The sequence below is a fragment of the Micromys minutus genome (genome assembly GCF_963924665.1).
Source record: "Micromys minutus genome assembly, chromosome: 11".
Lineage (NCBI taxonomy): Eukaryota > Metazoa > Chordata > Mammalia > Rodentia > Muridae > Micromys > Micromys minutus.
In genome coordinates, this window is record NC_137980.1 from 59,597,952 (window position 1) to 59,742,130 (window position 144,179).

The 144,179-nt window shown below is 42.3% G+C and overlaps 3 protein-coding genes and 1 pseudogene across 6 annotated transcripts; all 4 read left to right on the top strand.

The window, feature by feature from the left end:
• Positions 1-37,753: 37,753 nt before the first annotated feature.
• Positions 37,754-78,454, top strand: MYT1 (myelin transcription factor 1; the record flags this gene model as incomplete). 3 transcript variants are annotated; one of them, XM_080925496.1, is made up of 22 exons in its annotated part: positions 37,754-37,849; positions 44,800-44,854; positions 45,775-45,805; positions 49,783-49,845; positions 50,601-50,848; positions 52,006-52,884; positions 55,185-55,319; positions 55,805-55,895; positions 56,872-56,985; positions 58,862-59,076; positions 60,569-60,693; positions 61,437-61,706; positions 63,960-64,114; positions 64,883-64,945; positions 65,115-65,183; positions 68,685-68,747; positions 69,129-69,212; positions 74,836-75,057; positions 76,641-76,732; positions 77,335-77,438; positions 77,791-77,934; positions 78,314-78,454. In XM_080925496.1, the coding sequence occupies 21 exons, from the start codon at positions 44,800-44,802 to the stop codon at positions 78,452-78,454; spliced, it is 3,363 nt and encodes a 1,120-aa protein (XP_080781622.1). The 3 variants fall into 3 exon arrangements, with proteins under 3 accessions (XP_080781622.1, XP_080781621.1, XP_080781623.1); XM_080925495.1 differs by lacking the exons at positions 37,754-37,849; positions 56,872-56,985; XM_080925497.1 differs by lacking the exons at positions 37,754-37,849; positions 44,800-44,854; positions 45,775-45,805 and adding an exon at positions 46,979-47,036.
• An 11,515-nt stretch (positions 78,455-89,969) lies between these two features.
• Positions 89,970-109,578, top strand: PCMTD2 (protein-L-isoaspartate (D-aspartate) O-methyltransferase domain containing 2). Its single transcript, XM_080925472.1, has 6 exons — positions 89,970-90,090; positions 94,558-94,888; positions 96,664-96,766; positions 98,689-98,860; positions 103,645-103,768; positions 107,055-109,578. Exons 2-6 carry the CDS (start codon positions 94,582-94,584, stop codon positions 107,432-107,434), a joined length of 1,086 nt encoding a protein of 361 aa, XP_080781598.1. The 5' UTR covers positions 89,970-90,090; positions 94,558-94,581; the 3' UTR covers positions 107,435-109,578.
• A 4,906-nt stretch (positions 109,579-114,484) lies between these two features.
• Positions 114,485-119,900, top strand: LOC308427536 (DNA-directed RNA polymerase III subunit RPC10; the record flags this gene model as incomplete). The annotated part of the gene is made up of 3 exons (XM_080925684.1): positions 114,485-114,595; positions 115,569-115,656; positions 117,444-119,900. The coding sequence occupies 3 exons, from the start codon at positions 114,485-114,487 to the stop codon at positions 117,569-117,571; spliced, it is 327 nt and encodes a 108-aa protein (XP_080781810.1). The 3' UTR covers positions 117,572-119,900.
• Positions 119,901-124,249: 4,349 nt separating this feature from the next.
• On the top strand, positions 124,250-130,175 carry LOC308427479 (synemin-like; annotated as a pseudogene). The gene is made up of 3 exons: positions 124,250-124,266; positions 127,172-128,997; positions 129,032-130,175. The product of its transcript is annotated as a synemin-like (transcript).
• Positions 130,176-144,179: the final 14,004 nt, after the last annotated feature.

Consider the following 144,179-nt stretch of genomic DNA (forward strand, 5'->3'; position numbering starts at 1 on the left):
GGAGTGAGAAGCAAGAGTCTTTGTAGGATCTTCTCTTAGGGACTGGAGGAGACAGGGAGACCAGAGGTTGGGGTGATGTTAGTCCTGAGTTATGAGGCTGTGGGCAGCTTCAAGTTCAACAGGAAGGAGGCAAGGCCACCTATTTTGGTGGACTCTGGGGCTTCTCTCTGGTTTTCAGGTCTCCTCTATCAAAGCTGGACATCAAAGCTATTAGCTGTCTGCTCCCCAATCTTGTGTGTGCTTGTGTAGGTGGCCAGTCTCTGCTCTGGGAACCTGGCTGTTAAGCTTCCAGTGTGACTTACTGCTAACTGGACGGAGCATATTACTCCCTGTAGGCCTCAGCACTTATACTCAGTTCTTGGATTGTTTAATGCAATTAACTTAAGTGCTTACAGTCTTCCCACCCTCCCCTGTCTAAAGACCTCCATCAGAGAGAAAAGGTGGGAGGGAGTGAGCTCAGCAAGTCAGGGGCAATCTTTCAGCAGTGGTATTTCCTCCCCACCCTGGCCCAGAGCCAAGACAGATGCCAGGAAATGGTCCCCACCTTGGGTCAGAGGCTGGTGGCTGCTCTCACCTTTGCCTAGTGCCTATTTCTCAGGGCTTCACTTTTTACTGCTGAAGGTTTCACTGAAGACTGGTGCTGCACTCAGCCATAGGGAGTGTTCCCTGGGGATCTTTATGCACGCTAAAAGCTAGTCAGCATAGCTGGTATAGAGTCAGATGTAGAGTTGGAAGATTGGATTGTATTTCCAGCTGAGGGGCAGTTGTGGTCATTAGGTGTGGACAGCACTGGCAAGTGGTCAGGGAATGGTCAAGTCTCTGGCCTCACTCAGTGTGTGTATGTGGACATGCAGGTGAGCACTGTTAGAAATAAGCTCAGAGCCACAAAGGAAGACCACTGCTTCAAAGTATCTGGACAACACAACACTTTATTCTTGATCAAAATGGTGTACTTGCAAGGCTACCCAGGCTTGGTTTTTAGTCTAACTCAGGTGATGACTGTGTTTTCTCCCCATTGGCTGGTGTCTGACCATGCAGTCTTAATTGATTGGCACACAGTCTTCAAGAATTGGCACACAGGAAGCTAAGAAAGAGGAAAGGGGTCTTGGGGGCAGGGCAGTCATTGCTCCAGGAAAGTCATAACTCCCCAAATGCAGGAGGGGGCTTTTGTGTAAACAAAAGTTTACTCTGAGTGAGTGTGTGTGTGTGGCAGGGTTCGGGGGGGGGTGGGCTGGGATGCAGGGGGGATGTTAAAACATTTTAGTAAAAATAGTCTTACAAGGTAGAAAATACAAAAAGATTTGAATTATATGTCCTAAACACATTTATAGTATTTGATAGGAAAAAACTTAAAAACTCACGTTTATTATTTCTTACATATCTGTCCTCTTATTTTTAAACATTTTTTTTTCTTCAAAATTATTAAGATGTTGGCTTTCTTTCTGTCCTATCCTGGAGTTAGAAACTGCAATAGTGAGGAATAACCTGTTTAGTAATAGCTGATACAGTGAACCAAAGTTAAGCCCAAGTACAAATAATTATTATATCTAATCCATTAGTATGGTTTAAGGTGAGCTCACCTTTCTAGTGGTGGTCTCTTGGCCAGGAGATTGACTTGGTGCATTGGAATGTTAGGTCTGTACTCGGTAGAAATTCTATTCTCTTGACCAAGAATTCATTCATCCATTCATTTTTTTCTTTCTTAAAAATAATTTATTTATTTATTTTATATGTGGGTGCTCTATCTGCATGTACTCCTGTGTGCCAGATAAGGACATTGGATCCTATTACAGATTGTTGTGAGCCACCATGTTGCTGAGAATTGAATTCAAGACCTCTGAAAGAGTAGCTAGTGTCCTTAACTGTTGACTTATCTCTCCAGCCTCAGAGTTTTTTCTTCATTGCTACTTTAACAGAGAAACATGCAGAACATCAGTAAACAAGTCCTTCATCTTCTCTTGCTCAGTTAACTCATCGTAGGGAACCCCCATGTGTATGCTTAGCAGCAGTCAGCAGAGCAGTGGGAGTAGAAACCATAGGCATTTGCACAACTTATTCATGTAGCTTGCCTGTACCTTTAGACCTGCTTGTTCACAATCACATATATGCCATTTTCATTTGATAATAGATTGCTGCTGTGCACATCCTACTTTATAACTCGGAGGGTCAGATAACATCCAACTCATGGTTTACAGTTCAGGTCACATGGCAACTTTGTGACCCATTGTCAAACATTCAGTTTTCACTAAGGCCCAATAACAGGTCAAGAGTTGTCTTTCAGTGGAAAAACTGTTGCTTGAAAATGATGAATGATACTTGCTCCAAAATCCCAAATGTCTTTTCTGTGATTCACCTGTAGGAGCCTGCCAAAGACTCCAGACAGCATCCCTATGTGCCACTGACTCCTCAGGTACCACTGAGTCTGTTGGATCATGTGGTCCAAGTGGTAGATCAGCCTGCATAGCAGTCTGTATCTGTCGAAGACACTTCTGTTCCATGTTTCACACAAAGCTAGCAGCTTCCCCAGTCACTCAGTACATGGGTCAGAGTAATACCTCCAAGTGAGGAATGTACTATTTCCAGAATCCAAATATGTCCACTAAATGCTGTGCTTCTTTCTTGGTGATGGAAGTGGTCAGGTACAATAATTTATTCTTCACTGAAGGAATATCACAGCATGCCCCACACCACTGGACCTAAGAATTTCATTGAGGTAGAAGGCCCTTTATTTGGATTTATTTTCTATCCTCTGATGTGCATATGTGTTATTAATGAGTCCAAAGTGGTTGCTGTCTCCTGTTTACTTGGCCAATTTAGTATAATGTCATCAATACAGTGCACAGTGGAATAAAATTATTGCTAGATCAGTAGCTAAAAGCCATGTACCCAGAGATGTGTTTCTGCTGAAGTAAGAACACCATATCTGGTACAGCAGCTGCAATTGGAGTCACTACCTGACTGAGTTTTTGGTAGTCTTCTGTCATTCTCCATGGACCACCTGACTTCTGCACTGGTCAGACAGGAGAGTTAAAGGGTAATGTGGGAACCAACATCCCTGCATCTTTTAAATACTTGATGGTGGCACTAATTTCTGCAGTTCCTCCAGGGCTGTGATACTGTTTTTGATTCACTGTTTTTTTTTTTTTTTTTTGTCTGTCGTGTGTGTGTGTGTGTGTGTGTGTGTGTGTGTGTGTGTGTGTGTTTGTCAGAGACAACTCTAAAGGCATCCATTTAGTCTTCCCAAACACAATAGCTCTTACTCCACAGGTCTGGGAACCAAGGAGAGAATTTTGCCAGCTGGGCCAGGGTAGCACATGCCTTTAATCCCAGCACTTATGAGGTAGAAGCAGGCAGATCTCTAGCAGTTTGAGGTTAGCCTGATCTACAGAGTGAGTTGCAGGACAGTCAAAGCTACACAGAGAAACCCTGTCTCAAGACAAAACAAAACAATAGAAAAGAAAAGAAAAAAGAATCCTGCCAATTTCTAAGTATATCTATTTCAAATCTATCCCAATTATACATTCAGGGACTGAGGAAATAACCACAGGATGAGTTTGGAGCCCACAAAACCTATTGTGAGCCAGACTTCTGCCAAAACTCCATTAATCACCTGACATAAGCCCCTACTTTAACTGGAGGTCCAGTATCCAATAGACCCTGGAAAGTCTGATTGTTACTTTTTTTCCATCATATAGTTGACCTTGTAAGAGGCATAAGTCCTTCTAGGTAAGGACTGGAGAAAGCCTAGCAGTAAAACTTTTAGGTATTTTTATTAAGCTCTTTTCTCAGGGGAACCTGGTTGTCCCTTTTTTCAAAGGTTTCTGGGTCTGCAAACTGGCTCAAGGTTGGAATTGGTTCATGGGCTGAGATTCTGTTCTGCTACAATCCAATGGAGCCTCTTTTTCTTTCATTTGTTTGAGATTTTTTTTTCTGCTTATATATGTCAAACAAAAATTCAGTAGGCTTCTTATCTATTTCATGTCTGGAGACACCATGATTGAATTAGCCAGTACCAAAGGTTTATACAAGTCAGACCACTATAGCATTCATTTTGCCTGTGCTGACCATTATGGGTTAGACAATTATGACCATGGCTTTGTATATGGTGCCCATTATGATAACTATGATTAACTTACCTTTGGCAATTTAGTGCTGCCACCGGGCCCCTGCTACCTCAGGGTCCAATTAAACCCACTGCATTTAGCAGCAGTATCTCCAACCCTTAAGGTCTGGCACAAGGAAAAGGATGACAACAAAAGTCTTCAACTGTGCTGGTGCCCTCCTCACCATTTTGTGTCTTATAAGACTAACAAAAGGCATATCTCCTGGGCCTTCCCATTGTGGAGAAGTAGGTTCTACACAGCATATTCTCTCTAGAATCGCAATTTCCCTGAACCTTAAAATCCTTTCATCAACACTAAGCCAAGGAATACCAGGCATCTCCAGCTCCTTGTCAGCAGGCCATCTTTTGACACCTTAAAAAACTGTGCTAGCTTTCATATTAGACCTAGAATATTCATTCAAAGATCACATATCTACAGACTCAGCCTGATTCAGGTTTATGTTTCTTCCATCACTATCCTGCATCCTTAAAATCCATTCCCACACATATTTTCCAGACTTCTGATTGAATGAATTAGCAAACTCATTAAGCTCTTTAGTATTGTAGCCCACCTCCCTGTGGACTACACTGTCTAATAGGTCTAGAGGCAGCTTTGGTGGCTCTGAGGGACATCACTATTGTCTTGCCTGGCATTTCCTTCAGAGAAAGTCACTGCTGGTTTAGCATACAATGAACAATTAATTTTCTCAGTCAAACGTGGAAAAGGTGATCTTTCCCGGAGTGGAGGTGTGAGTTCATCATCTTTGGAGGGTAGAAACTACTTCAGATGAGATAAACCCTTGAGAATCTGAGGGTTCAAAGTTCTCAGCTTCAGTAGGTTCCTCCCACACACACCTATCCCAAGTTACAGGGTCCCATTCTTTACCAATTAATGCCCTTACTTTAATTGCTGACATCTGAGGCTGGGACTTGAATTTTTGCCGTAATTCAGCCAACCTTATAATGAAGACTTCGACTTGATTATCTGCAACTTGAGCTCTGTGGCTGCTGGAGAAGAGATTCTCTTCCAGGGCACACTTAGAAACCTTTGGACTGTTTATGTGCACATGAAGCCAGCCAACTTTATCACTACGTTCAGTGTTCTCTGTATTCTGAGATGTTAGAAGTTGGTTAATTTTATCACAGAGCTCATTCTTTTCCTTTGTCAGTTTATCCAGAGATGCTAAGAACAAACAACCAGCATCTTCAATTCCCTCATTTCTCCACAAATTGACAAAAGTTTGATATACAGAATCAGTGAATCTCTTGCCTCTCACAATTGGTGAATCAGGATAATCCAATGCATTTGTCTACTTAAGTTTGTAAAATAGTTCACACCATGGGCTTTCAGTACTCTCTGAGCTTTCAAGAGAGGCTTCAGTAACTGTAGGTGTTGCTAAATTGAAATGCCTATTCCAGATATTTTAAAAATCCTCCTTTATATTTATGTTGCTCTAGAAACTACTTCTGGTACTAAAATCAGTATTAGTCAGAGTTTTCTAAAGGGACAAACTTATAGAATAAATGAAAAAAGTATGATCTATTAGAATGCCTTAGAGGCTGTTGCCCAGTTCAGTTATGGTTGTCTACCAAGGGAAGGTCCAAGAATCCAGTAGTCACTCAGTCTACAAAGCTCATGACTCAGCTGGTCTTCAATAGATGCTAAAATCCCAAAGAAGTAGACTCTAAAGCCCATAACAGGAATGGACTTGCTAGTGAGAACAAAAGTAAGCAGGCAAAGATAGAGCAACCTTTTTTCTTCCATGTCTTTTATATAGGCTGCCATCAGATAATGTGGCCCAGATTAAAAGTTTATCTTCTTACCTCAAAAGATCTGGATTACCTGACAATGATGGCTCATGCCTTTAATCCTATCACTCTGAAGTCAGAGACAGGATCTCTGAATTTGAGGCCAGCCTGGTCTACTACAGAGTGAGTTCCAGGACAGTCAGAGCTACACAGAGAAATCCTATTTCAAAAAACAAAAGAAAAATTTTGCCATTTGCATTTCAGTTAATTCTAGATGTAATCTGTCTGTCTATCTATCTATCTATCTATCTATCTATCTATCTATCTATCTATCTATCTATCATCTATCTATCTATCTATCTATCTATCTATCTATCTATCATCATCTATCTATCATCTATTACATCCACCATCCACCCATCACACCTACCATCTATCATCCTTTACCAACTATTCATCTGTCCATTGGAATTTATGCCAAACCTTTAGATAAAATTTAGCATGAAACAGCACCAAAACATAAGTTTAATTGTTAAAATTAAAATTTATATGTTAGAGTGTTTTACTATGACACATGTACATGAGTGTGTGTATGTGTTGCAAGCATGCCTGGTGCCTGTAGAGGCCAAAAGAGGGTGCCAGACCATGGGAATTGGAGTTAATGGCCTTTTGTAAGCAACCACTAGGCTGCTGGGAACTAAATCTTGGTCTTTTGCAAGAAGTAAGTGTTCTTAGCTACGGAACCACTTATCTAGCAGTTAATTTTAATTTTAATGTTTTGATTATGTGTATATATGTGTCTGTGTCTAGATTTATGCTCATGAGTGCAATGCTCACCAAAGCCAAAAGAAGACTTTGGATCTCTTGGGATTGGAGTTACAGGCGGTTCTAAGCCACTTAACATAGATGTTGGGGATTGAACACTGGTTATCTGCAAAACAGTTTTAGCCTTTAAGGGCTGAGCCACCTCGCCAGCCCTGATCGTTTATTTAACTTAAAAATGAATTATTTGAGAATTTTATACTATGTATTTTGATCATTCACCCCTCTTCTAGCTCCTTCCAGATTCATTCCCCTTCTACTCAATTTCATGTCTTTATTTTTCTCTCTTTTAAACCCATTAAGACTAACTTGTTCTAATTATATACTCTTGGGTGAGTGACCATCCACTGGATCATGGTCTGCCTAACAGGAGCTGTACTCTTAAAGAAAATAGATCCTATCTCTCCTAGCAGCTATCAATTACTAATAGCTCCTCAGGTAGAGGTGTATATTAGTAACATAGAAGGTAATCTCACTTCCCCTTCTATGGACTGGTAATTTATTTGGCTTGAGTTTGTGCAGATCTTGTGTATGCTGTCACAACTGTTGTGAGTTCATATATACAACCCTGTTGTGTTCAGAAAACACTGTGATGTAGTCACCTACCATCTCTGGGCCTTACAGTTTTTCTGCCTCCCTTTTCTAAATGACCCCTAAGCTTTTGGAGGAAAGGGGTGCAATACACCATTTAGGGCTGAGCATTCTGTTTTATTTTCTTCACTGGAAAAGTTGTGGGTCTCCATGTTAACTGCCATCTGTGACAAAAAGTAGCTTCTCTGATGAGGTTTTGAGAGATGCACTAATCTATTGGTATAACAGTAAGCCATTGCAAATAATGGAACACGTTACAAATTTTCATGTTGTCCATATGTTGTGTAGCAGCTTTCTCTGAGACTGAAACATTCCATCCTTCCAGAATCTCCTTAAACAGGAAGCTAAACAACTCAAAATAGCTTCAGGAAGTCCCTGAAACTGAACCGATTTAGGCTTCTCCCTGCCAGAATAAGCAATAAAAGCTGAGATCTTCTCAGAGGAAGAACAGCCAAGCTGCAAAGAACACTAATAAAGCTGAGTTGTAAGACTGAGACTACTAGACCAGCTTCCTGGAAGAAGCAATTCCAGCCCAGGTAATAGTTTTCTTTTCTTTACTACCATTTTTGGGTTCTATGGGTACTGTGCCTGGAGACCCTCCAACATGGTGTTGGTGCCTGCTTTGAGTCCATGACTGGGCCTAGGAATTGACCAGATAAGGTAGTACACATATTTATATTCCTTCATCAGGAAATCAGAAGCATGGTTTAACCATGACATACTAGAGCTCTAATAGGATTTTGTAGGAGTGGAATAGTAGTAGTTCCTGGCTCCTGAGTGGAACAATGGAGTCTGACTTGGGTCCAATTTGGTCCAAATGAGTTAAAGGTGAACTGTGAATGCTTAGCCCACAAGGGAACAGGCGCCTGAGCAATAAAGACCATAGGCACATATTTTTGGGTAAGAAGTCACCAGGGGTCATATGTGATCCAAGAGCATTTGAGCCTCAGTCCAGGCTTCAAGGCGTTGTTATTGAGTCAGGACAGTGTCAGTGATCTTAAGACAATGGACACAGAGAAGATACTGAATCAGAGACGTTTCTTAAGTAAGCAACATTAGAAGTTGCTCAGTCATAGAGAACCATTTCCTGTGGCTCAACCAGTTCACAATAAACACAGTTAAACTTTTATTTATGAAACAGCTGTTAGTCGAACTGCAAACATTGCTGTTTACTATTTGCTAATCAGCTCATTACCCATTTACCTCCCCTCTTTCTGCTTTTCTGCTGTTTTGATTCCGCTGCAGGTGTCCTCCAGGCTTGGCCCAGGATATCCTGCTGGGCTCTCCTGACCGGTGGCTCTCTGGCCCCCAAGCCTCACAGCCCTGAGTCTCCTTGCCTCACTTTCCCTGTACTACCTGTACTGTCCTCATTCCCCATTTGTTTGTTGTTTTTCCATCCATTACTCTACAAGAAGAAAATTTCATGAGCGAAGCCTCTGACCTTCACACCTTCATTGCCGGCGCACTCCTCTCTAACGTCCTTGTAGCAGGCTGGCTTCAGAGCATGCTGCTGTTAGTCATGGCTACACCATGTGAAGTTTCTTCGTTTGGTTTAGCAATGATAATTATTAAAACTAAAGTACAATGTAGGGGAATGCCAAGGCAATGGGGTGGAGAGGGTGATTAGGAGGGAGTGCACCTTCGTGAAGGCAAATGGAGGGGAAGGGGGGAGGGAAGAAGGGTGTGGGGGGAAGGGATAACATTTCAAATGTAAATACAGAGTATCAAAAAAAAAAAAAAAAAAAAACTAAAATAATTTGGTTTCCAGAAGTAAAATAGCTCATTTAAAAAAATATTCTTGTCTTTTTGCCCAACTGATGCCCAGTGATAGTTGGGCATGAAAGATATTTATCACCTGACATTCTTTTATCCACTATTCATTTTAATTTCTCTAATTACATCTAACAATGGCCCAAAAACAAAAAAAAAATCAGTTTCTTTACCAATTCTGCCCTTCTGGAATCTAACTACCTAATCTGTAAGCAGACATCAGGTTTCTAGATGACTTTTCCCTCCATAGGTCTTTCCCCAGTCAAACCTGTGTTTCCACTGAATCACTTGTTCTTTTTTGTCTTATCTTTTCATTTAACCTTCTATCCGCTCTCATAAAACAACCATCTTTAGTTTTTTTTAGGCAGTGTGTGAACACATGTGTATGCATGCATGAGTTGAGGTTAATGTACATGAGCATGCAGGTGTATTAGCAGTGTATATGCATATACACTGGTACACAAAGATATGAGCAGACAGTACATGTATGTATGTGTTGCTGTGAACAGACACCATGACCAAGGCAACTCTCATAAGGACAATATTTAATTGGGGCTGGTTTTCAGGTTCAGAGGTTCAGTCCATTATCATCAAGGTAGGAACATGGCAGAATTCAGGCAGGCATGGTGCAGAAGCTGAAAGTTCTACATCTTCATCTGAAGGCTGCTAGCAGAATACTGGCTTCCAGGCAACTAGGATGAAGGTTTTAAAGCTCATACCCACAGTGACACACCTACTCTAATAGGGCCACACCTCCCAACAGTGCCACTCCCCGGGTCAAGCATATGCAAACCATCACACCATGTGTATGTGCATTGCACAGTGTTGCATTTATGTGTGTGTGTATGTACTCATGTAGATGAATAGTACGTGTATGCACACAGGTATACTATAAATATATTGGCACATTAATTGTGCATATGCATGCATGAGTGGTAGGTGCTGTTCACTCATATGTGCACATATGTGTGATATGTTTGCATGTATATGTACAAATGTAAATTTACACACTTGTAGACATGATTGTATGCATGTGGTGTATATATATATATATATATATATATATATATATATATATATATGTATGTATGTATGCATATATGTTGAGGTGCTTTGAATAGGAATGGCCCCATAGATTTATGTATTTGAATGCTTGGACATAGGGATTGGCACTAGCAGAAAATGTGACTTTGTTGGAATTTGAGGTGTGTTACTCTGGGGGTGGGTTTTGAGGCCTACTATGCTTAGGCTATGCCCAGTGTGACACAGTCTCCTTCTGCTGCCTTCGGATCAAGATGTAGAACTCTCAGCTCCTTCTCCAGCACTATAACTGTCTTCACTCTACCATGTTTAACTCCATGACAATAATGGACTAAACCTCTGAAACTGTAAGCTAACACCAATTAAATGTTTTCCTTTATAAGAGTTGTCATGGTTGCGGTATCTCTTTACAAAAATAAAACCCAGACTAAGACATACATGAACATATACATGTCTTATAATATTTGAGAGTCTATATGTAGGTGTATGGAAGTAAGACATATATGTATGCATATACTTGTCTGTATATATGTATGTGCTAGTGAACTGCATGTACATATGATACATATGCCATATATGTGTATGATGTACATATGTGAGTGGTTGAGCATGTATTACTGTATTATCTGTTTTATGTGTGTAAAATAAATTAGCATAGATTGTGTCTGATGGAGTTTTCTGCTAGCTTTAGTAGGGGTCTTCTGGGAGACATTATTAGAACCTGCTAGCTGAGGATTCCTTTCAGGTTAAAGAGTTAGCTTGGTGTGATCTCTGGTCATACAACTGGATACTTTACTTGGAGAGACATTGGGTTGTAATTGGTTACATATGTTTGTGCTGTGTCTGCAGATGCATATGTGCACACGTTGAATATGTGTAACTTATTCTGTGAGTGATTGTGAGTAATTATTTGGGGGGTATATTTGGATATTAGGCACTGAAGCATCAAAGTATGGTGACAAAGCAGGTTCCCAGGAGTTTGATTTCAGGTACACCATTGACCAGATTTCTATTTGTGTAGATGGGAAGGTAAGAACCATTCTCTACTCTGGAGGTCCCTGGGATAGTGAATGGCCCAGATCTTGGTTCTATGCACTCTGATAATGACTATGTAGTTTTCTGGAGTTTTATGCAGACATCCTCAGCACAGGGAACTTTCTGGGCACCTGCTATAGGCAGAGTCTCTCAAAATGTTTCTCAGAGGTTGAGAATCCAGCAACATTGCAGTGGGAGCTTGGGTAGAGGATGGCTACCCTACTGCCCCTTACTTTTAAGGTCAGCTTTTTGTTAGATCCTTTCTGACAGACTGGAACTGTCTCACATCAGGACTGGGAACTTGTGAGTAGGAGACACTGTGTATCATGAAATTAATTCCAGAAGCCCCCAAGGCTTCGAATATATGCCAGGCTGGACCTGATAAGTTTTGTTTCCTGAGGCCCTGTGGTAGCCTAAAGAGCTTGACAACAAAGATGCCTATCATAGGACTGTGTAAGGCTAGTGTCCAGCAGGGTCTCTATGTGAGGTCTTTTGAGTGAGGTGGCTCAAAAGGAGCTGGCTCCTTTAGTTATGCAAGAAGGGTGGGCCCTCTCTTGGATTAAGTCTAGTGTTCTGGACAATTAGCATGTCAGGGAAAAGGGGACTTCCAGACATTACAGGATATGTATTAAGAGAGGATTTGGAGGTTTGCCCACTGAATAGATGACCAAAACTCTATGATACACTTCTATTTGCAGCTGACTTATACCTATTTTTTCTCACAAGGTATAGGGTAGAATCTGGTTTAGGCCTTTTTTATAAAACAACTATCTTCTAGGTATTGGAAACAGACAAATTTTAATTCCATTGAAATTTGGCAGATACACAAGGATTATGGCATCTGTATTACTGCTTGGTACCTGGGTCTGGTACAATGGGACTGAATTTTGTGGAAAGTATTTGAGACCAGAGGAATAGCAGCCTATAGCCCAAGAGCTCTGAGAGGAAAAGTATAGGGCCTTTTTGTGCAAGAAAGATGTGGACTCCATTTGTGCAAGAAAGACTGAGGGCACCATTTTACTCCACACATCAATTTTTCGGTGTCTCAGCCTATGTTTGGCTATACCATGTGTCTTAGAGTTTCATTGTTGTGAAGAGACACTATGACCAAGGCAACTCTTATAAAGGAAAACATTTAATTGTGGCTGGTTTACAGCTTCAGAGGTTTAGTTCATTGTCATCTTGGCAGGAAGCATGGCAGCATCCATGCAGACATAGTTCTGAAGAAGGAGCTGAGAGTTCTCCCTTTTGACCCACAGGGAGCCAGGAGAAGATTGTGTTTCACTATGAGCATTTAAGACCTCAAAGCCCCACCTCCGCAATGACACTCGGCTTCTAACAAGGCCACATCTCCTCCAATAAGGTCACACATCCTAATAGTGCTACTCCTTATGGCCAACCAATCAAACACATAAGTCTGTGGGGGCCATACCTATTCAAACCACTACAGGGCTCTATGGGGGCAGTTCAGGATGGGTGCCCAGAGACAGCATTCTGGGACTAGGAGAGTTGAGAGGGACCAGGGATGTATACCAATTTTCACCTGAGACTTGGATTTAGGCTAGCTCAGAGGAGGAAGCAAGGGGTAGACGTTGGTAGTAAGTGCTAGTGAGAATACCAGGTACAAATTTGGAGTGCTGAATAGTGCACAGAACCCACTTTGTGTATGGGAGTGTAAAGTATCTGGTCACATGTGGTGGATAGCAGCTGCTAGCCTGTTAGAGAGTGTAATGTGTTGTGAGGTCCTTGGAGTCCTGAGTCAGTACAGAAAGGGCAAGAGTAGAAGTTTGCTTACTTGCTGTATTTCTTGTACCTTTTCTTTAGCAACCTGCTAAACCTGCTCTGATTAGCTCTGCGCTAGTGTGACTTGCATACAGGCACTTATAGGACCAGCTGCCAATTCCTATGATGACCAGAAGTTAGTTCAGGAGTCACAGTGGTGAAACAGTGGATACTCCAATGTTGACTTTATTAAACACTGCTTCCTTGAGGCTTTTGCTTTACTTCTGTACCAGTGACAAAAGGTGGGTGGTAATGTTGGAGTCTCTTTTGCTGTGGTATTACTTTAATCCTCAGTTTAGTCACTGTCTGAGCTTTTCTTCTTATAACTTGGGCTCTGGAAGAGGAACCAAGACCCCGAATATACCAATAGATAGACAGGGTAGGAAACTTATAGGAGTCTGTTGGTGGGGGCCACCAAGTAGGTCTTCACATTAGGGGAGGTTGATGCAGTTGATGGGGAACTCCTAGGCCCAGAATGTATAAAAGCTGCTCTTGAAGATCTGTGGGGTGTGCAGAGACAGGCAGCGTGTGAAGCTCAGGAGGGCATCACCTGATTACACTAATAGTCATGGTGTCTACTGTGGGTTTTTAAATTAACCTGGAAGTTGTCTAATGAGTATTAAGCTGTACAAAGTTTGAATGTCAAGTGATCTTTGTGAAGCAGATTTACCTACCATTACTGTTCTATGGATCAGAAAAACCCTATTTTGAATGTTCAGATCCTGGGTGAAGCCTCCTGGTGGTTCCTCACAGCCAGCTCTAGACCTTCTTTTAGCAGCATCTCTCATACCCAGTCTGTTCTTCTGGGGTTGGAATGGCTCTGCTTAGTCAACTTTCCCTCTTCTTTCTAGTTTCAGAGAGGCACTGTGTGTGTGGGAGGGGTGGGTGGGAGTTTGGAGTAGACATCTTCAGGGCTCTAGGTTTATGAGTGATAAGGACAGGTAGGGAGGGTAATGGAGGCACTTGAGGCTCCTAATGAGCCACATCACAACATGGCTCCTTCAGTTGGCTTCCATCATATCTAATGTGCTATTCTATTACTGCATGCAGTCATCAGGTTCAGCCTTCTGCAGCAAGCCCAGGGCTTGTGTAGTCATCAGGCCTCTATGGCTTGTGTGTGTGTGTGTGTGTGTGTGTGTGTGTGTGTGTCTGTTTCCTCTGGATCAAACATGACTATTACTATCTTGAACCAGAGCAGTTTTGATCACCTACATAAAACTCTCACAAGAATCTTCAAATATGTAGCTGCCTATAAGATACATTGGGGACTTCCTGGTGATGTAATTTCTTTTGAATTACTATAAATAAACTTCATAAACTCATTAGTTTATCAGGCTGGACTTGTATGGATTCATTTTTGGGTCTGTTAGTGACCTCTCTGTTTAGGGTGAATAGATGTTTCTTTGTTTCCCCAAGAAAACTAATGATGTGTATATGTGACACATATATAATGTTTACCATGTATAATTTATAACACATATGTGTATATATGGTGTATATACACTTGCATATGGTTATGTGGGTGTTTACATGTATGAAAGTATATATATTTCTATGTATGAATATGTAGTATGCATATGTGGTAGTTTGAATAAGAATGGCCCCATGCATGGGGTGATTCACTTTGTCCCCTTGTTCCTTGCCACATAAGACAGTCAGGAGAGCTGCTCCTCCAGTCCTGGGTCATGAGAACAGATGAATTGACCCTTCCCCTCACTGGCTGAAGCACTTGGGAGAACAGGCTCTGCACCTTGCCTGGGCAGCACAGTAGAGCTGGCCCTGATGGAGGAGGCAAGGATGAGCCAGCCCAAGGGCATGAGAGCAGGATATCTCAGTGCTTGAGTTGGTCCACCCCCAAATCTACATTATCTGTGAACTGTTGGGGCATGTTAAAGGGCAACTCCTGCTGATCCAAAGCTGCAGGATCTCCATGACACAGGGCAACAGCAAAATAGCTGGGAGGAGACCCAGTGAGGAGCCAGCATTGATGGTGTGACAGAAGCCAGAGACTGAAAACCAGACTAGTGACTCATTGCGATGAATATTCACAAGTGAAGCTGTATGAACAGAAAAGTATACTGCGGGACACACAGACACATTATAGTGAAGCTGTATGAACAGAAAAGTACACTGTGGGACACACGACACATTATAGTGAAGCTGTATGAACAGAAAAGTACACTGCGGGACACACGGACACATTATAGTGAAGCTGTGTGAACAGAAAAGTACACTTCGGGACACACGGACACATTATAGCTTCCACGATGAGATGCCTTCCATGCTTATTTTGCACATCTTCTGGTTGTGTGTTTTTTATTTTGTGGGAAAGGGAAGGTTGTAAGGGCAGAGGCTTGATATGAAGGAATGATGATGGGGCTGGGGTGAAAGACATGAAATTCACAAAGAATCAATAAAAAGTTAGGGGAAAAATTACTCCCATAGGCTCACATATTTGAATGCGTAATCACCAGGAGTGGCTTCAAAGGCACTATGTAGTTGAATATGAGCTTGAACTCATATTCAATATGACTCTTTGGCGTCTACGTCCCTAGTTCTTTGATTACAAGTGTGTGCCACCACACCCAGTTTGATGAGATACTGAGAATGAAATCCAAGGGTCTGTGATTGTCAGGCCAGTGCTTTACCGACTAGGCTACATTTCAGCCTATCTCCCAACATGGAGTTGATTTTAGTCCTACCAAGGTATCGGACTTCAGGAGTAATTCAGGCACTTCCCTGGTCCATGCATTCATTTGTCTTGACTTCTATTGGATTTGCTCTTTGCTAACAAGCAGACTTAGCCAGCCCAGCTTGCCATGGTAACAGCCCACAGCTTGCTCTCTGTCCGGCTGCCTGGCTGCTTTATCTCTGAGGCCATCTGTTCTGGCAACACAATTCCAAAGCCACTTAAACAGAGCCTGGAGCAGGGCATCCCTAAGCTCACATGAGTGTGCGTGCACAAGCACATGCACATAGAAGCAGTATGGCCCCTGCAGGGTGGAAGGTAGTGTCAGTGGGGATCTCAGCAGCTGCTCACTTTTCCTGCTGTTCTTGAGTAGGTTTCTGACAAGTCCTTATGAATGTGTGTAAGTCTACATATCTGTCTGCTTCAAAGCTTCACCCCACTTTTCTCTCTCCATGAGTCTCCCAAGTTTTGACCTTTGTCCGGGGTCTTTTTCTGCCCTTTTTTCCTTGGTCTGTGTTATTTGTTATCTATCACAGTTGCAGCCATGGCTATGAATCTGGTCCTTGTCTCTCTGTTCACCTCTTACCTTTAAAGCGTTGTCAGTTGCTCTTTACTTATTATTCTCTTCATGTCCTGGTGAGGAAGACCTTAAGGAGCTGCTTGTGGAACAAAGAATCAGGGGGCTGTTCCTTATGTTCCGTAATTTGATTTTGAGCATATCTGTCTCTTCATCCCCCACTCCAGTATGGCTAGTCATGGGGACTTAAGGGCACTGTGTCTAGCTTCTTTGCGTCTGTTCATATCCTGGGGTGGAGTTTCCTTAGCTCATGCCTAAGCTCTTTGCTCTGAGCCCAAGTGAACTGTCCACTGAATGTGTTTTCCTTTCTAACTACACAGCCTCTTTCTCTCTCACTCTTCTTCTTTCCCTCCCCTCCTCTTCTCCCTCCTCATCTCCTTCTCTCTTTCCCTCCATCCTGTGGGTTTAGCTAATACCCTTCTCTTCCCCTAGGAGAATTTGGATAAGCACAGCGTCCTAGGCCAGCAGGCTCCTTCTCATTCACTTGGGTACCTGAAATGAGCTGAACTGGGCATCTTGTTGAACTTCTTTTCCCTTCAAGTCACTCTGAGTTCCATTACACCCTATTCTAGCTTGACACATAGGAGATACACAGGAAGTCTCTCTCTGGAATTGATTCCAATTCTACTTGAGGTCTGATTTAGATAGTTCACTCTACAAGGACATGTTTCCTTCCTGCTGTGGCATCAAGGGTAGCTCTCTTACCCTCTCTGCCTTAGTGCTTCCTTAGGCCTGGGCTGCTATAAAATCTGGTTAGGACCCTGAATTTGTTTTTTTTTTTTTTTTTTTTTTTTTTTTTTTTTTGGTGGGGGAGGGGGAGCTTGAAGGCTTCTGACTGGAGTTTTTACTGAGTGACTTCTGCACTGCAGACCAATTTGCTTAGAGCCCTGGCTGGCAGCCATTCAGTTGACCTTCCTGCCGGACAGTTTTCCCCAGGCTCTATTCTGCCTGTGTCAGAGCAGCAGGCTAGCTGAGTTGTGGATGGAGTCCTCACTCTGGAATCCTGAGATCTTAGGCAGATTAAGCTGAGACCTAGGCATGGTAGACATCTTGGTTCCTATGCTCTGGTTGTGTAGAGGATGTGGGAGCTCTAAAGTTCTGGATCATAGTGATAAGCTCAGGGGTTAGAGCACAGAGACTCTGGAATGTGTGCTAGAGGTACCCTTTAGAGACACTTACAGTACTTTTAGAACTTAGGGTGGGCTAGCAGAGACATTGTATGGTTATGCGTACTGGTAATCACATTACAGGTAATGTCAGAGACCTCCCTTTTGGTCAGTTGCAGTTGCTACTTATGGTTGAGAGTCCAGGGAAGGCAGATGTTGTAGCTAGGCAGAACCCAGAGTAAAGCTGGGTTAACAGCTGCTGTCAACAGCCACACAGGGCTGTGACCTTGGCAAATAAACACTGCTAAGCTCTATTGGCCACACATACTGTTAGTGAGCTCTGACATGGTATTGGCAAGTACCTAGCTGCTGGGGTTCAGGTGCCTCCTCAGTCAACCAAGTTTCAGAGTTAGGGTTGATCTGTCTTGCTAATTCAAAACATACCCAAGTTTTCAACCTAGGGTCTATTAAAAGGAAGCAGCACTCCAGAAGTGTATCCTTGATTTCTACTAATGTCCTTCAGGGTGGGTGTCACAGTCAAATGAAACAAATGGGACTTGATAATTCAGGCATGGGGGGGGGGTCATGATGCAGAAGAGGCTGCTAGATTATGGGATCTTGAAGTGGAAAAGGGGGAAAAGACAGTGGCTATTTTCAATGAAGCAGTGCCAACATGTTCTGGCTCTGTGTAATTCCTGGATCTTCCTTTGACTCATAAGGAAAGTGAGTCACACAGACACTGATAACTTGTTCAAGATCACTTCATATTAGGAGATATACAACTATGGCTTGGAACAGACAGAAAGTGGAGACCTGACCGTCCACCACAGCTACCTTTCCCCACTTTCTCCTACTCTCACTTCTGCTCCTAACCATCAGCTGCTCCTGTTCCCCACTGTTTCCCCATTTTACCTTTGTTCCCCATTCCCTCTCTGTTCCCTATGTCCCTAACACCACTTCCCCTCCTTTTTCCACTTCTGATTTTATCTCAGTCCTCCATTTATCTCAGCTCTCAATCTTCTCCTCCCTTGCCCTATATTCCAACTTCTCACCTGCCCCCACTGTTCCCAACCCTTATGTCTCCTCTTGCCTCACATACACATTACCTCAATTTTCTTCCTTCTTTCTCTACTCACCACGTCCCCTATTTCTCCCCTGGTTTAATTTCCCCCCTGACCTCTACATGCCTTCTATTCTCTCCTGCTTCCACCTCTCTTGTCCTTGCTGGCACTTCAGCCAGTTTCAGCCCTCCTCACTCACTCTGTTCTCTGCGTGACACACTTGCCTTTGTTTACATTCCTGCTCCTACTGCAGACTCATGTAACCTTTGCCTAGGTTGTCATTATCTCTATATGACTAATAGGCATCCAGACATTCATAAAAAGCCATAGATTTCTGCCCTGTTCAACTCATGGCGTCACTCAGAAACCCTATGATCCCATGTGGCCCTCTCTTAACTTTAGTGCCCTAGGTCCCCTGATAGCTTGGCCCATTCCTTAGAGCATCTGCCAACTTGAATAAAATCATTACCTCCTCCTTTCTGCGCTACTCCTGATTGTCCACTGCCTGCTCATTTTTCTTCATTTTGGATGTGGGCATTACATTTGCTAGAGATCCCAGGGTATGAGGAGCAGGCTCACTCTGCATATGCCTCCTACAGAGCTCTGAAGAGCCTTCGTGCCTCACTCCTACTACAGACACTGCTCCTGAATGGAAGTGACAGTTTGGGTTTAATCATAAGTTGGGAGAGAGGAGCTTAGGGCCATCACCCTGATTCCTACCTGGATAGTTGCTTCCTTAGTATTGGGGAGCTCAGAGAGTACCTGCTGTGTCCAAGTTGATTATTCAAAAGGGCTTCAGTGGGCTATCCTGTACATGGGGTAATATAGAGGACTCATCCCTGAAAAGGCCTGTTCTCCTTCCCACTTGCTGACTTGTTCCTACCAGACTGCTGATCTAGTGTGACAGCCCAATTCTAGCCACATCTCCTTCCCTGTTCATCTATAGCATAGGGAGGGGCTTTCTCTGCCTCTTCTACTCCCCTGCTTTGGCCCTGCAGGCGGGGTCCATTGTTTGGGCCTGAGGCCCATTGTGTGTGGAAGGGAGCCTCATTGGCAGGCAGCCGGCATCAATTTGTGATTATGTGCTCTCTGTCTTGATTGGCTGGTTGTGGTCTGTGCTCCCAGCGTCCTGGGACACAGAAGTTTGTACAGCAACTTTTTCCAGCATGAAGTGACTTGTATCCAGGCTCCAGAGAAGAGGTTCATCCATCTGGCCAGGATGACACTCTGCGGGAGCTTCCTGGGTGCGTACCATCCCCGGTCCCTTGCACCCCCCTCCAGGCTGTTCATAGTTCCGCCAGGATGCCCGCCAGTGCTCAGTGCTCTTTTCTGGGCCGAGAAAGTGATAGACACGCACTCCTCTTGAATGCCAGCCAGAGGCCCTGGGGATACCTTGGGTCCCTTCGGCTGACAGCACAGAACCCTGTGAAAGCCTCACAGCTTACCCATGGTTGGAAGTCGGGTGGATGGTGGGCAGTGGGCTTGTATTTTTGTTTCTCATTAGGACTGCTGGCTAGCCAACGGAGGGAGAGATATTAGCAGCCCCCGTCCCAGGAGGCTGGGAAAGTGGAGGTGGACCGTGACTTCTCATGTCTTTGTGTGAATGGGAATATCTATTTTGGTCTTGTGTCCTCTCTAGGTACATCCTAATCACACTCACAGTTGAAGAGCATGAGTGTGCATGTGTGTGCGAGAGTCTCAAAAACTGGTTGCCCAATGTTTGGGAGTGTGAGACAAGCACACAAAGTCAGCCTGGAGTGTGGGTAAAGTGGCTCCTGGTTTTGTTTGCTCCATCTGCCAGGGCCTGCCTGGGGCAGCGCCCCCCAGCCCTCAGCTGTTCTATACAATATTAATGCTGACCATCTCGGCTGCGCACACAACGCCCTAATTGTCGCCGGCAGCATTAAGGCAGGCGCCCATCTGCGGGAAGCTTTCAGAAGGAAACAAGAAAACCTCACCCCCAGCTGGTCACTGGAGAAGGTGGTGCCAATTACAGATGCAGAAAGTTTAGAACAAAATTACTTGAAAGAGTTTTTATGAAGCAAATGAACTGACACTTGGAATGTCTGTGTGCGGATTTGCACAAGTAATTACACCTTATTTGAAATGATCCTACCAGTTAAGCAACAATTAAGTCTGCTCTCCCAGTGCACACAAAGCACTTTCCGAGTGAGCTGGGAGCAGTCAGAGTTTAGCTTTTCAGATCTCTCCATTTCCTCCCCTAAAAAGTCTGTGGACCCACCGCCTCAACCGAAATTGTTTACCTGTAGATCTTCCCAAACTTTAAAAGCACGTGCAACCTGCCTTCAGATTTTTATGAAATATAGCTTAAAGGAACAGTGTGCTATTGAAAAAAAATAGTCTTTATGAGTCTTAAAAATTCTGACAAATTTAAGGAAAAAAGTTTTTTGATTATAGCTTGCTGTTGTCACATACAGGAGCTGTATGAGTTGGCGGTACACTTTTGGAATTGCTTTGCCTTGCTAGGCGAACTGGCAACTGGGGACTTAGAGCGTACTACAGGCTTTGGCGAGTAGAGAACAAAGGCCAGCTCCGTGGGGGTGGGGAGTGGGGGTGTGGAATGAAGGGAGCGCTGTCCAGAGTGCTGATCACTCCGCGGACCGCCTCCGCTCTCGCTCAGCTTCTTTTAGGGTTGAAGGGGGTGATCAAACCCCAGAGTTGGCTGGAGAAATTCTCCACTCTATTTCTTTTCTGGTACCCCCGCTTTGTTCTCCAACACTGTCAGACAAAGATCTTGAATCTTTACTCCTCAAACCAGCTTGAAAACCCTCTACATCTCTAACTTACCAGATAGGTTGCCAGTCCTGGGTTCTCCCTGGCTACTGGTTTGCGATTTCCTTGCATATTCAAAGTGCAGCCCCGGGCAGGATTTGGAGCATATTCTAGTCCACTGAGCTAAAACTCTCAAAGCTTGTGGCTGCTCAAAAGGGATAGGAGATGCTGACAGACTGAGGTTTGTGCAAAGACACTTTCCATTCCCTCAGAAAATAATGATGCCCCACAAGGATTTTTTGTTGCACATATTGGCTTCTTCCCTTTGTCTTCTCTGTCTTGTATTATTTCTTAAGTTTGATTATCATGAATCTGAATTAAATGGCTTTCTTGGCATCTTCAATACTGCTGGGCAGTAAGGTTAATTCAGCACAGGCTCTCCGTTCTTATTCCACCTTCTCCTTATAACAATGGCACACAGTGCCACCCTGAGCCTGCATTCTGCCGATAAGGCTTTAATAGAATTTCTGAATGCTAAAGGTTTCAGATGTAAAATATCCAGCTCCGACAGCTTGTTCAGGGGAGATAGAGGTGGATTTTCAGGAGTGCTCTCAGCCGAATGTGTTCTTTTATGCTAATGGATAGGAGTTCATGAAAGAATAAGAAAATGGTGGGCAATCATTGTAGGACACTCAAATGTTCTCCCTGGGCTAATTAATATTTCATCTTGTTTGACCACTGCAGGCTTGCATTTGTTTCATTTTTGCTTGATCTAAATAAATGCCCCATATGAATTTTGTATTTTACTTGTATGTGTAAGAAATAACATGCTTAACTTGCATTTTGGAACAAAGCTTCTTGTTTTCTGTGGAATATGTAAAGAATGAACTATGTGTTAGAAGTAATTGTTCATGAAGGAGAGGCTTCTGCTTATGTCCCACAAGGTCCTTACAACCTGTTCTCCTCGCAAAAGCTAGCATAGTTGCTCTGTTGTGTTCAGACTTCTGTCGGCCCATGCCTGTCTTCGACAATCAAGCAGGACACTGTATTTCTGCACAGCTTGCCAGGGGGACGATATTTGTTTTCTATTGAAACCTGAAATGACTTTTGTGCTGTGAATGTCCTGATTTCTAGATGTGACAGTAGTGTTATCTCAGGATCTTAATTTGGTTTTCATTTTTGTGTTTTCCAGTACAATTTCCAATTCTGATTTGTCAGTGTAAGGATAAGTTTTGAGGAACAAACAAGAGTGTCCCGGTTTTCTCTTGAGGTTGTTTCTGTATTCAGCTCTGTAAATTAGAGAAAAACTGAGAATTGGCAGATTAGAAAGTTGACAGGCAGTTTGCATTTCTAGGGTGTGTGTTCCAGAGACTTTTTCTTCTTGGTGTTTTTGGGATTGCTCCTTATAGACAGTAAATTTATGTTTCTAGGGTTAGGATAGCAGTGCTTAGAGATTTTTTTTTTTAGTACTCTTTGGAAGACCTTTAGTATCAAAACATTAAAACAAAAAGGGAAAGTGTAGCATTAAAGAAATCTGTTCTGCTGTGTTCCTTGTGAGTATACTTTACTGTTTCAATCTTTGGCCTTAAGTGCCATTCTTGAAAAAAAAAATTCCACCCTAATTCCTGGTACTTCCATATGAAAATGAGCCCATATAACACTTTTAGTTCATTTGAGAAATAAATTCTGCAATCCATTTTTATGATGGGAGGTTGTATTCCTAACCACCAATAAATATTGTAAAGCACTTTCGCCAGAGCCATGCTAACCCAGGGCATCTGTCATTCCGGTCGCTGCTATTAGGAATTATTGGACTGAACCACTGGCAGAAAAAGAAGAGGGGAGTGACCATGGTTGGCATAATGCTTTTTGCTCTTTTGTGTGTTTTACATTTGATAAAACCAAATCATGCTGTATATTGATTGTAGATATATTTAGGCAGATATGGGCACTTTCTTTGGTGAGGCTCAGAACAGTAAACAGAAAAACCTACTGGTCTGGAGCGCCTCCCACCTTCAATTTGGCAGATCTATCTTTCTGATGTTATACTGTAAATTTATTTCACCTCAGAGAGTAAACAGATAGATTGGAGCCCCAAGGGTTCATGGGTAGCGTATTTACAAAGGAGCCTCCTCCGCCAGCCCGTGCCACCGCTGCTAATGAGAGCGGTCATTAAGTAAATGAGACATCGCCTTTAGCTGGCTTAGGAGTTCGCACACTGAGGGGAGAAGATATTTAATTGAAACCCACACACAGGCTTCCCCACACGTGACTGCGGTGAGGGAGGCAGCTGCCTTCCCCTCCCCCGTCCTCCCCCCACCCCCCATGTAAATTTCATGATTGCTTTCCGTGATGTCATTTTGAAAGAGGACAGACAATAGCTGTGGGGAAAGGTAAGTCAATGTTATGTTCTTTTGCTGACAAAGGCAGATACCCAGGGCTTAGCTTTTCCCCTTGGACAGAGGGGAGGGCTAAAGCAGAGAGGATTTCTAAGAAGGCTCTCTTTGCAGAAAAGCAGGTTGGGGGATGTCTTTTTAAAATTGTTCTGAAGGACAAGGCTTTCTTCTCCCTGTCTGCCTGGGCTGTGTGTTCCTTCTCTTTCTCTGCCCTTCCTGCGTTTCTGAGATTCTCATGGGCATGTTGTGTGTCTAATGGAAAAGGCATTAGGGGAGGAGGACACTGTGGATCAAGACAAGAAACTTTATCTCTATTTCTGGAAAAGGAACACAGATGTGCCTGGGCCATGGGACACAGAAGCTCTGTGTCCAGGAAGGATGCTGACCCCATGCGCAGGTCTATCTGAAGCAGAGACTTGGAGCTTGGCTGTTTCTTGTGGGACACACACTCCAGGTACCCAGAAGAGATGATCCTGGGAGCATTTTGTCTTCTTGTCACATACTTCTAAACTTCAGGAGCAACACTCAGGGAGAATGTGTCTGTGGGACCCATGAGTAGCATTTGGTGTTACTGTTCTTCGTTCTTCCAGTGTGCATTTGTATGGTTGGAGTGTGCCAGTGTAACTGGATTTTCGTAGTTAAAACCAGGAAGTCAGTTTGGGCTTTGAACACAGTGGTGCTATTGCACATAAATGTGTTCTGGAGGACTTGGGTCTGTTCATGAGATTTATATCCTTTATGAATCAGGATAATAAACAAGTATAGGGAAGTTTGTATGCTACTGCTGTATTGACTCATTACCTGCTCCTTTCAGACATGGATGCTTTCTTGTTTCAGTATCATCTTTGAATAAACAGACATCATTGGCTGGTAAAGTTAGTTGTTTAATTTCTGAAATAAAGCTTCTGAGAAGTGGGTTGAAGATTACATGTGTTTGGCATTACATGAGTTTGGTCAGACTGTGTAGCTGTAAAATGATGATGATGATGATGATGATGATGATGATAATAATAATAATAATAAACAATAACTGTGACTATTTTAATTGTTCTTTTGGGAGAGGAAGAAGATGAATCTTGTCCCACTAACTTAAAAAATAATCTTAGTCCTGAGGATATCTCTGAAACTAATGGCCAAGTGAACAAAAACAGGAATGTGCTAAGGCAAACTTAGGAGGGCAGCATCTAATTGGTACTTAAGGGATGTGCTAGTTTCTCTGAGGTGGCAACAGTGTGGGGTGTTGGGCCCTTATCTGACGGTGGCAGGGGGTGGGAGGGGCTTTCTTTAGCCCCAGGCTCTTTGACACTATGACCTCTTCCCATTGGCCCTTGGCTGTAATTTTTACCTAACTAATATTATTGTTAACAACTTGTTAACTAACAATAATAAAAGAGTGGAAAACAAAGATTATAGTCTTATGCACTCAGTGGGATGCTGTTGTCAACTGAGGCATGGCCTTACCCCTCCCAAGTGTGTTCCTTGTGCAGAAGAGGGCAGTTCAGCCAGTTTACTTCCATAGGGAAAGAAGCACCTTCATGGAATCTTTTGTAGAAAGGCTATCTGATCCCCAGGTATTTTGGTGGTGCTAGACTTCAAGAAATTTGTTGATCCAGAAGGCTGAGCAATAATAGTGTTCAAGAGTTCATGGATCTGTAAGCTTTTTCATCCCAAATCAACCTGCTTTGCATGTTTTTTTATAGTACAGAACCCAGGTGTAGTTCTGAGAATTCCTCCAGCTTCAGTCTGAAGAGTAACTGAGGGTACTGCCTCCAGGGTCTCTGGGTAATCTCTGGATATGTAGATTCTGTGTTCTTGTCTTAAACTCCCAGGGTTGCATGATGAAACCCTGCTCTGAGAAGACCCTTCTCACTTTTGTAATTGCAAAGTTGTTCTGAACTAGTATGGTGTCAGTTTCTGCTTGAATACTTGTGAGTGTTCAGAGATGTCAGGAAGGGCGTGCTGGTATGACGGTGCAGGCTTGACTACTGTGGGCCACTGACTTACACCATATTGGTCCTCCTTTAGTCCTGGTTATCAAATGTGTAGATGATATGGGTGATATTGTATGTGACATGGAGTAAAGGCCAAAGCCAGGCACATAGAGAGACTGGCTCAGAGCCCAGCAGGCCACCTTCTGGCATGGGCAGGTCTAGGAGTGGCTGGATTATTTGGATGTGGTTTGTATGACCCAGCCCTGGATGAACACAATTGAAAGGAGCCTACAGACTGACAAAGTGCCAGGAGCCTATTAGGCCTCCAATAACTGCTTATTATAAGCAAGCAGTTTGTTAGGGATTGAACCCTTCCTAGATAAACTAATGTGAAAGGTCTGCTTTGGAAAAATAGGTTCTTTAGAATAGAACAATCCTACTTCGCTGGGCTGGAGTAAAGGTGGGTTCAGGGGCAGTCAGAATACGCTGGTCAGGACTGGACCCAGAGTGGTAGGAGATAGGGAGTTGAGAGATGGCAGAGGAGGCGCTTCTGGTGTTTCTGGTTCATAGGTACCCTGAACACTGGTAATGATTCAAGTATTTTGTGCTCCACTTTCCTAATCCTAAAAATCCAGTGCAGAGTCACTGTTTGTTGGCTTTTCTGAGCATATCCACTTTTCTTTCCTTCTTGTCTTAGGACTTGTCTTTCTGCTTTTCCTGTATGTTTAATAATCGAGTAATCAAAAGTGCACGAGTTACAGATGTAATTTTAACTGAAATTTTTGTGGTCTAAGTTTATACAGAAATTTGAGAGGGCAGCATTAAATGTGAGGGGAAGACTGAGCTCAGTGGAAGAGCAAGTGCGTAACAAACACAGTGTCCTGGGTTTAGTGCCCAGCTAGCAGATTGCAGGGACAGGGGTGTGGCTTAATTGTCAGAATGCTTGTCTGGGTTTGTCCTCAGCACTGCATAAACCGGGATTACATACACCCGTAATCCCAGCAGTTGGGATCTAGAGACAGGAAAATCAGAAGTAAACGATCATCCTTGACTATATAGTAGTATAGGATATCCGAAACACGGTTCCAGAAAAGAAAAAAGAAAAATGGTGACTTTATTTAAAAGGAATAGAGTAGCTGCTATTGCTGTGGCTCATGGACTTTCTGCTTTTTGAAGACTATGGACCGTCCACTGCTCAGCTGAGAGCAGGTTCTCGGGTTCCAAGTAGAAGGTGCTGTCACTTCAGGTTCTTGCATATTTTGTGTTCTACATATATGTTAAAATTTCCCAAATGCCACTTAAAAACAAAAACGAAACCACATGAGAGGCGTTTTCATTTGAATTAAAATATCTGATTTCAGGCTTCTGCCGAGCTAGTGTTCTTAGAAGCCAATGCAGATTTAACTCACGTCTCTTGGCAAATACCTTTAGGAGTGTGCTTTTCTTATGAGACCAACTTCGTTTATTGCTTCATCCTTTTTTTTTAATTTATAAAATTCAATGCTATTTTAAAAAGAAGTAATGACCATAACTTAAAAAATGTTCTATTATTTTTTTTAAAGCTGTTTTATGTATATGAATCTTTGCCTACTAGTATGTCTTTGTGCCACATGCTTGACCCTGTGGAAGCTAGAAGAGACATCAGATCCTCTAGTCCTGGACCTTCAGACAGTTGTGAGCTGCATGTGGGTCCTGGGAATCAAACCCCAGACCTCTGGAAGAGCAGAAAGTACTCTTAACTGCTTGGGTCATCTCTTCAGCTCCTTATTTTTGGCTTGGTGAGACATGGTCTCTCTCTTTGTGGTTCTAGCTGTCCTGTGAATTGCTGTGTACCTCAGGCTAGTCTTGAACTCACAGAGATCTCCCTACCTCTGCCTCCTGAGTGCTGGAATTAAAGGCAAACACCACCATGCCTGGCTCCAAAGATGTTTTAATTTGCCCAATGAGAACATCTGCTTGGCTCTGCATTAGTCCCACTTTTAGAAAGAGGACAGTTTGTCAGATACAGTGTTGAGCTCTTATGGCATCCCTGATCTTCTGAGAGTCTCTGCCCTGTAGCTTGCCTCATCATCAGGATTATGGTTTTGTGTACAGACAGTAATGAACTTTCAGTTTGTATAGATATGTCTGGGGAGAACTGGGTCCATGCGGGACTGTGGCCTGAAAACATTGCCTGTGTCAGGAGAGCGCAGGCAGACATGGTTTGAAGGGCCAGGGTGAATATGCAGAGACCACTTAGGGTCACACTGAGATGGCCGAACAAGGTGGGAGTTATGTAATATGATCCAGGTGTGAGGAGAAAGAATGGGGATACTATGTAGTCTGAGTTGCTGGCAGGTTGCTTGTATACCTGGCCCCAACCTTGTGGTATTTGGTACTATATAGAATGGATATGAACCCCAATTGGCACTGATCAAGAGCTAGAACTCAACCTTTTCTATAGAACCGCTGAGGGTTTTGAGAGCTGTGACAGCACAGGAGCTATGATTTTGAGACCTGTAGACCCGTGAATCCCTCGCAATACAAATACGTCATTTGTATTTCTCCTTTCTGTTCACTTCTATAATGAACACTGTGTACCGAGTCTGGTAAACTAATGTCCACTTTTCTGTAGTGCTAAGCTTGAAAATCTGCACTGGGCTGTTGCTGAATTGAAATGTCACTTGAGAGCATAGTAGTAAGTTTATAGGCAGAGGGCAGCTGCCTGGGCTTGTGCTTCCTTAGCCAAATTTAAAGTTGAGCAGGGATCTTAGAATTAGAAGAACTGGGATGGAAGGAGAAAAATGGGGCTACTTTAAAAACTATTGCCTCTTAGTTCTTCAAGGCAAGAGAGAGAAGAGGCAGAACCTGCTCTTTTCTGAGCTAGATTGCATCACCAGGAGAGTTTCTGGTATTTGTGGGTAGGAATACCAGTCTCAGTACAGCTGCCTATTTAGTGCTAGGCTTTCAGGTAGTGCCAGACTACCATGTGTGGTTCTGAACTCAACCTACCTCTCCTGTCCTGAAAAAAAAGCAGGGCCTATGTTTGGCTTTAGGATTCACATAGCAAGTCATTTTGTGCTTGGTCTCAAAAGGTTTTTTGTCATGACTTAGTGAAGCCAGGTATCAGCCTAGTTATCTACCACCTGCTTTCCTAACCTAACCAACTCTTCAGGGGAGGTTGCAAGGGGATGATAGGCATTTTCCCTGGGGCTGTCCACAACTTGTGGATGAAGGTGTCAATCAGGAATGAGTTCTACAGTGCCTCTGAACAGGTTGTGTTTGTTTTTCCTCCCACTTTCTTCTTTGGCCCTAAATGGTGTTTGGGAGCCACTTCCTTCTAAAATCTCCACCTTTACTGTTCTGAGTGAGTTTTGCATGGTGACTGTTGCAGCTCCAAGAGTATCTTGAGTTTATCCAGCAGAGTGCAGGTCAGGGATGAGAGTAGAGCTCTACTTGGGACTGAGTGGGTCAGAGTCCTGCTAGTATCTCCGCACCTTGTTGGTCACATGGTAGTGCCACTATCACAGCCACTGCTGGGTAGAAGCAGAGTGACACTGACTATTTGGGACACTGCTGCTTGGGTTGGACAACCTTTTTCTCTGTTGGCAGCCTCCAATGACAGGTCGCCTGAAAAGCCAGTCCTATGATTTGGTTTGAAAAGTCATTATTACTGCAGAGCAGTTTAGCTGTTGTTTTTGCAGCATTGGTAAGGTTAAAAGAAATAATGATAATAATATAAGAAAGACTCAGTCATAGTTACTGCCTGCAACATGCTATTTGCATTTTTAAGGAAACATTTCTTTGAGACAGCCTGGGTGAAAGGTCACTATTTGCATATAAATGAAAAAGAAAGTGTGTGGTGTTGGAAGTTACATCTGTATTATTTTCTCAGCAGTGAGCTGCTGTTGGAAAGATTAGGGGACATTGCTTGCATTTGGCTTTTATTGAATAGAGAAAGTACTAGCGGAGGCTGATTTAGAAGCAAAATAATGAGAAATGTGCAAAGCCATAGAATTCCGGACTCCCCTGCCCCCACCTCTCTTCTCTCATTTTCACCTAAACTCAGCAAAAGTAGGTCTGTCTGCTCCACTCAGCAAGTATTCTACTCTTTGGATTTTAGCTTTATTAAACCGGGGGTGGGGGGAGAACAAATTTTGCCCCTGGTCTCCCTTGTAGCCCTGTTTGTTTCCTGCTAAAAGCTATTTTGTCTCTGGACCTGTCCACTCCTATCAACCAAGGGTATTGCCAAAAATGTCTATTACTCTTCCAGGGTTAGAAGGATTGGGGAGGAAGGCAGTACAGATTTAGAGCTTCAAGGACTCCAAGCAGGGACAGCAAAAAGGCAAGGGTTCAAAAAAGTTCTGTGTGGGTGGAGGCAGCCATGCAACTTCCATGAAATCTTCAGTTTCTTTTTTCTGTTTATACTTTCAGGCTACCAGACCTTCTGGTCTGGGGGTGACTTTTGGCTTTTTAGTAGGCCAGAAGCAGAGTTCCAAGCAGCAATTCAAAAAAGACCAGAGGAGTTGGGCCTGTGCAGAAGGTTTGTGATTTGGAGGCCATTGTATTTCGGGACAAAGAGGACCTTAGGAAGTTGTGCCTGAGACTCCCTTCTTGTCCTGTTCTAATCTGCTTCTTCTTAGAGAATTTTACTGATTACTGATAAGTTAAATTATTTTTCTTTTCCATGTAAATTAAATTTTTTTTTTTTAAAAAAAAGACAATTTCAAACCTACTGAAGTATTTCAAGTATAGAACAAAACCATTTCTTCTGAACCTCTTGAGAGTATGCTGCTAGTGATCCTGGCATGCATATTTTGCAGGCAAGACCATTTTTTCTTTTGCTAGCTTAATTTTCAGACCCTCTGGAGGTGTGCTGGACCGTAGTGTCTTAGGTTGTTCAATTTGAAATACGAATGATTCCCATGATATGTCTTTCATGATGATGAGCCATTTGAAGAGCACTGGAAAAAAGCCCTTCAATTTGGGTTTGATTGATGTTGCCTGTGATTGAACTTGAGTTACATAGGAACAGCTTTCTTTGCCTGACTCCAGCATTCCTTGGCTGACGTGCCAACTTCATACTCATTCAGGTGGGGCATCCCAGAGTGTTCCCAATGTTTCTCTTTTCCTTCTGCAATTAATTAGTGTTTAGACACTGTGGAGGCATTCTTTCCCCTTAGACTCTCAGTTTGTTAATTTTTGTTGTTGTTTCTAAGATTTATTTATTTATGTATTTTATGCGTATGTGTGTTTTATCTCCACATATATATGCATCATATCTCCTGGGACTACAGTTATAGACCATTGTGAACCACCATGTGAGTGCTGGAAATTGAACTCAGTCTCTGGAAGAGCAGCCAGTGCTCTAATTTGTTCATTTTAAAGGATATATGTAAAGTCTCACGATCTAGTATTTTGACCAGTAATTAGCCTTCCTTTGATGGGCAGAACATTCCTGATTGGCCAGTACATGCTCCTTACTTCCCCACCATTTTTCCTGTTTTTCTCTTCTTGCTCTATGCCCAGAGTATTGTGCTGGAGAATAGAGGCTAGCCTATGGTCCCAGTGCCACAATAGTCCATGGTAAAATATTAGGATAAGGTCATTGTCCCAGTCCCCAAAGTCTAAAGTGAGTTGTGGCTAGCTTTGTGGTCTTTACATTATTATTTTACTTGATTTTTTTCTTCTTGCCTTTCTCAGCTTTGCCTTAAACTTGAACAGTACCAGGGAAAGAAGATGAAGGATTGAGATAAAGCATAGGAAGTGTTTAGCCTTTAGAATAGCTTAGGATATCTTTAGAACAGAATAGGCATAACTTATGCATAACTCTAGGGCTCAGCTGCACATCCTTGTTCTGCAGAACAATTTAAGATTGGATTGGGATGCTGACTCTCCAGGCAGGGGACTGCACAAGCAGGTGTAGGGATGCTGCTGTATGGCTGGTTGATCATCAGGCATGATTTTCGAACCTTCTGCTCAGATGCAGATTAACTACTGATGTACCCTGACACTGCTCTGGCAGAAGTAGAAGAGCATCTGTAACTATCTGGGTCATGGGACTTCCTGGCTCTCGGAAGGAGCTGTCTCCCTTGGCTCGTGTTGACTACATGGAGTTACAAGGGTCCCTGGGAAAGGAACAAGATAGGCAAGTTTCACCTGCTCTCTGTGGCCCATGCCACAGCACTTCTATGGAATCTTCGTTTTAACCGTAGTCCAGCATTCCCTGGGTCCTTATAGGCTAAGCTGAATCTGGACATAAATTTCCAATCTGGAATTAAAAAAACCAAAGGTGGCATGTTGAGAATTTTGCACGATATAACAATTCCTAGAGGCAGCCCATAAATTGTTGGCATGCCTTCAAGACCTGGGACTCCAACACTCATGGGTGGAAGTTTATCTCGTCAGTCCATATTGTCACAATGCTATTTTAAAAAATATTTATTTATTTTTACTTCATGTGCATACTCATGTGCGTGTATCCCATGTATATGCCTGGTACCTGCAGAGGTCAAAGGAGGATTTTGGATCCACCTGGAACAAGAGTTAGAAATGGCATAAGCTGTCATGTGGACACTGGGAAATAAACACAGGTCCTTTGCAAGAGCAGCAAGTGATCTTAACCATTGAACTATCTTTTCAGCACACAGAATTTTATTTTTTGATGTAAATATCCACTTGATAATTCTCTTGAAACAAATCTGGAATCTTCTCCCTAAGCAGCCTCATACTGAAAATTGAATCCTTACCTTATCTTTCAGTTAGCTGTGTGAGATGCTGGCCTGGTTTCCTTTTGACTCCTTTATTCTCAAGGGTCTAGAGCACATAAGGCACTATAAAGTGTGCCTTTCTTCCTAACCAGGTAGAAATCCAGTGTTTATGAGTCTGTCTCCTGTTGATATAGGAGATATATTGTCTCCTTCAATAAGGCTATAACCCTCAATCCTTCTAATCCTTTCAAATAGTGCCACTCCCTGTGACTAAGCATTCAAATATGAGCCTATAACAGCTGTTCTCATTCAAACCACCACAGATATCTAGGAATAGAATTGTCATGTTAGAGGGTACCTATACTTTACCTCTTGAGAATTGGGGTTGGAGAGACGGCTCAGTGATATATAACAGTTACTTTTGCAAAGGACTTAGATTAGATTTCCAGAACTCACATGGTACCTGGTATCTCCCAACCATCTCTAACTCTAGGGGGTCTGATGTTCTCTTTTGAAATCTGAAGGCACATGACACACAGATACACAAGCAGGCAAAGCACTCATACATATACAATAAAAACTAAACCTAAATCTAAAACAAAACAAACACTCCTCCCTCCAAACCTTGAGAATTACAGAATAGTTTTCAAAGTGACTGCTATTTTTCATTTCTCTCAACAGTAATGAAGAAGATTGCAGTTTCTACAGATTGAAATTCATACTTGTCTGGTTTTGAATTTTTATAACCATTTCAGTGAGAGCTAAGTGATATCCTTACAGTTGATTTGCATTTAACTTGTGACTAGATGTTGAGGTCTTTTCATGTGTATATTACCCATTTATATAATGTCTTTAGAGAAATGTCTTTTCAAGTTCTTTGGTTTTTTTTTTTTTTTTAAAGTGGTTCATTGTTTCATTAAAGAGTTATCAGAGTTATTCTCAGCACAAATCTTTTTATCAAATATATGGTTTTCAAGCATGTAGGAGAATTTTATTGATGGTATTATTTGAAGACAAATGTTTTCCACTTTGATGAAAGCTGTCTAAGGGTTTTTTATTGTGATAAAACATCATGACCAAAAGCAGTGTGGGAAGGAAAAGGTTTGTTTTATCTTTCAATTCTCAGGTTCATACCACCACTGAGAGAAGTCAGGGCAGAAACCCAAAGTAGGAACCTGGAGTCAAGAATTTCAACAGAGGTCATGTAAGAGTGCTGCTTTCTGGCTTGTTACCATGACTTGTTTAGTCTGTTTTCTTCTATACCCCAAGACCACATCCCAGGGATGGCACCATCCACAATGGATTTGGTCATTTCATATCAATAACTAATTAAGAAAATGCTCCATAAGCTTTCTTTTTGTTTGTTTTCCTACTAAATTATTCAAGCACCATTGTTGAATATCTACCAATAAAATATAGTTCACATTTATACCTTTGAGTCTATCTCAATTATCTACACGTTTATTCTGTGAGGATACTATATTATCTTGGTAATTCTAGTCTTATGGTAAGTTTTGAAACAGGAAAGTATGAGTCCTTCAGCTTTGTCTTTAAATTTTTTGTTTTAAATTTTAAAAAGTTGTTTTAGCTAGTCTATATTTCCTGAATTGCCATGTGAATTTTATATTTATTTTGTCAGTTTTTGCAAACAAACTAAAAGAAAATCAATTATACATAAAATACATCTGGAGAAATCAGGAGCAGTTCCAGTGACATCCAAAAGCTTTGGTCACATGAGCAGCAGTAGATTCAGAGAGAGAGGAAGATAGAATAAGGCTTCTGAAGTCTGCTGGGGAGACTAGGAAAGGCTGGCTAGGCAGGAGCACCACCTGCCCCTGGGAGGACCATCTGCCCCTGGGAAGACATGGTATGTGTTTGGGAAGGGTGTGACAAAGAGAAGAATGAGGTCCAGATCCATTGTGCTTTATAGATTCTCCTGCCTTTTCCAGGGAAAACAGGTTCAATGCTTTAGAAAAATGGGTGGCTCCAACACTCCTGTGATCCCTCAGCCAATAGCCAGATGGGACTGATGTACTCATCTGGAAGTCAAGCCCTCCAATAGGAGATGGAAAGCTCAAAGGGGCTTTTATGAAGATGGTGTTCCCTTAGTAGATTTCCCCAGTGTGTCTGTTGTGATCCCCAGAAATACAAGCTCCCAAGGTAGCTTGGCTTGAATCAAGGTGATTCAGAAAAAAATCAATAGGGATCTTTGGGGAAAAATTATAGCAGTCTTGTCTTCAGTGATGGTGTACCATAGGGTACCAGAGTACTAGACTTGAAACAGGGACCAGCAGGCCAGTTTTTGTGCTCTTTCTGCAAATGCTGCTTCCAATCCTGGGTCTGTGAGACAGAAGGATGTGAGTACTATAATCTAGAGAGCAACTGAGCTATGTTTGTGTTTCGACCTTCTCCCAGCTTGTATTGGAGGTCTTGGTGTTGTAAAGGACAACTGCCTTCCCTGTGGCTCAGGCTGAGCAGTCCCTGGTTGCTTCGCTGAGATTCTTTTTTTTTTGTTCCACAGAGTCTTGTAACTGTGTATCTGGAATCCCTGTGGAACAAACACAGAGGAGGGCTCTAGGTCTCTAACAGGGATTAAGATGAACACCCTATCCTAGCCACGGGATGATGTGTCTGAACAGTAGGTTTTCCAGTATGGAGGCTGTTTACATAGAGGAATAGGATTCAGACCAAAACCTCTTCTTTAGTCAACTTCAGATGGTAAAGGTAGTGATAGTGACAACATCAACACTGTTCAAGAATCACTGAGGGATCTTCCAAATGTTTCTTAATCTCCAAGTAGTTATTCTCACTTTGTGTACAAAGGTTTAACGCAAATAGAATTAGAGGTCAAGGTGACATTACAGTCAGGTTATCTTGAAGTATGGACTACTTGGTGATACCACTGTGAATCTGTGGGAAGCATAGCTGCTGGTGTCCACACTCCTAGGTAGGACTCTTCAGATTAGTTGGTTCTGCATGCTGTTGGACTTAGTATGTGACCAGGACTATGGGTTTTATAGAATCTAGACAGTAGACTATACATATAGCATGCAGAGTTCATAGGGCAGGACATGGTCATGTGTAGGTCCCAGTGTAGAATAAAGGAACCATATGAGAACCCCATACTGCTGATTCCCTGTAGTCATTCTTATAGTTGCAAGAAACTTCCCGGACAAAGGAAGAAAAATTGTGTCATGCTGCTTTCAGGACCTTTTATACAGAGTTTTGACACGGGTGTCAGCATTTTGCTTAACTGTATGCTCTGTTTCTAGGGGGTGTGAAGAAAAGCCCATGTTTTGACCTTGTTTTGAAATACTTCATAGTCTTTGTTACTGCTGGTAGATAAGAGCCACACTTTAGGGAGTAGATGACTTTAAGGTCTTGGTGCAGATGTGGCATCTCAGGCTGACTTAAAACAGTAGTTTTTGCACTAAAGGTGGTGAAGAATCCAAGTGGTCTAACTTCCAAATTCTTAGGAATGATGAGGCTTATCTCTCATCACACAGAGCACTAGAGGTCTCTTTTCAGATACATTTGCAGGTCAAATTGAGAAGCAGAAGAGACCTACGGGTGGTGCTGTAGGGCAGGTAGCTTCTGGGACACCTTTCATAATTTAGACTAAGTCCTTCCCTCCAGTTGTCATTGAGCCATGCTCCAGTCAGCTCACATTATTGCATATGCTTCTATAACAAATAATTCTGGTTGTGCCTCATGAATAAGTCAGTGCATAGGCTTTTATAGCATGTTCTCTGGGACAGATATTCAGAATCAGAACTTTGAGCCTTTCAGGGTCCAGTTGTCTCCCAGTTCCTTAATGGTACAATGGAGGCATATGATATCCCTTATATGTCAGTTCCCATAAAGAGTACCTAATGGCTGGCACAATTCTTGACTGTTCACTTATGAAACCTTCCAAGTATGTATTCTTCCCAATGGTGCAACATTGCATTGCCTCTTCTTCTACATGGGTCCCGTTCTTAGACACCTTATGTTGCTGGTGGTAGTTGCCTAGTGGTTCTCTTGGTACACCAGCACTAGGTTATAGTTCCTGCTATAAGGCTCAAGGATGGAGATACATACATACATACATACATACATACATACATATACATATATATGTATATATATATGGAGAGAGACAGACAGAGACATAGAGATAAGAGATATAGAGATGAGAGATATAGATTAGATATATAGATTATATAGATATATTTGTGGGAAGGAATATCTGATACCTGCTCAATGATGATGACCATTAATTTCCCTCTATAGATGGGACACAGAGACCTTGAATTGTGAGAAAAGTCCTACAACTTAGCCCTTTATGGTCAAATGAAGCTGGTCCTCAGCATTTCCACATAGGGAACTCACAGTTCAAAGAGATGAAGGCTTCATCTTCTACGAGTCTTCTACGATTTAGAATGTGTCAAGCCTTATAGGATCACTGTTTCTTTGAAGACTTTGTACGTTTGGCAGCTACATCTAATTTATTTTTTGTCTTTGCTCATGAAGGGACTCTTTAAGCCCTTTAAAGAAATGGAGATATTTTCAAGGAATAAGAGGATAGTCATGATATAGAGTTAATGGGACCAGGAGTGGCAGAATTCTGGATAAAAACAGCTTTGGGGATGCATCCCACTAAAATATGGGACAATGGTGTGGAAAATAATATTTAAGGGAACATGCACTCGATCTCCTTTAGCAAAATCTAAAGAAATTTCCTGGGAGAAGAAAGCAGAATGTAGAAATACTCATTTCCTGTTTTTATTGTTGGTAACTAATGACCTTCCTTTGAAACTCCGCAGCATAAAAAGCAGGTTGTCATGGAGACAGGGAATGACGTTCAGGGGATAGGTACACAATGAGTTTCTTTGTCGTGTCCAGCTGATATATTCAGCCTCTGCTTAGATGTGTGAATCTATGTGAATTTGAGAATTAAATATTAACCGTAGGCATTGCCCTGGAGAGAAGTAAAAACCAGGAAGAGAAAATACACTGAAAACTAGTAATGAATGCTAGTGGGGTGCAGGGCTCCTTGTGAGAGGCTATGTTATCAGAGCTGATCAGGCTTACTGCGTGGACTTCACTTTCCTCCGTCAGTGGGTGCTTGAGAAGTTGAATGACATATACATTTTACAAAAGCAAATGGATTTGAGCTGCACATTCTTTTGGGATAATAAAAATGTAGTTATGATTGAGTTATTCATTCTTTGGTCACTTAGTTTTCAAAATCCCTTAGTGTCATTGTGTCATTTTTGTTTTCAAGGTGGGTCTCATATGGTCCACATTAGTGCCCTGAGTTAGAGCAGCAATTTTGGGTGTCTACATCCTGTAATACATGTGCAGAATAGCCATCAGAGGTGAGGTCATGGTGTAGACTCTGCTTATAAAGAGTAAGGGTCTCTCTCTCTCTCTCTCTCTCTCTCTCTCTCTCTCTCTCTCTCTCTCTCCCTCCTTCCCTCCTTCCTTTCCCCCCTTCTCCTATTCCTTCTTTCTTTCTTTTTATCCTGGAACAACCATGAGCAGTGAATTTGTTTGTCTTTCTGATAGATTCCAGGGATTGTATCTTGCTTCACTTAAAATGTCCTGTATTTTTCTTTTCTCTTCATAGGCCTGCCTGGCTGATATTTGTCAGAGTTCCCTTTTCTGAACCTCTATTCTTTTAAACCCTCAGAAAATGAGTTCCGGGGCAAACTTCTGACCCAGAGGTGGACACAGGAAGACAAGACCAGTAGCTGCAGAACTGAGAGACATTTCCTGTGTAGATACAACAAGGTAAGGGCTCAGCCATGGGTTCTTCAGAGTCGAGATGGGGACTGACATTACCTATAGTTAAAGGAAGAAGGATGAAAACTCCGGGTGATAGTAGAGTCCTACCTTTCATCCAGCTCTCCATTTTGCGTGTTCATGTTTGGTACCAGTTATGTATGTTGTCACCTGTCCTTCATTTACCTTGTCTGGGCCTGGGTGGGCTCACAGTCCCCGGGGTTTGATAGTTAATTGTGAATAAAGAATCCATAAAGTCTGCTGATCTTTTATTTTTAATCTTTATAAGTGGGGAAGATGATGCACCCCACTCATGCCTGCCCAGAAAGCATGATGGGGTAACACAGGGTCCTTGCTTCCCAAGGATACTCCTGATCTTCAAGGTAGTGCCTATGTCTATGACATGGTTTGGCCACTAACCTTCTAATTCTACAGCTTCCTGCTGACTTGTTCTGTCTGAGACCCACTATCTAGAGCAGATGACATCAGAGCTAGGAGTCAAGATAGAGAGAGGCATGGGGCATCCATACCTGAGGTCAGATGCTAACCTCTTTAACAATATTTTAGATTCACTTATTTTATGTCTATGAATATTTTGCCTGCATATATGCTTGTGCATGGCGTGGTGTATACCTGGTATTTGCAGAGGTCAGAAGAAGGCATTAGATTCCCTGGACCTGAAGTTACAGATGATTGTAAGCCACTGGGTGCTAGAAACTGAACCTAGGTTCTCTTAAAGAGCAATAAGTTATGTTAACCACTGAGCCATCTTGCTGGTGTCCAGATATCAACTTATTATCTGACATGTTGACGATTTGTATTGAGTGTCTCAGCAAGCACCTAGGCATGGCATTCAGGATAAGGGACAGCACACGTACAGATAGAAAAGTCTATGAGTTTAAGGCAGAATGACATCTCAGGGTACTTGCATTTTATTATTAGAATATACAATTTTTCCTTTCTGTCTGGTGATAGAAATGTATAATTAACAGGTCTATTATGGTCACTTTGATAAACACTCAGACTCAGTTTGATTCTGTTATCAGTGTGCTGAAGATTATCAACACAGTGTCCTAAATATTATGGTAAAATATTATTTATTTCCATTACTGAATTTTTCACCTCTCTCACTTCACTGTACCCAAACCCCAAGAGACATGGGTGTCAGACCATATGACCATGAAAGTGGCTTGACTTAGGCTCTAAGCAAATTTCTTGGTATCCTGTCAAAGTGAAGTAGGAAGGCTCTGGTTTCTCTACATCCCAGGCACAACATGCTCAGAGGATTTGAGTTTGCCATGAGCTATATGTGACTGTTCAGAATGCAGGTGCTGGTAATGAGCTGACACTTGGACCATATTAGCAGCACTAAGGTTTTATAACTGTATTATCTCTATGAGCTCAAGGCCAGCCAACTGGAACTACATAGTGAGTTCCAAGATAGCTAATACATGGTGGCCCTTAAAAAGAAAGGTAGAAACAAAAAACAAGATGACGAATAGAGGAGGGAAGATGTGAATGGGCTTATGGGCCAGAACTGAGGGGTATCACAGGTGACAGAAACTGAGAGAAGTAGCATGGGCTAAGATACCTAAAATGGTATGTGAGTAAGATGAGGAGCCATGGAAATAGCCCACATAGTAAGATCACTGGTGTGCTGAATTCAGCACAGTTGAGTAGTTGGATAGCTTAGGACCATGTAGGGCTGTCAGAGAAGGCCTGAGTAGGTATGTTAGGGGATGCCACATGTTAGCATGTTAAGCACAGATGGTGAACCTTGAACCCCTTCTGAACTTGAACAAAATCTTTGGTCCCAAGGCATACATGTTTTAGTGGACAATTAATTGTGGAAGAAGGATCTCTGGTAAGGACAATTAAACAGAAGCACCTTCAGGGAGGGAGGCGACTCTCCTACTTAGCTGTCTGACTTGATGCTGGATCAACAAGTTGGAGAGATACAAAACCAATGGCCCTTGAGAGTTACAAATTCCATTTATAACTAGGAACACTTGTAATCCCAGCACTTGGAAGGATAAAGTAGGAGGGTCAAAACAAGTCTACCTTGGGCTATATAGCAAGACCATGTCTCAAAGAAGAAACAAAGAAAAAATTCCTTTTATGAAGTTTGAAACAGATATGGCTGCTTTACCAGGTAGTCTAATTGGTTATATTTTTTAATTTAGGGGTTGGAGTGAGCCAAGATCTCATGTTTAGAACTGTCAAAAACCACACCCCCCTCCTGAGACATTTTCTGAATAATGTCCCATGGATAGTGACATTTCTGTATCACAGAAAGTGGAAGGTCTATTTACTTGTAAGTAGATTGTATAATTGGTGGAAGAACTGTGAGGGGATGTCAGACACATCATGGGTGTCCCCCAAACGGGAGCAGAACTATCACTGCAAAGAACCAGAAAGTGCTATGATGACTCCTAGTGGGCATGGGCACATGATTTAGTCACAGACATTCAGCTAATAGGAAGAAGAATCTATATTGGGCTTCTAGGGGAATTTTTGCATCCTTCTGTGGCTATGAACTGGCCTGAAGGCTTAGAACTTACATAAAAAGGAAGGGCAACCATTAATGGTGATCAGAAAATGGGGTAGGGACTCCTAGAGTCCCGATTGTAGTTTTTATGGAGGAAAAGGTAAGTCTGGTGCTTGAAGGTGGCTCTTGAATCCTAAGTTGAGTGCCCTTTTCCCCAACCCAGTGGATTTGGACTTGGGTCTGCACAGGTTTATACTACTGTCAGAACACAAGAGTTTGTAACCCTTTTGGCTGTCACAGGAGAGTCCAAAACAAGACAAACCATTGTATTTCTTTTTACTCTTAAAAATACTGTCAAGTGAATTGGGGAAGGAATGGCCAATTTTTGCTACCTTTGTACCACATAGCTCTTTCAACTTTTTCTTTAGTCAGGGATGAAGCAGATACCTTTCCCTAAGTCTCTAGAGGAAGTGTATATAAAAAACCTCAGTCTTCTGTTAGAACACTAATCTACATGATCCCATAGCTTTAAAAACTGTCCTAAATTTATTCTAATAATTCAGCTTTTCTGGTTATTAGAGCACATTTCCTCCCATGAGATACTGTCTCAATAGGTAGCCTTGGCTGACCTGGAACTTGCTATGTAGACCAGACTAGCTTTGAACTCACAGAGATCATCCTGCTTCTGCCTGTTTTTAATCCTGCTAAGATTAAAGGCATGTGTCATCACTCCTAGCTAGAGTACATTTTAGGTTAAATAAAGCACTGAAGAATCTCCTTCCAGTCTAGGGCTAGAATGAATGGCATATGGTATCAAGAGGTGTAGAATCTCGCACCAAGACTCTGCAGCTGTCTGCTCAGCTCCCTCTGATGTATCCCTCCTCCACCAGCACCAGCTTCTAAGATAGTTTTGACTGCCCCACATACTCACTATTTCCTCCATCTGTGGTTTGTCTTGATGTGGCCTGAATAGCTCTCTGCAAGAGGCAGTGAATGACCTCACACATTTGTGAAGGTAGGAGCTCTCCTCAGCACAAAATGGGGCCTTTCAGAAAATGAGCTGGTTAGGAGATGTGGTCAGAGGGATGTCAGGGGTCAGACCATTGGGTTTGATTTGTCTATCCAAAGGTAGATAACTCACCTCAATCCTGAGGTGTCTCTCATGGATACTCTTAGGTATCCCTTGTAGGATCACTGTTCCTGTCCTCAGTCAGGTTCTCAGGTTCTTGGGGATCAGCAGGTTCTTATCTTTGTGTTTACCCCTGAACAGCCTTGTTGCCTTTCTAGAGTGATGTGCAAAACTCCTAAGGCCAGGTCACCTCCATTTGGGGGTCAGGTTTCAGCTCAGATTCTGCCCTTAGATAGTCCTTGGCCATCAGGCAAGAAGTGGGTATGGGCAATTGGCTTTAGATGTCAAGGTAAAAGTCAACAAGAACCAACTGGCTTAGGGAATCCCTGGACCTCTAGAAAACTAAACTCATGATTTTTATTTCCTCTCCCTGCCCTTTCTTCTTTTTGAGACAAAGATTCACTATATAGTCCTAAGTGGCCTAGAGATTGCTATATAGACCAGGCTGGCCCTGAACTCCCTGGGCTTTGCTTGACTCTTCACAGTGCTGGGGTTAAAGGTATGTGCCACCATGCCTGACCCCATCGTTTCTTCTTAAAGACCAGCTATTTGTTGTTTAGGCTGTGTTGAGTCCTGAGTTTATTCCTCAGACAACCAAAATAGAGCCAAAAGTAAGCTGCAGGTTTGGAGGCTGCTTGCTGGGTTTGATATTTTGATTCTTGACTTCGTAAAGGTTTAACACAGGGAGTTCAGTTTGGCAAGTGAGTATGAAAAGGGGCTAGTAATTGTGTTGAAAAAGTCTGAATGACTGGTCTTGCTTTTACTAAAGCAATATAGAACAGTTCAAGGCAAAAACAAAACAAAAACAAACAACCACCCTCCAGTGAGACTGCTTTTAAGAATAGTTGCCAAGGAAACAAGTTTAGATTGGAGACACAGTTCTCTCAGGCAAATGTAATAGCTATACATTATACAAATACAAAGTGTTTGTATTTGGAAGTTATTTTCTCATACAAGGTAAAACTGATAAAATGTCAGAACTAAAGATGTGCTCTATCTGCAGTATGACATTGATGTTAGAGAAACAGAGCTGATGTTCATGGGAAAGATCCCTGATCTCACAGTTCTCAGAGTGAGACAGGATTATCTGTCTGAATAAAGGAACCCCTTTAACCCTCAAGGCAAGAAGCCATTGAGTTATGTATAGATTCTGCAAAAACAGTTTCTGTTTGTCTTTGGAAGAAAGAAAAGTTTTTTTTTTTTTTTAATTATGGTAAAATTGAGAAGCATCTCATTGCTTTTGTATCAGTGAGTTGTGCCATAGGCAGGGACCATTCCTGTATGGAGCAGGCAGGATGTCTTAGGATCTGCTTCCAGGCCAATTAGTCAGTGAGTCTGGGCAAAGCTAGGCACGGTGCTTCCCTGAGCATGATGGCCTAAGGGGTATACTACTTATAGGTAAAAAGTCTGTAGACACCTTCTGCAGTACTTTGCAAAAGAAAGCATGTGACTTTCTCATACATTTTGCCAGATGCCTCTACAGCAGCTACCACTGTCAATTTCAAAAGTGAGAGGAGAATCACCCCTTGGCATTGACTTCACAAGTCATCCAGATCCTATGAATGCATTCTCATCATATTAAAGAGCCTGGCTTCTCTCCCACAAGTTCAGGAGTTTCCTCCTGAAATCAAAGCTATGCAAACTGAAGAGAACTTCTTGTACATTGAATACTTGATGCAAGTAAATTGCAAAGAGAAGGTGCTCAGGACAATGAATGCCACAGCTGTTAGCTTCATCAATGGGAGCTCACAGTTTGTAAGCAATGCCCATTACACATCCCTGTAACCCTCTCTATTCTCTGCCCTTTGAATAATTTATCCACAGGAAATCCAAATTGCCAAGGCATACTTTAATCTAGCAGAATGCCTGCCAATTTCCTTGGGAAAACTGACACAAAAAGCTATAGATTACATTTTAGCCGAACACAGGCATGGGGCAATCAGATGTATTGTGTGCCCTGCCTCAGAAGGCGTCGTGCACTGGCTCAGTGCAATCGACGTTTGAAGGCTCATAGACGTAATGACGTCCCTTTGACACCTGCTCCTCTCTTTACGCTAAATGTGAGCCAGTGGTCCACGGGGAGCCTCTGCTTTAAAAATAGAAATTATAGTAATTGTCTCTGTTGTATGGGAAGGCTATAATAAACACGTGGCTTATGGCTTTATGCTCCATACCCTGGAGCTGACAGGTTGCATAAATTACCCTGTTTTTTATTTTTCTTCTTTAACAAATTATATAGATCACTGTATGCTATACTGCTTCATGGGAAAGTTCACTTGTGAATTTCATCTGCCAACTGAGGAATTAATTCTGTTTTCTTTTTTCCTAGTTGGTGAGGTAGAGGCTTGACTCTAGCTATTCTCTTCCATCTGCAACATATTCCATTCTCTCACTTCCCCCTTTGCCAAACCACTCACACAGAGCTTTGTTGTCCTGGAGAAATCTATGGTCTGGGAAAGATGTTGACTTACTGTCTTCTTCTGACTGTGGAGACAGGTAGTAAGTCTTTACTGGCCCGTCTTCTGCTTGGGTGTACACTTGCCCCACCCTGATATCTGTGAGAAGATTTTTTTTTCCTTCATCACAAAGTTTGCCAGTATTTTATCTGTTCCTGCAGATTTGCCATGGTGACACAAGATGAGGATTCACCTGAGGACCCCCATCCTCAGATGTACCCTATCTGTGGCTGTCACCTTCATAGTAGCTCTTCCACGGTTTTCTCAAAGGACCATGTTGTAGGCAGCAGCCCCATGGAGGCTTTTCTAGGTGAGTGAAGATTCTAACAGAGGCCAGAGGACACCTCAGCATTGCTCAGGCAACCAGTTTCTACCCATATGACACCAGTATATTAGGAACATTAAAACATGTGCCAAGTAGGAGGAAAATGTCCATGGAAGCCAGGCCTTAGACTATGTTAAGCTGACTCATCTCCAGCAGATGAATCTATGGTCAGCAACATGTCTTGTACCTCAGTTCCTGCCTCGTAAGGTGAGCAGTGGGTGTTACTCCTTGTGCCAGGAGTCCCTTTTATTATCAAATATCTACACACTTGAGGCTGTGGCTTTTGTGAGCAGATAGGACCCTGGAGCAGTGTGGGTAAAGCACAGTGAGGCATTAGGAGGTATAGATGAGATATCATTAAGCCTGGGCTCTCTCCCCGGCAGACCCCCAAGATTCTCCTAATTTGCTTCTTTTGGTTCCATTCTTGTCATTCACAGATAATCTTTCTTCCATCAAAAAAACAAAACAAGTCAAAAAATGAGCAGATGTGTCTGATGGTTTAAGACATGGCAGGTGCTAACCCTGGATGGTTCTTAACATGGTGATTGTTTTACTTTGCAGATGAGCTCAGAAAGTGATGACAAGCGAGCCCGAACACGGTCCAAGACCCTCCGAGGTGAGCGCCGACTCAGTCTGGCCTGGTCCCCTCCCTCGGCAGCTGCCCTCTCTGAAACTGTTGATATAATTAAATGCTCAGCTTCCTGGTAGCCTTTGGCCTATACTAGGCACCTGGGACTTTTGGGCTCTTCATCTGTTCCTCGATGCAGTATTTAAGGGTTTCCTGAAGGCCTTTTCAGCTCATACAGAGTTGCCTCAGGCAAATGTGTGGGGACAAGTACAGTTCCACAGAGTGGGGATAGCAGAGTTCACTCAGGAACCTGATTAGTTTGGAAAGAAAGGGTCCCTGGCCTTTGGCCACCACTGGCCTTTGGCCAGTAGCCCCTTTCTTTCCAGAGATCACTGTTGGTGCTGTTGGGGATTTGAAGGTTGTTGGGTGGACTTGACAGTGGGTGGACTTTATTAAGACTGAGCCTTACCTGCTTGGCTATGCCCCTATCCCACTCCAACTCTCTCACTTGGAGCTTCCCAGAGTATCCAAAAGTTTTGAATATGTAAGCGAGGCCTATTCTGGTTGGATTCCTGCATATCTTGTAGCGAGTGCCCATTGTGACCAGTCATGCTTTTGTTGGTTCTAGTCTTTGTGCAACTTAATCTGTTAGGCAGTATATTCTGTCAAAAGCTGACATATATCCACAATTACAGAGAGATAAACCCCCGAGCCTGAGGGCAGAGAGACTGTCAGGTCTTCTCTGAAAATCTGGTGTGTATGTGTGTGGTGTAGGGGTCACAGCACTTTGTTAAGGGAACAGCTTTCTCTACTGACTTCAGGGGAAGTTCTTGTGGGTCAGCAAAGGGCGAACATCTTGTCTTTGTGAAGGTGTCAATTTTATTAGGTTTATACTTTTAGGGAAGCATTCTTCTAAAAGTTTAAGTCCTATGTATGCATATTTCTCTGTTTCTCTTTATCTTACCCAGGACCCCCAGAGACCACAGGTGCAGACCTCAGGTAAGAAAGTAATCCTATTTGCATGAGCATTGTTCACCATCTTCTTGCCCAATATGCAATTTTTGATAAAATTTATACAAACTATTGTTTTCTCTGAGGAAATAGCTTTCACTCTCTGACGTATCTTGCTGTCTTTATCCAACTATGCTCTTTCTCAGGTCCAAACTGGCCCTGCCATAGGTCACCCTTGCACTGTTCCTAACTAGCATCTGGACTGTCACCATGGTTCTCCAAACCACAACAAGTTACTTTGGTGATTTTTTTCATACAATGATATTCATTTATGTGTCTACATGTTTGCTGTCCACTGTGCTGTGTGGGGATGGCTGACTACACACAGGCTATGGTGGGAGCATTTTTATTTTTTGAGACAGATTCTCATTGTATTTGCCTGGACTAGAGCTTGCTATATAGACCATGGTGGCTCCAAACTCCCAGAAATCTTTCTGTTTCTGCTTCCCAAGTGCTGTGATTAAATGTGTGTGACACCATCTCTTTTATGGGATCATTTATCCAGCACATGCTCTTCACCTCTCCAGGGGTCTTTTTACCAGGACAGCATATCTCTGATCTGAGAAGCAGACATGACCTCTCTTTGGGTGGGGCTCACACTGTCGGGTGCCAGAATAGAGACTTGAGACTCACGAAAGGCTTGGTGTTGTGGTTTGGGAGAGAACATTATGTATATGGAAATCATGATTTTGGACAAACTCATTTGAATGCAGACCTGTTTGTAGGACTCTTCATGGATGATGGATTTATGCCCCTTTGGCTCAAAATTTCTCAGCTTGTAGTACCCTTGGCCTTGGGCTACCCTATAGCTTAGGCAGAGCTCTTAAAATGACATTCGTTATCTGGGAGGCTGAAGAATGGTTGCTACAAGATTATCTGAGGAGCTTGGATTAGAATAAACAAGATCCAGTGAGGCCTGTTGGACCTCTATAAAATTTCCTGTGTCCTGAATTTAATCCTAGCTCTTAGGAGAAATAGATTTAATAATTTTCCTTCAGCATTCTTGAAGGAACTGATATACATTCCAGTTTGTATTTTGTTGGAGTTCAACATCATTTATAGAACCCTGAGAGATTTTGCTGAGGCAGGAGATGGGGGAGGGCTAGGATCAGTGGGCTGGTTAGGGTTGTCCTAAATGTACCCTTTTCTCAAACATACACCTTTCTTCATCTGGGGTCCTTCCTCTTTGAGCCATAGCCAGCTCCTGCCCAGAGGACAGGTGAGTACAAGATTCCTCTCACACACATTCAGGAAGGGAGTCAGTCCTTTTAAATGGGGAGTAGTTAGATCCTGGTGCTCTAATCTGGGATTTGGAATCTTCCCAAAATTGGGTTCTAGATGCCTATGTCTTGTGTTTGGACCCTCAGAGCCTCCTCCTCAGCTCTCTACCTGTTCCACCCGCTTGTATCTCTGACCCTGGCTTCATTTACGTGAGATCCAAAACCATACCAAGGGATTAAAAAACTTTGATTTTGAATACTGATAAGCAGACCCAAAAGTCTGTGTCTGCGTATGAACTCCTATAATTGCCTAAGAGCATGCATGAGCATCTATAACTGTATGAGCACACACGGGCACCAAGTTTTAGATGAAGGGTCACTTCCTTGTTGCTCACCCACTTATGCTCAGCTCCAGGAGGTGTTAGCAGATAATAGTGCATATGAATTTTCAGTGTGCTCATGAGATTCTCACTTGTTCCTTTTGTTTTGGTTTTGTTTTGTTTTTTGATACAGGGTTTCTCTTTGTAGCTCCTGCTGTCCTGGAACTCACTCTGTAGACTAGGTTGGCCTTGAACTTGTAAAGATCCACCTTCTTTTGCCTCCCCAGGGCTGGGACTCCAGGTATGCGCCACCATGCTGAGCTTCTTGAGTCTTACACTCCTCAGTGCTGTGTGTGCTCTGATTACCCTGGGAGGCTCATGACTGATGTCCGATCTCATTACAGTATCTGGAGCTCTGGCTGGGTCTCATGTCACTCTGCTTGATGTTTCCTGTTTCTGTGTCTAAGGAGGTTCCAGTTTCTGTCCAGATGGCCTTGGCAGCTTTATGTACTCAGGCTCAGAGCTGGTTGGGAAGGTATAGGCACATCTGTCTGGAGACCTTTTCTGTACTTTTCTGAGTTGAGTATCATACTTATTGGGAAACAAATGACATGGGGACAGTGCCAGTGCCCACAGGCCTCCACAGCAGCTGCTGCCTAATTGCCTGATTAAGTGATTAGTTGACTAACTGTGATCTCAACTTCAAATCCCAGTAACAAGGAACTGTTTGTGAAAAGTCTCAAAGCTAGTTCTTGAGAGAGTGAAAGCAAATGTGAGCCCAGATTTTACAATAGGCTGGCCAGGGTTAGAAATAACTCCCCATCTGAAAAAAAAATCTGATAAAATATCTTCCTGCTTTTTTTCTCCTAGAAACTATCAGGAGCATCTGAACAAAGGCGGATTGGCCTTTTCTAGGGCCACTCCCTACCTGCCTCCCTTTGCAGAGTTTGAGAAGATGGGCCAAATTTTAGAACTAATACTGATCCTAGTAGGAACTCTGGTCCACAATAGCAGTTCTTTTAGAAATGGGTTCTTTGTCTCTACTTTCAGACAGGTTGGTTGCCCCACAAGGGGCTGAAATCTGATATGCTCTCTCACATGGCCACGCAGATCATCTTGCTGGTCTACAGTACTATAAATTAGGAGCATCTTCTTGCACCCACAGAACTCGAGCTGTGACGGACCCTTGCCTCTCATACCACATAGGTGTCCCTATTACTGTTCTTTATTTTTCTTTTATAGGATATTTTAAAAAATTACATTTCAATCGTTATTTCCTTTCCCAGTTTCCCTTCCAGAACCCCCCTACTCCGTCCCCCTGGCTTCTATGAGGGTGCTCCCCCACCTACTCACTCACCCCTTCCTGCCTCTCCACCCTGACATCCCCTACACTGGGCACTGAGCCTTGACAGGACCAAGGACTTCTTCCATTGATGTCCCTGCCAGGCCATCCTCTGCTACCTGTGCAGCTGGCGCCATGAATCCGTCCATGTGTGCTCTTTGGTTGGTGGTTTAGTCCCTGGGAGCTCTGGGGGGTCTGGTTGGTTGATATTGTTGTTCTTATAGGGTTGCAAACCCCTTCAGTTCTTTTTCTAGCTCCTCCACTGGGGACTGATGGGACCCTGATATAGCTGCCTCCTGAGAGGCTCTGCCAGAGCCAAACAAATACAGAGGCAGATGCTCGCAGCCAACCTATAGCTTTTCTAACCTGAGTATTCATTCCTATTGGCCTCTTGGCTGGGCCATGTGGTCAGTGTTAGGTCTCGTGTTTGGAAGTTTTCACTGATATGGTAATGTTGATGGCTAAAGGTGAGGAACTTCTGAGGTCTCACTTCCATCCTCTTGTACCAGGCAGGATAGTTCATTGCCCACCCCCCCCCACTGGCTTTCTTTTCTATTTGGAAGCAGAGAACCAGGCTGAGCAGGTACCAGTGTCTCTCCTACAAGCTGTGGTTTTGGCTTGATCTATACAGACTCCTTCTTGATTGCAGCCTAAGTCCTATTTGATAGAAAGGGAGGACAGACTATAGCCTGGAGCTGACTATAGTTTGGAGCATCACAATACCAGTGATGAACATGAAGAAATTCAATCTCTGGCTCTGGCCTTGGATCAGATAAGACAGGAGTCTACCTTATAGAGGATACTTGCACCCCAAGCCCCCTGAAAGCTGGTGGAATGTCTGCTGTGGAAAAATGAACCCATCCAGTAGATGCCTTAATCTTGTGTGTATAGATCTTTAGTTAAATACATTCATAAAGTTGTAACTAGCTATTCATTTTTTAAATTGGGTTAATTTTTTCACTACTTTTTAGCAAACTGCCAGAGTCCATCTTAAGATGAGCCATTTGGAGACCCTCTTTTGTTCTTTAGGGTGAGATCCAGCTTCTGATGCCTAAGGTGCTCTCTTCTGCTTTTTTTCTCCAGTTGTCCTACCCCAGGATGTACTGGTTCTGGACATGTGCGGGGCAAGTACTCCAGACATCGGAGGTAAGAGGCCTGCCAATACTCTTGAAGACTCCTAGGAAGGAAGTCTGGGGTTCTCTTCTCAGATATGTTTTCTTCTGTGGATTAAGACCTTTCTGTCTTGACTGACTGCTAAGACCAAGCTGACCTAACCCTTCTAAGCCCTAGTGTCTTCCCACTGGTCTGTGTTCCTGTAGTGCCTTCACCAAGGTGAGCCTGGCAAAGAGTGTGCCACGAGGGGTGGTAGATTACCCGTCCTTAGCACCTTTGCTTTTCCAGAAGGACTATTTTGGGTCTTAGGTATATTTGTATGGCAGAGGTTAAAGTAGACCATGTGCCCATGAAAGTTACAACTGTCAGCATAGTCATTCCCTGTGATCAGTTAGGTTTTACAGGGGACAGCAGTGTCACACTCCTGGGTGGGTATATGTGTAGAGGTCTGAGGGAGGAGAAGAAAAGGACCAGTAAGGGAGAAATTAGACTGAGATAAGCTTGGGGTACATGTGGGATGGTGGTTTGATCTGAGGAGTAGCTTAGAGAGGAGCAATCTTGGGCAGTGGGGCTTGAATCCTCATTTCATATGTGGAATTGGCTCACTGTAATGCATTTTAAAATACAATCAGAAACTTTTAGATGTATGTAATTAGATGTAAAAATGTAAATATATTAGCATTTGAAGCTTACATCTGAGAGTGGCTATAGGAGAGACTCTCAGAATGACCTCCTGGGTGTCTCGGGAAGCTGGCCTGGCTCTTGGTACCATCCATCTTCCCTTTCAGCTTACAGAGTTGCCCTCTGGCCAAGAAGAGAAAACTGGAGGATGCTGAGACTGAGCACCTGGTATCTAAGAGGAAGTCACACCCTCTGAGGCTGGCTCTGGATGAGGGCTACCGCATGGACAGTGACAGCAGTGAGGATGCTGAAGTGAAGGACGCCTCTGTTTCAGATGAATCAGAAGGACCCCTGGAGGAGGCTGAGGCTGAGATGTCAGGACAGGAGGAGATTCATCGCCCACAGACAGCTGAAGGTACTATATTGCTCTTTCTCCTTTGAATAAAGGCTGCTTAGTGTAGCCCTGGAGAATTGCAGCCTGTGAGGGGGATGGGGGGAGTTCAGCTTAGTGCAGAAAGCTGTCTTGAGAACAAGGAATGTCTTGTCCTGACATGTGCAGCTTCCTGGAAAAGGGGTCTGCCCAGGATTGGGGGGGGGGCTACTATAGTGTGTGTGAACACTGTGTGCAGGGTAGAGATGGGAAAGTGGGTCTGGACATGCATCTTGCACTCCCATGCACTCTCAAAAGTTTGATTCTGAGGCAAGGCTCCATGTGTGTGAGAAATAAAGATGATGCATGCTGTGCCTCTGTCTGTGGGAGGCTCTAGAAAGAGCCCATCTCCCTGGCTCACGAGATATACTTTGTTTTTAGACCTCAAGGGCAGGTACTGATTAAATACCTCACTTCAGGATAAATCAGGACTCTGAAACGGGGCTGCTCATAGAAGCCAGGAGAGGAAAGAAAGCATCTGAGAGTCCCCTGACTTCCCAACTTCCTGGGATCAGCTGAATTTAAATGGTTGAGATAGAGTTTTCACATATTTTTTAAGAAATCTATGTTGAGCCCTCACTGACTTCCTTCTTGAGACTCAACTGAATGCATGGACCATGGGAGTAAAGCAAGTTTGTGTTCCATGTAGAAAAGATCCACAACTCACCTGCCTCTTGGGATATTATATGGTAAGGCTGGCTCCTACTGTTGCTAAAAACACTGGTTCATGAGTTCCACAGGACCAACTTGTAGTAAGATCTGTTACTATGTTTAAAAGATTTAAATTCATGTCCTTTCAAAAATATGTGATTTTTCAATTATGAAATAAATTTTCATCTGATTTTTTTCTTTAAGTTCCATTATATAAAATGCAGATCTGTCTGATTTGAGAAAATAAATGATGGAATATGAGTATGAAATATATCAATGTAATCTAGCTGAAATTGATTCCCCCATGGTTTTTGAATCCAGGCAGAAGGCTGACAGGATTGCTCATACTTCATTTCCATGTCTTTTGGGCTACGGTGTTGAGGGTGGGCAGCGGGGGCCAGGTAGAGGATTGCTACTGTTGGGAGCAGAGACCTGGGGACATTCCTCTCATGCTCTCTTCAAGGCCCCATGGTATTTCTTGTTTTATGCAGGGAAAAACCTGATCAAGCCCCATTTTGGCTCCAACCCCACAAGCAGCCCTTCTGGCTTTGCCAAGGGCAGCTACAGTAGCTACCAGGGGATCATTGCAACTTCCCTCCTAAATCTGGGCCAAATTGCTGAAGAAACCCTTGTGCAGGAAGATTCAGTCTCAGTAGCTAAGTTGGGCCCCACTGTTGTTCATCAGCTTCAGGATGAGGCTGCAATGGAGGCCAACAGTGATGAGGGTGAAAAGGACCTCTTTATACAGCCAGAAGATGTGGAGGAGGTCATTGAAGTGACCAGTGAACGTTCCCAGGAGCCATGCTCCCAGTCTTTGAAGGATATAGTTAGTGAAGAGTCAAGCAATCAGAAAGGTGTCCTAGGTCATGAGGAGGAGGAAGAGGAGGAGGAGGATGAAGAAGAGGAGGAGGAGGAAGAAGAGGAGGGAGAGGAGGAAGAGGAAGAGGAGGATGAAGAAGAGGAGGAAGAAGAGGAAGAGGAGGAAGAGGAGGAAGCAGCTTCAAATGTTATCTTTGGGGAAGACACCTCCCATACCTCTGTCCAGAAGACTTCTCCTGAGTTCCGAGGCCCAGAGCTATCCAGTCCTAAACCTGAGTACTCAGTCATTGTGGAGGTTCGTTCTGATGACGACAAGGATGAGGATTCACACTCCCAGAAGTCAGCAGTCACAGATGAATCAGAAATGTATGACATGATGACCCGTGGGAATCTGGGCCTTTTGGAGCAGGCCATTGCCCTGAAGGCTGAGCAGGTGCGAGCGGTGTGTGAGTCTGGCTGCCCACCTGCCGAGCAGGGCCATCTGGGCCCAGGAGAGCCAGGGAAAATGGCAAAGCCCCTGGATGTGGTGAGGAAGAGCTGCTACAACAAAGGTAGGCTAAAGTGGTCTGCTCTGATCTCTCACCCTGTTATCCCATTAGAAGGGACATCACCTCTACTGAGAGTGCAGATGGAGGCTGGGAAGAAACATGGTTTATAGCTTATAACCCCTTAGAGACTGGAATGGGAGAAACATTGAAAAGCATTTGAGGACAAATAACCTCAGCACTTAGGTAAAAAAAATTGAGGGCATGGACTTATACTGTTTTTTGTGTGGTGATTTGTAGATACACATGGAACTGAGATATGAGAGAAGGGGCTAGGTAGGGGAGAGGAAGGAGGGCAGGAGGGTGGATAACCCAGTTTCCATGCCACTTAGTCATAATCCTGTCACTCTGGCCTTAATCTGTAGCAGATTGTCCAGTGACAAAACCTACCATTTGATGACTTAAACCCTTGAAAACTGTTTTTTAAGGCCGTATTTGATCATCCTCAGCACTTTCTCAATGGAATTGTGACCTCAAAGCTGACTTGAATCATTTCTCCCTTGTTCCTCTGGTAGTCACAACCTGTTGCTAGCTCTGCATCTTCCTTGGATTTGTCTGTAAAGTATGGGTTTATGGGTAGAATCAGCTTCACCAAGTAGCTGATGTCTAGAAGAGGGAAGGAAGGCTGAGATAGTGTAAGGTATTTGGTCTGGATTGATATAGGAGAGAGGCTGAAAACTGAAGCCAGATTTAAGGATGGGATCTGAGCAAATGTTATGGCCATAGTTATAACACGGACACCAAATTTGTAGGCCAGGCTAGCCATGTGTTGTGTGAAATCTGATTATCTGAGTGTCACCATACCTCAAGGTGCATGGAGCTTCTTCCCAGGAGAGTCATCCCCACAATGCAAGAGGGCAGGCCTTGGATAGGCCAGCTTTTAGTTACCCTGGGTTTCCCTAGTCCTGATACCTCTACTCTAAGATCAGAGAACTGTTCTGACTTCAGTCTCTTCTTTCCCTTTTCCAAGCAAAATTTTCTTCTCTGGATCAAACTCTGGGCCCTTCTTCAGCCTTGTTCCAGGAAAGGAGGAAGGGTTAGTTAATGCTAGTAAGGAAGCAGTAAAGGAAAGAAAGGGGGAGGGGAGAGGGAGGAGAAGAGAGAGAGAGACAGAAACAGAGACAGAGAGAAAGAGAAAGGGGGTAGGGTGGTAGAACTCAGACAGTGGAGCCAGGAACTGAGAAGGTAGGGAATATATATGTGGAGAACCCTGGGAGGTACACTTGGGTTATGGGAAGACATAAGAAAATTATAGGAGTAAGAATTGAGCACAAGTTTGGTGAGACATAAGGATAACATTTTGAGAATACTCATGACTATGAAATACGATCAGAGGACAGATTGATTTGTAACATGTTTTCTAGGTGAAGTAGACATGGAGGGTGGCTCTTGAGGTGATACCCTTAAGGTTAAGTCATACTAAGGTAACAATTTGAGGGTGCGTAGGTTGAAGGTGAGGCAGATTTAGAATAGGTATAGGAATAGGAGCATCAGTTTGTCAGACTTTGGGTCCTTAGAAGAGATAAGGTTTTGATGGGACACTGAATGCCTGGTATCACCAAGCCTAAGCATTTAAAGAACTTTCACCTTTGGATAAACGTTAGGAGCCAGGTATAATTCAGGGTTAGAAGTACAGGAATCTAGACAGTACCTTTCGACTATGGGAACATACACATGTTGACATATGGAGGGACTGACAGCAAGACTTTTGGGGCTCAGGCAGGTATTTGGCACAGGTTTGAATCCCTGAGCATATCACCACTTGCCTGGATTGGTAGAAATCTGACTCCCTACACATTTGAACTTGGAGTACGGAGCAGGCCTACTTTCCTCTGCTGGATTTCTGAGCTTGGCTCTGGCATAGCCTATCAAAAAGAAGTTTCTCTGAGACATCACAAGGACCCCATTTTTTTCTGATGTCCACACTTAGTAGCCAACATGTGCCTGTAGAGGTGAGGTTGGCAATTGAAAGTTTGAGTTTAATTTTCTGCTCAGGTATTTATTAAGGATCTAGATTTAGATAAGTCACATAACCTGTGTCTTCTTCATTTTATCAAGTCTCAAGGACACCTTTTCTCAGGGGTGTTGACAGATACTTTATTTTACACAGTGCCTACACTCCAGCTACTGTCTGTCCTGATATACGGGGTGAAAAAGACATTCCCTAAGCTTTGGAGCAGCTTTTCTGGAGTTGCCTCACTATCAGCTTCTGTCTTTTTTGGATCAGTAAAAGTGGAGACAGGAACTGTTCCTACCTTTCCCTTACCAGTCTCCTGGCTTTGCATAATATGTCATATTTGTTTTAGATCCTTCCAGGGTGGAGAAGCGTGAAATCAAGTGTCCGACACCTGGCTGTGATGGCACTGGCCATGTTACTGGGTTGTACCCACATCACCGCAGCCTGTCTGGCTGTCCCCACAAGGATAGAATTCCTCCAGAGAGTGAGTAGCTTCATGTAGGGTTATACCAAAGATTAAAGTTTAGAGTCTTATGGTATAAGGCAGGGGACAGTCTTCTGAAGTGTCCACCTATAGATACCAGCTTAAGTCAAATACAAACTGTGGGAGGGAATGCCTATATTCACTGAGCTGGGCAGATAGAGGCCTAGACACAGTTGCCTCTTTGTTTAGAAAGCTTAAGATTGGATGTCTGTTATTATTCTTAGGCTAGAAGCAGAAATTATGAAAATTGGGTTCAGAACTGTGACTACAAACAAACAAACCAACCAAAAAAGTCTAGTTTCTTCTCTGAGAGGCAGAGTCCTAGTGGGAAGGACATGCTTGACTGAGTTCATTAGGCTCAGAGAGCCATGGCCCTCTGCTTACACAGCTGCAGCTTTTATACAAGACTCCTGCACCTTCCTTGGGCAGTTCTCCATTATAGCCATGCCTGCTCTCACAATTTGTTCTTTCTGGTTCTCTTATAGTCTTGGCCATGCATGAAAATGTGCTGAAGTGCCCCACTCCCGGCTGCACGGGCCAAGGCCATGTGAACAGCAACCGCAATACCCACAGAAGGTAGTGAACTGAGTTGGTATATGGTAGGAAATTAGGGCTTGTCCTGTAGTATATGTCCATGCCTGGGCCTTGAGCATTTATCTGAGGCAGATTCCAGACATAGAGCTCCCTGCTTTGGCAGGTGGCAGATGAAGGTGGCCATTCTCTGGTGTTGCTGCAAGTGCGCTCTGAACTGAGGTGATCATATGAGAAATCTGATACTGCTGTGATGAGAGAAAGTAGAGTTTATGCTTTTAGAAAACCTCTGACTAGTAGTTGTTGCTCGTGGGAAAAACCTGGATGTGAACAGGAATGCCTAGTGTTACTCTGAATGGGTAATGAGATCAGATGGACATGGGGATTCCAGGCTACTGTACAGCTTTATTTGTTGGTTCATCTTATCCAAGAAGAGACCATACCCCACCAAGAGTATTACAAACTTGACAGTGTCTGTCTGAGCCCTAGTAGTTGTGTGCTTTGGAAATAATACCTGGGTTTTAGAGGTTAGTTTGTTGGAAAAGAGGTTGGACTCCCTATCAATGTGCTGGCCCAGGAGCTGGTAGCTGAGATCACAGTAGATCCAGAGGAGGGCCAGTACATTCCAGAAGCAGTACCCAAGTTGTGCTCTGAATGTAGCCTTTGGCTTCCCTGAGATATCCAATAGAACATGATGTAGACATGATACTAGAAAGGGGAGAGATGGGAGAAGAGGAAGAAGGCTTCTACTATCCATGTAGAAGAATCCTTTATCCACAGTTTGCAGAGATTTAGAGTATATTTCATTTTCTGTGAATTATCCTAAATAGAAATGGCCTAAGAAGTTTGTTCTCTGAGAAGTTTGGGGTTGAGGACAGAGCTGGAGGAACGGTCGGTCCCATGGGAGTGACAGATGTGTTACGGACCCTGGGCTTTATACACCAAGAACTCATATTTGGCAACCTGGGACAGACATACCTTGGAGAAAAGGCTCAGATGTCTCTCCTTTTCTTTTTTCTAGTTTGTCTGGATGTCCCATTGCTGCTGCTGAAAAATTAGCCAAATCTCATGAGAAGCAGCAATTACAGACAGGAGATCCTCCCAAAAATAACTCCAATTCAGATCGGATCCTCAGGTGGGTGAGAAGAGAAATACTTTCTAAATATCTGCAGGGACTTCAGTGTTATAGCTGTGTAACATTCATATGCTTCTAGGCACACAGGACACATCTCTTACATTCAAAGTGCCTCATCTAAGGTGCAAACAGCTGCCTACCCTTAGCCACGGTGTGTTCTGCCCTTCTTTCTGCTAAGACATCTGATACAGTCAGGAAAATTATTCAGGCTTAGTGTGTGGAGATAGCAGATTGCACCAGTTGGGGGCCTAACTATACTGGGAGCACCTAGTTGTCCGTATGTCTCTCAGAGAAAAGGAGGGCATAGGACTTGCTTCTCTGAGTGCTGCCCATGTGGGCACTAAGCATCTGAGATAGCAGCAGGCATGGGTGTTTGTAGGGTACACATGTCTACATGCTCTTTATATATGTACACCCATATGGGGAAGTTCACCGATGTGCTCTAATGCATGTGTGTGCATGTTATCATTGATGGTCCTTCGGACAGAGCAACCAGAACAAATTTGCCTAGTGCTTCTCCATACAGGTAACCTTGGAAAGTGAGTTTTATAAATAATGCCAGAGGCTTGGACTCATGTCCAAGACACCCTTCCTGGATGGCCTGTCTTAGAAGACTTATTTGAGGTCAATTATAGCCCCCTTCTGGGGCTGGAGATTCATTCAAGTCACTGACTGAGAGAATAATGTCACGTTTTATCTTCACTCAGAGGATAGATACACAGCTCTCTATTTCCTGAGAATATAGAACTTACAACTCCTTCTCCCTGGTTCTTAGACTCCTGTCCCATGTTTCTCTTCTCACAAGCATTGTAGGAGACAGGGCCATGTACTCAGCAAAGCCAGTCACTGACTGACATGGCATTATTGCCTCCTCATAGAACCCCTGATCATCGCCTTCCTTTTTGGCTGCTTTCCTTGGAAGTGCCACACCCTGGTAATTTCCTGGCTAACTCCAAAGGAACTCTCAGTAGGTGTGTTACCACAAAGCACAGCTTAGGGGGTATAGGGCCTTATTTTTATGTTCTGTGGGGTACTTGTGTTCTATTTGTGGACACCTTTGGCTTTTGGGGTCCCAGGTAGCATAGTTGTCCATCTTATTTGTTCTTTCAGCTTCTTGTCAGTTGCTTGTTGATCCTTTCACCAACGAATGACACCAATATAGAGGTCAAATTTAATGTTTCCTTTCTGGTATCAGTTGGTCTTGCTCTTGTAGCTTCACCAGGAGTTGCTGAGCTAGTGTCCAGTCGTGGACTTCATTTCACCATAGGGCCCATGTTACCCCTGCTGTTATGTGATCCTCACAGGTCCTTAAGAGTACCAGCCTTCTGGTTCTCTCTTCAGCCACATTCAAGTTTCTCAGGTATCCTCATCATCATTTTCAAGTACCACTGATCACTGAAGTCATTGCTTATTACAAACCAGAACAAGGAGAGCTGGGACATTTGCTCCAGCCGTCTTCCTTTTTCCATTTTCCTTCCACCTCTGAGCTTCCTGTTCAGAAACTCACTGACTGTGTAGCTGAGCTCTTGGAACTTGCTCTCTTACATTTTGGAGGAAGTTCAGGCTTGCTACTTTGGCATACTACTAGCATAAGAACACATTATTATTTCATTCAGGCTCTGTTGTTTCCTCCTTATAGGCAATTATTCATACTAATTCTGGGCCTATCCCAGGGTCCCTTAATCCTGGGAGGCAGAATTCTGACCAAATATTAGGGGCAGGGGCAGGGTTTTGGGTGTGTGTGTATCTCCTTGGGTGTTTCTTATCATCTGGGTGCATGAAGTCCTGGCTTAGGCCATTGAAGGGGTGGGGAGAAGTAGCATGGGATCTTTGAGTTTCAACCTTACAGACTGTGCATCTTTGTCTCACACCCCAGGCCCATGTGTTTTGTGAAGCAGCTTGAGGTTCCTCCTTATGGGAGCTACCGACCCAATGTGGCTCCCACCACACCCAGGGCCAACTTGGCCAAGGAGCTGGAGAAGTTCTCCAAAGTCACCTTTGACTACGCAAGTTTTGATGCTCAGGTTTTTGGCAAACGTATGCTTGCCCCAAAGATTCAGACCAGCGAAACCTCACCCAAAGCCTTCCAATGTAAGTTGGGGAGAATTGTTTAATGTCTCTCCTCTCACATTGCTCCTGAGAGGGACAGTGGGGGAGGGATTCCCTTGGGAGCTAGGAGGAACAGGGTGTCAGCCTGAGGCCTCTCTCTCTCTCTTCAGTTTCTCCAGTGGGCCAGTTGTGACATCCTTAGGGCCTGCATCTTACTCATTTTCACTTTGAGCCTTTATGTGTTTCCTAATTATGTGTGAAGAAAATCATGGGTTTGTTATGGGTGTGTATGTCCATAGCCTTAAGACTCACTTACTGATGCAGTCTCCCTTAGGGTGACCACTTTCAGCATCACCTTTAAGAAGAGTCCAACAGGACAGAATGGTACATGGCAGGAAGCTTCTTGGTTTCCTGGGGACCATTTTACTGGAAATGGTATTTTCTGTGACATTAGCATTTTAAAGGCAATTATACTGACAAAAGTAATTCCTGGAAATGTCCTGGATAATCATCCATGCCTTTTCTTGCCATTTACTGCACTTCTTTGTGGTTAGCCTTGAAAATGCTGCAAAACGGAAATGGACCCAGTGCACTGGGAGATCCAGAGGTCTCACAGCTGCTCGTCAGCTCCACAGATGGCAAGGGCAAGTTTCCAACTTGTTAGGATTACAGTTCTTAGGGTTAGTGGCCCTTGGGATGTTTTTCTGAACACCAGCAGACTTTGCTGGCCATTCTCAAGTGTTTCCAAGCATATGCACTTGCTTAGAAGCTGTGCTGACATTGCTAGGAAAGGGCTCAAAATGAGTTTTCCACTTGTCTTTATCTTTCTGGAAATAACAGTGGTTTTTTTACTTACTCACAACATCACTTCTGAGAGTGCTTTAAAGTTGCAGCATAATTATTAGAAAAAATATCTCTATTTATTGTATCTTACTTATGGTAATTTTGCTTTATCAAGGAAGCAATAATTATTGGGGACATAAAGTCAGTGAAAGCATAGCAACATCTTTTGATAGGACAAATTTTTTCAGGTGTGTTTATCCCAAATATATATCCTGTTTACAGAGTTACAGAACTGAAGTATTTGTTGATGAACAAGAGTTTTTTTTTTCTTGTTTGAAATTATTAAGTCTATTAGAGTATATTTCTAGAGTTTTCTTATTTCTGCTAAAATTTCTGACCAACAGATCAGAAATGAGATGCCTTTTCAGTGCTTGAGACAAGAGCAGTCAGAGTGTGACGGTGTGGGAGTGTGAAGCCTCTATCCCTTGCGTGTGACAGTGTGGGAGTGCTAAGCCTCTATCCCTTGCGTGTGACAGTGTGGGAGTTCGAAGCCTCTATCCCTTGTGTGTGATGGTGTGGGAGTGCGAAGCCTCTATCCCTTGCTCTCCCCCTCTTTGTTTGCTACTTCTGTCTAAGTCTATGTTAGTTTAGGTTGTTCCCTTTCAGCATCCAACCTTTACCAAAGTCACTGCCTCCAGGTGCAGTCTCATCTCCAGTGGTTTTTATAAGAGTACTTTATCTTCTCCCGTAGGCTTTGATTACTCTCATGATGCTGAGGCTGCACACATGGCTGCCACAGCCATCCTGAACCTCTCCACTCGATGTTGGGAGATGCCAGAGAACCTCAGCACAAAGCCACAGGACCTCCCCAGCAAGGTAAGCATACCATACTGAAACTCTTTGGAGAAAGAAGAAAGGGTAGAGTTTACACTGAGAAAATGTTAGCAAGGCCGTGGCTAGTACCAAGAGCAATTGGAAACTAGTTGATGTTTATTTTGAAATGATGTTTATGTCTTACTTATGTGCCCATGAGTGTGCCTGCACTGAGTCTATGTGCATCATGTGTGTGCAGGTGCTCAGAGCCAGAGGGCATCAGATACCCTGGAACTGGAGTCATAGGCTGTAGTGCGATGCTTGATGTAGGTGCTGGAAGCTGAACTGAACATGGTCGTCTGAGAGACTAATGCATGCTTTTAATAGCTGAGGCATTTCTCTAGCCCTTAGCTCATAGTTTTTTATTATATTTGACCATCTAGCAATGACTCAGACAACTTAAAAGGGTAGGTGAGTAGCCATGAAAAGAGTTGTTGTGCCGTGAAACTCAAGGTCAGGCTCATGCCATGTTCCCATATGCTTTTCTGGAAGTTAGTAGTGAATGACATGTTTTGGGGTCAAGGACCTGTTTTCACCAAAGCTTGCAATGGTCTCAAGGGGCTGGCTTCCTAATCTGTAGGAGAAAGGGGCTGCAGGGCTTCTTCACATGAGGTTAGGATGTGGTGCTGATTCTTTCCTTTAAGCAGGCCATTGTTTTTTTCTACAAGAGTCAGTGTTGCGACCAGAAGACACTTTCAGGAAGGGGCTTCGTTTGCTAACCCTATTCTTAACTTTCATATTTGCAGGCTGTGGACATTGAGGTAGATGAAAATGGAACTCTGGACTTGAGCATGCATAAACATCGCAAGCGGGAAAACACTTTTCCCAGCAGTAGCAGCTGCAGTAGCAGCCCTGGTGTCAAGTCTCCCGATGTCTCTCAGCGTCAGAGCAGTACCAGTGCCCCCAGCAGCTCTATGACCTCACCCCAGTCCAGTCAGGCCTCTCGCCAGGATGAGTGGGACCGTCCTCTAGACTACACCAAACCCAGTCGACTTCGAGAGGAAGAGCCTGAGGAGGTGGGTGCCAGAGACCCTATGTGTAGCCTAAATGTGTAGGTTCTCAGCTGCTTTCAGGATTGCTGTGAACATTGCTTGCTTTTTAGATATTTTTTTCTTAAAAGTTTTATGTAGAGCCTTCAAGACCTTTCTCTGTTCACACAAGATTCTTCATCTTCAGGGTATCCAAAACTCAGGTCACAGCCGGCAGCAAAAGTTTCTCCTGCACTGTTATGGTCAGTCTTGCCCCATAAAGAGACTGGGTCTTCTCCCCCCAACAGAACTTAGTGGCTAGCAACAATGTAGATTTTTCTAAAGAGGAGAGGGATGTTTCATATTTCCTGGGGATGATTTGGGAAAAGCTTATTTTCTTGAGCCATTCATCAATAGCTTTCCAGACTACTTTGCTCTCCTTTCCCAACATATTCCATCAAACACAGTTGCTATCCAGACAGCAGTTTGATGCCTGGGTCCTTGGATCAAGCACATTGAGAAACTCCTGGCACAGGGGCCTTGGCATGGGATCCTTGTGGTGGGCAGAGAACTGAGTGTCCAAGATGACTACTGGATGGGGAAAGAGGCAATAACTTGACACCAAAGTTGGAGAACTCTCTTTCCTATTGTTCTACACACTTGAGTGCAAAATGTGTGAGTTTTTTCACCCTATTAGGTTGCTTCCCAAGAAACAGAGTCTGGACAGCCAGTGAGAGACTAGCAGCCTCCACCTTCTGGAGGGAATATCTGGAGGGAGCTGGGCCATATACCTCTAGGTAGTGGGGTGAGGTAGTCCAGCCCCACCCAAATCTACTTGTCTGTAAGTTAGTACCTCTTTCAAACCCTTATTCCATCCCTATCTGAATCTGTGGAAGTTGATTCCTTCTTGGACTTGGCAAGAGCCCTAGTAGAGGTTTGGGTGCCCTCTGTTGTAGTGTCTTCACTGTGTTCTCTCTTTCTTGGGTCTAGACACTTACATGATCCATGCATGCTTTAATCCCACTGTTAAGTTGTTCAGTGGTCTGCTAACTGTGACTTTTCAACTTACTTCTTGGCAATGAGTTGCTGGGTGTCTTGGGACCCTTCTTTGCCGTTTCATTAGCCCAAGTTCAGCTCTGGCCTTTTTAGTCCGTTCCCTCAGCACATCCTCTTGCAGCCTCATTGTCTCCCCAGAAATGAGCTACCATTTGCAGTGGGATCTCTCTTAGAGGTCCTGAGGTTCTCCTGCTGAGGCCTGCCCCATGCTCTCTCTGACTTTCCTAGGTTTTCCTAAGCCTTTCTTTTCCTCACCCTTCCTTGTTCTATTTCACCCTTGAAAGCTCTTAGATCAGACCTTTTCCATTCCTCTCCCTCTGTTCTGTGTTCCTTACTCAGACGCTCCCATCAGTCCTTCCCAATAGCTCACCAATTTTGATAACAATTGTCTTGATATTATGGGTACTTTCAGCCTATTATAAGGCCTTTACTTCCTGGTTTCACTGACCCTAAAGACTTCTCTTAAGTGCATCTTTCTGGGGACCTTTGTCCAATTGTTTAGACAAACAAATCACTCTCCTCAAGCTTTGTTTAATGGCAAGAAACACAATAGTTACTATAGTCTGGCTACCCAGAGCTGCTCTATGTGCTGTAGCTTCATGGGTTTCTTTTATTTAAGGGTTGCATCTTTTTAGATGCAGTGCCTCAATAGCCTGTTGAAACCCGCATTGCAAGTTCGTACATTTCTGGAACCTAAAATCTGGTGTACTTGTCTTGCTAGAAGCTGTTGTTCTAAGGCTGTAGGACCCCTGGCCTTCAATGGAGGAGTTGTTGTTCCTTATCTAGGTGCCACACCCCTGAGGCTATAGGTAATAAGAAAATACTCCCAGGCCCAGAGATCAGTTAGTGGTGTTTGTTAAGTGTTTGATATGATCAAGGCATCCTATTGTACACCAGGGGACCTCAAGATTATTATGAGTATCATTAAGCTACTAGTATGTTATCTAACTCAGCTTTGAAATACCTCAGCAACCTTATTTAGTGCTTACTGATAGTTGAACCCTAAAGAGTACTCTACTTGGGTGTCCATTCTGTGGTAATTTGGTGGAGATGGGCCAAGGCTGAGTGTCCGGCTTTCATAGTGTGGTCTTCTATCTTGGTGTTGCTAGGTCTTTCTCTCTCTTTCATAAGGTAAAACATCTTGTGAGGACTACTGAAGGGTCCCTCTTTGTTTCTCACTAGGTTGGACATCTGATGTCTTTGCCAGTTGTTAAAACAGTTCCTGCTTTTTTTTTCCTTCTTCAGTCAGAGCCAGCAGCACACTCTTTTGCTTCTTCTGAAGCAGATGATCAGGAGGTGTCAGAAGAGAACTTTGAAGAGCGAAAGTACCCAGGGGACGTCACCCTAACCAACTTTAAGCTGAAGTTTCTTTCCAAGGACATAAAGAAGGAGCTTCTCACGTAAGTGATGCCCTGGCAGACTGGCTTGCCGGGAATCTTGGGAAAACAGACCTGGTCCCAGAACTCAGCAATTACCTAGATTGAGGTAGTTCACAGTGATGGATTTTCTTTCAGCTTTACACTGAGCTGAGTATGAACATGATCCTCTGAAGGCACCTCTGGTTCAGTGCACAATCCATAACAGAACAGAGCAATTTGGGTATTGTAGTCACAGGCAGAGAGGTTCTGACTCCAGCTCTCAGCTTTGGGAACTGCTGGGCCTCAGGGTGGAACAGACAGCATCTTTCATTAACCTCCACTGCCACATGTCCTCTAAAAGACTGAGAAGGACTATGGATCTAAACTCTCACCTGTGCTCAGAATTAATTTTATGGAGGATGTAGGGATCCTCCTTTCCTCATTCTGTACCCCACTAGTTTCTTTCTACCTTGGTACCAGGCCTTCTCAGGATGGTTGGGTCTGTGTTCTTTTTCTCAGAGAAAATTGTGCTGCTTTAGGAACTGCAGAAGGGAGGAGTACTCCATCTGCATGTTCATGAGCACACATGTGTACATATAACATGCATATGAACACACAACACTCATGCTTCAGAGGCATCCTAACTTCAAGCTATTTTTCCTTCTTGAGTTAAATTGCATAGGAGAAATTTCCAGTCCTAAAGGGGAGAGCTGTGATCTGAGAACGGCCTGCCCTTAATTGACTTGTTCTGGGGGAAGGCCTGCAGGTATGCATGGTTCTCTGTTCTGATGCTCTTTTTCCTTTGTCCAGCTGTCCCACCCCCGGCTGTGACGGCAGTGGCCATATCACCGGGAACTATGCCTCCCATCGCAGGTTCGTGTCCTGCTCCTCTGCTCTGGCTCCAGTGCTTTGTGTGTGTGTGTGTGTGTGTGTGTGTGTGTGTGTGTGTGTGAGTGTGAGTGTGTGTGTGTGGTGTGTGTTCCTCCTCATCACCTCTGCTCCCCTCTACGGCTCACCCCATATCCCATCTCTTCTCTTTCAGCCTCTCTGGTTGCCCTCTTGCTGACAAGAGCCTCAGAAACCTCATGGCTGCCCACTCTGCTGACCTCAAGTATGTTTGCGCTCACTGACTGCCTATCTCTTGGGCAGCTCCCTGGCTTTGCTCTCTCCTTTAAGAGGCTCCTATCAAGTCAGCCTTCTCTAAGATACCATCCCAGGCTGGCTCTGCTTTCCTGGGATGGGGAAGAGGAGCAAGGCTTGAAAGGGCTGATTCTGCTTGACTGGGCTGTCCTTGCACCTGTCACTCCAGCTTTGAGCTCGGTCTATCTCACTTGTTGGAGCAGAGCTCCTGTACTACTCCAGCTCTTTCCCCAGCTACTCCCAAGGAGTCTGACAGGGCTGCTGGGCATGCTTTTCCTATCACCACGCTAGATGCTGAGAAAAGCTGGAACTTGGCTATGGCTTAGTGGCTATAGGCCATGGGGCTCTTGTCAAATGAACTATCACTAACAATACCAGAGAATGCTCCCTTGCTTCCCACCTGCCTTGGCTGTTCTGTTTCTCCCTGGTGCCCTCCCAGTCCTACGCAGTGCTTTTTCTTCTCTCTGCTGGGTCTCTCCCTGCTTCTGTACCTCTCTGCTTTTTAACACATGTGCAGACCCGGCTCTGCAGACGCTCACAGATGTCAGTCTGCCTGACAGTCCTCAGAAGAGAGGAGCAAGCACCCAGAGGTTCCCAGGCATCTGTTCTCTTGGAGCTGGTGCCACCATTGTTTCTGGCTTTCATTTTCTGTTGATCTGTGACATTATAGCCTCCATGACCCTGAGATGAGGTGACCAGAAGTGATTAGAGACATTGGAAGAAGGAGATACTACCCTGTTGTTCAGTTCCTCACAATAGGGCCAGGGACTTCCCTCTCACAGTCCTTTGTGATAGGGGCTGTAAACCCAGGCCAAGACTCCCTGGATCTGATTTAGGACCAGACTGATGTTGGGTACCAGTGTCTTTTGGACAAGGAGCCAGAATGCTAATAGCAGAAGGCACTTGAACTGTTTTACACCAGAACAGATATCCAAGGTCTTGCAGTGCCCGCTCCGTGTTCTTCTCTCATCAGCTCCATTCCTTCTGGTAGTGAATATCAGCTGCATACCCTGTAGGCTCATGTAATTACTCATTCTCACTAACACTGTAGTTTAGTCATAAAACTCAAAATTGGAGAACTCAGTCCCATAGCCTCAGGGAACTGATCCCCACCCCAAAACCCCTCCAAACACTTTATTATCTTTCTTGTATTCTCTCCTACCCTCATACCCATTTTTATATCGAATTCTACTTCCTTTTTGAACTCAGGTCTTAAAGAATTCTTTCTTTCAGGATATAACTATACATTCTGTGGCCCTGAAACAGACATTCAGAGTCAACAGGAGGAAGCTTGGCTAACCCATTAGAAGCTAGACCCTGGGATGGTCTGCACCCTAAGCTTGTTTAAAAAAAAAAAAAACCAAAAACCAGTTTTAATATATAACCTCCGTGGGCACATCGGAGGAAAGCCTCCTTCAATGGGCTTTTGTCTCAGGTGTCCTGCTGCCTCCAAAGCACGTCTTGTCCCAGAGCTCTTTCTGGGCCCATTGCCTTGTTGCTCCAAACTCCATTGTGGTTTTAGGGGAAGGTGACCATGAGGACCTCTTTACCACATTTCCTGATACCCCAGTGCTCCTGGGATTCTTGTTCTGGCTGATTAGGCATCAGACTGTCCAAAGTGGTGTAAATGAGCTCTTTTTGTGGCCTCCCTATAAATGCTAAAATACAGCCATAATCTGACATGTTCTGCTTTTAAGCAAGTTCCAGGGGCATTTACTCTTCTTTTGTGTGTGATAAGGGGCTGCCTTGTTCTGCTCAGTTCACCATAGTATAAATATACATACTACTCCACGCAGGGAAGCCATGTCAGGCTATAAAGAGGGTTGGCAGCTCCTCTGCAGTACACAGAGAGATCTGAGGTACCACCAAGGCAGAGTCATCATTTAGGCATAAATTCTTCCTTCTCTTCAGGCAAGGCACTTAGAAGCAGATGATAGTCCGGATAGAGGCAGCTCTAGCTCTTGTGGCTGCTTCCATAAGGAGTATACCAAGGAAACCCAGTCCTCTTACTATATGGACATTATCCCCTTTATGTGTAACTAGCAAGAAAGTCATCAAGTAATGGTTTTACAAGGAATACAGAACATTCTACTGCATTCTAGGCACCTGCTTGTTCTCACAAAGCCACGGACCCTTCCAAGACTCACAGGTGCTGTTGAGTATATCTGCACCTCACCCCTGTGCCACTCATAGCTCAGAGGCCTGGGTTGCTGTGTGGCTACCGAGTGACCACCACTTTCTGTACTAAACCTCTGCTGGATGCTTCCTTGACATGAAGACAAGGAACAGAATTCCTGGGCCTCAGGGAGGAATTATTCTCAGTTCTCTGCATTTATACTTCTGGACAGTATAGCTACCATGGTGGTAATATAGCCCTATACTGTAATATATACCCACTTCATGGCTTCATGAAGACTAGAGAAAGATTTGGTGGGTCAGCGGCCTGAGAGCCAAAGAAGTATCCAGTATCTTACACTGTGAGGGACCTGAGGAATCTGGGAAGATACCCACAAAGGATCTGGGGAGTGGCAGAAATAAAGTCACCAAAAGTGATGGCAGCTATGCCATCTTTTGGGATGCCAGACTCCTAGCTTCTGCCCTTCATATAAGAAGTATTGTATTCCAGAGGTCAGATGCTGCTTGTATATAGGAAGCCAGAGGCTTCCCAGAGACAGGGTGCCATGGAGCAGCCATTTGGATAACCAATACCAAATGCTCACTGCTTCCCAGAGGATGGCACTATGATCACTGGCAAGATGCAGAGCAGCAGATCTGATGAAATGGGTCTATTTCCAAGTCAGCCCCATCAATCAATACCTGCCATGGTTTTCCATTTGGGAGAAAATAACTCAAGAAACATCCATGTTCATAATATTATAATTTCAAGCACTGTATGGGATTTATTTATGAGAGAGTTTTGGGTGTATAAACCTTAACTCTTGTATTTTGTGTTTCCTATTTTATTCTTGCTGGGTCCATGTGCCCATAAAAGCCACTGGCTGAGTTCTACACTCACCAGGCAGGGATCAGGTCTGCGGTTGCCACACAGCAGGTACTCATGGGCACAAGGCTTAAATGTGCTCTAGATAATCATATATGACTGCGAATTAATAAAAGGCTAAGCTGGGAACATACATGCTCCTTTCGATTCAGTGAACACAGCAGGCTGAACCCAGTGCCCTATCTGTTGTCCCATGTAAAGCTAGGCTCATTTATCTACTCTTTTCTTGGCTTTCTGGGTTTCCCTGGGAGTGGCAGGAGTTAGTACTGAGTCCCTGATATGGTCCTATTGAATACCTGTTGCTGGCAATGACAGACTAAGGTATGTGATGCTCCTTTATAAAGAGGTGTTTAAATGGAGGGGGGTTGTTTGAGGGACCTAGAGCTTAATATTATGATGGGCTCAGGTGAAAGCTGAGCCCAAAAGGGTGTGTCTTTATAGGCTCTGGTCTCATCTTGTGTTCCTCTGCAGGTGCCCCACACCTGGCTGTGATGGCTCTGGCCACATTACAGGGAACTATGCTTCACACAGGAGGTGAGTGGGGATAAGGGCAGTGGTGAAAGTTCTGACTTAGACGAAGTTCTGATATTCTGAATAAGATATTAAAGTTGCCAGCAAATAGAGCCCATTTGTATCTCTTTTGAGTTGTTGGTGCTAAAAGACAAAGTATCAGATTAGAGGCTCCTGAAGATGTTTCCCACTTTTAATTGTTCTGTTCCCCTTTGAAGGCTCTGTAAGAGCCAACTCTGTTCCACATGAAAGCATTCCTGATGAGTCAGCTGACTGATTGATCCTTTCTTCCCTCCTTCCCACCCCCACAGGGGGCCACAGAACTTGAGGGAGTAGCATGAGGCAGACAGTGAGGGAGCTGCTGTTCTGGGACTGAGGTGGCATGTTTTCCTCTTTCAAAACCAGTTTGTCAGGCTGCCCACGTGCCAAGAAGAGTGGACTCAAGGTGGCGCCTACCAAGGATGACAAGGAGGACCCCGAGTTGATGAAGTATGTTGGGTCATGATGGCTCCTTCATTATTTTGAAAACTTGAGAATTTTTTTTTAATGTTTTAATTAACAAAAACCCAAAAACAAATCCTTCTGAATAAAATCTGGAATCCCAGAAGTTGAGAGGTTGGAAGCAGGAGGATCATTGCATTTAAGTCTGCCTGGGCTACATAATGTACCAAACAAAACGAAACAACTTACTTCAGGCTTTTCCTCACACCTGGCCACTAAATTGATTGGTGACAATCTTCATTTTTACAGAAATACTGGAACCTGACACATTGATTTCTGGATATTGATCCCAGGTTAGAGATGCTTTGGGAAGCTAAGCGCCCTACTGCCCATAGTGGTTCTGAGACCCCCACAGGCCTTGTAGTCTGTATTCTGTCTGGCAAGAAGGTTCAGGTGTAAAGTTTTGGAGGGCAGTTCATTAGGATGCTGTTGTATCCTATCACCTGTCTGACCATCAGCACATCTGTCTAGAGCTAATGAAGGAGGGGAGTCTGGAAAAACTGAAACTGGAGACTAGACCCAATGTGGGGACGAAAGAGGATATCCTTGGTCTTCATTTTCTTTCTTTTACAAGTTGTTTTCGTTTTCTGATTACTAGTTAGATATAGAGTATAAATTCCCTAGCTTAACAATGAAGGTCATTCAGTGAAGTAAAAACATGTAGCTAGCATTTTGTTCTTAGCTTGTTCATGTACACAGCTGAATCAATTCCAAGGTATGGCCTATGCTAGGGTAATCTTTGAAAAAGTAGTTTTTACAAACTGGGCATGGTAGGGCACACCTTTAATCCCAGCACTCTGAAAACAGAGACAGGCAGATCTTTGTGATTTCAAGGCCAGCCTGGCCTGGTCTACATAATAAATTTCAGGACAAGGGCTACATGGAGAGACTTATAGATATATAACTTCATTTTGACACTGAGTCATCATTCATAAAAGGCAAAGTCAAGGCTTTTATATTTGTGTTTATTCTTCACTTAACTTTTAAGACACTATATAGTTCGATATTAAAAAAAAAACAGTAGAAAGTCATTTATCATCCTCATATACTCCTCCTTTATAATGGTACCATTTTTTTTCTGACTTAGATAAAAGTCCACCAATTTTACCTGATGAATTTGATCAATTTCTTCCATTTCCTTCCTCTCAGGAAGGGGTTTGTCTGCAAAGAAAGTTTATCAAGGGAGAGAAGGATATTTTCTGGAACGTGAAGATTGGTCATCCCTTTTCTTATGGTTGACAGTAAATAGGCATGTCCTCATCTAGAACACATTTGATACCTCTATGCTTGGTAATTTGACCAAGATGAGAGGTGACAAAAATAATTTGGTTGTTAGGAGTAAATATTGGCTTTTGTAAGGCATGCCATGTTTCAAGTAGCTGTATGTTCATACACATAAAAAATATTATTGAGTAAAAACAATGTGGACCTTCTGACATAAGATGATGATAATATCTCTTGCCTGTGTCTTGGTTCTTAGTTTCCTTCACAATGAAATGTTATTTTCTGGTCATCTTTCATGCCTTTGTCAATATAATCTCTAAAATACTCTCTCAGTCCACCTTTTCCCATTGTAGCGTCTGCCCATAGGACTGATCTGTTTTATGTGGCACTGGCTCTCCATGATCACAGGCAGTTTGTGGAACCGTTCCTGTACTACCTGACAAGTCCTTACTTGCATTCTAGTAACTCCTTTCTTAACACGTTGGCCTGAATGTCTTTTACAAATCCTTTTGCAGAATCTTTTTTTTCCCTTCACCATTCTATAAGTCTAATAAAGTTACTGAGTGCCAACAAGTAACATTTCTCTCTATCTTTCATCTTCTTTCTTAAAACACATTGAAGATGTCCATTTTTCTGCTGAGTATCTGGGTCTTGTTTAGTTCACCCAGTTTAGGTGAACTAAAATTACCACCTTCTTTCATTCACATTTTAAAAAATATAAGTCTCCCAATTAAGAACTAGGGACAACTTTTTAAGCTTGGAGATTTTGTTTAAACTTTTCTTCATTAGGTTTCAGGGTGGTAATTCAAGGCTAATTTCTTATAATTTCTTTTCATTTTTTTCCCTTGGGGAAATTAGGTTTGACCACCAAAATATAAGAGGCTTTTGTGTCATTTACTATAGCCAGTGCTTGGGCTAGACCTTCAGTCAGGAGGTGGGGACAGCAAACAGCTCAAAGTAGTGCATTATTGCCTCACCAGGAGTTCTAGAAAGTTCCCACATCTTTTGTGGGTCGTAAGTGACACAAGTCCTTGAGGTAAAAACACAGTTGACTAATTCCATTCTCCTGGGGCTAGGTGGGGTGGGTGATATGTCTTCTGGGGGCTTACAGGCAAATTTTTACCATATGTAATGAAGTCAGTAGGTACTTGTATTGTTGTAAGATTATTCTTCCCACAGAGAGCTAGTTTCCTGCAGCACTCATTCTTTTGCAGGTGAGGACATGCCCTATCACAGGCTCAGATAAGGATGACCCACTGACCAATTTACCCAGCACATGGAAATTCAGAGCTGACCCTTAGTAAAATGGACAAAAGGTTCCCCAACTGGTGAATAGAACAGGTGTCTCTGTTTGGGGAGTTGATCAAGATTTAGGCTGCCTGTTGGGGCTGGGCCCAGTGGGCTTTCAAGAAGCAGGCCTTCCCTTGTTTTGGTGAATATTTTTTAAAAGTAAGGAATGCATCACACCACGTTACCACCAGCTACTCTCTGGCCCCAGCAGACCCGGCAAAATCAGAACTCTAGAAGCTTCTAATTTATCAATCAGATTTTATCAGTAAATCCTCACCCCTACAAAATGTCCACACAATAAACTCAGAGCCAATCGATATTGATATAAACTGGTCACCTAGATAAGACAAACTTTCCCATAATAACCCATCCCTTGTAAGATATTCATAACTACCTGTAGCTTTTTAAAGCCACACAGTTCTGGGTTGTCCTTCTCTTCCTCCATCTTGGGTCTTCTTCTCTCCTCTGTCTTCATGTCTCTAATGTTCTCAGCCCGCCTTTCTTTTTCACTGCCTGGACACAGGCCTTGCCTTGTCTTGTGCCCGCCCTCACCTGAATATAGACACTAACCTACATTGTGTTGTCTACTGGGCCGACAACACCCACTCAGTCACTCAGCAGAAAAACAGCTTCGCCTAGAATTACTCTTCTTCTCCCAGCTTATTCCAGCTGTAGTCAAAATCGAGTTGGCCATGGAATAAAGGCTTAACCAGCATCACATCATTCAGAAAGGGTGCCACCAACAACTATTTATTTAGTCTAATAAAATTTATTTAATTTTTACAGCAAAACCTGTAATGGGCACTAAATTAGCAATGCAAAAAGTGTGCTGGTTAAATCTTGGTGTAAAATAAAAAAAAAAAAAAGAAAAGAAAAAAATTGTTTTTCTGCTTAAGAATCCAGGAATTTGCCTGGGATCATATGGGCACAATACCTTCACCAAGCGTATCAGAAAGGACTTTGGTGACTGCATATCAGTGAGTTATGCTGCATTTGCAAGCAAATAAAGCTCAAAATTGATATTTTTTAAATTATCTGGGCAAATAATTTTCCTCTTTCTAAAGCGCTATCAAGTTTGCTTTTTAGAAAACAAAGCTTCTGCAACTAAGAGGATACCGTGGTCTTTTGATATCATGTAGCACTTGCATGATGAATTTCCTAATGACTTGTAGCAAGAATGGCATGCCTGCAAGTATTTTATAGAGCTTCCCCTTGCTCATAAAATATTTATGACTGACCATAATCTTTAAACAAGTACAGACTGAAGCATAAACTTTAATGAACATACTATGAAAGAATGGGGTTTTGTCAGCAGGTGTGAGTTGTAGTTTTGCAAGAATGTGTTGAATCCTCATTCTTAATGCTTCGTATAGGCACTGTTTGAAACTGTCATGTCAATACTTTGAGATCATAAAAGCCAACAGAGCATTTAGTGCAGAGGTCAGGTATTGATGCTTTCCCTGCTCTAGTGACCACTCCCGGAGGCCCATGTTGTTCCGGCCACTCTGGATCTGACAGCTACTCCTCTGTTCTCTCTGTCACTGCACCCGGAGGCCCATGTTGTTCCGGCCACTCTGGATCTGACAGCTACTCCTCTGTTCTCTCGTGTCACTGCACATGACTTCCTTGCCACACTGTTCATTCTGGAAAAGATAAGCTCATAATCCAAGGAACATGGAAGCCTGTTGGTTAATACCATATTAACATAATGTCAAACATGATTTTGAAGATTTGACACCATAGTTAAGAGAAAGGAATCACTCCCAAACACTGCTTATATATGAGATTCTAGTGAATAGTAGAAACTCTTTTTTACAAGGTCAGAATATCTCCAAGTGGTTAGAAGGCTTCAGCTGTCTAAAATGACTGAAGAGCCTATATCAGATGGTCTTTTGATATTGGAGGCTCAATAGGGGAATCTCATCTAAACAACAGGTTGGCTATCTTTGGCCTCGGCATTTGATACCTCATAGTGGTGGACATCCAGATTTGAGGAGCTAGACATTGAATGTGAGCTATCGAAAGCCTCTGTGGGGTGTTCTTGGTGTGTCCTTGTTGTGGGCTTCAGGCTGAGATCACCTTGTGTTGACCTTGTGGACGTTCTATGTTGTCTGAGGCCTATGTGGGCTGGAAGAGCAAGAAGAGGAGAAGAGGAGAAAATGGCAGATGTTCAGGTAGAAGGAGAAGCAGGGCCTTGGCAAAGGTAATTAGGAGACTATGTCTAAGGGTTTCCTGGAGTCAAGACAGGGTACTAACTTGCTGCTGCCACCTTGGTACTCTCCCGTTGGGTGTCATGCTCTATGCCCCAGGAGAAGGATACAGCAACAGACTACCTGGCAGTAGGAGACTATCTGGCCTTCTGTTTTCCTGAAGATGTCCTGTCCCAACTTCTTTGCATCCACAAAGAATTCTGTAAATTATAGCAGCAGTATCCTTGGATCCTATATATTTACCTGGTTCTTAGCATATTGTGAACATAAGACGAACGATAACTTGATTGGGTTGCATTTGTTGGAAAGGCTGGAAGTCTTTAGATTGAAGATCTTGTTCTGGGACACGGGTGGGCTCCTGGAGGCCCTTCTCTCCGTATCTCACTGGTCCTAGCCGAACTTTCATACACCATGCCCGATCTGTCACCTGCATCTATATTATGCTATAGTGCTTCTGTCTCTCTCTTCAAGTGCCAGGAACAAAGGAGTGGCTCCTGGCCAGCCCCTTGCAAGGTGATTATGGGTAATCAAAGCCACATTTTTTCTGTCTGAGTACTGTGTTTTCCAAATACCCCTGGGTACCATGCCATGATAGGTCACAGATCTGGAGCTGTAGGTTAACAGGCCTATAGATCTGCGTGGCCTAAGGTGCTCTCACCACTATCCTGATTTACAGGCCCTGATATGCAAGAGCCAAGGGAGAGGGAGAGGGAGAAGGAGAGGGACAACATCCCCATCTGAAAAGCCAGTGATGGGATTTGGCTGACTTCTTGCCTTACTCAAAAGTATAAAGTATGTGATGCTGGGTATCTAGAGCCTGGCCATGCATGATTCTCAGATCCTCCTACTGAGGGCCCCTGTGGTCACCTCAGTCTTTCTGTGTTTAGGTGCCCAGTTCCAGGCTGTGTGGGGCTCGGCCACATCAGCGGCAAATATGCCTCTCACAGGAGTGCTTCTGGCTGCCCACTGGCTGCTCGGAGGCAGAAAGAGGGAGCTCTCAATGGTTCATCTTTCTCGTGGAAGTCACTGAAGAATGAGGGCCCTACCTGCCCCACCCCAGGTTGCGACGGCTCTGGCCATGCCAACGGCAGTTTCCTCACCCACCGAAGGTACCTGACCCACATGTCAACAATCAGGGACCTTTGGTCTGGAACATTACCCTGTTGGTGGGAGCATGCTGGTACTTAGTGGGAACAGCAGTTCAGCAAGGGAAAACCAGACCACAGTAGGTAGCTAACTAAGAGGAATCATGGAGACTGTTGATTCCAGATGGTGTTTACTTTGTTTGCAGTGTCTGTGCCCTGCTGTTAATTGTCCCCATGAGCAGTGCTGTGTTAAATATGGAGGCCACGCATGACTCCTGTTCCACCCATATTTGACTTCTCAGGAAAAGTTTGGTTCCCTACCTCTTACATTAGGCCCATGTTTTGAAATTTGGGCAGAGGCCCTTGCTTGCTTTGCAGGGAACCTGGTAACTAGACCACTTCTTGTCTAGGCAGTTCTATCACCTGCCCACGGTACCTGCCACAGGGCTGAGTTGGCTTTTCTTCACCAGATCCCTTTCCGTTTTGTTCTAAGAAGCCAATGATCTTGCCTAGTAGCTTTTGTATGACGTGAAAATCACTTCCTATTGCCTTCTTTCCTCTCCCTTTCTTCTTCATTCTCACCCTTACCTTTTCTTTCACCTACAAAGTTAATGCATTCATTCAACAAAAACATTTGCAGAGTCCATCTGCCATCAAGGAGCAGAGACAGAACAGAGAACAAAAGAACAACCAGCCATTGCCATGTTGAGTGTGTGTTGGGCAGGGTGGGTAGAGACATATAGTTTAAACAAGTGAAAGTTACTGAATCTGGTGAATGGTGATCAGGGTTTGGAGGAAACAGCAGAGCCATGAGCAAAATGTACTCTAGAGAAAAAGCCAGAAACTTGCCCAGAGATGTATGGAGGACAAGTTCTCCTATAGCTGGAGCTGGGAAGGGCCTGTGACAAAGGGAAGGAGACAGAACTTTGTATCTAGTCAGTTGTCTTAGAAAGTGAGGGTCCTAGTTAGAAGCACAGAAAAAAAATGGGGTCTCATTTGGAGAGCTGGAATCACCACAGGATACAGGCCATAAAGGAAATTCCAAGAAGACCAGAGAAGAGCCTGCCAGAGCTGGACACTGTGTTTACACAGTACATTTAACTGCCTTGATTTAGGATGTAGATGAAACTGCACAAACATGAAGTAGTACGTTATAATACACATACTTTCATATGTTTTTCTGCTTGAATATTTATATTCAAGGAATCACCTGTGAGTGTTGATACATCCATATCCTGAAGGGTCTCGCAGGTGGGGTTAGCTCTGAGGGCCCCTCTCAGAGTGCAGTGCTTTAGATGCCAGCAGGTGGGGCATGCAGGCCTCAACCCCTGCCCAGAGGAATAACATCTGGAGGCATCAGTGCCCTGATTCTTTAGGACCTGTGGGCAGTCATGACTGTGCCTGATAGGGAAGGCTCTGAGGGGTCACCTGCCTGTGCAGCCTTGCTCACCAGGCAGGAAGCTAAGGTGAAGCAATGTCACCATAGGGAAGCATGCAGGGCCATCTGGGTGAAATGAAATAGAATGGTGTAGTCCTGATGTGAGATCCTGGACCTGCCTATGCACTATGTCCTGAACTGGTCAGTGATGTGTGACTTCTGCTTCTAGTTTGTCTGGCTGTCCCAGAGCAACCTTTGCTGGAAAGAAAGGAAAACTCTCAGGGGATGATATTCTCAGCCCAAAGTTCAAGACAAGTGATGGTGAGGATGCCCTTCTGGGAGATCCTTTCTTCTTATTCTGGCTTTACTGTGGGAAGAGGATGGGGAAAGCTGAGCTCCCTTGAGAAAGATCCATGGTGGTTCTTGAGCTAACCGTCCTACTAACATTAGCCCTGAAGTTCTCAATGCCTAAGTCTGGGACCTCTGGCTTTACTTGATGGTCATATTGGCTCTGACTTTGAGATTGGTGGATCAGAATCTGATGTGAAGGCACCAAAATCCATGCCCATGGGTTTGTGGACAGTGTGATCACTCCCATTCATGGAAGGAGTTTTTGAACACATCTAGTTTTAGTTGTAACAGTTAATGTCTCTGAAGAGACCTGTACTTCCTGCAAAGGTCAAAGCAGGAGGAAAATAATAGTGTTCTCAGTTTCCAGGATTTTCCAATATCCATGCCTAAGAGAGGAGCTCAGAGCTTGGCAAGAGGCTCACCTCTAAAGATCTCCCTTTCTGTCACCAAAGCAGTCAGACAGAACCACAATTGGTTCCCTCCCTCCCTCCCTCCCTCCCTCCCTCCCTCCCTCCTTCCCTCCCTCCCTTCCTTCCTTTTTTTTTCTTACTTTCTTCTTTATTTTCATGCAGTGCTGGAGAATGATGAGGAGATCAAGCAGCTAAATCAGGAGATACGAGACTTGAATGAGTCCAATTCGGAAATGGAGGCTGCCATGGTGCAGCTGCAGTCTCAGGTGGGTGGTACAGCCTGTGGATTGATGCTTCCATCAACATCACTGGTACTGAACTGATGGAAGCAAAGCACATGGTGCACAGTGCTCTGGTTAGGTGCCCACTCACTGCCAAGCACAAGGGACAAGGCAGAGAAAGCCACATGTGACCTTAAGTACTTGGCATGCCAGCTCCTACTTTGTCTGGGCAGAGGCTCTCTGTTTCCCTGGATGGGGTATCCCATGGGGGAGCAGAACCAAGTCTCTTTCCCACTAATGAGCTTTGTCTTTTCCTAGAACACAGTGAAGTATGGCCAGTGCTCTCATACTAAGTCAGGGCCAAAGGAAGGCAGCATTTTCTATGTCTTTGCCACAGATCTCTTCCATGGAGAAGAACCTGAAGAACATCGAGGAGGAGAACAAGCTCATTGAGGAGCAGAATGAGGCCCTGTTTCTGGAATTGTCTGGACTTAGCCAGGCTCTCATCCAAAGTCTTGCCAATATCCGCCTTCCACACATGGTAGGGAGCCAATCACCTCTGGGTATTACAGCTGAGCTAGCAGCTGTCCTAGGGACAGTTTCGGGGTTGGAGCAGTGGGTGTTCCAGCTCACTGCTTTGTTTATGAGTCCTTAGGGAAGAATCCTATGAGAAGGGCTCCAAACCCTTGACAGTGTCCTCACTGCTCTGTGGGGGTAGCAGTTGGATATGGATCTAGTCCTGAGTAGCTCATGAATTGTGGTGTGATAGGGTTTCAGTGAGTCTTGTTGCTATGTCTTTTAGTTTTAGCAGAGGTGACTGCTATTGCTGTCCTGTTGGTGTGGGGTCAAGGCTTTCCCACTAGTTTCTACTATATGGGGTCCACTGTAGTAGGGCCTGCTAACCTGGTTCTATTCTCTAGGAGCCAATATGTGAACAGAATTTTGACGCCTATGTGAACACCCTCACTGACATGTACTCCAATCAGGACTGCTACCAGAATCCGGAGAACAAAGGCCTTCTGGAAACAATCAAGCAAGCTGTGAGGGGTATTCAGGTCTAGGCTGCACTGCATACAAGAGTCTCTGCTCTGCTCCTCAGAGTGAGGACCCTGACTTATAGCCACTTCTAATTGGAAGCCTGGGTGCAGCCTTGTGCAGCTTACCCAAAGGGGAGCCTGGAAATCAGTGTCTCCTATGATGTCCCCATTAGGCCCAGGCATGAAGACCTCTCTATGTGAGTGCCTGGGGACACTGAAGTATTACAAAGTGATTTATTTTTGTTTTTGTTTTTTAAAGAAGTCTGAAGAGCAGCTCAAAGTCTCCGGTGGAAACTCATGGACAAGGTTCTCAGGGAAGTTTTGGAGTTTGCAGCCACAGTATTCCATTGTTTGTCACGGTTGGGAGGGCAGCCATGGACTTGATGGGTGTTAGTCTCAGTAGGAGGGCATGCCTAGGATTCTGGCAATGCTCACTGAGGCCCGTGTGGCAAGTATGTTTTGTGTTTTCATTTAATTCAACTTTGTGTTAAAGGTGCACAATACTCTGCTTCAGAGGTGAATCTAGGAACAGGCTTCCCAGATGGCAGTCTACACAGTTGACGAGCATCATATAAAGTCAGCTGAAGGTTTTTTCAGTTGGAGGCCCTGAAAACTCAGCCACATACTTGGGTAGCAGATGCCTTTAGGCTGTGCAGACCTGCTTTCTCCAGGATCCAGTCTTTAAACCCTGGCCTGGGCTCTAAGTCTAAGACCACTGGGCCAAACCTCTGGCACCTCCATCCGGGTGCTGGATCCATCATTGTGTCTTTTCCTGTGTAGGTTTGCTCCTTGTATTCAAGGTGACCGCAGTGGGGACAGTGAGACCAGAGGCAAATTGTTATGGGAGACCACCAAGATTTCACTTCTTTATAGGTTCATCTAAGATGTGAAAAGGATAAATTTTAATTTAATGTGTTAAAAACACGATGTTCTTACTGTGTAAATAGAATCCCAGTCAGTTGTGACTGCAATTCCAAATTAGTATTTAAAAGTAGAGAAATTGCACTTCCTGGAAGACACTGAAAGTAGTTAGTTTATCCTGTAAATTATTTAATTTTGTCATGATATAAGTATTTATATTCTTACCCTCTTATGTTAATGTTTGCTATTTATTATTTTTATTTATTTATTTTATACTATTTCAACTAGACTACACACTAGGGCACCATAAGAGTTAATAAGTTAAATTGAAGCAAAAACATTTATTTGACTATAAGATAGGCCACAAAGAATCTTGATATAACTTCTAGTTATAATTTTGATGCAACCGAGTTATTTTTTATATATTTTGTTATTTATTCTTTTAATAATGGAATTTTTTAAAAAAAGTATTTTGTAACTGAGGAATTTTGATAATTTGGGTTTTTCTCCCCATTGGTCCACCAGAGAGAAAGATGTTTGGTTTTCTTTTCCCTTTGGGTTCCTTTTGTCAGGCCAATAACAGCAAATGGAATTCTGTATTTATTATTATTTAAGTGTAGTGCAGATGTGTGTGCTCTGGTGTTTCTTGTGTTGCATTTGTGGAGGTTCTTATGAATGATTCATGTTGCTGTGAGGGAGTGCTGGCCATGATCAGTTCTAGGCAATGGACTCACTGGCCAAGCTGCCCAGGATCTTGATACCCCAATACTGTGACCCTCCTTCCTCAGGAAACACGTTGGACCCACAGTACCTCGTGGTGTGTTTGGAGGGTGATTTCTAATAAAAGTCTCACTGTGCATAGGTGCTGTGGTCTGTGAGGAGGTTGCTATTCTGATCCTTATGTTTCTGGGAGTGCTGTGAGGGTGGTCATGGTAGGAGGGCCCTTCTACTTAAGTCTTTCTCTGGTACGAGTGTGGCTCAGCCATCACTTCTTTTGGACCTGCCTTCCTCCAAGTGTGGCTCTTCAAGGTCCAATTCATCTCACTTTTCCCCATGATCCAGCCATTTTCCATGTCATGCCCCCACCCCAGAGTTTTCTCTTAGAGTCAGGAAGAAACTGTTTTCTTGCTTGGGTTGCTAGATTAGAGGTATCTAGTATACCTGTGCTTTCATACCATCTTTCTTATCTATGAATGAATGAGAGCTCAGGTATTCTGATAGAAGGCAGAGCTGAGAACTGAGTTAGAAGGGTGAGGGAGAGAGAGAGCTCTCTGATGACCTCACAGCTATTAGATCTGGCTGTGCCTGAAGGCAGTCTACTCTTGGATTTCCAATATGTGAGGCAATGGATTCCTTTTATTTGTTTTAGCTCATGTACTTTGGCTTTTTTGCCTTTCAGGGGTACCTTTCTACTGTTACACTTTCATGGAAGGTAGATTTCTAGTTTCCCCAAGTTTAGATTTTCATTTACAGCAAATCACATTCAACTTGACTTCTCTAGGACTGCTGCCTAGAAGCAAATGGGAGTTCTTATAAACACAGATAGAAGCCATTTTCCATAAGAAATTTGTAAGATACTCTGGACTTTATTTCCAGTTTCTGTTCTACTCAGGTAAGGCCATAAGTGCTAGGGTCATACATGAGGAAGAGTTCCTGGAGATTTCCTTTAATAAGGTTACACCACAGAAGGTAGTTAGTGGTTTGGGGTGACAACTCTTAACATTGGCATAGTTTCTATGACATGGGCTAGGATATGGGCAAGCAGAGTGTCTCTGCTGCAAACTGAGTTTACCCTAGATCCTGAGAACTAGGTGTAAAACAGCAGAGGGTGTTTCTAGGGCCCCAATATGGCTGCCTACAAAGGTAAGTAGCTGAGACTAGGACTGTGGAAGAATGAGATGCCATGGTGGAGAGGGGCACATCTGCTCTCATGTGTGAGTAGCAGTCTTCTGTTTGGTTCATTAGCCCTATTCTATTACTGCCCACTGTCTTCTTCTTTTTGATTCTATCCTGTCATATACCCTTGAAATACTGCATGTCAGGGAACTGCCCATGCCAGTCTCCAACCTAGAGCCTCTTCGTAATCATACACAGCATGAATAAATGGCCCAGAAAACACAAAGGGCTTACTTAAAGGGCTTCCAAATAATTCCAAAAAGCTGCAATGCCAAAAGTCACCAAAGGTGTGAAAGCAGTTTGTGAAGGGCAAGAGCTCATCGTTAGTGAGTTTTGTTAAGATCTGATGACACATCTCCCTGCTTCTGGCCTTTGGACAGCTTTCAAGTAGTACTAAGAATACAATATAGGTAGAAGAAAGACTCAAAGGTCACCGTCACAGCTGTAGTGGGTGTGTGAAGTGGATCACAGAAGATTTTAGAAGTATTACAGGCAACTGAGGAAAGAACACTACCTAGTCTCAGATGGTCTCTAAATGGAGTCCAGGTCTGTCTGAAGCACATTTACAGCAGTGGCCCCAGCTCAGGGTTAACCAGGAACTGAGCAGTTGGCAGCTATGACTGTATGATCAAATCTTCCTTTGGTTTTCCTTAAGATGGATGGTTGCTAAGACTTCTAAAGGAGGCTATGTTTGGGACCTAGCTGTCAGTCATGTAGGGAGTTCTTATAAATGGAAATCCTGGCTAAGAGAACCCTTGTTTTTTAAAGAGCTTCAAGTGTCTAGAGAACCACCTTGCTCTTCTAGTTCCTGAATACTGTGAGGAACTTGGAGTCCTTAGTGTCTCAGATTAAAGTACTCAGCTTTTGGACACCACAATACCCTTGGCTCCTGAGTATTAATTCTACTGGGATAAACAGGCCTGGGCCTGGACATGGCTCTACAGAGCAAGCAGTTCTTCTAGCCTTAGGAAGGTGGGAGCATGGCTGTTTTTGGTATGTTAGAAAGATGCACAACCCTACAGTTGGCAGTGGCATGAGAGGCTCAACACTCAGAAGATACTGTCTCTTTCTTTGAGGGACTGGACAATCCACTAGTCTACTGAGTGCTGGGAATGAAGGTACTTTGAAATCACAACAGATGTATTCTAGAATTAATTTTGGTGAATTCTTTCTTTCCATAGTGAAGCCATTTCTCACAGCTTATAAATACTCATTTACTCTTTCAAGAGAATAAAGTTCTAGTTTCTCTTTGGGGGAGGATTATTCTTCAATCATGGTAGGGACTTGCAGCTTCTAAAAACATTTGCCAACATCATCTTAGTTTGAACACTTGAACATCTCCAGCAGACCCTAGTGCTACCTGTTCTTGGGATGGAGTGGATTTAAAGGCTAGATTGTGTTGGTTCTGAGCTTCCTATATTCTGACTAGAACTCAACATTTTTGTGTTTCCTGAGCCATTTGTCTCCCATTTAAGAAAACATAAGCGTTTTCTGACCTCTGAATACATTATTGCCTTTTCTTCCACTTTCCCATGCCTTAAAATATGTCATGTAGATGAATTTTGAGAGGGAGTGAAAAGCAGGTATATATAAACATTTGCACACTCCCAGCCCCCTCAACTGGATTCCGTGCTCAGCAGGAGACCACTCCCTATACAGAGAGGATTATCCAGAGCATGCAATCAGTACCTCCATGACTGAATGAAGCCCCTTGTTTAGGAGGGACTTGCCCATTAGCTAGTTATCACTGGCTTATTGGAAGCTGATACAGCACATGCACGAAGGGGTTCCTAAGTATTAGCTGATTGTGGGCCTTATAATGAAGAATATTTCCCAGGGATTACAATCTCTATGCATTCCATTCGCTATGCCTAGGACTGTGAACCTTGTCAATAAGAGCTTCGGAATAAGTTAGGTAAAGAGAATAGAACCCATAAGACTCCTTATCCATGATTGTTGGTGTCTCTGCTGACTTGATAGAGCAGTGGACCCCCTGCGCCCCTGGATGCTTCTGTAGTCCCCTCTTCAGTTGCTTTTCTCTCTGTGTCTGCACTATGCAGACAAGCCAGAGAGATGATTTATCTGAAGCCTGACTACTACTCTTCCTTCCTGTTTATTTTTTCCCCACATACACACTCTAGTTGCCTTTTAGTGCTGTTCCTTGGAGAGTTTCCCAGCCCACATTTGGGGTCCTTTCCTTATTCCTGAGGGTGATGTCTGAAATGAGTAAAGGTCTCCACACATCCCCCAAGGCACCTATCTCATCTCTGGAGCTCCACTTGGATATTTCATATCCCCAGTGACTACAGCAGCCCATTGTCTGCTCCAAGTCTGGATCTTCCTGGACTCAACAAGTCATCAATCTCTATCAGCTTCTACCCCAAGTAACATCCAATGGCCACACCAGAGCTGCCAAAGTGGATCACCATTGTGTCTCCTTGAAACACCTACCCAGTAATATTGCTATCTGGATTGCCAACCATCGAATGGTCCTAAAGAGAACAAGTGCACTGAGGGGAACAAGAATGGATGGTTATTTGGGGCCTTCAGAAGGCAACATGTGAACATGAGTACTAGGGAATGTGCTGTGCCCTCCCCACATGTGAACACAAAGTCTTCTGAACTCCAAGGTAACCCATCCCTATAACAGATTTTACAGTCGGTCAAGGTATTTATTTTTGCTGGTTTGAACTTCTGAAGGCTGGCTATACCTTGTGGCTTCACAAGCTAGTGCTGGTCTCAAAGAACACACCAAGAATCCACAAAGTTGGAGCAGGTGTTAGTTTCACTCTCTATGGAGTCGCTCCAGAACACACACTAACACCAAAGTGAGAGGACTTTTAGTTGCAGTGGAGTGGAGCACGGGCAGTTTTGTTTTCCTTGGGAGTCCTGGGAGAAAGACTGAGCAAGGCAGTGCCACCACATCCCTGGCACCTGCAAGTGACTTTTTCTCATTGTACCTACTCATCTCTGCTCCGGGAACACCTCGCCAATCAGACACACTATTACTTGTTTCTTTCATACCCTGTCAAATGTGTTTTTCTTATCTTTAGCTCTTTATAGAAGTTCAAATGGGAAAAGATAATATGGGAATGTTTAGGACTGAAGATGGTGAGGAGAGATAAAGACCAAGCAGAAGTGCTAGAAAGTTCCATGTGAGACCTTCAGCCCCACTGCTTTGGTATCCGTGATCCCCCTCAGGCAGAAATCCTCAGTCCTGAGTAGGATCTATAGAATATAGAAGGACAGTCTAAACCAAACCCTTTTACCTGCACAGGCTCCTGTCACTCCTCAACTATTTGTGACATAGACGGTGAGGTTGTCCCATTTACAGATGGGGAAACTGAGACCCAGGAAACTTCTCTGAGCTGTATAGAGACTGGTTGTGCTGACAAGATTGCTTACATTCCTTTCACTGTCGGCCTGGTGCTTTAGGCGACTCATGGTAATGGAGTCTAGAGACCATGTTTGAAGAAGAGGTGCCACCCAATCAGCTGGATCTTCACAGAATAGTCTGATATAGTGGGTATCCAAGAGGCAAGAGGTAAAAGAGCTACAGTAGTTCCCATGTCATTTGAGGAAGAAATAAAGATTACAGGTGCCTTTCTCCAGCTTCAGGAAAGCTGTGCATCATCTAGATACCCTCAGGTGCTAAAGAAGTAGACAGGCTGATACCATTGTTTCCTTGGGTCCAGATTACCACTGTAGTCAAATAGCACACATCAGTAAGTGAATGGAGGGAGAGAGAGCTTAGGACGCTTCAGTACCGGCCTTGAGTCACTGGAGAAAGTAGGTGGGTGCTGGCACAGTTTAGAGAATATATACATGGTGACTCATCACACAAATCCTGGTCTTGAACTACCTGTGGGGAGCTAACTTGGAGCTGGCCTCTTGAGACCTGGCAGCTGGGTATCTCTCCCTGTGCCTGGCATCCCTGCCTTTCACAGTTGGTGTTCTCAGGTCACTTGCCACATTTGACACTGAAAGGACATACCCAGACTGTTTCACCTTCTCTGCACTTCCCATCTATGCTAGCTACCATGAACAATTGGAGTCTACCCTGTTGTTTGTGGCTACCAGATATATGTGACCACCGCTGCCACAAGCCCATGTGTGTGAGCTTAAAACCACCACACAAGACTCTCCTATTTATACATAAAGACCTTATTGATATCCATAGTCCACTGTGTGGGGCATCTATTGCTGCCACCTCTTCTTAACTAGGCTGGGACTAACATCCACTGCAGTTTTCCAAGCAGCTTTTACTTACAGGATACCTCCCCTTGAGTTTCCCTCTGATAGTTCATAAGAGACAAGGAGGAGTACTGGCAGGGACTAGTCCAGACAAAGGGAATCCTGAGCTTCTGACAGTGAGACCTTGGGTCCTACCTCCTAAAATTGTCCCAACCCAGGAGTCTTTGTATATGGCCTTTGTAAGGCTCTATGTCAGAAACATTTTGAATATGAACATATATAGTCCTTTTATAGTCCCAGCCAAGGTGACGCACAAGGTGATACTTATAAACATTTTCCAGGGCCCATGTAAAACTAATTCTTTTCTAAAAAATAGTGTTAAGAGTCCCTTCTCAACCATTCTACACATGTATTTATATATCTTCATATTCTTGTAGTAGCTGTATAGTAAATAGCAGAAAGACTTTGGTACCTGTCTGGAGACTGATAATTCTATTCTAAAAAACCTAAAATGAGCAAGAAAATAGCTTCCTTCTTCTCTTTAAGACGACCTATTCTAGTCCGGTGGTGGTGGTGGTGGTGGTGGTGGTAGCAATGGTGAGGTGCAGAGGCAGGTGGTTCTCTGAGTTTAAGGCCAGCCTGGTCTATAGAATGAGTTCCAGGACAGCCAAGGCTGTACAGAGAAATCCTGTCTTGAAAAACAAACAAACAAACCAACCAACCAACAAACAAAAAGATGACTTATTTTGGCTGCTTCCTTCAGCTCAGCTGAACAATGGTAATGCCTTGTGGCAGATTTTGTATCTTGTCATTTTTCCAATCCCAGCTGCCCAACATTAACCTTTCCTAGTAAGATTCTTTCTTAGGATTCTGCCACCTACCTCCAGGGTGGCACTGATAAAGCCAAACAGCATTCAATGTATGTGGGCAATCACCCAGAGGCCAGAACACTGAGCCTAAAGCAAAAGAACTCAGGAATTTTGTGCAGTAGGAAGCATAGTACCTACTAAGTTTCCTATAGTCAGCACTGAGACAGCTTCCCTGTTGCCAAGTTCCAAGCATGAAAAAACCACCCAGCCATTGTCTGGTGTACAAACACAGAGCACCCCGAGAGTCGGGTTTCTGGCTGTGACAGTCCAGTTGGCCATACTTGACCATTATTAGAAAAAAACCAAAACAACCACAACAAGGATAAATAAGGCAAGAAGTGGTATCCTTAGTGATGAGATCAAGAGAAGAACTGTCTCTCACATTTAACCTCGAGGACATTGTTCCTGCCATTCTTTTGTGTATATCCATAGTTCCATCTGGATCACTGGGTTTCATGCCTGAAAAAACAAAGAACAAAAACTCTGTTGTTTCACACTGTATATGTCTGCTCCTGAGTTCTTTTAGTTTTTAGATGTCTAGAAATTTTCCAATTAAAAATGCAATGTATTTTAAATTGGAGAGTTTTATGTTTATAGACAATTTCAGCCATAAATAGTTTCATGGATTCCTCCCTTCTGCACAGATTCTTTTGTTCTTAATAGCTTGCATTAATATACGTTGTTAAAAACAGATATGAATATATATCACTATGAACTAAAGTTTACCTTAAGGTTCATTCTTGAGACTGAATATTATGTGTTTTTGTGGTGCTGGGACTTTGCTCAAGTTCCATAAGCACTTACTCTACTATTGAGCTACATCCATAACCTCCTGGCTTTAGCAAATGTTAATTACATGTTTCTACGATTACAGTTCATACAGCATCATTCACTTTTAATAGTCTTTCATGCTCTACCCTTCTCTTGCGATCACTGAGCTTTTTAGAGTTTCTACAATCTTTTGCTTTTCCACAGTTCATATCATTGGGATCACACAATATGTCATAGCTTTTCCACATGAGTTTCTTTCTTTTAGCAGTAAGTACTTGGAAGCTGGAGGGATGCTCAGCTGGTGAGCCTGCCACATAAGCATGAGGACCTCAGGTTAAATTCCCCAGTATTCATATAGAAAGCTGTGCACTGAGAGTTCTCCAATTTTGGCTTCTTTAAGACACACAGAAATATTATAAGAACATGTTTCCATTTAATCCCAGGTGTAGGGTGTGGAGCTGCTTTGGACTGACCACAGTAGCTGACTATGCTCTCCAGGGGCATTGTTTGCCAGCTCCAGATTGTTTCTGTGATTGTGTGATATTTGGAATTCTGGGAACTTTCAAAGGGTATATGAATGTCAAGAGGCAGGGTGGGTGATTTGGGGGGCTGTTTGCATTTTGTTAGTAGTCATGCCAGCAAAAGACAAAGAGACAAGATGAATGAAATTAGATTCACAGACCTTCCCCCCCCCCCATACTTCTTTCTCTCCTATCTAATAATGCAGGAGGAAGAAAAGGGGCAGTGGGTAAAGGGTTGGAAAAGAAAAACTCACAAAGAGGATAAGCCTAGCTACAAAGTTGGGCATAGTTCAAAGTTGGGGAGGCAAAGACAGGAAGATCCCTGGGGCTTTCCGGGTTAAATTCCAGGTTTAGTGAAAGACAGTTGTCTCAAGAAATAAGGTAGAGAGAAATAAAGGAAGACGTTAAATATTGATCTCTGGCCTCCACATGTATACACACGTTCATGTATACCTATTTACATACGCATGCAAACACCATGGACACTCCAAATTAAAAAAAAAATAGCAATTAAGTGGGTAGGGTTGCTACATGTGTTTTCATAGCTCAGTAGTTCACTTTTCAGAAAGTCCCTGATCGAACAGGTATGTGGATATGCCAGTTATTTATCACTCATCTATTTGCTATTTTTGCTCTTCCTGGTATTTGATGATTATAAATGAAGCTGTCATACTAGCTATATGTGCTGGTTTTGTGTATAGTGGCAAATATCTAGGATCGCAGATGGTGATTTTTAGAAAGAGTTTTATGTATGCTTGAATAGTCTTCTATAGCCCTGGCTAGCCTTGAACTTATTACACTGCCAAAGGATGACCTTGAACTCTTGATCCTTCTTCCTCTGCCGCCAAGTGCTGGGATTACACTTTTTTGCCATCACATCTTATAAGACTTTGTTTCCTTCAGTAACAAGCTGACAAACTATTTTCCAAAGTAGCTTTATTATTGTTCATTTCTACCAGCAATGAAGGTGGTATGCTGTTGCTTACATCGTCACCAGCATTTGGTGAATTATAAATTTTCTAAATTTTGGCTGTTCTAATAGGTGTGTATTGATATCTCATTCTTTTATACATCTGCAATTACCTAATGACAAATTATGTTGTGTTCATTTGCCATCTGTAGATTTTCTTTGCCAAGTCGTATGTTCATAGCTTTTACCCATTTCTATTTGTGATGGTTATTTTCCTATTGTTGAATTTTAAGAATTTAAAAAAATTCTTTATCAGATATGTGTTTTGGGAATATTGTTTTTCAGTCTGTGTCTTACCTTTTTATTCTTCTAACAGTGTATTTTACAGAGAAATGATGCCAGTGTTAAAAACAAAAAAGACACATTTTACCTTAAGTGTGTGTGTGTGTGTGTGTGTGTGTGTGTGTGTGTGTGTAAGTGCCTGAGTGCCTGCAGAGGCCAAATATCTTGAGTACTGGAAATCAAATTTGGAAGAAATCTGTCTATTATTTTTTACATATGGATGTGTAGCTGTTCCAGCATCTTTTGTTGAAAAGACCATCCTTCCTCCATTGAATTGTGTTTGTTCTCTTATCAAAGGTGAGTTTACTATGTTTGTATAACTCTACCCTGGGCTTTGTATTTGATACCATTAATTTATCTCCCCCATAAGACTCTTGATTACTGTAATTTTAATAGTAAGTCATGAAATCAGATGGTGTTAGGCATATACATTTGTTCCTTTCTATCATTATTGTGTTATCTATTTCGGGTCTTTTGCCTTCCTATACAAACTTTAAAAAATAGTATAATAATTTTCTTGTCATTTGTACCACAATCCACTGTAGGCTGAGTGACTTTCTTACAGATGTTGACTCAGGCATCCAGGTTCCTTTTATCTTGACACTAGTTCCTTCAACATGTACTCTCCAAGCAGTGTAGAGATGTGCAATCACAATAATACAGAACAGGTTTCTGCTTCTCATTCAAAACTGGAATGCTAAAACTCAGAACAATCTTGACAGGTAGCCCTACCGACTACTTAGACTTCAGTCTATTCTGTAGATTTCTCAGAAATGGCCAGGAGAACTGCTCATTCAAGGTTCAAGCGTTCAGATGGCCATCCCCTGGGCCGGTTGTTCGGGCAGGGGCAGGACCAGCAATCATTTGTGTTTGTAACTCCTGCAGGCGAGTGGACCCAATTTATCACTCTTGTTTCGTCACTCCTGCCTTTTCTACTGTGTGCCCTTGAGTGGACATAAGCAGAGAACCATGTGCCTGCATGCAAACTGCCCTTCTTCCGCCAACACGCCAGTATACTCTCATATCATTAGGCCTGGACATGCTCGGAGACCACGTAGTGACCACTGAGGCAGGGACACACTCATCCAAACCAGTGGATGGAAAGTGGCCGGCTCGTGGGCAGTGCCGTTGCCCCTTTAAGAGCTCCCTCCAACGGCACATGCTCAGTTCAGGTATAGCCCGCGCACGCGCAGAGGTAGCAGCGGATGTTTACAGCGGCTGAGGTCGGTCCGAAGCGACAGAAGCGTCCGAAGAATTGCTATCGGAGACTAAACCCGAGGGCCACTGAGCGCCGAGGTAGAGCCGTCTCTGCCCCTCGGCCCTTCCCTCCGTTTCCCTTCTCCAACGTTGGTTCCCCAGCGTCCATTTCCGAGAGTTTCGAGCCCAAGCGCCTGCCACCCCCGCCCCCATCTCCCTGCCCAGCACCCTCCAATCTGCATCCTCCTGCACCTCCCTCCCCTCCAGCGTGCCCCCCCCTCCGCCTTTTGCTAATTCTGGGATCTGTTTGCTCTATATCTACAACCTATTTCTGATTAAGTAAGAAATGTTTGCAATTAGCTCAAGGGCAGGTCGGGCATTGACAACGTTTGAAACATTATACCTTGGGCGGATGTTTGGAAGAAGGCAGAGTATCCTACGGAGGAGAAAAGAAAGACCCCTTTGGGGAAAGGTCTAAAGTAGCTGAAGAGAACTTGCAGGGGCCTGGACCCTTTGTTTTTTATTAGGCCTGTGCCTCTGCCATCAACTCCTGTTTTCTTGGGCCCTGCACTGTTGTTCTCTGTTCTTATCGAAGACATGGCTAACATGGGCCCCAGTATGTCTGGTAGGCTGTCTCTAGAACGAGGTATTTAAGAGGCTCAGCACTGATTATATGTACAGGGAATTGAGGTGGTAGCATTTGGTCTCGCCCTTGGCCCTGGCTTTTCTCTGTCCTTTGAGACCTTGCTGGGAGACTTGTGAGAAGAAACATTTTTCTTTTTTTAAATTCTGGTAGTCCCAAAGCTTTTCTGTGCATCAAACATTAGGATCTGTTTCTAGTCAGCATATACTATTAGTGAGGCTTTCATTCAGATGCAGACCACAAGTGGTATGCACTTAATGCACATCCTCCAAGAGTTTTTGGTTTTCAAGGCAGAGTTATTTCCATCATTGTGCCTGCAGGATGATGGTTTAGAATACATGTCCCTAGCAAGATATCGAGTAAGAAAGTGACATCCAGATTTGACTGTGGGCCTGCTAGTGTAGTTTTTTTTTTTTTTTTTCAAATACAGCATAGATATGAAATCGGGCCCCTTTAGTCCAGCTTCACTTGTGTTGTTTCGGCCCACTCTGAGCCCTCTGCACAGTTTGCCTGTGCCCTTCTCTTCTGTTGGTCTGTGCTAGTCAGTTCTCAGTGGGAACTGTAGCAAGCATTACGGCAAGTAGTAAAGTGTGTAGTGTAGTGAAGGACGTACAGCCTCCTAAATTGCCTTCAGTTGGAATCCACTGCACTGCATTCTTGTGTGGTGGTACTATTTGCATTGGAGAGAGTATTTTTAAGTGTGTTTTAGGGCTTTTTTTTTTTTTTTTTTTCCCCCCCCCCGACACAGTGACTGATCACATTTATCCCAGCAGCAAATAGTGGTGCTTCTATGCAAGGCAGCATTGGATTGTCAGACAAAGCTAATATTAAGTATCACACTGGTTCATTATTCACCACTCTCCACCCAAATCAATTGATAGGTGTTCTGTGCAGTCTAGAGAATGCTCTACAGTAGCCAGTAGCCATACTTTCTGTTTTAAATTAGTGAATTTATTAGGTTTATATAGCAAGCAGAAGTGAAAGAACTAGTGAGTAGAACAGAAATAGTAGATAGAAAACATCAAGGTGAGTCCTCACCTCTAGTAGGGATAACTGGGATAGCCCACCTGAGAAACCAACAAAAGGTAATAGCAGAAATCATTTGCAAAAATCCCATTTGAAGCAGCCGTTTGGAATTTCTAATAGAGGTGAAGCTTCCAAGTTAAAATATATATGCAGATAACATCATCAGGTTGGGCATCTAACAGTCATCCAGTAGAAATCAATTGGAAAAGTTGAGGCTGTCAGCTGGAGTTACCAGTTGAAATTTCTCTTTTCTCCATGTTTGAGATCTCCATGGCTGAACTTCCTGTTTCTACCAAGGCATTTAAAAAAATTACTTATTTAATGTATGTGAGTACACCGTAGCTGTCTTCAGACACACCAGAAGAGGGCATCGTATCCCATTATGGATGGTTGTGAGCCATCATGTGGTTGCTGGGAATTGAACTCAGGACCTCTGGAAGAGCAGTCAGTGCTCTTAACCGCTGAACCATCTATCTCTCCAGCCCTACCAAGACATTTTTATACCATGTAATAAGCAATAGTCTTATTCTTATATGTAAATGGCTAATCTTTTAGCAACTGTCAAGGACAAAATGTTTTACTCTTGGGATGTTTTGCTTTTCCTTTCTCCTATTATAGAATTAGGTACCCACCAAGCTCCAGGAAAAGGTACTTTGGAGATTACTAGACATCCTGGAATTGGTACAGGAGAGTCCTCTTGACTCACATTGTCCACTTTTAACAAACTTCAATAGCACATGGCAATTTACCAATATAATGCACATTATACATGATTACCAAAGTATTAACAAGAAATTACTAAAGAGTGTTGTTCATTTGTGAGTCTTTAACACCTGTATCTATGCTGTGTACAAAACAAAAGCCTTTGGCTAAACAGTGTTGGTTTCAGCACAGCTCCTCTCTCTGTGACTGTGAACAGTTTCATAATGAAGACCAGTTTGTTTTACCTTCTGATGTTGAATGTAGTGCTGTATGTTAGGTAGTAACTGTAAAAACAGGTTGCTATTTTTTTTTTTACTGAAATTCTGTTCTTTTAACACAGAATTAGCTTTCACTTGAGAAAAATCAGTAATATAAATATCTAGTACAAATTAAATATTTCTGATGTGGTACTTGCTGAAGATTACTAATTTGTAGAATTGAGATAGAGTGAAGAGAGTGACTTTTCTGATTCATTGGGACATGTGTTTTTAAAGGTCCTTTCCTAAATTGGCCTGTAAGCATATAAATACATTACTCTGTTTTCAGCTGGTGTTCCAAATTTTAATATGACTATGTTAGATCAGTAGTGTAGCAGTAGAAGTAAGTGGCTTATCTAAGATTAAGCCCAGTTTATTAGCACTAGGGACTTGGGGCAAGGGCACTGAATTCACTTTAAAAATAGATTAAATTTTAATAGTAGAACTGTAATTTGAAAATTAATATTTTTTGATTATGAAGATGGATTATTTCATCATAAAATGGAAGAGAATTTGTATCAAGAAAGTTTTTTTTTTTTTTTTTTTTTTAAACCTGTTGTACCACACTGATGCCAGAGTGGTAGTTGATTTTCATTCCTAGGCTTAGCACTGCTGTTGCCAGTTGTGCCCATGGGTATGTCTAGGGATGGGTGTGTATAGGGGCTTTCTCCAGTGTTCCAAGAGAGAAGACTGAGGGAACAGGGACCATAACATAATTGTTGTTATTGTTTGAGACAGGTTCTTATATAATCCATTTTGGCCTGGAGTTCACTGAAGATGACTTTGAACTCCTGAACAGGAGCTGTTTTGATTGAGAAAGTCTACTAATCTCCCTGTGGTTTGGTAGCCTTTTCTTCAGCAATTTATATCAGCAGCAGCATCTTTTAAGAAATAAAGCCATTAGTTTGGAAAAGTCAACTGAGGTCAGTATAAAACTGGGGAAGATATTTTTCATTTTCTAGGAAGAAAAAGACCTCTCCAGGGTAAAAAATATTCCCTGGTTACTGGATCAGGGAATATTGTCTTAGTAGGTGGACCTAAAGAGGATGCTTTCTTCAACAAGACAGGATAGGAGAAGGTAAGTGTACTTCTTACATGGCAAGGGGAAGGAAGCTGTATAGGAAGTAGGCCACAGTGCCAGCGGGACCCGAAACTTCAGCCTTGAAATGGATCTTATGTTTGTTACAATAAGGTGTCTATCACAATGTGTTCTACTTGGGAAGAAAGTTTTCTGAATATTTTAACCTAAAATTTAAGCATCAGAGTAACCTAATCAGTAGGTTGGATGTGTTACTTGTTGTGGGTGAGTTTATGTGTATGTGAGATGCAGTGCTCCAGTTGACATGGGAATGCCATTTAAATTTAAATTTCTTTATGGCTCATCGGGTAAAGGTATCTGCCACCCAACCTAAAAACCTTAGTTCGTCCCTAGGGACCACTCCTGCAAGTCGTTGCCCCTATAGGCCAGCAAATATACTTTCCAAATAAAATAATAAATGTAAAAAATTTTAAAAATTGATTATCAGTTAAACATCAAATGGTTTATTATTTGTTGTTAGCTTAAAGTTCGAGTGGAGCTAGTGGTCTTGTGTTTTCTAATTAAACTATGGTATGTGGGCTCGCGCATGCCATTGTGTACTTGAGAAGATCAGAGAGTGACCTTGGGGCACTAGTTTTTCTCCTCTCAACATTATGTAGTTTCTAGGGAGTAAACTTGGGTCATAAGGTTTGTACGGCAAGTGCTTTACCCTTTGAACTATCCCTCTGACTACTTTCCACTCCCAATACCAGCATCTTTGGAGGGTGAAGTAGTTACTGACAAAACACACTTCCATCTTTATTACATTCGGAACTCAGAATTTGGAAAGAGCATGTATATAGAGCTTTCTTTGTTTTGCTCTTCCCTAATGTAAATAGTTATTAACATTTTAATTGCAGTCTTGCGTGGTTGTAATCTGGAACATGGGTGGTGCTGTGAGTGCCGGTGAGGACAACGACGAGCTCATTGATAATTTGAAGGAAGCCCAGTACATCCGGACGGACTTAGTAGAGCAGGCTTTCCGAGCTATTGATCGAGCAGATTATTATCTTGAAGAATTTAAAGAAAATGCATACAAAGACTTGGCGTGGAAACATGGAAACATTCATCTCTCAGCCCCCTGCATCTACTCAGAGGTGATGGAGGCTCTGGATCTGCAGCCTGGGCTCTCGTTTCTGAATTTGGGCAGTGGTACTGGCTACCTCAGCTCCATGGTGGGTCTCATTCTAGGTGAGTGTGGATACAGAGCTTTTAGTACCCTCTGCCGTAGTACAATTTGATACAAATAGAAGATTTTGTAGGCTGGTTGCATACTGTTGATGGGGCGGGGCTCCTTTGTGTGTCTCCTGCCTATGCTGCTATGAGTGATGGAAAACAGCAAAGGTCTTTGGTAGTTTAAGTTCTTTCTAACAGTTTCTCTTTTGTTTGCTACTAAAAGAGTAGTAAGTGTGTATTTTTAAGGAATTTCAGAGATAGAAGGGTTTTATTAGGTTATGGAGTCATTTAGGCTGTTTTCTTTATAAGCTGTAAGAATGGATGTATGAATATGGCCATTTCTGATATTATTATCAGGATTTATCAGCTGAAGGGCTATTGAATTCCTGCTTTGTGTAAAACATTATAATAGGGCAAAGACTTCAGATGTTGCTTGTGTTTTTTCTTAGTTGATATGATTTTCATTCTTAATTTGATTTTATTGGCTAAGGCAGTGGTTTTGACTGGGGCAGGGGAATAGAAAATAAAACTGCCCATGTTATAAATACTATTGAAGGGCTGGCTGGAGAGATGGCTCAGTGGTTAAGAGCACTGACTGCTCTTTCAGAGGTCCTGAGTTCAATTCCCAGCAACCACAACCATATGGGATCCAGTTCCTCTACTGGTATGTCTGGAGACACCTACAGTGTACTCATATAAAATAAAAAATAAATAAAAACAAATAAATGAATACTATTGAAAAGAGCCTAAGGGTGCAGCCTTGTGGTGGTGGTGGTGGTAGTGGGGAGATAAGCCTTTAATCCCAGTACTCTGGAGGCAGAGGCAGGCAGAACCCTGTGATTTTGAGACCAACCTGTTCTACAGAGCTAGCTAGTTACAGGACAGCCAGGGCAACACAGAGACACATTGTCTTGAGAGAGAGAGAGAGAGAGAGAGAGAGAGAGAGAAAGGGAGGGAGGGAGGAGAGAGAGAGAGAGAGAGAGAGAGAGAGAGAGAGAGAGAGAGAGAGAGAGAGAGAGAGAGAGAGCGCGCAAGCGAGCACCAGCTTAAGTAGCAGAGGAGATGGCTTACTGTAAATACTGTTCTTACATGAAGACCAGAGTTCATTCAAATCATGTAAAGGTGAACACATGTCAGGTGTAACAGTGTGTGTGTCTTTATTTTCAGAGCTGGAAAACAGGATTCTAGGGGCTTGTTTGGCTAGCCATTTTATCTGATTGTTGACCCCTGGGTTTATTTAGTGTGACCCTGTTTCAAAAAGTAACATGGAGAGTGGAAAATACCTAATGTTGACCTCTGCCATCAACATTCATGGATGTGTACACTTGGACACACACACACACACACACACACACACACATACCTTAATACCTAAGAAAGAGTAAGGCTAGAGACACTGTGGCTCCTGATACAGCCAGCAGTAATAATGTGAGATACAGATAAATCCTAATGCAGATTTTATTTGTAAATAAGGTTTTTAAATTTGTTAGTAAAAGCTACTACTCTTGCCTTTTTTTTTTTCAATTTGCAAATGATTCTTTTAATGTTTGAGAGCTTTTTGAGAAGCCAAGGCATCAAAACAAATACTGTGTTAGTGAATGGAACCTATACTACATGTTGAAAGACTACTTTGGGTGATTTAGAGCCACAAATATGCTGAGACCTCAAACCCTGTGTCTGTTATTACACACTACAGATTTATCTGTGTTGTAATTAAGAAAGTACAGAAAAAAAAATGAGCAAGGGTTCTTTTCCTCATTCTAAGAGCTTTATTTTCTCAAATCTTTCAGGTCCTTTTGGTGTGAACCATGGGGTGGAGCTTCATTCAGATGTGACTGAGTATGCGAAGCAGAAACTGGACGTCTTCATCAGAACAAGTGACAGTTTTGACAAGTATGATTAGATGCCACTCATTGGTTCTAACAAAGGGTGTTAATTATCGATAGTAAAAGCCAGTTTATTAGTATGCATATGCCAGAAAACATAATTAAAGTATGGTTGGATGATTCTAGGTTACATGTGTGCTTACCCTTGTTACTGTTTTAATATTCTCTGGTATTAATTGCTTTATGATTTTATGGATTTTTTTTTTGTTGTTGTTTTTGAGACAAGGTCTCTTTAAATAGCCCTGGTTGTCCTGGAACTTACTATGTAGACCTGGTTGACCTCAAATTTATAGAAATCCACCTGTCTCTGTCTTCTGAGTGCTGGGATTAAAGGCATGTGTTACCACACCCAGCCAGCTTTGTGTTTTATAACTTAGGATAATAAACATCAAATTTTCATTATTATAGTAAAAGAAAAAAAACCAAAAAAAATTATTTCGCTCAGTTTTCATGTTCCAGAATAGAAAATTTATATCATATATCACATAATTGTTTTCTTAAAGAATGGAAATTTCAGAGATTAAGAAGTGTTTTTTACTAGTTGTGGTGGGCAGAGGCAGGCATATCTTTGTGAGTTTGAGCAGCTTGGTTTTCATAGGAAGTTTCAGACTAGCCAATAAGGAAAACCTGTTTAGAAAAAGAAAGTGCTTTTTTAAAAAAAAACCTACTGTTGGAGCTGCTGAGATGACCCAGGAGGTCATGACCCAGGAGGTCAAGGCACTTTTTGCCCAGAGTGATGACCTGAGTTTGATCCTTGAGACCCACCTCATAAAAGGAAAGCTGACCCCTACAAGTTGTCCTCTGAAGTCTTCATGCGTGCTGTGGCACACCTATATGTATACACAGGTGAATTCACACACTAAATAACTAAAATTCTAATAAAATCTCCAGTTGCTTGTCAGGCAGCTGAGTGTAGTGCTGAGCATTGTAAAAACAGTGAAAAATGGTTGCTGGTGTTGCTTTATATTTGGATCATGTTGGAGCATTCACTTTGATTCTATTTTGTGTGTAATGTATAAGGTTCTATTTATATAGTATGATTCTATTTGGAAATGTAGCTTCTAACTCCTAGTTCTGCAAAGTGTTACATTGTTCTGTGATTTTGTAATTAAAACCTGTGGTTGTTGGGTTCAGGGTGGAAGCCAAGAAAGCTCACTTCAGATACAGAAGCCTTAAAGTGAAAGCTTTATTTTTTGAGCATTAGGCAGACAGCTAGTTTAGGATCTGAACCATGTCCCAGAAGGGAGATTATATAACATTTTTAAAGGATGTGAACACAAAGTGGAGCGGGAGGGGATCTGAGGGAAGCTGCAGTGTTATCCAATTGAATGTTGACGTTATGGGTTAAACAAAGGAGTACCCCTTGGAGACTGGGCCTTATCCAGGACAGCTGGCTTCAAGGTCTTTAATTTGTTCTGCTAGAGCGATAAGGAGGACAAAGGAGCTGGTCAGCTGCATGTAGTTAATTAGGGCATAACAGGCAATTGATGATATAATTTTATAACTTATGCACCTTGGTTTAGATAACAGCAGTTTCTATATTCTTTGCCTGTTAACAGACAACTAGGAAAATATAGGTGTTTCTTCCTGGGCCTGGGGACATGAACTTGTTTGACCCAGCAATATTAACAAGTGTCCTTGAGATGGCTGGACTCATACAACTGTCTCCTTAAAAGTTGTCCCTGAGATGTCTGGACTCAGACAGCTGTTTACAACAGAAGCTGTTCAGTTGTAGGGAAGTCCTCAAATCCCCTAGAGCTTGGGACCTTGAATTCAGTTTCTCCCATATGGTTAAATGGGGTCTGAGAGCAAAATAGTAGTACTTAGAATACATTTCTTTTGCTTGTTCCCAACATGGTAGGCATAACTTTGTTTTTATAGACTTGTTACAATGATACATGTAGTTACAGAAAACATTTTTTCTTGCAGATTTGACTTCTGTGAACCTTCCTTTGTAACTGGCAATTGCCTGGAGATTGCTCCAGATTGTTGTCAGTATGATCGTGTCTATTGTGGGGCTGGTGTGCAGAAAGAACATGAAGAGTACATGAAAAATCTTCTCAAAGTTGGAGGGATCCTTGTCATGCCCTTGGAAGAGAAGGTCAGGTCTCTACACAGCTGACACTGTGTATACTCTCCTCCCAATCAGTCTGTGTCTGCTGCAGTGACAGGAACACAAAGCTATGCATAGGTCCTCCATACCCTGTGTGCTATGTGTGAGCCTTCTCCTACCTCCTGTTCTCTTATACTTGTTTTTCTTTCTGTTTTCTTCTTTCCTCCTCTCCACTTTCTCCTTCCTTCCCTTTTCTTTCTTCTTTCTTCTCTTCACCCCAGCTCACTTTTTATTTTGTGCCAGTGACCAGCCTGGCATCCGGGACAGACTGAGGCAAGCAGTGGTAGTGGCATAGACTAGGGCCAGAGTAGCTGACATTTGCTACATTTTTTTAAACTCTGCTATTCTATGGCCAAAAGCTGATGGCTTCATAGCATCAGGGAATTAAGAAAAGAAGTTGGTGACTAGGGTTCTTTGACTAGAGGCCCTTCGCTGATCAGGTGAGAGGCTCAGAATTTTTTAACTCTTTGTAAGCCAGAGAGAAAAGATGTAGCAGTGTAAAGAAACTCCAACAACCTTTATTTCTGTTCTTAGTATTTATATTTTTTTTGCCTCATACAAGTATCAGGTAGAACTGTTGCAACAGGTTGATTACATGATTTTCTAAATATTTTGCATGTGAATAAGTTGACAGTAGTTTAAGGCAAGAATTCATGTCATAGATCAAGAAGGTTTAAGGAGTCACAACAGAATTATTTACATAACCTTTCATTACTATATCTAACTGGACATTATCTGTTACAAGCCCCCCATAAGTTCATTATAAGTTTAAAGCAATAATTTTTTTCCTTACAACTTTATTTAAAAAAAGAGAGATACATGTACAGATTTTTAAAAGCATTTTGGCATAACACTATATAAATATATTTTTGTCAGTACTTAATTCTTCTAGAGGTTTGACAGTATGCATTGAAATCTTATTAGTTACCATAAGCATAAAGTACATGTAGAACAGAATGTAACATGGAAACAGTCAGAGTTTTCTTGGTGTGTATAGATTAAGCATAATGACTTTTGAATACCAAAAATTGCCACAAGGCTATATTCTTAGCTCTTGGATTATTAATGATTTAAGGTCCAGGTGTACCACACAATGAGAGGGTGCTATACACTTATTTTTTTTTTTTTTCTAAGAAGGACTGAGGCTTTCAAAAATAAGGAACGCTTCTTGAATTTGCGTGTCATCCTTGTGCAGGGGCCATGCTAATCTTCTCCGTATCATTCCAATTTTAGTGCATGTGCTGCGGAAGCGAGCACTAAGGCAGTAATTCTTATGTCACAAGTTAGCATGGTTTTGTCAAGAGACAAATTATCTGCTTTGTGTCTTATTATTTTCAAGTTTTATATAGTTAAACTAGTTACTATTTTATTTCTTATCCTTGCACCTACAATAAATTGCTCATTCCCAGTTTATGACCTTTAGTTACCAAATAGTGACTTTGTTCTTAACCTAGAAGGAATGTTTTCCTTGATCATAAATTTGTTCCAAGCATGCTTTCTTTTTCTAGTTCAATTAGCCCATGACCCATGAATGTTTACAGAGCTCTATTGGCAGCTTTTATTCTATAGAGGGCTTGAAATTACTTGTATAAATTTAGGAATTCTATAAACTCATTATCAGGAACTATGAAATCATTAATTTTTCTACAGCTTCATGTTGATCTGCAGAAAGTCCGCCCAATAGGGTGGGCTGATGCCCAGGAAGGAATTGTTAGGCTGTGTAATAGTGACAGGAAAGGCTTATCGGCAGCAAGAAGCAATCCTGGGATGATGTCTCTCAGGACCCTGCATTCTCAGAGCTGACCCATCACAGTCTCACAAAATGGTGGGCCATTGTCAGAGAACTCATTTGCTTGCTTTCGTCTTTCCAAGATGGTTTCTGTCAATTTTGATCTTGTTAGTATACTTGCTTAATACTTTGTAGAAAGTATTTTACGCATTCCTTACTTTTTAAAACTTTTCTTGTATAGAATAGCCTGTAACTTACAATGCTTTACTTAAGAGAATTCATGAGTATAATTTTAAGTCATTTAATTTTGAGTCTATATCATTTTGATGTTTACAAGTCGAGTTTAGCTGATAAATCTCCTAGTTGTGTATGTTTATGTATGCGTGGTCACATGTGGCTGGGTGCCAGTTTGTATGTGTGCTTGTGCACATGCATATGGAGGCCAGAGAATTGACATATGGTGTCTTCTTTGATTGTTTTCCACCTTATATATTGACACAGGGTCTCTCACTTGGACTCAGAGCTTACCGATTCAGCTAGTCTAACTAGCCATCTTGCTCTGGGGATTCCCGTCTCCATCTAGAGTGTTGAGGTGAAGGGTGGAGCACACTGCCTGCCTAGTGTTTGAGTGCTGGGGATTGGAACTCTGGTTCTCATGTTAGCATGGCAAGCACTTTGCCAACTAGACCATCATCCAACTCCTTATCTTTTAATCTCTTGCATTATTTTTTTTCTCATATTTTCTTTGCAACTGACTCATTCAGGGGACTAGGTTTTTGGTCTTAAAGTGTTTCCTACATTCTGGAATTTCCAGCCCATAGATTGCTGTGCTATTGGATTGGATATTCTTTTGTCCTTTGTATTTTCTACCTATTGGCAATTGGATCTAGAGGCTTGGTAGTGTTTACCTTTGGCATATTTTGATGGAGGAGAACACAAGAATATAAGCCATGTATTAAAATAGATATTTACCTTCAGTATACAAAGGATTGATTATAAGACCATTTTCTTCCACTCATGACAAAATATGCAGATGCCTCAGATCCTTTTATAAAATCACATAGAATATTAGTGACATATAACCTACACAAGTCCTCCTTTTTACTTTATAATTTCTCTATAAATTATTTGTTATACCTGATAGAGTGTCACTGCCATATAAGTAGTTGTTTATTGTGTCGCTTAGGGAATAATGACAAACAGAAGATCTACATATGTTCAGTGATACACAACTTCCTGAATATTTTTGGTATACAGTTGTTTGGATGTAAAAACCTTAGATCTAGGAGACAAGCTCTACTCAAGTATATGGCATAAGCAGCTTTTTTGTTTACCTAGTAGAATGACTGGAATGACTAGGCCTGATTCATTGTTTTATTAAGAACTATAGAATAATACATTTAAATTCTTTCTTTTTTCTCTGTATTTAGGTGCTGATTAACCTTGATAAAGAGAAAACTACTATTAGTGATTTGGTCCCTTATACTTCAGGAATAAATTTTGGTTATTAATATTTGCTTATTAATTTTCTAAATAATGACTTTTGACAAAGGGAGGTAACTAATAAGGCTTTGTTAATTTTTTTATTATTACTACAAAATTTTAATTGAGATCATCTTAGTCTAGATTAACTATTTCTGTTTGTTCATCTAGATTATGAAATACAGGTTTATAGTTTTAAGGTCTCACATATAATGTATGTATTATAGTTAAGTATTTGGTGGTCATTATAGCTAGAAACTCTTATTTTTAAAACAAAAGTTTCTGAAGGGACTGGAGAAATGATTCAGTGGTTAAGATCTTTCAGAGGACCTGGATTCAATTCCCAGCACTCACACGGTGGCTTACAACCATCTGTAACCACAGTTCTACGGGATCTGAAACACTCTTCTGGCCTTGGCAGGTACTAGGTACATACCAGGTACACAGGCTAACACACAGACAAAACACCCATACATGCAAAAAATAATAAAATAGGTTTTTAAGTTCCTGGGTGATAAAGAAATAGCCCAAGAGTTAAGTGCATACTGTTCTTACAGAGGACCTGAGTTCAAAAAACTTACAACGGTTTGTGAACTACAGATTTAGAGGAGCTGATGGTCTCTACCAGACAAATACTGGCACTTGTGTGTGCACATAATTTGAAAAATAAATCTTCAAAGTTTTTTGAAAAATGTTTTTGCTGTTATCTCTGACTATCATTAATCTTTAGTAATTGTACTGCTTAATCCTTTTAGAGAATCTTAGTTTTGGATGAGTTTCTGGGTTAAATGTTTTTAGAAAATATAATCATATAATCTTCTCAGTTTTATGACCTATTAAGGGCATTTGTAGACTGTCTTAGTCACATTGAACACACAGAGCTATGCAGTTTAATTGGATTCTTTGGTACTAATCCTATAATATAAAGTGCTTTGATGACCTATACTGCTATGTGTCAGCTAGCGTGTCCCATTGCACCCCTGAAGCGCTGTCAGTGAGAATAAGGACAGTTGCCTTAGGTGTCTAGCCCGACATCTGGCATTTGGGCCTTTCCTGTTCCCTAGCTATTGCAGGTGCAGATGGCTTAAAGCACAGTTTTTGTGCCTTAGATGCCATCACAGCTGTGCCCCTGATAGCAGCAAATGGAGTTCAGGGTAAATGGTTGAAGTATTGTAGATTGTTGTACATCTTTGGTTAGTTTTACTGAGGACAGGCCCTCCCCAACTTAACTTCAGCCACTGTTTTGAAGAACCTTAAAAGTTATTTGTATGAACCTTACCTTTGTTATCTTTTGATTTTTTTTTTTTTTTTTTTTTTTATAGTCCTTTAACTGACTTACCATTTGTGTTTCTTATAAAGAGAAGGTAGGTCAAGGAGCTTGAGTATGTCCATGCTAAGCATTTGTATAGGAACATCCATGTTAGTTATCAGCCATGTCAGGTGAGGTGTACGTAGACAGGCTTTTTCATACTTAGACTTGCTGTATAGAAATGATAACAATTAAATATAAGTTGTCTAGTGGCCAAATTCTTTGGATGTTCTTGTTTTGTCTTTGAGATAGTTGACCAAGATAACACGCACAGGCCCTTCTGCTTGGGAAACAAAAAAGATTCTGGCTGTTTCCTTTGCTCCTCTGGTCCAGCCTTGCCGTTCGGAGTCAGGACAGTCCAGACTTGTCCAGCTGCGTGAGTATGAACATCCTACCTACCTTTTATTTTTGATTAAAGTCAGTCTAGAAACAACATGAACAGGAAATCTTTTGACATTAAAGAGTGTTCTCCTCCCCTGTTGCATCCTCAAATTATACAAGATGTTTTAGATATTTTTAAGTATCTCTTTTTAGCTCATCTTTGATGATTTTAATCTTTTAAATGCTGTTGCTCGTCATACTTTTGAGAGTAGCAGATTCACACACAGAAAAGGAGCTTATTTGGGGAATTGTAGGCGGTTGGCCTTGCCTGTTGGGAATTGTTACCCGAATATAGCACTCTTCCTCACAGTACTTGTCTTGTGCCACTTTAAGCAAATGTGTGAGGAACCTGTTTTGCTGGGTGACTGAGAAATTTTGTGTAGCCTCATATGCTTTGAACCTTTGTGTTTACATCTCTAAGATGCAGTCTGTACATGGAGCTGATGTGGGATGACCTTCATCCTGATGTTTGTTTCATATTTAAAACAGCTTTCACTAGAGGATTTATCATCACTTAGGATTTCAAAGTGATGAAGATTTAGGCCTTGCAGATGCAAACTATTCATCATACTTTCTGATTACTTAAAACATTTGGAAAACGTGTGTGTGTGTGTGTGTGTGTGTGTGTGTGTGTGTGTGTGTGTGTGTGTATGAAAGAGAGAACATGAATGTGAATTATTATACATAGTTCTAACATGTACATTTTGGTTAGTTTCTTCCAAAAACACCTGAGTTTGTAGAGAATCATTTACCAAATTGGCCTACTTTCTGTGTTAGGTAATATAGACAAAGCCTTGACTTTTGGTAACCAGCAGCAATGAAACATACAAAGATCTTGGAGTGACAAGGGAAGTTATGTAGAGGATGATGTTATGTTGTACTTGGTTATGTTCAGGGTAAAAGGAAATTTTCTTGAGGTTTAGAGAGAATCTGTTACTACGCATCACCGGTCAGTAAAACAGCTTATGGCCATATGAGGCAAGAAGTAGGAGGTCAGACATTCAGCAGGGAGAGTGAACTCTGAGAAATAACGTGTGGAAGATTTGGGTAGAAATGCTGAGGAGTCGGATGTGAACTACCAAGTAATTGAACTCAGGATAGAATAAAGGGGAAATTTGCCCCAGGAACTCTTGAGACAGATGTACGAAGATGAGAGGGAACTAGCTATGAAGCTGAACCCAAGTTAGAATAAAAGAGTTAATGAGTTAAGAACAAGTCAGAGAATAAGACCAAATGTACAGCCTAGTCATCTATCAATAAACAATTAGTCTCTGAGTTGTCATTCTGGGAGCAGAGGCTGGGAGGAAAAACTTGATTAGTTTTTACAGATGTTGATCAGTAGCATGTAATCCAAACCTTTAATTTTTATATTCAGTTATTATTATGGGGAATTTATAAAAATGATGAAAAAAAACCTAAAGTTACAGAGAGAAATAGAAAGTTAGAACCAGGGCAAAGTTTGGGACACACTTCATGGTGTAGTCACTGTGTGATATGTTGGAGAAACTGCCTGGAATGGTTGGGCTTTAATTCACTATGTGGCTGTGGAGAGCTTCAGATATTATTGAAGATGCTGAATATTTATATAGGTATAATCCTGTCAATCATTTGTAGGGTGAATTTGTCAGACTGGTGTTCTGAAATTTTGTTCTTTAAACAAATGTGGTCTGTACTAAGGAAATGCATCATCTTCTGGCACAGTGGCTGGTTTGGAAAACAAGAATTTGTGAAAACATTTGGAAGACTTTGAAAGTCTAGTTTAAAATGAATGTTTTTGTATGAGGACTTGTCAAGCCTGGCTAGGAACCTTAGGCATGTGTTGCCTCCCAAAATGCTCACTGTGAATGTTGAGTAATAAACATTTGTGTGATTTGGTTAGAATTACTAAAGTGATCAGTTGGGTAGGGTGTTTGCAGTTTCTATCTTTTCTAGATCACTGAAGTTGATGAGACCAAGGGAATAAGAGAATCCATATAGCAAAAGCCAGCATACAAAGAGACCACGCAGCTTGGACATGCACTGCCTGGAGCATCCTCCTAAGTGGCATGCATGCAGGTTGGAGGCAGAAGTCAGGCAGGAAGTTGATGAGGTTTTTCCTATCATGCAAGAGAAAAAGATTGAGACAACACCAGCCTCTCAACAGGAAGGGTTCCGGGACACATGACCTTTCTGAGGAAGAACAGGAGAGCCTAAGGTATTGTGCTGAGTCTGGGGTAGATTTGACTTGATTGGGACTGAGTTTCAACTTGGGGAACTGGTCTATATTATCTAAATTTACAGAATAGATGTTAAACCAAGGATCAGCAGTCATACTGAGAGAGAAGTAGGGTAGACACTGAGCCTTTGAGAGTGTTACAAGGCCTAAGAGAAGTCAAGTAATAGAGAAGGGCTATGAACCTGGCCATAGCAAACTGAATCAGTTTTCCTGGTGACCCTCAGAGAAAGCCAGACAGGTCAGAGCTGATACTTGGAAGCCCAGTGGCCAGTGAGGAGACTGTTTTAGCAGTCTTGGGGAAACAGCTGGATTGCAAATGTTCAGGAACTTTTTTAAATTGAGTTGGTGAGAGCAGGATATACTACTGGTTATTTGTTGTTGAGATACGAGGCCTCAACTGCTCAGTGGAATGACAGGATACAGGGAAGGCACTGTAGCTCCATCTTGCAGAGAGAACACATGCCCATGTTCTCAGGGACAAAAGACAAGAAAGAAGGGTTGGTGTTTCAGAACGAGGGAGGAAGCACTGTTTGTTGTTCGAACCTTGTCTAACAACATTTCTTGCATTTCTGCAGGGCAGAAGATATTGGTGGGTTATAGGCAGGGGTTATGATTTTGGTTACAAATGTTGCAGATAGCATAAGAGTACCTTCTATAGACTAGCCTCTTGCTTGAAGAAGGTTATATGTCCTGAAGGGGAAAGAGTAATTTAGATTTTCTTTTTAATATATTTAAACTCATGGAAAACTATTAAAGTATTTAAAAGGATGTTAGAAATGTAGATTGCTGTATTATTGAGTGGATGTTATCTTGTCATTGAACAGAATAGAGTTATAAACTAGGCTGCAGGAACAAACCCTAAGGTTTCAAAATTTACTGCTGATCATCTAGACAGTGTTTCTATCCTTCTCAGAGTTAAGAACTAGTATATTTGCAAAGCTTTTGAGAAACACATGTGATACAAATTAGACCACTGGTTCCTGTTTGGTTAGAATGCTCCCCTTTTTCAGCAAGTTAGGTGTGGGTTGGTCCCACCCATGCCCACAGGCTCTGCCCCTGTCCACAGCACCACCAGCCGTGCGCAGCCTGCAGGACCTGGCCCGGCTTGCTATCCGTGGCACCATCAAAAGGGCTATGCGCCAGGAAGCCACCAGAGGAGGTGGACTGAAGAGCACACCTATGTTTAAAAGAAGGCGAGTCCGTCGCCGCAGAATGGAGACCATTGTCTTTTTGGACAAAGAGGTTTTTGCCAGTCGAATTTCCAACCCCTCTGATGACACCAGCTGTGAGGATGCAGAAGAAGATCACCGTGAGCGGGAAGTGGCAGAGAGGACCTTACGGGAGGCCAAGCCTGAGCCACCGGTGAACTTCCTTCGTCAAAGGGTGTTATGCCTCCCATTGCCTGACCCCCTGAAGTACTACCTGCTGTATTACAGGGAAAAGTGAGCTGTGGGAGAGTGGGACCAGGATACCCAGGAAAAAACTGCTGGCCAGATATGTCTTTTCCCTTTCTTGGTTCCTGTCTATCCTCTAAAACTTTTCATGTAATGGTGTGATTTATTTAAGCACAATCTAACAAGAAACTGCATAGAATTATTTTCCTTGGGTGTAGGGTAGGATGTGCATCTTTTTGGCTCTACTGTAACTTAAGCGCATTGAGAACTGCATGATGTCTGCTCCTTATGCAGGCAAACTTTCACATTGAGACTTGAATTAAATTGGATTGGGATCCTGTGTGAAGCAAGGGGCAAATCTGTAAAGGTATGACATACCACCACTCAGCTTGAATTTTATGTAATGGTTCTATTGCTGCCATTGAGTTCTTCTGACTTCTGACTTTTTCTAGGTTGGGAAATGTTGAAAATCCTCCCTTATTTTAATCAGACTAATCAAATATTATGTGGAATATCAATCATAAATTTTTTAAAGAGAAAGAAAATGAGATACAGAAGGAGGGATAATGTAAAGAACTGCCAGATGTCTTCCTGGAATTTCCAAAGACTTCCAGCAGTTGATCTTCTCCCCATTCCTTCTGATACTTATAGGGACCACCTGAACCATAGCAGTGATTCATGAGTCACTGAACTGCAAAGATCAGAGCAGTTCTACGGTATTTACATGAGAATTTTCAGAGCAGGTAGAGAGACTGCAGTGTTACAGAAAGCCCATGCTTCTTGAGTTCAGTTTGCAGTCTTTCTTTGATCATATTAGAGTACCAGGTCATAGATTTTTATCTTTTATAATTCTGGAGAAAAAATTGTTAGTTTTGTAAATTTTCTTAAGAGCAGATATATGTATTTTACTAGCTCCATTGCATTAGAGCAGTTTAACGTAGTGACTTGTGAAATCTGTTCTCTCCAGGTCATGGGTGTTGAGAACTATCAAGTTTTTTTTTTTTTTTTTTTGTTCTTTTTTTTTTTTTTTTTAAATCAACCTTTCTGGCTTTCCGAGAGCAGGACTTGAAGTTGCATTGCTGATTCCAAAAGCTGGCTCTTAAAAAAAATTTTTTTTCTAGCCCAAAGAAAAGAATAGTGTAAATTGTTAGTAATAAGCCCAAATTAGAGTATTAATTTAGGATTAAGTACTGAGATTTTATGACTTACTTTTAGTTTAGCCTCATGTGACTTGAAGGGGAGACATTTGATAGTTTTGATTTCACCAGCTTAAATGGGTATTTTGGTTCTTTCTTTTTTTTTCTTCAAGTTAGTCGAATCATTTTTACCACATAGTATAGTCTGCATGTATAACTGGGAAAACATATAATGTCCTACATTATAAATATAATATATACTTACATTACATTAAATATAAGCTACTTAAAGTTCATAGTTGTTTTTACTTGCCTTTTAACTCTAATTTGGGCTTCTTTTCTTTCAGAGAGAAATGCATGCTCTAACTTGACTTGCAGATGTTTGTAGTTTGCAGATCTTGATGTTAACTCTAATTGTTAGCTAGAATTTTATGTTACATGGAAAATTTTGGACATAACATTAAATAAGTGCTATCTGTGAAGTTTGTATATTAGATGGATTGATTGAATTTTTTTCCTGTGATTGAATATGGGCTACATTTTAAAAAGCCACATTTGCCTTTATGCTGGATTTTTAAAAAATTATAATGGGTAAGACATTTTCCCTTTATATGTTAAAACTTTTCTTAGCATTTTGTATTTATATTTTATCACTTTGTGAGTTTAGTCAAATATAGTTGAAACAAGTGAGTAGATTGGCCTTCATGTTATACTAAATTGAAATTTTCTCATAAACACTTTGCTGCAAGAATTCAGTATATACCGATGGTATACACAATAATATCCCACATTCTTCTTTCAGACTAATAAATCTTAATATAGTCAGATGTTTGTCTTCAGAATCTGTATTGTAAACAAAATATTGACAATAGCTATGTTTTAAAGAGTGGGTATTTTTAAACATGTGACTTCTGTTGTCATGTAAGAATCAAAGGTGTACATAAAAATAGATTTGTCAACGTGAAACTTAAACTTGAAAATCCAAGAAATTAGAAACACTGTTTTTTTTTTAATGAGTTGAAACATATGGGTAAACACAAGCAAATCAATAAAAAAGTGTTAAGACATTTTATTCTCAGTATTGCTTCTGTGTTGAGTATGGGATTCTTGATTACATTCTTTTTAAGACTTCATAATGGGACTGGAGAGATGGCTCATGCCGAAGACCCAGGTTCAGTTCTTAGCACCCAATGGTAGCTCACAGCCGACTGTAACTCCAGTTCCATGGGATCTGACTCCATTTTCTGAATGCTTATGAGCACCAGGCATACATGTGTTGACTTACATACATGCTGGCAAAACAAACATGCATATTAAATAAATCTTTAAAGACATTTTTACTAATAGACTTCTTTTTCCTTATTAAATTTTCATTCACCAGATACTTGTATTGTTTAATTTGTAATACTTGTATAAGAGAACTTTGAAGAACATCATTATTTGCTGTTTTAATCATTTGCTCATAAAGGGAAAGCAGTACATTCAGTATTTGTAATTAAATAATATTTAATTAGTATGGTTCTTATGTAGACTCATACTCATGTATAAATGTTTATATAGAGAACCTGTATGCCAGTGATAAATATGAATTCTGAGTTTTGACATTTAACTGAAAACTGAACATTAAGGAATTGGTGAACCAAATGGATTGAAGGGTCTGAACTAGTGATAGAAACAGGAAGGTAATGATGTCATGGAGACAGAACAGATAAGGAGCAGCAAGAATCATTAGACCGTCTGGGTAAGTGGCACACACCTGTTGGTAAAGTCATTTGGATTGTGAGCTCCTAGCTAGCCTGGGCTACACAGTAGGGTATTGTTTCAAAGAGACAAGAAAAGCAATTACAAGAAGACCTTTTTTTTTTTTTTTTTTTTTTTTTTTATGGAGAAAAAAAAGTCTTGCTCATTTAAGATAGGTCAAAGGGTAGGGGGCTGGAGAGCTGGCTCTGGCTCGGGGGTTCAATTCCCAGCAACCACATGGTGGCTCACAACCATCTGTAATGGGGTCTGATGTTCTCGTCTGGTGTGTCTGAAGACAGTGTACTCAGTGAGTCTTCCAATGTCCTTATGTAGGCCTCTAGCAGGTGTGGTCCAAATTAAAGTTGTGTACCACCATGCCTGAATCTGGAACTTTCTTTGTCCCAGCCTAACCTTCAACTCAAAGATCTGCTTACCTCTGTCTCCTAGGATTAAAGGTGTGCACTACCTTGCCTGAGATCCAGGTCAGAAACCTGTCTTCCAGCCTCAAGATCTGGATCACAGGTGTGCCCTCACATTTCTGGATTGTGGTTCATCCCAGATGTAGTCACGTTGACAACCAGTAATAACTATCATACATTGGTGGGTTGAGGTATATCCATTTACCATAGATGGTTTTGCAGACAAAGAGAAAATTCCAGGCTTTACAAAAGGCTTTGATACTCTAAGGAGACAACATGTGAGGGGAAAGTATTAACAGTCTCTGTGGCTCCCTGGGGGCACATCACCTCTGACTTTCAACTTTATTTTCTGGATCATCCTGTGGGGGATCTTGTTGAAGCCAGATTCTAGCCTGTGGGATTGTAGTTTGCAGACTTTACACACTTTTGTCAAGAAACCTTGCACAAGATAATGATGGTCTCCCACCTGAACTGAGCTGCCTCTTGGTTTCTAGTAAAATAAAGAACAGGAAGTGATGTCACGAGAGGGCGGGATCCAGCTTTGTTTTGGACACTGACTTTACTGTCAAATTGATGAACAGACATAGTGTTTGATTTCCAAGCTGTTACCAGGCACAGCCTGGGTAGCCCATTATGAGCTCACAACCAGGTGTAGACTTGATCAGAGCTCTTAAATTATCATCTCTCCAAGAATCCCTTAAAGAAACAGGCACAGTCTCTCTAGAGTTAACCAGCAGAGACCTCAGCTGGGAGTTCCATGCTTTAGCCTCTTCACCTGCAAATAATTGGGAACAAGGAGACACATAAGTGACCAGGAAAACTGCATGTGTGCTGAGCACTGGCCTCCAATATCTACATGGTAGATCTTGCTTGATGTTGCGGTTACTGTGTTGGAATCTCCACCATCCAGCTGTATTTTAGGTCAGCTCTTCAGGACTAATGATGGAACTTCAGGTTCATTGTTGCAGGCTTTTTTTTTTTTTTTTTTTTTTTTTTTTTTTTTTTTTTTTTTTTTTTTTAAATCACACTGTGAACTCGGGTTATGTTGTTTTTAGTTGTGGTGTAGCTTGGCTCTTAACACATAACCTTTAATCCTGCTGGCAGGAATACAGACACACCCTTAGTACACACCTTTAATGCCAAACAATGAAGATAAAGTTAATTTGTAGAAGGAAGCACTCATATTTGAAAGTGATGTCTAATTGAGTGGCAGACAAAGTGATGAATTCGAGAAAAGATTTTTAGAATAGAATACGCCCAACTCTCATGAGAAGAGAGAGAAGGAAGGAGGCAGTTTTCCTGCAACAGTTTTTACAAAGACAGGTTGAGAACAAGCTAGACACAGATGAAGACAGATGTGCCAGAAGATTAGAACATATTGTCAAAGTTAGTGTGAAGCCAAGTAGAACAATTGAGAGGCTAAGAGAGAGAAGCCAGATTGAATCAGTCAGCTTGGAGAGTAGTGTGAGAACAGCTGAATTGAGCCAGCCAACCAGAGCTCAGAAAGAACTAGAGAGGGTGAGCTTACTCAGCAGTAAATATCAGCAACTGAAAACCTTCTAGACCTAAATTAGATTCTACAGAAGTTTCCAGGACTGGGCCTAGAGTAGCAGACAAGGCAGTAAGCCTCTGAGATGACAATACAGGAAAATAAGTTACATTTAAAGTTCATGACAGCTCCCCACTCCATCTTTATGAAAAGACATCATGCCCACCTCAGTTTCCAACCTGTCAAAGAATCTGAGGGACACTTTTTTGTGTGTCCTAGAGAGTGTGACTTGGGGCTTGCTTACCATTGGGCTGATGAGAGGACATATGCAGCCATTTCTAGTGATTCTTTGTTTCCCAGCTCCAACATACATACCAATAGAATGCACAATCACTTAACTATCCATTTTTTGCATTCAGATTTATCTTTATAAAAATAATAAATCAGGGGACTGGAGGGGTGCCTCAGTGATTAAAAATACTGTCTGCTTTTCCAGAGGACCTAGGTTCCATTTCCAGCAATTGCAGGGTAGTTCATAACTGTCCATAACTCTAGTCCCAGGATATCTGATGCCTTTGTCTGACCACTGCTGACACTATATGCATGTGGTGCAGACATATGTGTAGGCAAAATAAATCCTCAAAAATTAATAAATAAGCTGTAAAATTTAACCTTTTATTGTATATATTTAAAACTGACTATATTTTATATACATGTAGTAAAATGGTTTATATTGATTTGAGTGTGATGTTAGAAACATAGACAAAAAAAGAAATATAGACAAATATATTTGTTTCTTTATAAAGTCAAATGACATGAAAGTCAGAAGGTATAGCAGTTTCAATGAAAGCAACTTTGAAGTATTCCTGCTTTTCTTTGTAATATTAACTGGAAAGTTTTTTCCTTTTATTTTATGAACTTATTATCAACTCTCAAATCTCACGCTACACAGCACACAGTCAGTCTTAGGTTTCCATTGCTGTGATAAAACACCATAAATAAAAACAACTTGGAAAGGAAAGGGTTTATGTGGCTTACAGGTCAGAGTCCATTGTTTAGGAAAGCCAAGGCAGGAACTTGCAGCAGAAACAGAAGCCATTACCATGCTAGGATACTGCTTACTGGCTTACATGACTTGCTCAGGTTGCTTTTTTTTTTCTTCTCCATTTTGTTCTTAGACTTAAGTGTATGCGTTTTTCTTGAGTACTTGTTTGTGCACCAAAGGCTTTCTTGGTAAGCCTACGAAGGTCAGACGAGAGCGTTGGATCCTCTGGAACTGGAGGTTATGGACGTTTGTGAGCTATCATATGGGTTCTGGGAATCAAACCTGTGTTCACTGCAAGAACAAATGCTCATAACAGCTGAACAATCTCTTCAGCTCCATCCTGCTTTCTTATATCACCCAGGACCAGTGGTTGGTAGTGACACTGCCCCCCAGTGGGCTGGACCCTCTCCTACCAATTTTCACTCAAGAAAATGCCTCCAGAGTTATTTATTGGCCAATTTTTGGGGACATTTTTCCAATTGGGGTTCCTCTCCCTAGATATCTAGTTTGTGTATAGTTAACAAAACAAAAAACAAAACACACAGAGAATGACTGCTTAGGATTAAAGAGGCAACGAGTTTCAAAGATGTCTGAGAAGCAATAACTGGGAAATATAAATGTCTATAGGAACGAGATAAAAGAACCAGCTGGATGTCTGTGGAAAGGAGCTGATTGTACTGCTATCTGCAGAGTTGAGTCTACCTGTGTAAGTGAAGGGGCAGAACTGAAACCAGGTGAAGAAATGGCCAGATGGAGGGATGGCAGGTCCAGATAGGAGATCCCTACGTAGTCAGACAGCAGTTGAGATGTAGTATTGACACTGGAGACTGAGCCGAACTAAAGTTCCTGGGACATTTGGTTATTTTCTGTCTGTCCGTCCCAGATGAGAATATTACGGAGCAGCAAGATCCTCCTGGAAAACATCCAGGGCTCAGAGTGCGGCAGTATCTCCTCATCACCCAGTACTTGTCACCGACCACCAGGGTATCCTGGTGGGTCCATCTGCCGGCAGTATGTGGCCAGTCCTCTTAGTCGGCCGTTCCGCTAGGGAGTCATGTGCGCACGCGCAGAAACTACACGGACAGCTGCTATTGGCTGGATGGGGAAGTGTTATCTGCGGTGACCAATGGCATGTGCGAGGCTGTGTGCCGCAGTGCCTCCTGGGAACGTTTTGCCACTGCCGGTTGCCAGTAGCGGAGGAAGTGAGACGGCTTTTGATTGGCGCCTGAACCGCGGAAGCGCCACACCGAACTGACGAGTGGAAACTGGAGCTATGCTGCTGTTCTGCCCGGGCTGCGGGAACGGACTGATTGTGGAGGAGGGGCAGCGTTGCCATCGCTTCGCCTGCAACACTTGCCCCTACGTCCATAATATCACACGCAAGGTGAGTTCCACAAGCGGGTGCACAGAGCAAGCTTCGGCGCGGTAGGCTTTTGTGCTCTCTGGTGCGCTGGTACCCCAAGTCCAGCAGTCGCTGCTCCAGTGGCGGTGCTCGGGCCACGTCGAAGTCTTTCTTTTCTTTTTCTTTTTTCTTTTTTTCCCCACTACAGGGACTTCCGCCTCTAGCTCTCCGTTGCCTACTTTGTGATACTCAAAAAAATTGTGGGAATTTTATTCACACCCTGCCAGACTCCAGTCCGCTCCTCACCTGTGATTTCAAATCCTTGAGTTCTTTTTGTTGCTCTTTTGCTCCCAGCCTCTGTCGTTATTCTTGAGAATCCTCACCGTGTACGTAGTGCAGTTAGGTCCTTGCTTTTGCCCGAGTCACTCTTCCTTGAATAACACACAGAGACACACTTACTCATTCTCATCTCTCTTCCCCTCCCCGCCTCGTGTATGTGTGCATATATGCCTCTCTGTTTCTTCCCTTCACTTTATCTCTCTCCCTCTCCTCTTTTAAAATAATAGCTACTTCATTCCTAATGCTTGTTCATTAGAGCTGCATGGGAGTTAGAGTCTGGATTTGTGGTAAGATGAATTGTGACATAATTTCTAAATGACAGAGATGCCTGATAAACTTAGGAAAGCAGCCAAATGTGACCTGGGGAGTGCTGGTGTACCCAGCTAAATGACTTCATTTGTTTGTCTTTCATTATTAGGTGTTTTAGGGGTATGAGAGAAGAGCAAGGTTTTACTAGGCTGTGGTTTTTATTTTTCCTTCTGTCTGGTGTTTCCTTCAGTTTCTAGAGGTCTTTGACATTGAACCTCTTGGCTGTCACAAACCCCCTATATTTCAGTGACTCACACTGCTCTTTGAAAGATAAATATTGTACAGGGAATGCTGAAGGGAGGTTGTGGTTTAGTGGTCTGCTTGTAAAACTGCAATTACTTCAAATCTAATGGCTTGTTTCTGTTAGGTAACAAACCGAAAGTATCCAAAGCTAAAAGAAGTGGATGATGTGCTTGGTGGAGCAGCTGCCTGGGAGAATGTGGACTCTACAGCAGGTGAGGATTTTTTTCATAACAGAGCCAGTGACTCAACCTTATTTATTATTACTTATTATTATATCTAATAATAATCAATTTATTATTAAATGCAACCTTGTCTATTATTAGGGCCAGTAAGATGGCTCAGCAGTTAAAAGCACTTGTTGCCAAACCTGTTAGCCTGAGTTTGATTCTTGGAGCCCAGATAGTTAGAGAGACCTGATTTATGGAAAGTTTTTTTTTTTTTTTTTTTTGTAACCCCTATACCATCCATTGTTCGAATGCACACGTGCGTCCTGGAACTTGCTCTGTAGACTGTGCTGGCCTCGAGCTCAGAGATCCACCTGTCTGCCTCCCACATGCTGGTTTTAAAAGCATATACCACTGCCACCTGGCTATATTAGAATTTTTAAAATTAGGTTTTTTTCAAGGATCCTTTAAAGGAAAGTTACCACACTGATTGATACCTGGACTGTTGTTTCATATTCTCAAGTCAGATATGGACAAGTATAATTAAAAATAAATCTGGTAAATATTTTCTTTTTGAAGCAAATTTGGAGTTCATTACAAAAAAGTTTTAGTGGTGACAAACATAGTTGCTGAAGGGTGAGAGAGATCCATGCTTCAGTGGGTGTGGGTTTCTCAGGAGAGTTATGTTGTGTGTATTTTCAAATACCAACACTGAAAAAGTTATTTGCCCTGATGTTTTATTTTCATTTCATTTTTTATTATATGGATTAAAATATATGATATGGGTAAAATAAAAAATATTATATGGATAAAATATGGGTGAAGCTTGGTTGCTTAAGCTTGTGATTCTGTGCTCTCTGGGTGGGGGCAGAAGGGTCAGTGCTTATCTGGGCTTCATGAGACCCTGTCTCAGTCTGTTAACCAATAAATAGTGTGGGTCAGGATTTCAGTGGTTGAGAGTATGGGACTGGGTTTCCTTCCCAACTTCCACATGGCAACTCAGACCTTCTGTACTTGTAGTTTCAGGTGATCTATTGCCTTCTACTGGTATTCAAGGGCACTGCATGAACATGGTGCACAGAATACCAGAAGGCAAAACATGCAGATAATAATGTTAAAAAGTTAAAGGGAGGGGTGATATTTGCAATTGGGAGTATTAAAAAGTAAATGTTTACATCTTGATTTATGTTTGATAGACTTAAATGTAATAATGGAATGAAGGAAGATGGCTCTAAATAGTACCCATTTTAGAAGGAAGATGACGTTAGTAGTTTTTTCCTCAATAGTGGAATATACAGATCTTCTATGTTAAAGGGTATCATTAGCTAGGTACAACTGAGAGATGGAGACAGGAAAATGAGGAGTTCTTGCTGTGTATTCCAGGCTGGCTTCATAGCAAGTCTCTTACTTCAGTTTTCCAAGTGCTACCTCAGTGGGCATGCATTTTTGTATTATTCCCACAAAACAGACTATGGTAGGCCCTTCCCATACTGTCTTTCAGCCATTCTTATTCCCACAAAACAGACTATGATAGACCCTTCCCATAATGTCTTTCAGCCATTCTGAGCCAGAGTTGAGAAGGGAAGTGGAGCCCAGGGATAGAAAGGGGGGCAATGTCAAAAAACTTCAAGCCTCTACTCATTTTCAAATTTCAGGTCTTTTGTTGCTTTTATAAAACAAGGTCTTTCTGTCTCATTATTGATGTGCTGTGGGAAGGATGTTGCTGTTGGCAACCTCACCATCAGCGAGGGACTCTAAATGAGCATGGGGATGAGATGTTTACCCACACTTAATGGTGTTTTTGGAATGTGGATAACTTGTTTTTCTTTTCTCAGAGCCATGTCCAAAATGTGAACATCCCCGTGCCTACTTCATGCAGCTTCAGACCCGTTCTGCAGACGAGCCAATGACTACCTTCTATAAGTGCTGCAGTGCTCAGTGCGGACATCGCTGGAGGGATTAAGGGCAGGACCTGCCCAGCTGCAAGCATGAATTTTGTGTGCTGAAGCCATTTGCTATATAAGAGGCTGACTCTTCTGTGGTGAAGGACCAGGGTGAAATAGATAAAGTTCTTAATGTATAGGGGCTCTCAGCTCTTTGGAGATACACAGAAGGATCTCGCTTGGGTTCAGGCCCTGCTCCTTACCATTCTAACTTGGAACTTGGTTTGTAGCCAGTATTTTTTTTAAATGTCTTCCAAAACATGTTTTCTCTGTGTACTGTTTGCTGTCCTTGCTTCGTAGACCAGGTTGACCTTGAACTCGGATCCACCTTCTACCTCCTGAGTGCTGGGATTAAAGGTGTGCACCACTGCTGCCAATGATAATTCTTGTGTTAGGATTATAGGCATGTGAACCGTTTAATTTTATGAAGTGCTGGGGATTAAACTCTGAGCCTCATGCATGCTAGTAAGTACTCTACCAACTGGGTTATACCTCTAGCCCTATTTTTTAACTTTTTTTCTTTCTAGTCAAATTATGAAAATACTTATAAAAATACTAAAAATCACTTTAAAATTCTAAAATTATATGATTTATCTTGTATGATTAATAACTAAACAAAACTATTCTTTAATTTGGACTTTCTGGATGATTTTGATAGGAATTTAAAAGTAACTAAAACCATTGTCTATTACCAGCTTTGGAGAAAGGTCTACAGTAGAACCTGTATCTAACATTTGAACCCCATCCAAAAATCTATTTCAACCTCAATATATTTAGAAAAGTTACATATTAAGACTATGTGAGGAATGAGCTCATATATGAACTGACTTCTGATGGGAGAGGCTCAGAGAACTCAAGCATGAATTTCTCTACCAAACGAGTAATAGAAAAGTTACCTATTTGTTGAAACCACTAATGGAATCACTCTGTAAGGTGGACATATTTATATGTGGGAAGTGCTGTTCTGTTCTGTGCAACTGGACAGTCACACACATGATAAGGAATGTAGATAGTAAAGAGATCTAAAATAACAGATTCTCCCCATGAATATCTGATGTTTACAAAATCCTTAAGTAATCGTATGGACGAATATTTCATAAACCAAAGCTGACTTTGATCTTTGGTTGCTTTTAAGCCTTTGTAACTTTGTTGATTGTCTCCTTTCAATTACTCTGTTACAGAGAAGAGCTACACAGTCTTCTTTGAATGAGGGTGTATTGAGTATTAGAGCATTTGCATATGACAAGTCTGGACTCAGTCCTTAGTACTAGGGCAGTGTTGTGTGGGAGAATGAGGATGTTTACTATTGGGAAGGGTTAGGACATCCTCACATTTCTGGTGGGAGTAGAAATTAGTGCAATAGTTTCTCAGGGCAATATCTATCAGTATTTTAAACTACTACCCAAGGAGGCACAAACGTGCAGTGTTACCACTTGAGAGAGATAACCTTGGGGTTTTCCACCTAGCCTCTTTGTTTCCCAAAATAACAACTCTAATTATAGACTTAATTATATTTATAAATAAGTGTTTAGGCTATAGACTCAGGCCTGTTCCTGGACTAGCTCATAACTTCATTATCCTGTTTATTCTAGTTTAAGTCCCACTTCATGGCTGGTTACCTGGTCCTCAGTTTAATGCAACTGTCTTCTGTGCCCAGGTGAATTTCTAAGTCTGACTATTTTTCCCAGAATTCCTCTCACCCTCTTTCAGGTGTCCCACCGTCCATTTCTTGCCTCACTCATTGGCCATAGGCTTTTTACTGACAGGTGAATGCTTTTCCACTGTACACTAGATTCAATCTATAGAAAGATAAAAGCTGGAATATATGGAGGTCTAACTCAGCCTGTCAGTGGCAGCAGGGGTTGGAAGGGAAGATACCTCCATGCTTCTGCATGTGTCGTCCTGAGTTCATTCAGTGAACTTTTTTTCGGGAAAACTGGAATTTTGGATTAGGCCCCAGAAAAGAATTTTACAATAATTGGGTCAAGTATCCTAACATTAGCCATGTTTATGATTGGGTGGCCTAACAGAAGAATTCTTTTTCAGATCACAGGGTGATTCAGTAGATAACAAGGGTTCAAACAGTTCTTAATATACCATGTTACAAGGGAGTTAAGATGTAACTTTGACTGTCAACGAAGAAATCTTACTATCTCTGTGAGTTATAGGCTGGGAAAGTCAGACTCATAGGTTACGTGTTTAGGCTTTAGTGTACTGTGTTAAAATTCCTATCTATAAAAGGACTACTGACTATGTAGGTAGCCATCATTGTTTTATAATTCACAACTTAGCTGGATAGAGATTTTAACTACACTTCATTTTCCCACATTTAAAAATTAGTGGGTTAGGGTTTCGGGTTAGGGGTTAGGGTTTCGGGTTAGGGGTTAGGGTTTCGGGTTAGGGGTTAGGTTTAGGGTTAGTCAGGGTTAGGGTTAGTCAGGATAAGGGTTAAGGAACTAGGGTTATTAGGGTTTGTTAGGGTTTAGGGTTATTAGGGTTAGGTTAGGTTTGGGTTAGGGCTTAGGGTTAGGTTTAAAGGTTAGGTTAGGGTTAGGGTTATCAGGGTTAGTGTATCAGTGTTGGGGTTAGGAGTTAGGGTTTGTCAGGATTTGGGTGAATCAGGTTAGGGTTAGTTAGGGTTAGGGTTAGTGTTGGTTAGAGTTGGGGGTTAGGGTTAGATCATACACAAGAAAGTAATGACATCTGTTGTTACCGAACTAAAGTAAATCAGTTACAAAGAAGTAGTTTAATGCATTTTGAAGATAATGCCAATTGAGAAAAATGTTCTTGTTTTTTCTTAAAGAGGCAACTTTACCACTGGATAAACTTTTAATGCTAACTGTACATGAATTAACATTAGAAACAATTATCTGTTTATTGACACAGTGAGGAACACATGGGTAAGCACGTTGTACTTTGGTTTGAGTAGCGTCTTAGTTAAAGAACGTTTCATTCAGCTACAGTGAATTGTTCTAGTATTTTTGAGAAGTGTAAGAGCAAATAGAAGAAAGTTAGGACATCCATTGTTTCCGAATTAAAGTAAATCAGTTACAAAGTAGAACAGTTTAATGCATTTTGAAGATGACATGTGTTGAGAGAAATGTTCTTGTTTTCTTCTTAATAATGCACATTTAACTAACTGCACATGGGGTACCATTAGAAACTCTTCTGGTTTCTGGCACAGTGAGGAGCACAGGGGCCATGGGCATTTTACTTTGATATGTGTATTGTCTTAATTAAAGAAAGTTTCTTTCAGCTACCATGAATTGTTCTGTCCTGTAAAATGTGTATGAGCAAATACAAAAAAGTAACGACATTCATTGTTTCTGAAGTAAAGTAAATCAGTTACAAAGCAGAACTAGTTTAATGTGTTTTGAAGATGGTGTCTACTGACAGAAACATTCTTGGTTTCTTCTTCTTTATTTATCTATCTATTTCTTTATTTTCTTACAACTTTATATAAAGAAGAGAGAGATACATGTACAGATTTTTAAAAGTATTTTGGCAATTCTTTTAGAGGTTTGATAGCATACATTGAAATCCCACTAGTTACCATAAGCATAAAGTACATGTAGAACAGAACATAACATGGAAACAGTCAGAGAGAGTTTTCTTGGTGTGTATAGATTAAACATAATGATCTTTGAATACCAAGGCTATATTCCTAGCTCTTGGATTATTAATGATTTAAGGTCTAGGTGTACCACACTCTGAGAGGGTGCTATACACTTATTTTTTTTCCTAAGAAGGACTGAGGCTTTCACTTTTTGGCCTTTGTTATTCTTGAGCTTCATATGGCCTGTGAGTTGTTTCTGGGGTATTCAGAGCTTTCTGGGGTTAGTATCCAATTATCAGTAACTGCATATTATGTCTGTTCTTTTGTGACTGGGTTATCTCACTCAGGATGATATTCTCTAGACATCCTTTTTCCTAGGAATTTCATAAAGTCATTGTTTCTAATAGCTGAGTAGTACTCAATTGTGTAAATATACCACAATTTTTGTATCCATCTGTCTACTGAAGGACATCTGGGTTCTTTCCAGGTTCAGGCTATTATAAATAGGGCTTCTATGAACATTGTGGTGCATGTGTCCTTATTGTATGTTGGAGTATCTCAACATACAATATGCCCAAAAGTGGGATAACTGGGTCTTCAGGTAGGACTATGTCTAATTTTCTGAGGAACCCCGCCAGACTGATTACCAGAGTGGTTGTACCAGCTTACAACCCCACCAACAATGGAGGAGTGTTCCTCTTTCTCCTCATCCTTGCCAGCATCTGCTGTCATCTGAGTTTTTGATCTTAGTCATTCTGAATAAGTTTTGATCTTAGTCATTCTAATAATTCTGGTGTGAGGTGGAATCTCAGGGTTGTTTTGATTTGCATTTCCCTGATGACTAGGGATGTTGAGCACTTCCTTAGATGCTTTTCAGCCATTCGATATTCCTCAGTTGGGAATTTTTTTTTTAAGCTTTGTACTTCATTTTTTAATAGGATTGTTTGATTCTCTGGAGTCTAACTTCTTGAGTTTCTTTGTCTATATTGGATATTAGACCTCTATCAGATATGGGGTTGGTAAAGAGCTTTTCTCAATCTATTGGCTGCTGTTTTGGTTTCTTGACAGTGTCCTTAGCCTTACAGAAACTTTGCAATCTCATTAAGTCCCATTTCTCAATCTTTGGTCTTGGAGCACAAGCCATTGGTTTTCTGTTCAGGAAAATTTCCCCTGTGCATATGTGTTCTAAGGTTTCCCCCACTTTCTCTTCTAATAGTTTCAGTGTACCTGGTTTAATGTGGAGATCTTTGACCCACTTGCACTTGAGCTTTGTACGAGGAGATAAGAAAGGGTCTATTTTCATTCTTCTGCATGCTGAGTGCCAGTTGAGCTAACACCATTTGTTGAAGAGGCTGTCCTTTTTCCATTGAATGTTTTCAGCTCCTTTGTCAAAAATTAAGTGACCATATGTGTGAGGGTTCATTTCTGGATCTTCTATTCTGTTCCATTGATCAACCTGCCTATCTCTGTACTAGTACCATGCAGTTTTTAACACAATTGCCTTGTAATATAGCTTGAGGTCAAGGATGGTGATTCCTGCAGATGTTTTCTTGTTGTTGAGGATAGATTTCAATATTCTAGGTTTTTTGTTATTCCAGATGAATTTGCAGATTGCTCTTTCCAGCTCTATGAAGAATTGGGTTGGAATTTTGATGGGGATTGCATTGAATCTGTAGATTGCTTTAGGTAAGATGGTCATTTTTACAATGTTGATTCTTCCAATCCATGTGCATGGGAGATCTTTCAGTCTTCTGAGATCTTCTTCAAGATTTGAAGTTCTTGTCATACAGGTCCTTCACTTGCTTAGAGTCACACCAAGGTATTTTATATTGTTAGTGACTATTGTGAAGGGTATCTTTTCTCTAATTTCTTTCTCAGCATGTTTGTCCTTTGAGTAGAGGAAGGCTACTGATTTGTTTGAGTTAATTTTATATCCAGACACTTTGCTGAACTTGTTTATCAGCTGTAGAAGTTCTCTGGTGGGATTTGTGGGGTCACTTAAAACACTATCATGTCATCTGCAAACAGTGATGTTTTTACTTCTTCCTTTCCAATTTGTATCCATTTGATTTCCTTTTGCTGTATAATTGCTCTGGCCAGGACTTCCCATACTATGTTGAATAGGTAGGGGGAGAGTGGGCAGCCTTGTTTAGTCCCTGATTTTAGTGGGATTGCTTCAGGTTTCTCACCATTAAGTTTGATGTTGGCTATTGGTTTGTTGTATATTGCTTTTATTATGTTTAGGTATGGGCCTTGGATTCTGTTCTTTCCAAGACTTTTAACATGAAGGGGTGTTGAATTTTGTCAAATGCTTTCTGAGCATCTAGTGAGATGACCATGTGGTTTTTTTTCTTTGAGTTTGTTTATATGGTGGATTACATTGATGGATTTCCGTATATTAAACCATCCCTGCATCCCAGGGATGAAGCCTACTTGATCATGGTGAATGATCGTTTTGGTGTGTTCTTGGGTTCAGTATGCTAGAATTTTGTAGAGTATTTTTGCATCAATGTTCATAAGGGCGATTGGTCTGAAGTTCTCTTGCCTTGTAGGGTCTTTCTGTGTTTTAGGAATGTGGGTTATTGTGGACTGGAAAAATGAGTTGGGTAGTGTTCATCTGACTCTGTTTTGTGGAATAATTTGGAGAGTATTGGTATAAGGTTGGACTTTCACCAACTGTTCCCCAGCTCTCATCTTCTTTGATGCAGAGTTTCTGTAGCCCAGGATGGTATAAACGCCTCATCTTCCTAGGTCCTTTCTCTCAATGCTAGGGTGACAGGCATGTGTCCTTCACACCCTTCTTTCCAAACGGTGAACATCACCTTAGCATCCTCCCCTTCTGGTACTGGGTTATCATATGGCCATGAGGGAGGTAAATGACACTCAGCCAAACCAAAGACACATTGCCACAGTCACAGACAGGCCTGGACAGGACTGACATGACTAGCACCATTTCTGACTGCCACTACTTGAAGTACGGTCCTGCAGTTGCAGGACAACCATCCATACAGCAAAGAAAGAACCTGTTCCAAGCATCTGAGCAGTGGGGACCCAGAACCATGTCAATACAGGCATTTGGGACAGGACGTGGGGAGGCAGGGAAGCAGCCAGAGCTAGACACAGCTGAAGGTACACAGGGAACATGGGGGCGGGGGACGGGTGAGAGCAGTGAGGTCACAGGCCAGCTGGGGATAGTCTGAGTAAAGGGCTTCCAGTGTGGATATGACAGGAGCCACAGCAGGAATGGTCAGATTCTGAGGCCCCACAAATGTGGGAAGGAGCTTAGACTGTCACTGGGTTATGTGGGGACATTGTGGGTACAGAAGGAGGGCCTGGAGGCTGCAGGGTTCCCTGCAGTGGTCTCTTCAGGTGTCAGGGAAGCCTACAGTGGCTTCATCAGACCTATGACAGGCAGGCAGGCTCTGGCTGCAAGTGAAAATCAGGGGACAGGTCCTTTGTGCAGGCAGGTTATGGGACACTCCCTGGTGCCCCTTGGGATGCAAACTAAAGGTAAAGGACACTGGGAAGCATGCAGGTCCCATGCACAGGACATACATACCTGTAGATTTTTCCAGAATTTCTACAGACCATCTGTCACTAGTGCTGTTAATTAGATTTCTTGGCCCATTCCCGGACGGACCACACCAAACAAACATGGTTCCACGTGGAGAGGTCAAGGCCGAGTAAAGAAGAGAAAGAGATCGAGGAGGAGGGGTTTTGGTCTTTTGTAGGGGTAGTGACATCACTTGCTCCCAGGTGGAGGTGGGATTCTGAACTGATGTCTTCTGGGAATGCTTTGGCTGTTTCCATGGCAATTGATGTGCTAGGTTCCTGTCACCTGTGGGTGGAGCCATTGCTGGAGGAAGGAGCTATCCTAATGCCAACATTCCTCCCTTTTTCTTATAAAAAGGGAGAAAAGGAGAGGATAGGGAAGCCAATGGTGAAAAGGAAATAGGGGCGGCGGGTCTCTTAAACTGCTTCCTGCTGTATTGGGTGTCGTAGGGGTGTAGCTGGTTTTCACCATCGGGGTCTGCTTGGTAATCATTAACATCAGGATCCTCCATGGGTAATGGATTGTAGTCCTGCAACAGGAAATGATTAATGGTTTGGTTAGAAATTTTTTGTATCTATCATTGAAGGAATGTAGAGACAAGATTGATAAGGCAGGGAGCAAACAGTAATGCCAGAAAGATGACTAGGAGAGGGGTTATGAAAGGGAGTATCCACTTCCATATAGGGTTTTCGAAGGTCAAGAAACTGGAAGTCTCACGTTTCCTGGAATTTTGTATGTCTGTCTGTAGCTCCTGGATCTTATCTCTCACTGTTAGGGGAAGGATGAAGAGAGTGGGAGGCAAGGGAGATACCTCTGTGGGGCCCATGTTGGGAATCCCTTCCCCCGAGGGACCAGCCACACAATAGTATAGTAGAGAATAGAGTTTATTCAGGTCATGGGAGAGTTAGGGTGTTAGAGGCAGAGAGAGAGAGAGAGAGAGAGAGAGAGAGAGAGAGAGAGAGAGAGAGAGAGAGAGAGAGAGAGAAGAGGAGTAGAGGTCGGCCATAAGCACATGGAAGGAGAGGGGGAAGGGAAGGGGAAGAGGAGGGGTGGGGGTGGGAGAGCAAGGCTGCAAGAGCACAAGAGCAAGAGAGAGAGGAGGGGGCAAGCAGCCCCTTTTATAGTGTCAGGTCACTGGGGTAGAGCATACCTGGCTACTGCTGGGTAATTGAGGGGTGGGGTTTACAACATCCCAACAGTCCCACCAGAGCCAGGGCAAGGATTGAAAGAAGACAAGTTAGTTAAAGCTGCAGCATGACTTCAGCTGGACTGAGGCCTAAGCCTCATGGCAGAAGCAAAGCTTGGTTTAATCTGTCTCCTTTTAAATCATTTTTTAAGCCCTCGAGGGTGGACTCCATTATGTGGTATAGCAAGAAACTGAGGACATTTAGGACAAATCTTTATAATTTGACATGTACATTCTCTAGAAATATCAAATTGTTGTCTCAGGCCATTACTATTTCGATGATAAAAAATGAGATTATACTCTGCCTGGTATACAAATTTATTGTGGCATTGCCTTTACTCAGTGATCCAGGCAACCCAGTATCTCTTACATATCTAAGTATGGAACAGTAAGTTCTCTTAAATTAAGTTGTATTTGAATAAACAATTGTAAAACTCAAAAATTAGCAGTAAAAAAAAAAAAAGAACAATTTTCAAGCAATCGCAAACTATAAGCTATATATATTGGTTATCAGTATATAAATTTAAGGTTTAACTAAGTTTTTAACTTTTAAAAGCAGTGGCTACAGCGCATAATCCAATAATCTCTGCTGCAGCAGGGGGAATTCAAGAGAATGACCATGTGATCCAATTCTATATACCGCTTTCTCATAGATGAACCATCTATAAATACATTATCTATGGGCTGCATGTAAATTTGCAGAAAATAAAAAAGCATGCATAGAGAAAAGAATTAACAACTCTATTAGATAATAATTATCAATTGTCAATTTTGCCTGAAAAGTTTGCACATGCAATAGGCCAAATATCAGTATTTAGCAATAACCAATTTAACTGTTTGAAATAAGCAATAAATATTCCATCAGGTTTAGACATTACTTAAAAAAAAGTACCCTCACTACTGTATAATGGGATTCTGTTTTAACACAACAAAGCCTTCATAATAGGGTGTAAAAACTTTAAAGTCAAAAATGGTTCCTTTTGCCAAAGGACTGCTGTGGGTGTGAGGCAAAAATACAGACAGCCAACAATCGATCATAATCTATATAATATCTGTTGTTAACTAATTGCTTCCTCTATATTCTCTACAAAACTTTTCATCCCTCAGTTAACTGCAGAGGCAACTAGGATTTGCATCTCTGGAGAACAACTGACCTAGGTTTGAGATCTCCTGTGGTGAGCTTAAGGAGAGGTTTTAGTCAGTTAATTAGCCTCCAAGGCAGTGGCAACCCTGGCATGGCACAGCGGGGGCGGAGGGGGACAAGATTTGGGCTGGAGGCAAGCGGTTAATCTAACACCCCCACCCCACCCCCGCCGCACACCCAGTAAGAAGCTGTCTTGGCAGCTGCAGACGGGCTCCCAAAAGGCCGAACTCCAGGAGCTCAATGCTCCTCGACTTTACGCCTACGTGTGCCCGGTGCGAGAGCTGGAGCTCGAGAGCCTGCTGCTGCTGGAGGAGTTGCGCATCCGGCTGAGCCGGGAGGACCGCTGGGCTGAGGACCAGGCGCTCTATGCCGAGGATGCACGCAGCCTGAGACAGCAGCTGGACGAACCGAGCTGGTCCACAGCCCTGGCCGAGGGCGAGCAGGACGCACTGCGGAGGGAACTGCTGGAGCTGCAGCACCGCGACCTGGACGCGGCCCAGGAGCGCCAAGTGCGGGAACCACGCGCCCGTGCCACCAGCCTCTCTATGCACTTCTGAGACCGCGCCTGCGGGACGTACACAGGGCTACGCCCTGCTGGTGGCCGTGGAGGGAGAGCATGCAGCTGTAAGAGGACGAGGTGCGCGAGCTGGAGCAGGCGCTGCGCCGCGGACAAGGGAGCTGGCTCCAGGCGGAGGACGAGGCGCGGCTATGCGCGCAGGAGGTGGACGGGCTGCGGAACCAGGCACTGGAGTGGGAGCAGCTGCGCGCGCGGCTGGAGGATGAGCTGCTGCGGATGCGGGACAGAGAGAGATTGACAGCCTGGAGGATGAGAAGGAAGCCCTTTCCTTGGCCATGGCCGACAGGTTTCGGGACTACCAGGAACTCCTACAGGTGAAAACCGGCCTCAGCTTGGAGGTAGCCACCTACAGGGGCCTTGTTGGAAGGAGAAAGCAATCCGGAGATATTGATCTGGACTCAGAACGTTGAAAACATGCCACAAGAGTCCAGAAACACATCCTATCGCTATATCAACTCAGAACTGCAGAGGAACAATGAGAAAAATCTCTTTCTGCAGCGAAAAATACCTTGAGCAAAACCACAGCCATTGGAAGGGCTGCCAGAATGGGGAACCTGATCTCCTGCTATTCTTCCTCGGCTACAACCTCTCAGCAAAAGCCCCTGGAGAAAACCGTTAGCAGTCAAACCAGTTTAAGACCGGTCACGCCAACCCATGGCTTTCTAAGAAACACTGACGTTCAAGGGAAAACATTCCGCCATAGATCCAAAGTTGAAGGCACGGGGGGACACTGCCACACGGCGGGCCACAGATTCCATATTGCCAGAGTCGTACAGAAGTCACGGGAGCAACGTGGCTGCAGGTGCCGGGAACAGCACCCAGGCAAACGAGAATACCATCATTCTAGGGGAAAAAATAGAAGTGCAAGGCACTAAGGAACAAGAAAGGGGCAGGTCAGGGGCCATCAAATTAAAGCCAGAGGGGAAAATGTTTGATTCTAAAGAGAAGGCTTCTGAGGAGAGAAACTTGAGGTGGGAAGAGCTGACCGAGTTAGATAGAGATGCTAGAAACACAGAAAGCCTGCATCTGAGGGACGAGGCCAAAGAAAAGGAAACACGGGAGGAGAGAGGTGTAAAGGGAAGGGACGTGCCTATCCGTCTAGAAGTATCCTGGGACAGCAGACCAGAGATGTCCACAATACACTTGCAGTCGTCTGGAAGGAAGGGTGCTGGCCACGGTGGGGGAAGAGGCAGAGACCCAGAGACAGAGCTCCAGTTGGACACCTAGGAAACTGCCTGCTCTCTGCAAAGTGACTGTATGGCGGAGACCATGGCAGAAAACATCGTCACCACCTTTCAGCAGTTTATCCAGTCTCCAGGTGCCGAAGAAATTGTCACTACTTTTCTGGACACCAAGGTCACAGGAAAGAGTTTCCCGGTGATAGGAGAACCAGGACAGAAATCGCTGTGGAGTCGAAGCTGACAGACGACGCTGATGTTTCCATCGACGCTGGCCGGGACTAAGGGGTTTGTGGAGGAAGAGGGTGGTGAAGGAGAGACCCGCATGACATTCCAAATGCGTCCACGTCAGAAGACCAACCAGCCCCAGGTGAACGTCCCTCACGTGGAAGAAGTGACAAAGGGGGGCGACTTGGAGGGGGAGCAGAGTTATTTTGTGTCTGCTCCAGATGAGTTCCCTGGGGTGCACGACAGGGAAGGTGATGGCTCTGTGTATGGGCAGATCGACATCGAGGAAGAGTCCACCATCCGGTCGACTAGTGGCAAGTCGAGATTGAGCAGGGGACTTGGAGAAGAGGTGATGGGGGAAGAGAAGCACACGAAGGTCCTGGAGGTCCCAGCACCTTCCCTGGGTGGTGCAGTTGGTTCTGCTCACTTGAAAGAAGAAGCTAGTGGTGAACTCCACGCCGAACCCACAGTCTTTGAGAAAGAGATCAAAATACCGCATGAGTTCCACACCTCCATTAAGGGCGTCTTCTCCAGTGAGTCCCTGCATCGTGCAGCTAGAGGAAACTGAGCACAAGGAGGAGGAGCTGTCTGCCCTGACCAGACAGAGCCAGGGAGAGCCAGGAAGTGTCTCAGTAGATGTAAAGGAAGTCCAGAGGTCCGCTGGAGGTTCTGTGACCTTAAGGGCTGAAGTCAACCTCTCTCAGACTGTAGATGCTGATCGGTTAGACCTGGAGGAGTTGAGTAGGGATAAAGCTGGGGAAATAGAGAGGGCTGCGGAGTCGGTGGTAAGACAGAGCTTGTCCAAGCGCTCCAGCCCAATGCCTAGAAGCCCAGACGGGGAAGATGGAGAGGAGGTGCCTGCCGGTGGCACTCTCTTCAAACGTTGGGCCACCAGGGAGAAGAATGATGCTGACCAGGTCTCTCACAGCTTGGGCCAGCATGTTACCCAGGACCCTGTGTCAGCCACCGTGGAAGTGACCAGCCCAACGGGTTTTGTTCAGTCTCATGTGCTGGAGGATGTAAGCCACTCTGTAAGGCATGTTAAACTAGGTCCCACTGAAATGTGGGGGACAGAACGGGTGTCCTACGGAGGACTCACTGCGCAGGTGGTGGAGATGGATCTGGGCGGCACAAGAGAATTGCTCACGGAGGCACGGGGGGACACTGCCACACGGCGGGCCACTGACGTCCAGAAACACTGACGTCCCTTGAACGTCAGTGTTTCTTAGAAAGCCATGGGTTGGCGTGACCGGTCTTAAACTGGTTTGACTGCTAACGGTTTTCTCCAGGGGCTTTTGCTGAGAGGTTGTAGCCGAGGAAGAATAGCAGGAGATCAGGTTCCCCATTCTGGCAGCCCTTCCAATGGCTGTGGTTTTGCTCAGTGTCGCCAACACCAGCTCTCAGGCCTCCACTGGGGATGGACGTCAGACCCTTGGAGAGAGAGGCATGGGCAGGCTGGATTTGACAAGACGGTGCAGCTGCAAAGAACGGTAGACCAAAGGTCGCTGGCTTCAGACAAGAAGAAAGTGGCCCTTCTCTATCTAGATAATGAGGAGGAGGAGGGTAAGGGTTGGTTTTGATGAGTGGTCTTGAAAGGCACTCTGGACGCATATCAATGTGCAAAGTGTTCAAAATACAAGTCCTTCACTAAACGAAAGGAGGAGGGGGAGGCTGGTCATCAATACCTTTATTTAAAGACGCCTTAGGCTGAGTTGGTTTGCTTAAGAATCCATCTGTAAAGGTTGGGGATTTTTCATCTGAGTTGGAACTTTCACAGACTCTTTTCATCTTTTTAGTCTTAAAAAGTTCTTGTCTCTAAATTTCTCTCTCCACGTGTGGAGACAGTTTCTACAAGTTTGCACCAGGTCACAGGTGTGGCTTACATCTGTTCTACTGTTTATAGGCAAGACACTTTCACATTAACCAGATTAAAATGCTATATTTAAGGTAAGTTTTGTTTGCATGTGCTAATACCGAACAGTAAACTTAACACTGGGAAAGAAAATAGGTAGATTTTTCTCTTTCCTAAGTCTTATTTTATAAGAAATTATAGACAGTAAGCAAGACTATGTTTGGAAAAAAAAGTCTTACTAGATGACTTTTTCTTTAAGAAAAAATTACTTATCAGAGATTTAAAATTATTTTCAAATTGAATGAATTGCTTTCTATGTGCAGAACTTTAAAAAAGAGAGGGCTCAAGATTATTTGTGGGAAGACAGCTTGGGTCTGTTGTTGTTGCTTCAGATTTATGTGTCTGTCCTGATGGTTCAGATTTGCTGGCCCTGGCCACAGGCATGGGGCACCAGCAATGATAGTCACTCACAGCATCCTTTCAAGCCTATAGGAGGCTGCCAGGCAGCAGACACCTTTTCGTCCTGCTCTAGGCTGGGGTACTTAGCCTCCTGCCAAAGCAGTGGTTCTCAACCTGTGGGTCGCAACGCTCTCACAGGCGTCACCCAAGAAGCGCCATCAGAAATCCACCAATCTTCACATTAACACTCATAAAGTGGCAACATGGTTGGTGGTTACCACAACCTGAGAAACTGTATTGAAGGGTCGAAGCCATTGGAGGGTTAAGGACCACTGCTCTAGAAGAATGTCAGAACTCCTAACTACTGAACCATTTCTCCACTCCATACAGACTTCCTTCAGAGTATTGTCTGAGCGCCTAGAATTAAGACCAAAAACAAACAAACAAACAAAAAGCAATAGCCGTATACAAACCTCACAAACACCTTTTGCACTTTGGAAAGAAATGATGGCAGGGGTATTTAAGTGAAGTATTTAGAGGGGGAACCAGGTACTTCCCATGAACCCAGCATCTAGGCCCCCAGGGCAGACTGACAGATGACAAAGGCCCCACCCTTGTGGGCCACAGATGAAGGACCTGAAGCTGTGCACCACAGAATTTAATGAGTGTGCTCATTTGGACATTGACTTTGTTTTTAAAGCTCCGGTCCCTGAAGATTTGGCATCACATAAGAAAAAAGGGCCCCTGCCCACAGCGCAGAATACCAGCTTTCCTGGGTCAGGGCTGTGCTTTTGAACCTAGGCCACAAATCTGCCTGTGGGGTACCGAGGAAGAAGGATCCTAGGTGAGGTCATCTTCAGGTAGGGGAGGAGCATGGTACAGGAGGACCTTTCTCCCCATGTGTTTCACTGGGCACATCTCCCCCTCTGGCTTCAGCAGGTGGGTGGAGAGCCAGATTTTTTTTTTTTTTTTTTTTTTTTTTTTTTGTTGCTGAGTAAAAGAGAAATGCAGAACGGTTTAAGGTTTTTCAGAAGCCTTGCATCAGGGTACAGGAAGGAAGCAGGTTTGAATACAAAGCCTGCAAACTGAACTCAGGGTTGTCAGACTGAGATGGGAGTTACTGCTGCAGCTTGTTCTCTAAGGCCATCGGAGATGCACTGATTTATTTTTACAGTAATTAGAAGACCTGAGCAATTGGTTAGAATGTGGCTGAGGTGGTACAGCCTCGGTGAAATAAAACAAGGCACATCAACAATGTTGCATCTAATAGGAGTCTAAGAGGGCTTAGCTGGATGCCATGTCATAGTTCCTGAACTTGTCCATGGGTTCTGGTGTGAGCAGGTTGTAAATATCTTGGCACTCTTTCCTTGAAAAATAAATGTCTTAGATCGAAACATTAATTTTCATTTCTAAGTTGGAATCACCATCAAGGCAATTCCCCAGAAGGAGGTCCTCAGCTGTCACTGGTTACTATGTCTCTAGGTCACTAAGAGTAGGGCTTTTACCCTGACATTGTGGCAGCTCCTTGAGGTTTGTGAAATCAGTCACTCTGGAGTCAAATCAACACCATGGTAGGGCAGGGAGGGTGGGGGCACACCCAGTCTCTTCCAGTTTGTTGTGTTCAGACTACAAGATACTGAATGTTTCTTAGCTTCCCACTGGTTGTTTTGATAGTTTGCTTTAAAGTATTTATTTAGAAATATCGAAGAAGCTTATTTTGCTAACCTTCTGTTCCCTACAAAGGGAGCTACCACAAGGATGTGTAGAAATAAAGATATGAGGAGAAAGAAAACAAATTATTCGTACGAATTTTCTATGCTACAATCTTGACTAGGATGACTGATAACCCAATTATTTGGATACTTTTCTGGAGCAACGACCACTCTCTAAAATTATAAAGCCCATTGTAAGAGCAAAAACTCCAGCTAAACAAAGCAAGTAAACATTGAGGGTTAAGTCCCAACTTTCTGTAATGAAGCAGTGGCAAATCTCTAACACAATGCAAAGTTTTCCAATGACACCCAATCCTGCAAACCTCTAACTGAGGTCAGGTGAAAAGGTCAGAAACAAAAATGGATACTGCTGTGCCTACATCCTGAAATCTGCCCTGCCCTGAGCTGCACATCTAAGGATACTGCCTGGAGCTTCAAATACGAATGTACTTCCCTATGCCACATTCTTAAAAGCCCTGCCCCAAACTTCAGATGTGGATGTGATTCCTTATAGTTTCATTCTTGAGAGCCTGCCTAGAGCTACAGATGACAATGTGCTTACAGAGCGTAGCACAGAAGCCAGATTCCTGCCTTGGCCAGCCCCAAGGTATCCTGCCAAAAATGTTCTCCACAGCAACCCACCCAGAGAACCTTCCAACCAAAATGTGCCCTGCCTACAAGATGTGCAGAGACAAAGATTAAGAAGAGATAAAGGAAATGGTCAACCAATGACTGACACAAATTGAGAATCATAGTGGAGTATCACATGATACTCCACTATGCTTGTAGACAGGATCCTAATATAACTGTCCTCTGAGAGGCTCCACCCAGCAGCCAAATATAAGTCAGCAAGTCTTGTGCATATATGGGAGTAAAGAAAAGAGGGACAGAAAGAGAACAGGAACCCTTCAGGAAGAATAACAGTGCCAAGTAACCTGGACCCTGAGGGCTCCCAGAGACTGAACTACCAACCAAAAAGCTAGCATAGGCTAAACACATGCCCTCTGTGCATAGGTAGCAGATATGCAGCTTGGCCTCCAGGAAGGTTACCCAACAAATGGAATGGAGGCTGTTACTGAATCTTTTTTCTCTCTGTTGATCCAGTTCCCCTAGCTGGGCCACCTTTTCTGGCCTCAGTGGGAGAGGATGTGCCTAGTCCTGCAGTGGCTTGACAGGTTAGCATGGGGTGATACCAGGGGTGAGGGGAGAAAGGGCGGGAAGAATGAGGGAAGGAGGTATGTGAGTGGGGGATGGGAGGTGAAGGGGCTGGATATTAAATAAATAAATAAAATTTAAAAGGAAACATCAAGGGAGGCTTCTATGAGAAGGAACCATGCTTAGCTTGTCCTCAGGGATGAAAGGAAACAAGGCACAGAAAGTTCAAAGTTCTCAAGGTAAGAATGTTGATTCCTGGAGGAAATCAAAGTTGATCCAGACCAAATGTTACCTTAAAGATGTTATCTGGAAAACAGAGTAAAAAAAAAAAAGTCTGTAGAGAAGAACAGAACACAGATCCCAGGAGACTTTGTAAACTTACTTAGGATTTGAGATAAAAATTTAAGTATAATAGGTTTTTAAGTCTACAGGATGTCATTTGTTTTGTGGTTTTTTTGTTTTTGACGTTTTGTTCTTGTTTTTATCTGGGGGTGTATGTATGTATATGTATACACACACACACACACACACACACACACACACATATACCAGGCATATCAAATTAGCAGATTTTTTGTTTTGTTTTTAAGATTTATTTATTTTTAATTTATGTGTATGTTTTCCCTGTATGTATAATCTGTTCACCATGTTCACGTCTATGCTTACAGAGACCAGACGAAAATCAGTCCTAAACTAAACTGCAGTTACAGATGCCTTGAGACTCTATATAGTGGCTAGGCATTAAACTCAAGCCAACTAGAAAAGCAGCAATATTCTCAGCCAATCTTCCATGTCTGAAAAAACAAAATGCACATTAAGAGATACTAATGATTACAAAAAGTGTAGGAAAAGACATTACTGATTATTTTTTGTGATTCTAAATTATATTCACACTGAATTTTAGATAAAAGGCAAAGTCTCAATTATGTTTGAATATAGATTTACTTCTTTAGAAATGGTAAGTAAGAGAAAGTCAAATCTATGAAAGAATTATATGAAAAGACTGTCAAAACACAGTTGACAAGGAAGACCGGGACAGCAAAGCTGAATATGGAGATTCACAATTTTAGACAAATAGCTTAGTTTTTAATCTTTGAAAACTCTATTTTCTTGCATTTAGGTAGTGATGAAAAATCAAAACATGAATAAATTATTTTTTAATTATTTTATTAGATATTCTCTATATTTCCATTTCAAATATTACACCCCCCACCTGCCCCCATTCCTCCTCCCATTTCATCTTCCACTTGTTCCCATGAAGGTGCTCCTTCTCCCAACCACCCTGTCTACCTCAGCACCTTGGTAGTCCCCTACACTGAGAAAACAAGCCTTCACTGGAACAAAGGCCTCTCTTCGAATTGATGCCAGACAATGCCATCCTCTGCTACATATGCAACTAGAGTCATGGGTCTCTCCATGTGTGCTCAATGGTTGGTGTTTTAGTCCCTGGGAGCTCTGGAGGGTTTGGTTGGTTGATAATGTTGTTCTTTCCATGAGGTTGCAACCATTTCAGCTCCTTTAGTCCTTTCTCTATCTCCTTCATTGGAGTCCCCATATGAACAAATTATTAAATAGATGGTCTTCATATGAAATTGCTTTTGTCAAATTTTGGATTAATGTTAGCCCCATCATTGTAGGCATTTAATAAATTGGTCTTTCATTTTTTATAAACATGCATAAAGTAGTTTTCCTTAATGTATAATTTCTGATTATGCGTGTTCAATACTTATTTGGAGAGAAGTATTAATTTCTCTTCTTTCTATTTATTTTCTCCCCTAAAGTATCTACATAGGGGGTTAGAAATTACAATTTTAACATCATCTTGTTGTTTCCACATAGATTAGATTCTAGTTTGCTAGAGACCTGTTGGTTAGTTTTCTTTAAGACATACAAGAATGTGTTCATCTAGGGTCTCTCTGTCTGTGCCTCTTTCTGTGTGTGTGTTTATGTGTGTGTGTGTATGTGTAACATCACACTCAACATTAGTTTAAAGTAAAGTGAGACCCTTTAACTTTAACAATGGGTCTAGATACCCATTCTGTCCACCATGAAGAGATAAGCATTCTCAAACCCTGTGATACACTCTAAAGTTAATTTCTTTGATAGATGATTTGCTTCTAGAAGTTTCTTAATATTCTTTATGAGAAATAATACTCCATCTCAATGCAAGTATGATTTTCACACAAAGTATCAATTTAAGTATTGGTATTACACAAAGTCTGTACCAATTTTAGGTTCTAGCAAAATTGAATGTCCCCACATGTTCGTGAACTACCTCTATCAACATTCTTCAACAAAGAGGTACATATTTTAATGACAGTCAATGAACTTGTACAAACTATGTTATTATTGCCAACAGCCAAGACTTTACACAAGGCTCATTGATATATAAAATCTTATGACTTTGACAAATGCACAATACATTAATTATTGTGGTATAATATAGAGGTTTCAGGGCCTCAAATATGGTGGGTACTGTTCTCGTTCTCTCTCTCTCTCTCTCTCTCTCTCTCTCTCTCTCTCTCTCTCTCTCTCTCTCTCTCTCTCTCTCTCCCTTCCCCTTCTCCCCTTCACCCTGCCCCCTCTCTCTTCCCTAACCTTAGAAACCACTACATTTTCTTATAACTCCATACCTTTTGTTTTACTGAATGCTATATAATGAGACTCATTGGGTTGATTGATTTCAAACATGCGAATCTTATAAAGAGCTACATGTAAATTAGCAATAGGTAAGTTTATCTGTATGTGTGTACATGCACGTGTACATTTTTTGAGAAAAAATGAGTCACTGTTTTTTTTTTTATTTCAAAATGTTATGTTGTCACATGAGAAGACAAAGAAGGCAAACAGAAAAGACAAGAAAATATGAGCATTTCCAATGAGAACAAGTAATTCATGTAAACCTTAGAAATGCCATTAATTTCTTCTGTTTTCCCTATTTTTGTCATTCAAAATTTTAGTGTATTGTGTAGAAATGAGTAAATATTAACAAAAAAGAGAGAGAGAGACTATAAAATTAACTAGTGGCCTGCCCTAAAGATGCTTGTGTGTGAGAAACAGTGTCTTTCCAGATATACTTTGCCCTGAATGCAATTTACAAAGAAGCAGGAGGCTTCATTTAAAGTGAAAATTTGGGGGCAAAATGGCTTAATTTTCTTTGTACACATCGACACAACCCTCTAGCATAAACCATAAGACACATGCTAACAATTTACTCAGCAACATAAACAAATATATAGAAGCTTATCAAAGATTTAGAACACACGGACACATAAATATATTAAAACTAAATATCAGGACTATTAATTCCACGAGCTTCTCAAATGTATGAGACCAAGGAATGAGCTGGTTGACTCACTTAGTCCCCTCTACACTGTGATGGCAGCAGACGAATCTATGTGTGGCCTGACCAGCTATTATGTACTTCAAATGCCTCAAAGTTAGAGAAGTTAATGACTATCTGTGGGGCTCAAACCCTTTGGTGATGTCCCCTTTCTGTTTGGCACAATCCACTCAAAAGCCATTCAGTCTTTCACCTTTCGCCAAGAGTCTAAAACCTTTTCTTGTGAGTTCTACAGCTTAGCATCTTGTTTGCTGTCAGGGGCTCTCCAATGGGTTCTTTAATATTTGTGACTTTTGTTTAACACTTTTGTGGTCATTCTGATTATATATATACACATACACATATAATATTTATAATACATGTGTATATTGCATATATGTTACATATTAGGTGAAATGAAGTGTGTAACCTCAGAGTCTGTATGACAAATTGATATTAAAATAAAAAGAACTTGTGGTTGGAATTACTTGATAAATTATAATAAAAGCTAACATAACTTTGCAAAGTTGTTTTTAATCAATAAATTGTGGGAAGATAAAAAGGCATATATGTTTTTGATATAGTATACTCACAACAGTATGTCAGGAAAAACCTAGGGGAAGGCATATGCTTCTGATGATTTTTTCTATTTACATTTACTTGGATCTAGAGGAGCTGATATTTTGAAATTTGATGAATCATATACTACATCACCCAGCACAGTTGACATTATAGACCAACTTGAAAAGGTGGCCTCTAGAGGTTTGGAAAACACTAAAATAAACTCCCTTTGGGGGATATTTTCACCATTAGTCTCCATTTCCCAGTGCTGCTGAGGTATTAAACTATCTTTTAGAAATGTCAGAGAGTAATTGCTTGGCTATATCCTTCTAGTTTGAACTGTGATTACGAAATATGCTATTAAACACAAAGAAATCTGAGTAATTTACCATAATCTAGAACTCCCATATTTTATTATTGTAATTAGAAATCATACTTTATTAAGTCATCATTGTAATCTTCATGGCATGGACTTCAAGAATAAAAAAAAATATTCAAAGTAATCTCATCCCCCTCCTCCTCATCATCATCTTTTTCATGCTAATTTTTCTTTTTTCTGTTTCTCTTTCTTCCCACCATCTCCCATTTCTTTCTTAATTACATTGCCTTTTTGAGACAGGTATCCCAGTATAGCTTTAAATTTATGCTGGGATTGGGCTGTGCAACCATGCCTAAGCAAAATATACTGTTTCTTATTGCTAAAAAAATTCCCAATAGTTACTGTTATCCCATGTCTTAGTTAGGATCTTTTTTTTGTTGTTGCTGTGAAGAGATACCATGACCACGTCAAGAGACATTATGACCACAGCGATCCTTATAAAGGGTCTGGATTTGCTAGGGACTGGCTTGCAGTTTTAGAGGTTCAGTCCATTATCATCATGGTGGGAATCGTGGGCATGAAGACAGACATGATGCTGGAGAGTTCTATGTCTTGATCCTTAAGCAACAGGTAAAGACCTAGTTTGAATATCTGAAACATCAAAGCCTGCCTGTTCTAGGGACACATGCTCTCCAATGAAGAGACACCTATTTCAACAATGCCAAACCACTCACTATGAGTTCACTGGGTCCATTTTGATTTGAACAACCACATTTCACACCCTGGCTCATAGGCTTGTAGCCATAACATAATTCAAAATTCATTTAGTCAAACTTCAAAAATCCGCATAGTCTATAATAATATCAACCCTGTTTAAAAGTCTCCTAAGACTCATGGCAATCCCTTAACTGTAACGTCCTGTAAAATAAAAATTAAAAAGCAGATCACAGATTTCCGACATAGAATGGAACATGATACACATTGCCATTCAAAAGGGAGCATCGTGCGGAAATCGTGACCAAAACTAAGCTGGGCAGATTCCAAACTCTGCATCTCTATAGAAAACTCTTCAGTTATCCAACTCCTTTCAGCTTTGTTGACTGCAACACACTACTTTCCTTGGTCTTGTTCACTCTCTTAGCAGCTCTCCTTGGCAGATGTCCCACAGCTCTGGCATCTCCAAGGCAATCCAGGCTCCACCCTCACAGCTCCATACAATGGCCTCTGTAAGCCTCCAGTGTAGGGACCTCCACTATGATGGTTTGTATATGCTTGTCCCAGGGTGAAGCACTATTAGGAGGTGTGGCCCTGTTGCATTAGGTGTGTCACTGTGGGTGTGGGCTTAAAACCCTCATCGTAATTGCCTGGAAGTCAGTCTTCCACTAGCAGCTTTCAGATGAAGATGTAGAGCTCTCAGCTCTGCCTAGATGCTACCATACTCCCACCTTATGAAGGTTCATCTGCCTCTGCCACGTAAGTTGTACAATTATAAACATGTGTCATGTGAACATATCTTTGGGAGACCACACATATATATTTTCACCTCTCCACTACCAATGATTACCAATAACAGACCAAAGAAACAATTTCTTTCAAGTGCAGCTTAGTGAACAAGAGTTTAACTAGGGATAATTACAGAAGCAGTAGTGAGGTTTAGTGGGGATTTATTTATAGGAACATAGGCAAGTTATGAGTATGTGAGTAGGCACAAAACTGAAGAAACTGTCTCTCACCCTTCCCCAGCAACTTTTAACTGCCTGTATTCCTCAGAAAGTCCTTGTAACATGCCTCTTCTATAATGAATATTAATGGGCCCAATCTTGTGTAGGTCTTCTGTGAGAATTTTTGGTGCTAAGAGTTCAAGAGCACAAAGGCCGGACCATGCCCAGAGGATGGGATTCCAAAACAATGTGCTACTAGTCCAGCTTTCAATGGGGGTTTCTTTCAATGTTTTCTGAAACACCATTCCATCTTTCCATATACATAGAACACATAAACCTATTACCTCTTAGGTAGAAATTTGGGAGCTGGCTAATTTTAATGAATTCCAAAAATCTTAGACATTTGAAAGATACCATGATCTTCAAACTATCAGTTTTACAGCACCAAATAGTGTCAATGTAAGCATATTTATTCAGTCTGGGTATATTAAACCAAAATCATAAATTATTTTATGTTAATTCAACAAAACAACATGTAATAAACTCTAGTGTCTTCATCATATAATTTCACTGTAGCCTGGCTTCTAAATACACAGCATGTTTACATGTCATTACAAATGCTATCTTAACAAATGCCACCAACAAAGACTTCCTGAAAGAACTTGGCACAGATTTGAGTCTACTGTATGTTAGAAATTATGTTTTTAAGTAGATATAATAAGAGTGTTACCAGTATGTAAATATACTTCGAAGAAAATAAAAACTTCCTGCATGTTCTTAATGTAGTTACTAAGTTTGTGTGTATATTCAGATTGTCTTGTTACAGGTTAAAATGGGAGTGTGTGTTGCAGAGAATATTGTTCTATTCATTTGGGGTTAGATTTAGGACAGAATTTTCTGCAATTTCGGAAGGAACCTGTGTTGGTTTGAATATGCTTGGCCCATGGCAAGTGGTACTCTTAAGAGGTGTGACATTGTTGGAATGAGCATTCCCTTGTTGGAGGAAGTATGACATTCTGTAGGAGACTCACACAACAAGCCTCTGGGAGGCGAGGAGCAGAATGTGGTGGTTTGAATATGCTTGAAACACAGGACCTGGCACTGTTAGAAGGTGGGGCCTTGTTGTAACAGGTCTGGTCTTGTTGGAGGAAGTGTGTCACTGTGTAGAAGGGTTTTGAGGTTTCTGTTAAAGCTCTGCCTAGTGTGGAAAAGACCCTCCTCCTGGCTGCATGCAGCAGACTTTGGATCAAGGTTTAGGCTTCTCCAGCACCATGTCTGCCTGCACACTACCATGTTTCCTGCTGTGATGATAATGTACTTAACCTCTGAAATGTAAGCTGGACCCAGTTAAATGTTTTCCTTTATCAGAGTCATGGTTTCTTTACACAGCAATGAAACTTTAAGACAGAGCCCTACAAAAACTTGTGTCATTTTGTGTAACTCATTTCTACGAGGCAGTTATTTCTGTTCTGATAATCATCAAAACAAATATCAACAAACCTTGAAAATATTCTCTATTCTGAGCATCCGACATTCAGCACAGGTTCATTCTTTTTGTAAAGTGAAAAGTGTAAATACATCTTTTAATGTACAAGTTTTCTTTGAGCTTTAATAAATGTAAATGTAACAAAATTAATTATTTTAATATAAACATCTTGGGGCCAGAGAGATGGCTCAGAAGTTAAGTGCACTTGTTATTCTTGGAGAAGACTTAGGTTAGGGTCCCATTACTACCACAGTGACTAATAACTATTTATAACCCTAGTACCAGAGATATAATATCCTCTCTGAACGCCTCATGTATGGGGTGTGGTGTACATACATATATGCAGAAAAAACATTTATACACATAAAATAAATATGTCTAAAATGAAATTATTACAAAAGAAGATGATTATCTTTCTAATTTATTATCAGGAAATATATGGTCATTAGTTTGTATGCCTGTGTTTTCGACTAATACACTCAGGGTCATGTAAATTGTCTCAGATGAGACAGTGGCCATATGTGAAAAAAATGTTTAAGAAGCCTAGATGTAGGAGATAATTTAAACATGCCAAAAATTGGGTTAGTCTACTATAGATTTTTCTGGAGCGCCTTATCTGGAGCAAAAAAAAAAAAAAAAAAAAAAAAAACAACTAGGAAAAAAGAATGTCATTCAAAGTGTCAGGATCTCTCTCAGGAGACATGTGACCTCCCCTTAAAATCTCTTCTCCCTAGAGCATATAAAACCATAATGAGGATGCATAAGAGCAGGAGAAGAGTAAAGGCCAGTGCAACTCCTATAGTTACTGACTCTCACCAACTACATTTAACTATAGTGGGTCACACGAGACTTGTCATGTTAATCAAAGAAGACGAAGGGGCTCAGGATTTCCTTCCATATACCCCTGAACTCATGACTATTTACAAATTCTGGAAAATACAGGAAACCACTTCTCAGTTATTTATCCTCTGTTGAGCCGACCAGGCTCCAACGCATGATAGTTAGGAAGGTGGGGGGCAAAATTGGTAAATACATAAGAAGTATCTGTGTACAAAGTTAAAATGGTAATAAAAATAAAAATATATGTATCACTGTTGTTCTGGCACATACCTTTAGTCCCAACACTTAGGGAGCAGAAGTAGGTGGATCTCTCAGAGACTGAGGCCATGCCAATCAGCTAAGTCTACATAGTGAGGTCCAGGATAGCCAGAGCTACGCAATGAAACTCTGTCTCAAAAAAACCTTAAAACCAGCAGTGAGCCAGCAGTGAGCCAGCAGTGAGCCAGCAGTCAGCAGTGAGCCAGCAGTGAGCCAGCAGTGAGCCAGCATGCGGTCCCCCGTTCCAACTCCCCAACTCAGCTTGCTCCAGGGAACCAGTAACCCTGCATCTGCATCGGGCTATTCCCAGCCAGATAACAAGGAGTGAGGAACTACACTTAGACCACACGCCACCAGGAACAGCAGTGAGCCAGCAGAACAGCAGTGAGCCAGCGGTGATTCAGGGACACAGAACTGGAACAGCAGTGAACCTGCAGTAAGCCAGCAGTGAGCCAGGGACACAAGACTGACAACAAGATGGCAAGAAGATAGGGAAAGAACGTACCCCAGGGAAACCAAGACAACCTGGCAACACCAGTACCCAGCTCTCCCATCACAGCAAACAGCAGAATTCCAAACACACCAGAAAAAGAAGATGCAGACCTAAAATCATACCTCAAAACGATGATAGAGATCCTTAAACAAGAACAGGAGGAAAAGCAAAAAGAATCAGAAGCGTTTAAAGAGGAAACAAGACAAACACTTAAAGAGCTCAAAGAACTAGAGGAAAACAGAACCAAAGAGATGAAGGAATGGAAGAAGGAATTTAAAACGGAAATGGACACAATAAAGAAAACACTAAAAGAGATGACCCTAGAGGTAGAACACCTAAAAAAGAAATCAGGACTCACAGATGCAAGCATTTCCAATAGACTACAAGAGATGGAAGAGAGAATCTCTGGAGCCGAAGACAACATTGAAAACATAGACAAAAGAGTCAGAGAAGATGCAAAAAACAAAAAGCTCCTAACCCAAAATGTCCAGGAGATCCAGGACACAATGAGAAGACGAAACCTAAGGATAATAGGAATAGAAGAGGGCAAAGAACATCAACTAAGTGGCAAGGTAAATATCTTCAACAAAATCATAGAAGAAAACTTCCCTACCCTTAAGAATGAGATGACCATGAGCATAAAACAAGCCTACCGAACTCCAAATAGGTTGGACCAGAAAAGAAACTCCTTCCAACACATAATAGTCAAAATGCCAAGTGTCCAAGGTAAAGAAAAAATATTAAAAGCAGTAAGGGAAAAAGGCCATGTAACATATAAAGGCAGACCAATCAGAATCACACCTGATTTCTCAATAGAGACTATGAAAGCTAGAAGAGCCTGGACAGATATCATGCAGACCCTAAGAGAGCACAGGTGCCAGCCAAAGCTGCTATACCCAGCAAAACTCTCAATCACCATAGATGGAGAGACTAAGATATTCCAAGACAAAACTAAATTTACACAATATCGGACAACAAACCCAGCACTACAACGAATTATAGGTGGAAAACTGATTACAACAAGGGGAACTACATCCTAATAAAAACAAGAAAACTTCTAAGCAAGAAAATCAAAAGAAGAAAGACATACAGGCACAATTCAACCTCCAAAAGCAAAAATAACAGGAAACAGCAACCACTATTCCCTG

Coding starts and splice junctions, on each gene's coding strand:
- PCMTD2 (XM_080925472.1), top strand. CDS start 94,582: ATGGGTGGTGCTGTGAGTGCCGGTGAGGACAACGACGAGCTCATTGAT. Junction 94,889..96,663: donor CATGGTGGGTCTCATTCTAG/GTGAGTGTGGAT, acceptor CAAATCTTTCAG/GTCCTTTTGGTGTGAACCAT. Junction 96,767..98,688: donor ACAAGTGACAGTTTTGACAA/GTATGATTAGAT, acceptor TTTTTCTTGCAG/ATTTGACTTCTGTGAACCTT.